This window comes from Falco rusticolus, chromosome 2, assembly GCF_015220075.1.
Source record: "Falco rusticolus isolate bFalRus1 chromosome 2, bFalRus1.pri, whole genome shotgun sequence".
NCBI lineage: Eukaryota > Metazoa > Chordata > Aves > Falconiformes > Falconidae > Falco > Falco rusticolus.
The window spans coordinates 28,114,098-28,257,950 of record NC_051188.1 but is presented as its reverse complement, the minus strand read 5'-3'; the positions used below and the strand labels follow the sequence as shown (position 1 = coordinate 28,257,950).

General features: G+C 41.7%; 4 protein-coding genes across 6 annotated transcripts; 2 read left to right on the top strand and 2 right to left on the bottom strand.

The window, feature by feature from the left end:
• Positions 1–49,847: 49,847 nt before the first annotated feature.
• On the bottom strand, positions 49,848–59,867 carry NHLRC3 (NHL repeat containing 3). The gene is made up of 7 exons (XM_037375854.1): positions 59,736–59,867; positions 58,464–58,616; positions 57,460–57,607; positions 56,756–56,956; positions 54,856–54,947; positions 53,175–53,287; positions 49,848–52,669 (listed from the first exon to the last, which is right to left on the bottom strand). Exons 1-7 carry the CDS (start codon positions 59,820–59,822, stop codon positions 52,441–52,443), a joined length of 1,023 nt encoding a protein of 340 aa, XP_037231751.1. The 5' UTR covers positions 59,823–59,867; the 3' UTR covers positions 49,848–52,440.
• Positions 59,868–60,693: 826 nt separating this feature from the next.
• Positions 60,694–82,324, top strand: PROSER1 (proline and serine rich 1). Of its 3 annotated transcripts, none has more exons than XM_037375853.1 (13): positions 60,694–60,794; positions 63,895–63,960; positions 64,688–64,756; positions 65,207–65,301; positions 67,777–67,870; positions 68,371–68,481; positions 69,172–69,255; positions 70,211–70,289; positions 72,532–72,627; positions 72,749–72,793; positions 75,297–77,055; positions 77,709–77,856; positions 82,006–82,324. In XM_037375853.1, the coding sequence occupies exons 1-13, from the start codon at positions 60,750–60,752 to the stop codon at positions 82,009–82,011; spliced, it is 2,697 nt and encodes an 898-aa protein (XP_037231750.1). In that variant the 5' UTR covers positions 60,694–60,749; the 3' UTR covers positions 82,012–82,324. The 3 variants fall into 3 exon arrangements, 2 of the variants coding, with proteins under 2 accessions (XP_037231750.1, XP_037231749.1); XM_037375852.1 differs by lacking the exon at positions 82,006–82,324 and adding an exon at positions 79,201–80,888; XR_005102385.1 differs by lacking the exon at positions 82,006–82,324 and having other exon boundaries at positions 75,297–77,374; positions 77,709–77,822.
• Positions 82,325–85,166: 2,842 nt separating this feature from the next.
• Positions 85,167–96,914, top strand: STOML3 (stomatin like 3). Its single transcript, XM_037375849.1, has 7 exons — positions 85,167–85,586; positions 88,997–89,100; positions 89,928–90,000; positions 91,244–91,326; positions 92,866–93,069; positions 94,102–94,236; positions 94,386–96,914. Exons 1-7 carry the CDS (start codon positions 85,535–85,537, stop codon positions 94,584–94,586), a joined length of 852 nt encoding a protein of 283 aa, XP_037231746.1. The 5' UTR covers positions 85,167–85,534; the 3' UTR covers positions 94,587–96,914.
• A 99-nt stretch (positions 96,915–97,013) lies between these two features.
• LOC119142673 (complement C4-like) lies at positions 97,014–143,538 on the bottom strand. Its single transcript, XM_037375848.1, has 41 exons — positions 143,386–143,538; positions 140,528–140,720; positions 139,342–139,525; positions 138,515–138,585; positions 138,122–138,207; positions 136,809–136,891; positions 135,719–135,806; positions 132,868–132,973; positions 132,562–132,685; positions 130,854–130,969; positions 129,956–130,123; positions 129,008–129,205; positions 126,463–126,654; positions 124,839–124,988; positions 124,280–124,406; positions 123,837–123,908; positions 122,725–122,934; positions 121,703–121,814; positions 121,408–121,478; positions 120,332–120,471; positions 119,073–119,285; positions 117,704–117,755; positions 117,099–117,179; positions 115,871–116,074; positions 114,248–114,323; positions 113,672–113,828; positions 112,483–112,578; positions 111,996–112,164; positions 110,808–110,974; positions 110,204–110,362; positions 109,536–109,595; positions 108,978–109,071; positions 108,041–108,209; positions 106,282–106,369; positions 105,577–105,651; positions 104,431–104,539; positions 103,299–103,388; positions 102,851–102,943; positions 102,015–102,098; positions 98,510–98,642; positions 97,014–97,350 (listed from the first exon to the last, which is right to left on the bottom strand). The coding sequence occupies exons 1-41, from the start codon at positions 143,448–143,450 to the stop codon at positions 97,212–97,214; spliced, it is 5,064 nt and encodes a 1,687-aa protein (XP_037231745.1). The 5' UTR covers positions 143,451–143,538; the 3' UTR covers positions 97,014–97,211.
• Positions 143,539–143,853: the final 315 nt, after the last annotated feature.

The following is a 143,853-nucleotide window of genomic DNA, read 5'->3' as shown; positions in this document are numbered from 1 at the left end:
TCTTTAATGCATTCTTACAGTCTTTTGCAATTATTGCTGCTTGTGCCAGGGCCAGGCAATTAAATCTGCAGCCCAGCCTTTGCCTTACTAAGCACTGTCACATTTGCTAGAGGCTCTGGGGAAAGGAGCCTGCAAAGAAGAATACCAGACTCCTGCCAGTCAGTCCTGCATAGAATTACTCTGCACAGCGTCCTTCTGATTCTGTGAAATTAAAAGCATTTATCCCATCCTTGATTTGTTGCCTGTAGACAGTTGAGATCCCTGGCTTGAGCATGTTTCTGAGTTGTAACCATATACTGCATGAAATTATGATATCATTAAAGAAGAGCTGCTAGATATGAGTCCCGTCAGCTGCATTGTTTACTCTCTTCTCCTGAAGTCATTGTGGATTCACAGCTGAGATTTACACTTAGCTTCCCTTGTATTATGTATGGCAACCTTAACTATCTGTCAGCAGAAATTTCATGACCATGGTGGGGAAAAAAAAGGCATAGCCTAGGATAGTCATACATCAGATATCTAGCAGTAACATCTACAGTAGCTGTTGTGCAATATGACTAATCAACTTGGTTGTGTCATGCATTCCTGAATATGTTGCCACAGCCCCCAGTTTCTGAGATGGACTATAAAACACCTATTTAGGATCATACTCAAGGAGGTTGTGTTTGCACCTTTTCTTGTTCTCATTATTGCTAGTGTCATTAGATGAGATTCATTTGACGCCATTACTTGTGCTCATTACAATCTTTGTGACTAGAATATGGTACCGTATCAGTATTTTAATGCCTCATATATTCTCTGAGAGATGATGGCAATAAATGCTACTGCTTTGACCTTCTCTGTGTTTTATCATTTGATTCACTGGTCATCTCCCTTTGTTCAATCTCTATTTGTGCCCATATATAGACTGAAGAACCACAGAAGAAAAACTGCAGTTACCAACAGATAAGAATATTTACAGAATTGAATGTCACCCATTTGTAAGCATATTAACAGTTTATAGCTTTTCATCATGTGCATGAAGCGTTAGTATTCTGCCTTTTCCTTGAGACAGGGATTGCTGTGAGTAAGCAGAATGGCAATGTGTGGATCCTTTAGTATTACAGGAATATTACAAATGGGCCCGGTAACTATACATGCTTGTGACAATACTTGGGATGGGGAATGGAGAAAGAGCTTCTTGCTTTGTACAGTTTCCAAGAGTGACCTTAGAAGAATTTCTAGAGCTCTATTTTGGGTAATGTGAATAACAGGTGTAGAAGCGACCACTTAACCCCTTCACTGCCAAGCTTTCCTCAAGCTTTCTTTATGGCTGGCACCTCGTTACTGTACCTAGTCAATAGGATATAAAAAGGTCCTCAAAGTAGGGATATCCAGGTGAAGAAGAGGTGTTACACATACTACCAAACCACAGGCACCAAACACAGGGGCCTATCATAGCAGCCTAGATTGGATTAATCTGCACACAGCTCCCTGGATAATCAAGAAGAAAAGCAGATAGAATTAGGACTCCTCTGACCAGTTTTAGACATCACTCTAAGTTTTCCTTATAGGCAATGGGCAGAAGGAGCTCTTTCAGAGGATGATCTATAGCACCTCAGTTAGACATCTACTCTGGATTGCTGACCGGAATAACCTCTCCCTCTCCCTTGACTGTTGAGGGAGGGCAACCCTTCAATTCAAGCTCCTAAACTGGGTGCTTAAAAATAGGCAACATGATTGCCTCCTCTCCTCAAAACACTTGACCTGGATGCTTGTGCACGGTGACAATGGAGTGTCGTACAGTGCACGCTCCCTGCAGCAGCAACTCACAATTCAAGGGGGTGTTCCTTTCACAGGCTCAATGTCTTGAGGGAGCTCACCTGATTTATAGCACGCATTGGGGTGTGGTGCTTTGAAACTGAATTGCTTGAGCTTGTCCATAAAGAACAAGAACATTTCAGCTGGAAGTGTGACAGAACCATTTTTTACCTATTTCCTTTCACAAACATCTACTTTTCAACAGGCAGATTATGAAATAAGGCTACATTTTCTCCTGCACTGTGCCATGCTTTGGTACAGGGGAACGACTCTACAAGGGGGTTCATTACTTCATGAAGCTCCAATGACTTCCAGCACTGTATATAAAGCTGCCATGAAAGACCAACCTTTCTTTTATCTGTCACAAGAATTTACTCATCTAGCTTTGGGCAGGAATTTTTACAGGTCTCCAGTACATCAAAAATATGCCAGCAGTAAAACATGGTCCAATTTAGTCTCATCACCCAAGCCAGAGCTCTTCTGTGAACAAGCAAAGGAGGTAGCTGCCCCGAGCAGCAGCCTTCTATGGGGAAGAAAAACACCCACGACTGCTGCTGGGTTTGTGTTAGCAGAGTATGGGAAAGGCAGACTGGCTGCTGCTCCTCTTCCAGGGTCAGTGTCAAGGGCTGTGGCTGGTGGCTACTGTTGTCAGGTGACGCAATGGACTGGTGGTCACCACCTCACCCTCCCAGCTCCTGGCTGCAGGAGCAGAAATCCAGCTTCCCTGGACACCCCTTTGCCTGACTCCCCTTCTTCCTGCCTTCCTTTTCAGGCAGGGAATGTGCCCCAAGCAGCCTCCAGCCCCTGAGCTGTGGGGTGGCAGCACTTGCTTCTGAGAATCCTTTGTAAGCTCTGGCCACAGGTTTAGAGAAAGCATTTTGAGATGGCCTATTAATGGCATTTAGCAGCCCTCATATACTCAGCAGGAGACCTGGTACAGAGGTAGTCAGAGCATCCCAGACATATACATCACCACAGTGTGTTAGGCAACGTAGTGGCTCAAGAGCAGACCACAGGTTTTGCTTGTCTGCTTTTTACCTCCGCAGCAGGGAATGCAGGCTGTGAAGCTGGTTAATTGATGGTATGTGGAAGCAGGGTGCACCACAGAATCACTGCTGTGTTCTCCAGCGCTCCAAAATCTCCCCTGAGCACAAGGGAGCTCACCTGCAACAGGCTGGCAAGGATATGGGCTGGCTGGCACCAAAAGGGTTAAAATGCTGGGTCTGAAAAATACTGAGGAGAGGGTGTAAGAACACATGTAATCAAAACTAACTGCTAAGAAGGAATATTTAGAGAAATTCCTTCTTCTCTCTAGAAAAACAGCAGTGAAACCAAGGATTCCTTGTGTCCACTCACATGATCCATGTGAGACAGATCGACAGACAGGTCAGGAAGGAGCAGGCAGCAGGATACTCTGTGCCAGGAACTGTCAGCTGTGGCAGGAGCAGATCCATCCCTAAACAGCATCACGGTGATTTGACAGGTCGAAGCACCAATGTGGAGACAAACATGATTTCACACTCGATATTTACCAGCTATCATCCAGAAAGATATCTAACCTGGCATCCTTGTGAAGTAGCAAGAGCACAGCCATGGTTTACTTTCCATGAGGACATAGTTATATCCTAATTGGGCCAAACCTAGGCTAAGCATGGTTGACAGAAAATGAAAAACTTGTGTGGGGACAGAAAAAAAGCAAGGGGTACTCTGTCCAGTCAGAGATGCAAAATCTCCTGTATTAAGACAAATATATTGGGTTAGGCATTTTTCTACTGTTTATTCTTTGGTTTTTTTTTTTTAATTCTGTATGTGCATAACCAACTACAAGAACAGGTGTTGACATGTTTTACTGCAGTATCTCAAAATTACAATTCTTTACAGGTTTACTTTACCCAGATATCTTCTTCTTTAACAGGAAAGATCTAAGATTCTTTTTCTCCTTCCTGTTGGAAAGGAGATATTAAATGAGATGGCATTTCACTAACTTCTGTGGTTGTATTTCGTAAGTGCAAATCTATTCATACGTCAATGGCAATACTTGGTTTCCTATTTATCTCCGACTACATATATAGTTTATTCCAGATATTATTCCACTTCTGAGCAGTAGGTGGGGAGCTCTGAGTCAGATGGGTTTTTTGACTCAATAGTTGGAGGAAAACAATGATGTGAGAGGTCCTCAAACAAGCACTCGTGCTTCAGCTTGAGGTATGAGACTGAAGAACTTGACAAATAAAGAAAACATCTCAGCTTTAATTCTGGGCAATGGGTGAAGTCAAATAAGAGGACAGAATTTTGACCTTTCTTGCCTGGGAGGGGTTGAGTTGATTTGGGTAGCAGCGAGTGATCATTCAGCATGGAAGAAGTAAACTTGAGTAGCCTGCAGAAAGATTATTTGAGAACAACTACCTGTAAAAGCCTGAAAAGCAAGATCAGACTCTCTTCAGACATACACTGGTGTTAATCCAGAGCAGCTCTACTTGAAGCAAAGTTACGTACTGATGTAGATGAAGTCAGACATAACCTCCTGTCAACACAGTCAAATTTTAAGTTGATCAAGAACAAAATCTTCCCTTGTGTATATTCAGAATTCATCTGATGACTGTAGACAGATTTAGATGGAAATATTTTCCCCAAAGAACTCAGTAAGTCCAAATAACTTTTCAGTGTGAGAAAAAAAGAAGTCATTTTTTTATAAAGGGAACACTAAATCAGAATATGTGGGCTTTTTTAAAATCATAGAACAGCTCCTTTGCAGCCTGTTGAGTTGTGTATCACCTCCAGTGACTACATTTTCAGTCACCAGTGATGTATTGAATGCACCATGGCTACAGCATAGATTGTTTTAAAAGTTGGAACTCTGAACAGGATGGAGAAGTATTTTGTGCCAACACTGGCTAGAATGGGAGTTGTCAAAACCAGTCTTTTTATTCTCCCTTGATCTCATTCAAATACATCAACTCCATTTATTTCAGATTAAAGTCTGCAGCATTCTCATTAAACATTGGCATTAATATTGGAAATCCAATCTGTTGCCATGGCTGGCAGTGCCAACACAAGCTAATCATTTAATGCCTCTGTGGTCCTTTACTTCCAGCTTTTCCTTTTGAACTTCAGCAAGCTGCTTTCAAATCCTGGCATTCCAGAGAACTTGTTCAAACTCGGGTGAAAACACAGCACAGGTACCTCCTGCCTGGCACACGAGTACTGAAATGCTATACGGCATTCACGGTGCTTCCCCACACTGGTTTGCCATCATTCCCAGTTCTGCTGAGGGGCTCATCTATGGAGGTGAGAGGGTTATCTGGTTTTCAAATCCAGCTCACACTGTTTGCTAGACAGGAGTATGAGTGATCACCACATCTACCAGCTGTCTTGACAGCTAACACTGCTGGTGGTGGTTGTCTCAAGTTGGCCCATTTCTCCTATATGCAGAAAGCAGTCTGTAGCGGGGGAACGCAATTGTTGCTTGGGCAAGATCTGGGTGAAGCAGTGCTATTGAAGATCCCATACATTGTGGCTGGTATGCCAATAATATTGCCAAAGGCCAGTTCCTGAATACCTCACTCTCCCTATCCCAACCATCACATGTATGGTGCCTCAACACTACGAAGCCTCTGCAACCTGGTGCTTTCAATCAGAATTTCACTTCACATTTTGAATTTCTTTATTAGCTCTTCTGAAGGGCATCATAGCAATAAGCCAAGAATACAAGCTTAGTGAGAGAATTTCTTTACTGTACAATATCTGTTCTCAAGAGATCAGTAGATATGTGTACAGTTTTCCAGCACAACACGGTCTTTGGGCATGTCCCATATTTTTAGTCTGATCTCACCTATTCAATGAGTCAGAGCTTTAAGGGTACTTAAATTATCTTGCCTCTTCCTTCTGCGGTTTTCTATAATATGGTCCCCAGAAGCCCTTGCTTACATATGCACATTTGTTTTATATTAGACAGTTACTAGAATAAAGTCCAGGGACAGCTGTAAGAACATAAAGCAGAAACCAGGACCCTCCTTTTCAGCCAAGCGCCCAAACTACAGAATCATCCTTGCATCCCTTCTCGCTTATCTTGCCTTAGTGATTGTTGAATACTTCTTGGGTCAGGTACTCATCCCCAAGGAGCTATTTAGGGTGTGCTGGCACTAAGCTAAGGTAGAAACCTGGTAAAATAAATCATACTGGTAGTAGGAGAGAGGTTGCAGGTTTGAATCTGCTCGAAAAAAAAATTGAATCTAGGTCTGCCATTTCCTAAGGAGTACTCTAGCTCCTACCTAGTTAAGTAATAATATCCAAAAAAACCTTCTCCCTAAATATCTGAGACCTACATTTGAGACTTTGGGAGATGAGACCTACATTTGGGACATCACAGAATATCTCTGGGGCTATTATCAGGACACCATCTTTAAATGCTTATTTTAGTGGCTTCTCAAAGTGACAGTGAAGAGAGGAATGAGCAACTTGGAGAGCTTGTTGTCAGACTATGATGGCCCTTTCAGTCAATTTGGAAAGAAGTTATAATGCTTAAATTAAGTGTCTGTAATAAATGACCTACTTAGGCTGCACAGAGACTACCTACTGTAACATGGCATACCCTTGGGTCAGGCTGCTCCTTGCACCTCGGTTCCCTTTGCATGGAAAGCAGGTCACATAGAGTTTGGGGAAGATAGCATATCCCCAGTTCTTGCTCCAAAATTGAACTGGGTTGCGATTAGGATAAATAAAACCTGGGAGCTAGGAAATTCTCCCCCTGTTCTAAAAATGAAGCCTTCAACCATCAAGTCTATTTATATTCAATAGTTTATACAGCAAGGGAGGCTGGTCTGAGTAGCTCATCAGAATGAATTATAGGCACATGTACACAGTTCAGTCACTGCAGCTGTTAGTCTTCATATAGCCCCCAGATCGTGGGCTGAGGGGCAATATACAACCCTTGCAGAAAATACAGATTTCTACAGAAGATACAGTATTTGCATTTTTCCATTCATTAACCTTTGCCTTCTTCACTGCAATACCAAAATCACACATTCATGATTGATTCGTGTTATCAGGGAATATGTGGGAAAGGAGACCAAGTGCCAGTTGTGGCAGGTCTAGTAGATTTGACAGTAATTGGGATGGTTTTTGCAACAGAGGCTGAAAGCATCTTGTGGCTGCTGTGGGTTGTGCCTACAAGGCACAATTAGGTGTGTTATGGCACATGGGTGTGACTGTAATTGTTTGCAGCTGCATGCACAAGACCAGCCTTGGGCAGGCTTAATTTCTTGCTTATTCCTTTCTGCCAGATTTTTTTCACTTCTGGAAACTCTTCCTACTTTTAAGAACAAGAAAAAGGGCTCAGAACACTTCTTGGCTGCTTTCAGGAGCAGGAGGTGAAAGCTCTGCACCCCAGAGAAGGGCACTGAGCTCTACTGAATAGCTCCTCAGCTGCAAGAGAGGCCTCTCAGGAGATGCGACAGGACTTGAGTGAGGTCCATGTATCCTGTCTTGGGCCAGCAAAGGAACAGTAAACCCAAGTCATGGTTACTGTGGAACCCAGGAAGACTATGCTCTTCTGGCCTAAGAGGCATCTAGTATCTTCAAGTGACCTCATGGATGTGCACCATCCTTCACCTGGTAAGATGTGAAGCGTAAAGTCTAGAGCTGAGCTTTCCCCAGCTGTTTAGGCTTCAGCCTCTCTGAGATCATGTAGCATATTGCCAGCTTACACTTACCAGCATTAGTACATGATCTTTGCTTTTAGGACTGACCTGGCAGGCACACCCACAGAGCACCATATGGTCCTAACCTCATAAAATTTTCCAAATTTCTCTACTCATTTTCCAAGAAATTAATAATTCCATATCCCATTATAAAGCCCACCAACAATCTGTTCCCTTCAGCCCACCCAGCCCATGTCACATTCCTACCCATCTTCATGTAGCACATCTCACCTGCTCCTCTGTGAGCTGCCCTTCTGGGTGAGGAGAAGGATCCCCACATGAAGGCCATTAGGAGATGTCTTTGAAAATTTATGCAATATATTACTATTTTTCGATACAGCAAAATCGAGAATGGAGTTTGTCCTCACCTGACACTAAGAATTCAAAGACTCTCAGAAATGTTGGTTAAAAGGGGCATCTGGAGGTTATTTAGTCCAAAGCCTTGTTTGTAGAAGGACTGTTGATAACACTAGATCAAGACAACTGCAACTATTGATCTGCTTCTCCGTTTCCCTATAGCCTGCATTAAGCTCAATGTTTTTTTTTTCTCCTCCATACCTTCAACCTTTCTAATACAACCACCACAATTGCCACTCTAGAGTCTCCAGGCTTCTGAGCCTTCTGTGCTCCTTTTGCAGTTTCCTTTTATGTTGTCCTGCTGCTACCAGCTTTTTTCCCCATTACAGTCAGGACGGCATTTGAACTGATGATGCACATCTTTGTTCCTTGAAAAGCAAAGCAGTGTTTCCTGCCCTCTTACAGGCCACAGGACGCTATAAGCATGTACCCTGACTGTATTCACTGAATCTTTGGTGAAAGCAGAGACGTATATCACTTAATGGAAAGGTTTCTCCTCTTGTTCTACTTTCTTTAATGAACAGGGTTAAACATAGAAAAAAAGTCAGTTGTAACTTGCCCACAACCTTAGAAACTATGCACAAAGATTCATGCTCAGTACCTCTTAAATAGTTTATAGAGAACATAAAGACATGAATAACATATTAACCACTACCCAGACTGATTCTGCTTCAGGGAAATCATGAGAATACAAGCAGCAGAAGACACACCTGTATTATCTCTGAAACTAAATTTAGACAGAGGTGCATCCCTGTCTAATTGTTCAATCTATTTTCTGCTCTTGCAGTAGAACAAGGATTCCTCCTGAAGCAGATGTATGTCGCTCAGTGTTCTCTGTTTAACTTCCTTCCTATGAAATTCAGCTTTTACCACCACTAGCTTTTTGGCTGAGTACACCTACAGCTAAGACTGTCAGATCCATCTCCCTTTACAGCAGAGTTTTGCTGTGTTACACTGCAGTCTGTTGCCACAGCACTATCAAAACTAGCCAGCTGCAACAAGGCTTTTACCACCACATACCAGGTTAAACTTCAATAAGTAATTCCCACACCTCACCCTGGCACAGCCACCAATCCCCCACAGGGTTTCAACAGTTCATCTACTGCCTGCGCTGTTTCTTCATCCTCTTCAGGCCAGCCCACCCTGCTTCTTGCCTCTGCTGCACCAAGATTCTTCTTTTTCCAGGCTCCTCTTCCAGCCAGCCTCTCCTCATCTGAGCCTCCTTCTCTGCTTCTCCTGGGGCCTCTCCTTGTCTCTCCTACATTTGAAACACCCTCTCTCCTCCCTCTGCTTCTTCCAGATCTCTCTTCATCCAAATCTCTCCCTTTATATCCCTTAGAGCTATTTAACTACTTAGGAGGAACCAGCCACAGCTACACCTTATCCACATCAGCCAACCCACCGCCCCTGAAGCCAGCCCACAGCTGTGTATTATCAATGTTAATTAACCCAGCTTCATTCCTCTACAATCCCTCTACAGTCCTTCTACAGTTCCTCTACAGTCTATGACACCCAGCTGTTCAGTTTTACATTGAAAGGATCCCAAGAGTGACCAGTCCTTCTGTACCATCTCAAACCAAGCCTAGCTTTTTAACATGGCTTCAAAAGAGATGCCTCTTAGATGAAATAGGGTGTGAAACAGAGGAAGATTTCAGATGTAACATCCTAACTGAAAGGCCTGACATTTCTTTTGTGATGATTTTTCTTATAAAACATTGCAGCACCCAGCACGCCTGACCAAGGTGCTGTGTCTCACCATCAGCATACTGATAGGAGAACTAAACTGATTGATGAGTAGTAGGCTTTTGAACATGAAAATCATTCCACTTAAATAACTAACCAAAAGTTAACAATTTGGGTGGAAATAGTACTACTGATAAGGTAGCTTATTAACCCTGTTAATAAGAAATAGGATTAGACTATACAGCTGAGCTCAGCTGAGCTGAACTGCACTGACAGCTGCTTGTCTGTGAAAAGAGCAGACCAGCTCTCTCATTTCTCCTCTCCTTTCTTCGTTTTTGCTCTCACCATGACTGCTTAACCTGCTCCCTTACTAATATTGGCTCTAGTGCTCCCCTGACTGCATGCTGAGCATCTTCAGCTCACCGATCTAGTCAAAAAGTAATTGAAGGGAAAAAAAAACCAAACCACCAACCCAAAAGCAAGCACAGTTTTCTAACCATTTTCAAGTTGAAAGGACTTGGTACAGGGTCAGAAGACAGTGACAGCCTCATCAACAGAAAGGAAATACAGCAAAACTGGAAGGACATATATAGGGAGAGATGCAAGGGAAAGGGAAAAATGGGAACAAGACAATCCCTTTAGCTTGCAGTGAGATGTTAGGTTGGTTCAGCTGCTTCATTTAATCATATCAGTGGTGGGCAGCTCAGTTACAGTTTTTAACCCCCCAGTAGGCTTTGTACAACATTACTAAACACAGTTAACAAATCGCTTAATACTCATAATTTAAAACAAAGTTTGTTAACCTGAGTTAGTGAACCTATATTAAATATGCTTTTCTTTCACCTTTTCTGCTCTTACTGCTGTGTGACTCTATCCTCAAAACTTCTCCGTAGCTCTGTCAGGAAGAAGACATTACTAACTCTGGAGATCAATGTGAAGACTAAATAGAGCTATTTGAGAAGGAGACCCTGGATTCCACCAGGCTATTGCTAGTCCCAGTATCAAAGCGGCTCACAGAGCTGCCAAGGAAGTCAGAACTGCAGATCCAGAAAAAGCAGAAGATTTTTTTTTTCTTTTAATTTGCAAATTAAATGTAGAAACATTTTTCACCAGCCTTCCTCAAGAAGTACTAACATGCTTGGGGTCTTCTTTTGGTAATTGTTCTCCCTGGCAGCATAACAGATAGCATTAGGCTGTTGTCCGCATACACAGGACATAAGCTGTAGGCTAGTTCTGCATGCCACAGTGATATTACCTATCCAAGCTAATTTTGAACTAGTACAGCTACTTAATCTGACATAATCCAGTAGTAACAAAGCTGTACTGCTTCCAGTACTCTGGTGATTTTATTTAAATATACACAGTGTTGTTAATGTCTTGTTCTGTATAACGAATGCTGTTATCTCATTTTGATAAATAAGTACTCATTCTGATAAATAAGAATGACAAGAAACACTTTTCTCTCTTGGGACTGGAAGCATTTGCATTGCATTTTCCCAGCATTCTGGCCGTAGAAAGCTAGTATTAACTGCTGGCAAAGATTTCTGAGAAAAAAACAATGTACAAAATTATCATCTAATACACTCACAGACCATGTACAAAAAAAAGAAAAGAAAAATAGGGTGGAAGATGACCACTTAGTCTTTCATGGCATCACACACAGTCCCAGAAATTCTCCGGTGCCTCCCATGGCTATTGAAGTAACATGAGGACTTGAAACAACATTAAATGATACTCCTCTAAAAATGGGCAAATTATTTCTTCTTATCTTCTTGTCTGATCCCAAAATATGCATCTGCATAAGTACTTTTAGGTAAAAGGAAATGGCAAAACCAATGACAGTTTTATTTTCTTTTGATTTAAAGTTTTTATTTATTTTGTCTGTTGTACGATAGCCTGAATTTGGATATAAACAACTATGTGCCACTTACTATACACAGCTGTGTTTATATTAGCAGACAACCCATTTTCTGTTTTCTTACTGAGTTTCTTGTATACAACATATATATGAATTTGGCTCCTAGGGTAACTGAGCCACAAATCTCAAAAAATGAAAGCTACAAGTGAGATGAATGGACACCTCACAGGATGGAGAGGGCTAATTCTCTTTGATTGAGTTTGGATTTGCTTTTACTAGTAAAAGGCTTTAGAAGATGGGATATTCACTGAGGTGACTGTCTGTGTAGGAAAATACTGAAACAAAGTGAATTTTCTAATACTGAAATTATGCCTCAAATACTCGATACTTGCTGAGATGTTCATCTAAGCCAGAGAACAGAAACAATACTGCTGGATCTGCATGAACAAGCGTGATAAAGCAACATGCCTCAGGTTTCAAAGATTAAATCCTTTCAGTAAACTCATCTTAAAGAATTCCCAGAACAATGATTAGGAAGATTTGCACCAGATTAATTTTAACTTTAAACTGCTAAAATTAAGCCAGAGAAAACCCTTTTCATAGGTATCTTTTAAGCAGAAAATGCAAGTACGTGTCAATGTGTTTACTTAAATTATAACAGTGTGTACATAGATGAGGTAAAAATGTAGGTTGGATACCCATGAAAGAAAACCTGAACGAACAGACATAGCTGATTAAGTGTTCAGCAATTATTTGTACAGAATGTGTCCCTGGAGAGAGCTGTGATTATCAGACAATGGAGAAGTGCATCGTTTTCTATGAGAAAAAACATTAGCATTGACACATTTTTGAGTGAAGGAAATCCAGAAGTGTTTCCTATACAAACAGTGAGCAAAAATGCTAGCTGTTTTCCTCACTGTCTCCCAATTCCATCCGTAGTGAAATGGCCCTGAATGGCTTTTAAAACAGGGTGTTTGGCCCAGATATCCAGAAGAGATATCTGAGAAGGTAGGATGAATCTCCTTCTTAAGGCAACTTTCTGTTTCAATCATTTAAAGTGTCTTAGTAAAGCAATGCCAGTCAAAGTATCTGTGATTTTTAAGAATCAATAATCATAAAATCCTTGCATTTTTCATATCATTAAGCAATATGATTGACTTGATCTATGAGTATTTCACATTGCCATAACCCTGAAGACAGATCCTAAAGCCTTTGTTTAGTATTTACCATAGCCTTCTTTCAGCAAGTTCCTTCTAAAATATATGCAGCAATATACCTGGACATTGGTAGAACTGGGGAGTGAGGGTGGGGGTGAAGAAGACATGGATTTTGTTGATGCGTGTTATTCAGGTTTTCTAAGGCTAGCTGAAAAAATTCTGTCAAAACTCAAAATTAAGATATCTTTTTTTTTTTCCCTGAAAGGGTAGGGTTTCCCACACATTATATATATTTTTCTTTGGAAAAGTAAGAGCCTGAGAATGAAAGCGTGGAATGAAGATTTGGCCAAAACCCCAGTATTTGAGGGTATGTATAACTAGTGTGCCTCAGTGGTGCTGCAGAAAAGATGCTCCATGTCCTTATACTTTTCCATTTCCAGGGTATCCAGGTACAGTTTAGGTTTCCTGAAACGTACCTGTGGCCATACAATCCTTCACAAGTTTCTGAGGCCATTTTCCTCTCCAAAATGAGACACTGTGGGAACTGTGACCCAGTGCAAAGGAAAAAAATTGAGTGCTTATGGCCACTGAACCACAGATCACATAAATCATCACTGTAACATTTAACAACAGTTTTTTTCTCTCAGTTGAAATATTTGAGACATTCTTTTCTTTGAAAATTCAAGCGTTTTTTTTATGTGACACAGAAAGCTATTCTCCCACCACTGGTAACTTTTATCCTGTTCCCCATACTGCAGTTTTATTCCAACTTATTCAATCATTTCTTGGTGTCAACTTTGCTATTTTACTTATGCTATAAAAGACTTCTCAGGGACCTGCCTCCTGAAACCATGGGAATACCTCTGCATTTTAGCTCTTATGTATGAAAAACGAAGTTTCTGAAGCACATATTATTTGAGAAAAATATGAAATCAAGATCTGATTCTGTCCTAAGATCCTGAAAGACAGAAGATAAAGAGGAATTTCATAAAACTCTGGAAAGTGATGGAAGAATGCTGGCTCATTATGTATTCCTGCAGTTTCTCCAGTGGGATTTCTGACCCAGGACAAAATTCTGGTATTAGCCTAAGGTAGCTAAGTGTTAATTTTACCAGTGGAAACCAAGAAGGAAGTTACAGGTATAATGACCCATTGCTGGAGCTATTGAGAGGACAAGTAACATCCTGTGGTGGGTGCTTTACTATATGGGTATAACATTCCCTTTTTAAAAGAGACAGTTCTCAGATTGTTGGGTGATTAATGACACCTGTGAAAAGTGTTTTTCTAATTAGTAACTAAATTTAGACTATGGTTCCTCAGATTCTCAGCAGCATGCCGGCTGCATAAAATTATCCCTTTAAATGATGGCTTTGTCCCATGCCTATTTGTGCTTTGATTATCAAGTAAGAATAAAACTCTTCTGGCAGGTGTTTTTGTTTCATGACAAAGAGTTGATAGCCTTGTGAATCGAAGTATCTTTTTATGGTCCCATAACTCATTCAAACCTACACTGCGGGATGACTTTGTGGTTGCGCACATATAGAAAAACGCAGATAAATTCTAGCCATGCCCTTGCTTCACCAATTCTGCAATTAAACCACATGCTGTTGAGAAACAGGAGCACGCTGGAACTCACAGACACACCTGCAAGGCTCCCAGCGCTGTGCTGCGCAGTCAGCACCTCAGACAGTATCAGCTATCTGAAGGAACACACATTAAATACGACATTTGAAAGTAACACAATCCATTACAGCCGACAGGGCTGGCTTTGGAGAGAACTTGACAGACAATGAAGTGATCAAAGGTGCTTTGATACAGCTAATTTTGGCTTACACAGCTGAGTTCCCCTGTAGCCGACAGAGGTGCTGAGAATAGTGGTCTCTTTTGTGTCTTCCTAAGGGAGTGATCAACAAATAGCATAGCTTATGCAAGTGACATGGTGATGCAGCTTTTCTTTTTTTCTCTCTATTTCTTACTCAAATTAAACGAAAGAACAAATATTTGCAGATTGGAAAATAAATTTAACTGAATGTCCTTATTTTTCTTGGTTCTAACACTGCGATTTTCTAAGAATTGTGAGACAATTGGTATTACCTTGCAAATGTTAACCCTTCTGCAGACTAAATGCCAGTGTGTCTTTCAGTAGACTATGTAGTTTTGCTATTTGCTGCCAGGGAAACGTGTGCCATTCTGTATTCTCACAGCACAGGTGTGCTTAACTGGGAAGGGATTTTTACATCAATAAGAAATAATTTATGAATGTATTATATTTGCAGTGTTTCTGTGAAGCATCGTAACAGAGTTATATTTTCTCTGCCAACTACACAGGGTAGTAATAAATTAAATCTATTATATGAATGCTTCTTAAAAAATGTGTAGTAGAATTATGAGTTAAATTGGACTGAGACACAGATATTTAAAAGCAACAGTTGAAATTTAAAATCTTGGTGAAAAAACAAGCCATTTTCTACTACACAGACACTTAATGCCTAACGTTCTACCAGTGTTGAGTAACTCAGATGTGTATAGTGACTTCTATCACTCAGCACTAGACGTGCAAATTAAACAGCAGATTTGAAACCTTATTACCCACCACAGGAATGATCAGCATAAAGCAATGGGGTATGGCAGCCACATCAGCCCAGGTTCCCTAAGGGTGTTTTGGAAAATCTTTGAAATAATTTGAGATATTCCAAATGCTAACCAGATATTTTTTTCCGCATGGCTCTTACTGTGTTCTTCACAATGATACAGGAGATAACTGATGATGCTATTAATAACTATTTCTGATTGGATGAATAGTGCCATGAATGATCAAACTAGATGGACCCCTGGATCTATCAACAGGATCCTGAAGCCAGCGCAGGGGCAGGGGCAGGGGCAGGGACAGGAGATAAAACAAGGCAAGACTCAGGGAGCCACGTGGAGGGGCTCTTGGCTGCAGCCCACATAGTTCACATCCTAGGCTGTGCACGCATCCCCTCTGCCAAAATACTTCCCGGAGGAAACCGGGGTTGTGAGAGAGCCCTGGAAAGGAAGAAATCCAGAAATAAAAACTTTACAGTTGTTTCTTGGCTCTACTCCTGTGTCCTAGCTCTTTCCCTGAGCTAACTTCAGACAGACCTGCTTCTAGCAGATGAATAGCTGGTTTACTAGGGCCTGGGCTGGTGGAGACCTAGACCTCTGACTATTAAGTGGCATAGCTCATTCTGTGAAAGTACAGTCATCCAGCCAGCTATTTTCCATGATGCTTTTCCTTTTTCTTTTTTCATGAAAAGCCAAAGAGAAAAAAAAAAAATTGCTTGTAATTTTTGTCTCTTCCTACTGTCTCTATCATTTCTCTGTGAAAAGACTGAGGATGGGAGAGGATCGGATCCTGCCTTTCAGGTACTTTTTGGTCTTTTCCCTTAAGACATGTCTAAATCAAGGAGTCAGTTTCTAGCTCAATACTTCTGGAAAAGGTTTCAAAGTCAGAAACAGTCTTCTGAATGACTGTATCACCATCTAACAGAATTAGAATATTGCTCTTCTCCAGTGCCTAGAACACAATATTCCCCACCTTACTTCAGACTTTCAATGTGCTCTTTCTGTTTGGCTCTTACACTTTCTCTCTCAAACCTCTCCCACGCCTGCAAGTTTGCTAGCACAATTTGGGTGAAAGATTGCTTTCATTCAGCCCATATGTTACCCTGCCCTTGTTCCACCTCGCCTGAAAATCCTTATCTCCTCTTTTGTCCTTGTCTTCTCTCTCAGTATCATCAGCATTGTGGTTTCTCCCTGGGATGCTGGCAGTGTTCAGCTCTTTAGATCCTAGAAACTGCTGCTGTTCACAACCAGCAACTCGGTACTCCTCCACCACTGGGCAATAGAGAGCTTTCTGAGGCTGAGCTCTTCTCTCAGGAGAGCAATGTGTGTAGTTTTCTGTGACTGAAAGCAACGTGACAGGGGGTCTCTAGTCAGAGGGCCAGGGACTGTGGACCACTGAGGCGCAGCTTCAGTTTCTAATGGCGTAACTCATTTGACTTCAGCAATGAATGGCAATGCATGGAAAACTGCAAGCTATCACACCTATGAACTTGGAAAATACCCATTTTATATTCAGAATGAAAGTTAATCGTAGAAATGTATGGAGATATGGCTGTGTACACTCAGACGTCACGCACACACGCCTTTTCTTGTTAGATATGCTCTTTCCTATCTCCACATATTCAAAAGGGAGTTAATTTAGATTTCTTTCCTGATGTGGTTGGGAAGGGAGGGAAACGAATTAGTCTCCTCTGCCTCCTTAGGACCCTTGATGACAGGAGAGTGTTGATACTGATTTAATGTTGAGCCAGAGCCAGTGGAGGACCCTATGATGTACAGGGTGCCAACTGCAGCATCCCAGGAGGGGCCTGCTTCTCAGTGGAAAAGGCCAAGTGACAGCCTGAAAGCCAGGCCAGGTGTGGTGGGTTGACCTTGGCTGGCCACCAGGTGCCCACCAAGCCACTCTATAACTTCACCTCCTCAACCAGACAGGGAGGAGAAAATACGACTAAAAGCTCATGAGTTGAGGTAAGGACAGGGAAATCACTAGCCAATTACTGGTAAAACATTCTCAACTTGCAGAAATCAATTTAATTTATTGCAAATCAAATAGAACAGGATAATGAGAAATAAGAACAAACTTCAAAACACTTTTCCCCCCACGTCTCCTTTCTTCCCAGGCTCAACTTCACTTCCAACTCTTCCACCTCCTCCTCAAGAGCGGTGCAGGGGTATAGGGGAATGGGATTGTGTTCAGTTTATAACGCTTTGTCTCTGAAGCTCCTTCTTCCTCATGATCTTCCTCTGTTCCCGCATGGAGTCCCACCCACAGGAGACAGTCCTGTGAAGTGCTCCAGTGTGGGCCCTTCTTTCCATAGGGTGCAGTCCTTCAGAAATGGACTGCTCCAGTGTGGGTCAGCCATAGGGCCACAGGTCCTGCCAGAAAACCTGCTCCAGTGCAGGCTCTCCATGGACTCCAGCTTCCTTCAGGGCACATTCACCTGCTCTACTGTAGCATCCTCCATAGGCTGCAGGGGGACAACCTGCTTCAGCATGGTCTTCACCATGGGCTGCAGGGGAATCTGCCTCAGCGTCTGGAGCACCTCTTCCCCATCCTTCTTCACACACTTTGGTGTCTGCAGAATTATTTCTTTCATATTTTCTCACTCCTTACTCCCAGTGTTTTTACCCTTTCTCAAGTATGTAATCACATACGAGGTGCTACCAACATGGCTGATTGGCTTGTTTGGGCAGCAGTGGGTCCATCTTGGAGCCAGCTAGAACTGGCTTTGTCCAACATGAGGGCAGCTTCTGGCGTCTTCTCACAGAAGCCATCCCTGCAGCCCCCCACTAACAAATCCTTGCCATGTAACCCAATACAACTGGATAGCCATTCTCTCACAATACCAATGTGAAGGAATTCCTTGATATTGGTACTTACACATTACAAACAGTGGCTGTTCAAAAATGGACACAAAAGCAGCTGAGGAAGAATTGTGAGTGTCCTGACTACCAGGTTTGTAGCCTCTGCCAGGACAGGAGATAGAGTTGTCCCCATCTTCAGTAAAACAAAATCGCTGATACCTAAAATAGTCACAGAGACCATAACTAGGGGACAAGAGATTCTAGCCTCTTAACTGCAGGCTATGGAGCCATACGTTAAAGCATCAAGTCGCGTATTGAAAAAGTGGAAGGGTGTTGACCTGTTTTACACCAGGAACTTTTGATCTGTTATGACCCCAGAAAGCAAGACACCCAGACTCTGTAAAATACCATTTAAATGTTTTTTATTAGAGCTAACAGTATAAAGATGTAATTGCCAGTACCAAATGGGAGCTGGCTGTGGGCTCCTCTGTTATCATCACCCGATGAGTCTGTCCTGCACCAAGGGAGGTGTAGGGCATGGCACAGACCTGGGTCTATGCAGGTTCATTGCTATGTGGATCACTGACTCCTCGATGTACAATGGTCTTCCAGTGAGCATCACTACATTCCCCACCTTGATCCACATACAGTTGAACTTTCTTAAAGTTATTAAATGTTATTGATTTTATCAGTCAACTGTTTGGCTACTAGAGAGATTCTTATATACAATGCGATTCTGTGAAAAATAATACAAGCATAATGACAAGTAAAACAAATACTAGTTGAATGAGTAAGTGCAGAACAGCAACAATTTTATGACTAGGACCACCAAAGATGTCCTGCCATTGGAGTCTACCTCTCACCCCATCTCCCGTTAAGACAATGGTTGTGCAGATTTCACCACATAGACCAGTCGCTTGTGTGATGTAGTCAACAAAGAGCTTTGGTGCAGCTGGAGGGTAGGGGCATCTGGCACTTCATGTCTGTTGATACACAGGGAGCGAAAGCAGCAGTGTGGGGATTCACATAGAGGTTCTGCATGAGATATAACAAAGGCATTATTTTTAGCTACAGCTCAGGAGTTTGAGCCACCTCTAGTATCACTAATATAGCCGTTAGTTCTGCGTACTGACCACTATCTTCCCCCTACCTTGCTTAGCTGGATTATAGGTGGCACCCTTCTACCACCTCTCCCTCTTAAAGTATTGGCTGACCCATCTGTGGACCAGGCATGCTGTCTCTACTCAGAGCCGAGATGTTCATCTGTTGGGGCTTCCTGAGCCCAGGCAGGGGTTAACGGTTCCAGGTGAGATTGAGTTGCATTTGACAGCCCTATATGGGCTATTTTTTCCTGCAAGACACTCATTTTGTGGGAAACTGGCTTTGCCTGCCCATTTTACAGTGTGGAATTGCTGTGCTCTCCATGGATTAGTTTTGCAGCCATGCTCTCTTGTAGTGTTGATGACACTCCCCCATCCCTCTCTAACATCCCGCTTGGTAGGTGCAGTCACCAGGGTCTTGCCAGCATAACAGGACATCCCATGCTTTGGGGACAGGCTGCCCTCCAAGGGCTGTGCCACAGTCCCCTGCCAAGGTGTGGGTCTGTTCCCACCTCCCTGAGGTACCACCAGTGCCCTCTCAGGAGAAGCCAGACTGGACCTGGGACTTCCCAGCACTAGGAATGTCAAAGCAGGCATTTGCCCAGTCAGTGACAGCAAGCCAGGTGCTCACCCCAGCCTCTGACCACTCTGGCAGGGTGACACTGCCGGGAATGACTGCAGCCCGGGGGGGCAGCTGTGCTACAAAGCCAGTAACCCACATTCCCATGCCAGGACCCAGACCCTCTTTATAGGCCAAATAGGACTATTAAAGGCAAATGTCTCCACTGGAGACTCCCTGCTTCTGACAGCTGTTCAATTGTCTGAGAGGAGCAGGACTAAGAGGCAGCCAACAGATAAAACAGTTCGTGCAACAGTGTCTGGGCTCTGCTTCTTTGAGACCTTCTTGAGCTTCTGGGCACTTTGTCTGGGACCTGGCAACTCCTGGGAACCCACAGAGGAACCTGAGGGTGCCTGCTGCTGCCAGGTAGAGGTAAGGACAAGGTAAGGGTGGCTCCAGAAGCTTCCAACAAACTCTGCCAGAGGTCCTTGATGAAGGGGCACCTCCAGCCTATGTTCTAGCTGAACCTCTGAGTAGGGATGGTCAAGCACCCTTTCAGCTGTTGTCAGGCAGAGGCCTGTAGAGGAATGAAGGCAGTGGGTTGATTGACATTGATAATATGCAGCTGTGGCCTTGCTGTGAAGGCAGTGGGTTGACTGACATGGATGATGTGCAGCTGTAGCTCATCCCCACAAAGTGGTTAAATAGCCCTGAGGAGTGTGGGAGAAGGAGGTCAGATGGAGGAGGAGCCTGGAGAAGGAAGAACCTGGATGTAGCAGAGACAAGGAGCAGTGTGGTCTGGCTTCTGGAGGATGGAGAAACAGTACGGACAGTAGAATCTGACCCATGGTAAAGCCTTGCTGCAGCTTGCTAGTTTTGCTTGTGCTATGACAATTAGTGCCCAGTGTGAGGCAAACTGGCTTGGACTCAAACTACAACATGCAAGGTTGGTGGGGTTTTTATCTGATATTGTTCTGCTGAGGGAGTGACAGAGCAGCTTGGTGGGCACCTGGTGTCCAGGCAAGGTTAACCCACCACACAATGTAGCTTGGTGTACTTACTCCTCAGTGCTCCAAATCATCAACACCAGCCTCTTAATGCATGTTCTTATGACAGAGCCCCGTGGTGCATTAGAACACCCCAGAGCACAATCAAACCTGAGTGGGAAAAACAAGCAATTGTGATTACAGTTTGTATTACAATCGAACCCAAGGATCCTTAAAAGAACCAGCCTATCTCTGTAGCACAACATTGAGTGACAGGGTAATAGTCAGGGGCATGGAGGCTGTACTGAGCCTGACTGGGATGCAGTTAACTTTCTTCACAGCAGCCCCTAGGGCACTGTGCTTCACATTTGTTGCTAAAACACTGTGGGTAACACAGCAATGTTTGGGAATTGCTTGTCCTGGTTTTAGCTGCAATAGAGTTAATATTCTTCTTGGAGGCTAGTGCAGGGTTGTGTTTTGGATTTGGTGTGGGAACAGTGTTGATAAGGCACTGATGTTTTTTGGTTTTACTGGGTAGTGTCTGCACTGGTGTAAGGGCCCTTTCTGAGAAAAGGCTTTGTTCATTGCCTGGGTGCCAGGTGGTAGAGTGATTATGCCATGCCTGTCTGCAGTGAGGGATGTGCCCAAAGCCTCCCACATCTGAAGTGTATCAGGCAAGAAGAGACCTCCTCAGGTGAGCATGGAGGGATTAAATAGTTCAGTGGTGTGTGAACTGGCTGCAAAGGTGCTTTGCTGCATGTAGGCATATTCCTACTTGGTGGATAAGCAATTGTATATAACCAGCACTTAAATATGCAATAAAGGATCGCATTTGGGGTCCGTGCCTTCATATGCCACGTACTGGGTTGAGCACTTTTTAGTTTCTCAGGCCTTGCCAGCAGGAGGGCTGGAGGGACACAGGAAATGGAGGGGACGCAGCTGGGACAGCTGACTCAAACTAGCCAAAGGGATATTTCATACCATGGGATGTCATGCTTGGCATATAAACTGGAGGGCTTGCTGGGGTGGGCCGATCACTGCTCGGGGTCTGGCTGGGCATCGGTCAGCAGGGGGTGAGCAGCTGTGTTGTGTGTCACTTGTTTTCTCTTCTCCCTCCCCTTTGGATTTCATTCCTCTGCCCTTCCCCCAGCTTTTCATTATAACTGTTATTGTTATTACTATTCTCTTGGTTTTATTTTATTTCAACTAGTAAATTGTTCTTATCTCAACCCTTGAGTTTTACATTCATTTCTGATTCTCCTCCCCACCTCTCTTGGTGAGGGGGGAGTGAGTGGCTCTGTGGTACTTAATTACTTTCTGGGGTTAAACCATCACCTTGCTGAACAGGGCTTGCATAGTGCCAGGGCTGTCTCTCCAACGACCTCCCATTCCCAAAGACCAGTAGGCTGGGGGTAGGCAAGATGCTGGAATGGGACACAGCCAGTGCAGCTGACCCAAACTGACCAAAGGGATATCCCATTTCATATGATGTCAAGTTCAGCAATAAAAGCTCAGGGAAAGGGGAAGTAAATGGGAATATTTGTGGTTAGAGTATTTGTTTTCCCAAGAAACTGTTATGTGTGCTGAAGCCCTGCTTTCCTGGTAGTAGCTAGACATCTGTCTGCCAATGGGAAGTAATGAATTAATTCCTTAGTTTGCTTTGTTTGCCTGCACAGCTTTAGCTTTCCTTTTTAAACTGTCAACTGACAACAAGGTCTTCAAGTACATCAGCAGCAAAAGGATGACTAGGGAAAATGTGGGCCCACTGCCAAGTGAGGTGGGTGCCTCAGTGGCAAAGGACACAGAAAGCAGAGTTACTGAATGCCTTCTTTGCTTCAGTCATCACCACCAAGGCTGGTCCTCCAGTTTCCCAGATCCTGGAGGCAAGAAAGAAAGTCTGAAGAAAGGAACTTTTCTTTGGTTGAGGAGGATCACATTAGAGATCACTTAAGCAAACTGACACCCACAAATCCACAGGTCCCAATGGGATGCATCTCTGAGTGCTGAGGGAACTGGCAGATGTTATTGCCAATCCACGCTCCATCACCTTTGAAAGGTCATGGAGAACAAGAGAGGTGCCTGAGGAATGGAGCAAAGCCAATGTCACACTAGTCTTTAAAAAGGGCAAGAAGGAGGACCCTGAAAATTACGGGCCAGTTGGACTCACCTCCATCCCTGGGAAGATGAGGGAATAGCTCATCCCAGAGGTTATCTCAAAGCACGTGGAAGAAAAGATCATCAGGAGCTGTCAACATGGATTCACCAAGGGGAAATCATGCCTGACCTATCTGATAGACCTCTGTGATGAAATGGCTGGCTGGGTAGAGGAGGGGAGAGCAGTGGATGTTGTCTACCTTGACCTTAGCAAGGCTTTAGACACTGTCTCCCATAACATCCTTATACTTAAGCTCAGGCAGTGTGGGATAGATGATTAGACAGCAAGGTGGGCTGAGGGCTGGCTGAATGCAGAGCTCCGGGGGCTGTGATCAGAGGCGCAGAGTCCAGCAGGAGGCCTGTAGCCAGCGGTGCTCCCCAGGGGTCAGTGCTGGGTCCAGGCCTGTTCGATTTAGTCATCAATGACCTGGATGAAGGGACAGTGTGTCCCCTCAGCAAGTTGCTGATGCTACAAAACTGGGAGCAGTGGCTGATGCACCAGAAGGCTGCGCTGCCATTCAGTGAGACCTGGACAGGCTGGAAAGCTGGGTGGAGAGGAACCTCATGAAGTTCAACAAAGGCAAGTGTAGGGTCCTACACCTGGGGAGGGAAAACCCCATGCACCAGTACAGGCTGGGGCTGACCTGCTGGAAGGCAGCTCTGCGAAGGACCTGGCAGTTCTGGTGGACAGCAAGTTGCCCTTGAGCCAGCGGTGTGCCCTGGTGGCCAGGAAGGCCAATGAGACCCTGGGGTGCATTAGGAGGAGTGTGGCCAGCAGGTGGAGGGAGGTTCTCCTGCCCCTCTGCTCTGCCCTGGTGAGGCAGCACCTGGAGTGCTGTGTCCAGTGCTGGGCTCCCCAGATAAAGAGAGAACTACTGGAGAGGGTCCAGCGGGGGACTATGAAGGTGATGAAGTGGCTGGAGCATCTCCCTGGTGAGGAAAGGCTGAAAGGGTTGGGCCTGTGTAGCCTGGAGAAGAGAAGTCTGAGAGGGAACCTTATCAATGTCTAAAAATATCTTAAGGATGACTGTCAAGAAGAGGCAGCCAGGCTCTTTTCAGTGGTGTCCAGCAACAACATCAGAATAGAGACAGAAAGGAGAACAATGAACAAAACAATTGCTAATGCTGCAGTGGCTGCTTTATGCACCATAGGAGGCCAGGTGCCCTCTAGGAATCCATCAGAAAACAATATTAATGGAGGGATAGGGTCCACGAGAGGTGATATAAGTGCTTCACCTAGGGGAAGTCAAACACTCCTGAAAGATCAGTATGCTTATTGTAAGCAAATGGGGCATTAGAAAAAGGATTGCCCGAGACTAGGCAAGTTGGTGACGGTTACTTATGTGCAAGCTGATTGACGGGAACCAGGGGAATCTTCCCTAGCAGAGCCCCTGGTAAAAATTCAGCTAGGGAAAAAAGGGAAACCTGTAGAATTTCTAGTAGAAACAGGTGCCACATTTTCACTGCTAAATCGGACCTTATTGCTCAAAAGTGAATGAAATATTAATATCATGGGAGCAACTGGACAGTCTGAGAAAGCTTCCTTTTTGAAACCGTTAAGATTCAAAATTGGGAAGGGTGTGGGGATTCATAAGTTTCTCTACCTGCCTGAGGCTCCTAGACCACTTTTGGAAAGGGATTTACTAGAGCAAGTTTAAAGATGGGGAAACTGAATTTGAAATACCAGAAGAGAACTACATCAAAATTTTAAGTTTGACTCTTATTGAATCCCAAATTAAGGAAGAAGAAATTATACAAGAAATAAAAGACCAGGTATACCCAGGAGTACAGAATGGGTTGTTGTTAAACTTAAAGAAGGAGCATGACCTATTAGGGTAAAGCAATACCCCTTGAAATTGGAAGACAGGCAAGGAGTGAAAGGTATTATAAAAGAATTTATAAAATGTGGGCTATTGATCGAGTGCTCTTTAGATATAACACTCCTATTCTGCCTGTCAATAAGCCTGATGGCAAAACTTATCGATTAGTGCAGGATTTGCGGGCAATAAATCAGATAGTTGAAAACTTGTGTCTGGTAGCGGCAAATCCATATACTCTGCTGACTAGTTTGAAGGAAACCTATGGTTTATTGTATTAGACCTAAAGAATGCATTCTTTTGCCTCACCTTGGCCCCTGAAAACCATAATTTATTTGCCTTTGAATGGGAAAACCTCAATAGAAGATGGAAAGCCCAACTAACCTGGACAGTGTTACCTCAAGGATTTACAAATAACCCCACCATTTTTAGAAATCAATTACTCAAGGAATTTGGAAACCTGAGTGGGGCCTCTGGGAAATGGGATTCTTCTGCAGTATGTGGATGATACTTTGATAGCCACAGAGAAGAATGGAGAGTGTAAGGAATGGACTGTCAGTTTGCTTAATTTTCTTGGACTAGGTAGTTACTAAGTCTCATTACAGAAAGCCCAGATCTTGAAGGAATAAATAATATACCTGGAATTTGTGATTTCTAAGGGACAAAGATGGCTCAGAAACGACTGAAAAGAAGCAGTCTGCAGGGCCCCGGAACTGACCACAGTAAAAGAGCTTTGAACCTTATTGGGAATGACAGGCTGGTGCTGACAGTGGATTTGTAATTATGGACTTTCAGTGAAATCTCTATATGAACTTCTGAAAAAATAACCAGACACAATTAATATGGACTGATGAAGCTAGGAAGGCATTTAAAGAACTGAAACTGGAATTGATGAGGGCCCCAGCTTTAGGCCTGCCTGATATAACAAAGCCCTTATGGTTGTTCTCGTATGAAAGGTGAGGAGTGGCTCTGGGAATTTTGGCTCAGAAGCTGGGCCTTTATGAAGGATCTGTAGTATACTTCTCTAAACAACTGGATGAAGTAAGCAAAGGATAGCCAGGATGTCTTTGGGCAGTGGCCACCGTTGTTCAGATTATTCAGGAAGCTCAAAAATTTGCTCTGCAGCAGATGATTCTGCACACTTCCCACAATGTAACATTTGTTTTGGAGCAAAAAGGGGGACTCTATCTCTCACCATTGAGATTCTTGAAATATCAAGCAGTGTTAATTGAACAGGATGATACAGAAATGGTCACATCTACCCTTATAAGCCCTGCTTCCTTTTTTGAGTGATAAACAGGAATTGGAAACTGTTGTGCATGATTGCATAGAAACTACTGAGATTGTGTATGCAAGCAGGCCAGGCTTGAAGAAGGAGCTGCTAGAGGAAGCTGGCCACATGTGGTAATACTGATGGAAGCAGTTTTGTAAAGAATGGAGTTGGCATGGCAGGATATCCTGTGACCACCACAGACCAGCTGGTGGAAGCAAAGTCACTCCCTAAGGGCATATCTGCACAACAGCTGAAATAACTGCTCTAGTGAGAGCATTGGAGCCTGCCGAAGGACGGCGAACAAATATTTGGACAGATTCAAAGTATGCCTTTGGTCTAGTCCATGCCCATGGAGCAATTTGGAAAGAACAAGGACTCCTAACTAGTCAAGAGAACGGTATAAAACATGCTGATATAATTTTGCGACTTTTAGATGCTGTACAGCTTCCGTCAGAAGTGGTGATTATGCACTGCAAAGGACGTCAGAAAGGGAAGTGGGAAATAAATAGGCTGATCATGAGGCGAGACAAGGCTGCAGAACGAGGTGAGGTATTAAGTTTAATTCCTGAAAAGTCTTTGCCACTACCTGAGACAATTGGATGTGATGGAGAGGATCAGAAGTTAATTACTGATCTAGGGGTTGAGGTTGGCCCATCAGGATGGGCGGTGTTAAAAGATAACACAATAATTCTTTTTAGGATATTATGGAAACTTCTAAGAATAGAACATGATAAAACCCATTGGGGAACCAAAGCCTTGTATAACTCCCTTATCAAGCAAATAACAGCCAGAAGACTGTATCAAACTATAAAAAACAGTCAAAAAGTGTGAAGTATGCCTAAAGAATAATCCCAAGGTAGAAAAACATGTGAAATTTGGAAGTGTCAGTAAAGGGAATGTTCCAGGTCAAAATTGGCACATAGACTTTTCAGAAGTCCCTAGAAAAGGAGCTTATAGGTATCTGGTGATACTAACTGATACCTTTTCCAGACGGCCTGGAGCTTTCCCTTGCAGAATGAATAAAGCCTGAGAGGTAACAAAAATTTTATTGAAGGAAGTTATCCCCAGATTTTAAGTACCAGAAGTGATTGCTGATAGGGGACCACACTTTGTGTTCAACAAGTTAGTAAATTTTTAGAAATTAATTGGAAATTGCACAAGTCTTATCACCCACAAACAAGTAGGCAGGTGGAGAAAATGAATCATTTAATTAAGATGCAGTTGAGTAAAATTTGCCAGGAAACAGATTTATGATGGGATCAAGCCCTTCCTATTGCACTAATGAGGCTTCAAACCAAACCAAGAACTAAGGAGAAATGGAGTCCTTCTGAAATTGTGTATGGGAGACCATTTCAAACTGTATATCAAGGGTGGGATCTCACCCAAGTGGAAAAAACTGATTTACAGCAATATCTAGTTGCATTAGGTAAAGTATTACAAGAAGTGAACAAACTAGTCATATTTACAAGAGCATGGGATTTAGATTCCTCTGTACATTTGTTTCAACCTGGAGATTTGGCTTACAGTAAAATTATTTCAGGTGATCCTCTTGGAGAAAAGCAGAGCAGCCCTTTTCAAGTTCTGCTTGTGACTTATGCTGCAGTCAGGCTTGAGAACACTGTTTGGACCCACTATTGAAGAATTTAGAAAGCTCCTGGTGGACCATGGAACTCCCAATCTACAGGGCCTACATCTGTAAAGCTGTCTCAACACCGTTAAGATTTTATTGTGTGTTTGCTTCAGTATAGTAATGCCCTTCACTCCCAGTTGGCCCTTGAGAAAAAGGCCAACTACTTCAAATCTCATGTGGTGGTGGCACAAGGAGCCTACGACAAGGCAGCAAGACTATCTTATATGTGCAGCCTTGTCCATGCCCTTATGTGGATGTTTGGTTCACTGTAACTTGTTCTTCATAGACAGCCCTCTCTAAGCATGCAAGCTTGACTCTAGAAAAATTGAACAGGATCTTGAGCCAGTCTCAGGAACTCAAAGAATAATTAAAGAGACAAAATAAGATGCTAGTTGAGTTTATCATTAAAACAGTAATAACTCAAGACAAACTTTTTGGACTGTCTAGTCAAATTAAAGATGACACTGCCCACTGTTGGTGGGATAACTTTTCAAGATACTTATCCTCTGCACAGAAAAGTTTGGATATCTCAGTACACCCACTTTTGATATTATTAGTGTTGTTATACTAACAGCTGTCAATTGCCTTTCGTGTTATAAGCTAAAGAAGCTGATGGTAAGGATTCGGGCTTTACCTAAGGTAATGAAGTATGATAACTTAGAAACTTTTTATTTACAAAGTGTATTACAAAGACCAAAGTATTTACAAAGCTTAAAGAAAAGGGAGGAATGAAAGTGCTGAGGCCACAAGAACAAGGAAAGTGTCAAGTACTACACAGCTGAACAGAAGAGGCTTGGGATGGTTGTGAGATAAGGAGGTGCCTGGATAATCTCACTTTGCACAGATGTGCAGGACCATAAAGGTAAGAAAGTTTCAAGAGAATGGCAACAATGGCTTTGAAGGACATGGTCCACATGATCACAGATCTGAGTTTGTGCAGAAGTAAAGGTCAATCAGTGGGTGCAGTGAAGAAGACTACAAGCCTTCACCTGAAGACCCTGATGACCACCCAAAGACCACTAGGGAAGATGACTGCGCATGCAGATCAGACATTTAAATCTCATGTTTATGTAAATGAGTTATCAGATATCTTGTGAATATGTATAACTTTATGATACATAGTCTCTGAAAGCCTGCCAGATTGTTGGAGCACTTTGGGGCAGCACTGGGAATAGCTCCACCATGTGCTTCCAATAAAGGATGTCTTGCTTAATAACAGTCTTGCTGTTATTGGGTTTTATTATATTGGACTCCTTACCCAGCCGCAGCTAAATTCCCAAATTGGTGAGGAAAGTTAGAAAGCAAGGGGGGTTGGATCCTGCCGATCTTTGTATCACTTTCAGCCCTGACTATTCTGTGATTATAGTGATCCATGAGACTCACTTAGCCTCACTGACTGGGGCAAAGGCACCTTTGCCAGTAGAATGGCTGACCTGGTTAAGGAGGGCTTTAAACTGGGAAAAATGGTGAAAGGAGAGACCAACCAGTAGCCCTGAGGGAGTGACGGACAATGTTGACAAGCAAAGGGCCTGGGTAATGTGAACAAAAGGGAACACAAAATCAAGAAAACAGGGTTTAAGTGGGGGCATCTTAATTTGCACTCTTATGTAAGCAAGGAATTGCCTACTAGAGCATAGCTAACAAGTAGCCAACAGATGCAACAGACTCTGGGTTCTGCTCTGGGATCTTCTGGATGTTCTGGGGACAAGGACCAGGGGCATAAAGTAATGCCTAGGAACCCTCTAAGAAACTTTGGGGTGTGCCTAATGCTGCCACATAAGGACAAAGTAAGAAGAGCAAATGTGTGTGCCTGAGGAAGCAGGGGCATCAGTAGCTGGTACAATGCTGTGTTTTGGGTTTAGTATGAGAATAATGCTGATAACACACTGATAGTTTTACTGGTTGCTAAGTAAAGTTTCTACGAAGTCAAGGACTTTTCAGTTGTTTAGTCTCTGCCAGCGAGAGGCCTGGAGGGGCACAAGAAACTGTGAGGGGACACAGCCAGGACAGCTGACCTGAACTAGCCAAAGGGATATTCCATACCATAGAACAGCATGCTGAGTAGATCTGCTGGGGGAGCTGGCGGGGTTGGTGTATTGCTGCTCAGGCACAGGCTGGGCATCAGAGAGCAATTGTCAGCATCGGTGGTGAGCAATGGTATTGTGCATCACTTCTTGGTTTCTTTTTCTTTCCCTTTGGATTTTAGTTCTCTGCCCTTTTCTCTCCTTTTCAATACAATAGTTGTTGTTATTATTTTATTTCAATTATTAAATTGTTCTTGTCTTAACCTACAAGCTTTACCTTTTTCCTGGTTCTCCACCCTATCCTGCTGGTACTTAGTTGCCAGTGGAGGTTAAACCACCAATGGGCAACAAACAGGAGGAACTGGAAAACTATGTTCCCACCACAGAAACATGGTGGCATGACTTGCACAACTGGAGGGCTGTAATGGATGGCTATAAACTCTTCAGGAGGGATAGGCAAGGAAGGAGAGGCAGTGGGGTACCCCTGCCTGTTAGGGAGGTTTTGACTAGAGCTTGATGGTAGTGATGAAAGGGTCAAGTGATTATGGGTAAGAATCACGGGGAAGGCCAACAAGGCAGAGGTCCATGGTGGGACTCCATTATATATCACCCAACCAGGATGAAAAGGCAGACAAAAGATTCTATAAGCAGCTGGGAGAAGTCTCACAAGTCTCCCACCTTGTTCTCATGGGGGACTTCAACTTACCAGATGTCTGCTGCAAATACAATACAGCAGAGGAAGCAGTCTCAGAGGCTCCTGGAGTGTGTGGAAGGCAACTTCCTGACACAGTGGGTGAGGGACCCAGCTGGGGAAGGCATCCTTCCATGCTGGAGGGATGTCTTCCAGAGGGACCTTGAGAGGTGGGGCCATGTGAACCTCATGGAGTTCAAGCAGGTCAAGTGTAAGGTCCTGCACATGGGTCAGGGCAACTCCTATCCAACACAGGCTGGGAGGAGAATGAGGAGTATGGATTGAGAGCAGCCCTGAGGAGAAAGAGCTGGGGGGGGAGGGGGGGGGGGGCGGGGAGCAGGGGGAAGTGGTGGTGGACAAAAAGCTCAACATGACCTGGCAATGTGTGCTTGCAGCCCAGCCAGCCAGCCGAATCCTAGGCTGCTTCAAAAGAAGCGTGGCTGGCTGGCTGAGGGAGATAAATCTCCCCCTCTACTGGGGTCTCGTGAGACCCCACCTGCAGCACTGTGTTCAGCTCTGGAGCCCCCAGAATAAGAAGGACACGGACCTGTGAGTGCAGAGGAGGGCCAGGAAGCTGATCAGAGGGCTGGAGCACCTCTTCATAAAGACAGGCTGAGAGTTGGGGTTGTTCAGCCTGGAGAAGAGAAGGCTCCGGGGAGACCTTGCTGCTGCCTTTAAGGTCCCTTCCAACGCAAACGCTTCGGTGATTCTAGGACCCTGCCAGCCCCCAGTGCGTTCGTATTGGTCCGTTCACTCCCGAAGGCGGGTTACAGGCGTTCGGGCCACCCCCGCCCCGCCGCCCGCCGGGCAGCGACCGGTTCCCCCCCGCCAGCCCCCGCGCACGACGCGCCGAGCGGAGCCGGTGGGCGCCGGTGCCCCCGCAGTGTGCGCCGTGCGGGCGGGGCCGCCGCTCCACGGCCCGGCTGCGGGCAGAGGGGGCGGCCGGGGCAGCCGCACCTTCCCGGCGGCGGAGGGGTCCCCTTCGCCCCTTCCCCCCGCCTCGGTAAGTCACCGGCCCCCAGCCCCTCCGTACCCCGCCGCCCCGGAACCCCCGATCCGTCTCCCCCCCGCGCCTCCGCGGTGCCCTCCCCGGGCCGTCCCGCTGCCCGCCGCTCTGCGGGGCTGCCCGCGGCGGCTGCGCTTCACGCAGAAGCACACCCAGCGCAGGGCTCCCCCCGGCCTTGCCCTTCCCTGCCCCGTGGGTCCCGGGACACGCCAACGCCTGAGCCGGGGCGAGGAGCCCAGACAAGCCCTCTCTGCTTCCCCGGGCCACCGGGTCGGGCACCTTGCCGCTGCCCCCGGGCACTGCGTGCGGGCACCCAGCCTCCCTCTCCCTCGGGATCCTTCCTCCAGAAAGGCGTTTCCAACCAGGACTTTCCGACTGCAACAAGCGTTTTGCATTAGGAGGTTATCATCCCAGTAAGAATGGCACCCAGATTTTTAAAGTATCATTTAAAAAACCTACTTGTTAGAGCTAACAGTATAAAGAAAGAGAGTGGAATAGTTCATATAACATCCCTTTAGATGCTGGGAACCCCGAGTCGTGCAGGACCGGGCAGGTCTCTCATCCACAAGCGGCGTGTCATGCAGACCCCATCAGTAGAAAGGATTAGTCTATCCTGGTCGTTCCGAGCTCTTATAGGCTTTTCTTACAAGAAAACAACTCTATTCATCATTTCTACTGTCAAACAGAGAGGATGTTCTCATGAGAACTTGTTGCTGCACTGAGACAAAGGCAAGGCCACGCAGGTGTGTAATAGCTGGTGCCGTGTGGGAGCTGCCTGCGGGATCTTCCCTTTCCCCCACCCAGCTGCGTCTGCCCGGCACCGAATGAGATGCGCAGCCCAATGCAGGCCTGAAAGCAAAGCTGTGCGTGCAGCACAGTGCAGACCCGTGCCTCTGCAGTTCACTGTTACCTGGATCACTAATCCTCGACGTGCAATGGTCCTTCAGGCAGGATCACTGCAGGAGACCATAAAAGTAGTCCGAGATCTCCATTCGTCTGGATACATTTTGAAAGAGCCTCACGTTAGGAGCAGTTGTTCTCCGTAGGGGGGGATATAGGTTATTGGTGTGGAGTGTGTTGCTTATGCTGATGAGGCAACAGTCTGCAAGGAGTCCCTACGCTGACATTTTGACAGCATAGATGGATGGATCAATCAAAGTTTTATTATTTAAGAGAAAGGGATTGTAAAGAGAAAAGCTGAATGAAAACCAGTCAGCAAGTTTTAATGTTCAGAATGTTAGCTGGAGCTCTGCTGGAACATGATCGAGACCTGTCATGAAGGAGACTTTGGCCTGCCTTTCTGCATCCAGCTTCGAAATGAAAGAACTGCTGAGTATCTGTCATGCACAGTGTCTTCTCCCAGAGGATCTTAGTTACAAGACATACTTTGATAACAAGATTGCTATAGTCTGACTACTAATTCCACTAAAGTCTATTATAAACTCCAGAATGATACTGAAGTTTATTGAAATTCTCTACTGGCTACATAATAATTGTCTTCATTTATCAACAGCAAAAACGTTTCTGTCTTTTAATTTTCTCCTCCATGGATATTCCTTATTTTATTATCCTTACCATTTCACTAGTTGCTTTGTAAAAGTTAATTTCCCTTATGAATAAAGCTATAGGAAAGACTCAGTTGTGTAGTGTTTTGGCTAATTTAAAGCTCCAGTGAGACAGTCAGGGGTCAACTCACAGGCCTTGCTGCAAAGCAGGCCTCTTTCAGCCCTACTGTTATGCCCCCCACCTCCTCCTGTCCCACAGGACCCTGGGATGCTAGCAGTGACTTACACAAAGCTCTTCTGCCAACACAACAAGCAACCTAATGCCTTTACAAAATCAGAGAAATAAACAGGGAAAGCCAAACAAAACTTTTCATGGGAAGTTCACGAATCAAACTTACTCCATACCGCAACATTCAAAGTCCTTGCTTTTCGAGGACAGCAAGTGTAACCTCTTAGGCCATCAGCATCGTGCTCTAAGGAGGATCCTTTTCACTGTTCTGCTACCCTTGAAGTAAACATGGCAGAAATTGTCATTCCCCTTGTCAGTCAGAAGGACCATCTGGCACTACATTAGAACAGTCTTCTATTAAATTCACCAGCATGCTAATTATAGGATGACTAGTGAATGGTTAAACTGCCAGATGCTATGAAGATATATCACTGTCTTTTTACCTGGTTAGGCAAATGCTTAATTAAGCCTGCAGCTGCTGTGTCTGCTTTACCTGTGAACATATCTGAATTGCATTCACCTGTGGGAAAGATGGAGCGGTTGTCTTTCAAGAAGAAAAGCAGCTTGAATGCAACTTTGCTGAAACATACAGCATGTATGCATATGATTTAATTATGCACGCTGGTAATTTCATCAAAACCAGTTACAGACTGTTCTATTTCAGTTCTCTGGATTGTGCTCCCTGATGCCCAAATAATCTTTTAGTGCCTTTGCAAGCTTTGATAGCTGAGTTGTTTAGAGCAAAGTGACATTAGAAATGGCAGTATACAGCCATGGCTATGTTAGACACCCTGCTACTGCTTCTGATTTTGAAATCCCTGTGTATGTGGAAACATTCTACAGCCTTTTAATTTTCCCCATTCTGAGGAGTCTTTCATTCAGAAAATACTGAAGAGGGTAAGTGACCTTCCAACTTGACACAATAAGCAATGTTGGTCCCAGGGTGTTTAGCATTCCCATGAGGCTGCTGCTTTACTAAAACACTGAAAGACAGAACCCCACAGTTCTCCCAGTTTGGGATGTGGTCAAGGCTGAAGCCCACAGAGGATGATTTTTCCTTTGCATTTGAAAGTGTTTGTATTTTGCTTTACTTAGTATTATAAGGTATAGGGGTCAGATTTGGAACAGTGAGGTTTAGACATCTAGCTAAAGTTTAGCTTCTGTTCAGTCAAGTTTTGATTACCCTTCCCTTTTTTGTGTTAGGAAACAAATTTCAGAAAGGTGCTTTATTCTCATTAGTCTGCCTGGGGTCTTAGAATCCATCCCAAGGCACAGCCATTGAGGTGACCAAAGACACAGGTGGGCAATAAGCCCAGATTCAGCCATAGAGCTCAAGACCTGTGAGTCAAGAGCTTTTTTGGATGGGCAGCATCCTCGACTGGACAGAGCATGTTGCTCTCTGCTGATTGCTGAAGGTGCTTCTTGCAGCTGAAATTGCCTAAACTGTGCTGCATTTTTGCAGACAGCCCTTGGCATGGTTTTGGCCTGGGCCCACAGGCACTTTCCCGTTACATCACAGAGCACAGGAGTTATGTCACAGAGCAGTGCCAATAGGCAGACTGGACGTGGCCATGCAATTTGGAGAGTAACGGAATTTAATAGTATGAGCATAGGTCATTTTGTGCCAATTGACTGTTTTGCCACAGCACTGTCAAAAGTAGAAAGAAATAGGATGCTGGGAGGTTATTTAGCAGATACCAGGGGCACAGGCTTTTGGGAGTTTAGAGCTTCTACAGAGGAAGTCATAGTTTAAATAATTTCACTGATTTTTAAGCCTGCTTTGTTTAATAATTTCTTCTTCCTTTGCAAGCATACTCTTTAGCCAGTTTTCATCACACGTATCTCATTAGACATGTGCAGCCTTCACTTCTGGGCACCAATAATGTGATCCGCATGATGGTTACCTCAGGGGTAGATGCCAGTAATATGTCTCATGCAGCTTAACAGCTGAAATCCATGCAGAATATTTGGGAGTATGTGGTAGGTTTCCTCCATCTCTGCCGTCATCACTGGCACGGGGGAACAGTTCATCACACGTCTCTGCTGCTTCTTCCTCCTCACACTCCTCCCCTGCTCCAGCGTGGGGTCCCTCCCATGGGAGACAGTCCTCCTCAAACTTCTCCAGCGTGGGTCCTTCCCACGGGCTGCAGTCCTCACACCCTGCCCCAGCCGGGTCCCCCCACGGGTGCCGTCCCTCAGGCACAGCCGGCTCCAGCCTGGGTCCCCCCGGGGTCCCCAGCCCCGCCAGCAAACCTGCCCCAGCCCGGGCTCCTCTCCCCGCGGGGCCACAGGCCCTGCCAGGAGCTGCTCCAGCGTGGGCTGCCCACGGGTCACAGCCTCCCTCGGGCACCCACCTGCTCCGGCGTGGGGCCTCCAGGGGCTGCCGGTGGGGATCTGCTCCTCCGTGGGCCTCCCCGGGCTGAGGGGGACAGCCTGCCTCAGCGTGGGCTTCACCGCGGGCTGGGGGGAACCTCTGCTCCGGGCCTGGAGCCCCCTGCCCCTCCTGCCTGCCATGGCGGCTGCGGGGATGTGCCTCTCGTGCGTTCTCGCTCTTCTCTGGCTGAAGTTGTTGGGGTTTTTTCCCCCTTTTCCTAAATATGCTATCCCAGAGGTGCTACCACCATTGCTGATGGGCTCGGCCTTGGCCAGCGGTGGGTCTGTCTCGGAGCCGGCTGGCACTGGCTCTGTGGGACATGGGAGAAGCTTCTAGCAGCTTCTGACAGAAGCCACCCCTGTAGTCCCCCCGCTTCCAAAACCTTGCCATTCAAGCCCAACACAGAGTATAAGATATTGGTGTCTCAGGAGCTGTATTCAGTGCTTCACAGTCTGCCTGGAGTTGATAGTGTTTGCCTGGGAAAGCAGAGAGAATATAGCTGTGGTTGTCCCTTGCAATTTTACTTATTCTGCATGTTCATTAATTTGGATTAAGAGTGTCAGGTCCTCTCACACACTCAGTTTTTTGTGCACAGTAAAGTGTTCTGTGGACTGGGCCTGAAACACCAAGAAATGGCCTCTTTTCAGAAGCTCTAGCACCTAGAAACTGGGAAAAACACAGCACTAGCAAAGTGTTACATTTCATGACTCTGGAAATTGTTCCCCTTTTTCTCTTGAAGACATTGAATTTTCTGACTTCCTAGGCACAATGCAAAAGACATTTATGTGAGAATGTTTTCAGCAGAGGCAGAGACATGCTTTCCAGATGAGAATGGAGGTAGATAACTGGCTGACCAAACTGCTGAGGTTTAACTTAATGGTATTTTTGCATAATTTATTATGGCAGGTCCAAAGAGCCTTGGGAACTGATCTTGATTATTTTAAATTTAAATAAATAAATAAATAAGTGATGGATCGTTGAACAAACTGGCACTCAATTTCAGGAGATGAACCTGAGGCACATCAAAGGCAGGTTCTCAGTGCCAGAATCAACTGCAGTTTTACAACTATTTTAAGCTATGCAATTATCTTAAACCACAATGATCCTGCTGGATTTGCAGGGGGAAATTTAGCATCAGTCTCGTTACACAAAACAAACAAACAAAATCAGCACTGCATTTTCATATTTACGCAGCACAAGACAGTGCCAGAAATGAATTATCATCTGCATTCAGAAGCACCGCTACTGTGCTGGTTGTCTCATAGATAAATAAAAATGTATAATTGTTAGTCTGAGGAGCTTGTGTCTATACAGCACAACAATGACCTGTAGAGACTGTGACCAGTAAGGTAACTTGGAAGACACTTTGATTGCCTAAAGCAGTGCTGGTTAAGTCAATGTTTTGCCCTGCTGGGGTATGCAGCCCTGCTACTTTCATTCGTAATTGTCCCTATTTTTCCATCCATTCACCCACCTCTAGAGAAAAAGGACCACAAGAGCTAACCCTAAGACAGATAATGGCAGAAAACTGTCCCCAAGGCTAAAAGACAGGAGACAACAACAACAACAATAAAACAGATGGGTGGCAAAAGCACCGGAAGGAAAAAAACAAAACCACAAAGTATAACTTTCCTTTTAAACCAATGGGGAGAGACAGCAGGCAGCAATGCAACAGAGATTAACAATGGCAAATCAGTGAATAACGAAATTGCCATTATATGTCGCTCAACAGCATTGATCATTGTCAGAGAGAGCAGAACTTCTCTGGAGTTTCCTTCCCTCTTATCTGGGCTGGAATCCAGTAGGAGAACAGTCAGGGGCAGCTTTCATTTGGAAGACAATTTATTTATTAGCCAGGCAGAAAATCCTATTTAAAAGAGAGGAATTTCCATGACTGTGCTGCAGTATTCATTTTCAAGTATTCTGTCCAAAAAATTGGGTGTTTTGCATAAGATGAAACCATAATTTTGGATGGGACCTTGAGCAGGAGGTGGGGCATGTGCTGAGTTCCCCAGGAGAACTCCCAGGAGGCACTTTGACTTGAGAGGGAAAAATTCCTTCTGTGTCAGATATATATATATACATATACATGATTTTCTTTTTTTTTTTTTCTGGATTAAACTAACAGCATCCGATGGGAATGTCTGCTTCTTGGCAGGGAGTGAATGTATGCAATGTTGGCTATGACTCGTGTCACTCCCTCTCTGTTCATTTGGTAACGGTATTCTGGCTAAAATAAGACACTGACTCCTGGTGTGCTAGTACAGCTAAATAAATGTGGGGCAGGGCATGGTGCTGAGCACTGGCCCCCAGCTCTGCTGATTTTTTTGTTTGCTCATGGGCTGGCATGACCACTCCCATGAGCTTTTCCAAGACAGAGCCCAGGCAGACTTCTGGATTTTCCCCATCAACTCCTCCCAGAAGACACCATGGCTGAACCTGACCCCCCAACATTCACATATGTCCTCGTGTCACACACTGGTGTGACTAAAACACCTACTCGCAGGTTTATGCCATTCAGAGCAAACCTCGTATTATTTCAGAAAAAGAAAAGAAGATAAAGCTCCCTTCCCCTTCCTTCCCCCTCCCAAAATCATGACTCTTTCACTGGAGGGGCACAAGCAGGGCCTCAAAGGATATCCAGGGAGAGAGTGGGGTGGGAGCGCTACAGAAGGGACATGCTCTGGGCAATCTGTATGTGAGACAGTCCAAGTCACCCAAGGATAGGGACCAAACCCTCTGTTTTGTTATTTTTCATAGTGTAGACATAGCATAGCCTTTTCCATCTAGCCTTCCAACATGAGATACTGGAAATCAGACCCTACTCCAGGTGCCCAAAGAAAAGAGCAAACATTTTCCCACCACAGAGAGCATCAGGTGGGTGTAAATCAGGGCAGCTGCCGGGAGCTGCACATCCCAGGTCAGCACTGGCTCACACTGCTGTGCCTGCCCCTAACCACCTCTGGCAGGAGGGTTTTGCAAGAAAAATAGCTGACAGATCTATGAGACCCTTGCCTGCACAATGTGAAGGATGGATGAGATCTCATCTGGAAGCTCTCACCACTGAGAGGTTTTCTGTGTTGCGACGGAGGGAAGACACAGTCACTCAATATGAGTGATCAGCAGACTTCGTTTATTGTCTCTTACAGTCACCTTTTATGCCTTCTTATAATTAGCTCATACATATTACAAAAGTTAAGCTCATTATTGGTTAGTTGCCTAAATACCAAGCCCACCCCTAGTTTCTCTTCTGTAGTTTTCTGTTCCCACCTGCAACATTCTTTTCCCACCAAAATCTTCCTGTTATTGTGTAACAAGGACAGCCAAAGACAGTGTATTTTGCTTTACTTCAGATAAGCTGAGAGCGATGTGCATTTTTGTCCAGCCAGCTGGACTATGTCTATGTGACCCTTTTCAGCTAGCCAGTTATCCACATTTCTGCATTGTGGCATGTAACATTCATGTGAGCTGAAGGAAGGGTCAGTTCTGCAATGCAGTTGGACCAGACCCTTTTACCTTGAGCACCTTGCAGGGCTACAGCATGGCAGAACCCCTACAAATGTGCACCAACCCCATCGGTTAGGCTCTCCTGATTTGTACCTTCCTTTGCACCAGCATGCTGTCAGTTACTGCATCTCAGCTGCCGGGTGGAAAATTCCAGCCAAAGGGGATGTATCTTCTATAAATTGCTTAATTCAGTCATAAAGCACTCATATGACCATCTCACAAGATATTTTAACTGGAACAAACCCAGCAAGAATAGTCATGTAGAGATTATGAGGTTTTAACTTTGCGGTGCCATGACCTTTTAGCTGATGGGAAAGTGCCCAGAAAGATTTTCTTGGGAATTGATTTTCCTTTTTAACATTTCTAATAGCAGATATGGCTAATAAAGATTAACCTAGGTATCTCTAAAGAAAAATGGCATGCCCCTACTGTGGTTCACTTGCAGGGAAACTGATCCAAATACCTTTCTAGAGCTAAGGACTAAAATAAAAATACAATATGCAAAATAATTACTATAATTCATCAATTTCAGAGAAACAAAGCAGAGCAACAAACAATTATGACAGTAAATTGAATCATAAAATGGCAATACGCCAAGCTGTATATCAGCTGGGTCTTTTTACTTGTCTGTTGGCAAAATAAAGAGGATTAGGGGAATGACTCATCTGTTGATTGGAAAATCTACTTTAAAGTTGCAAGGAAATTTGAACAACATTTAATAACCAATAACTCGCTACACAAAAGCTTCTGTTCACTCACAGCTCTTCTCCCCAGTATGTAAACTGTGGATGCTCTGGAGCAGCAGAAGCAACCCAGCTCTGATTGTCAGTCCCTCATAACCAGGTTGTGTCTGCTTGTGTTTGTTGCAGTCCTAGTGAGTGAGGTCGTATTAGTGACAAGAAAAAAAAAGTGATGTATTTGCATAGGGGGAAATACTGTTTGTGCTGTACTGTCAGTGGCAATTTTATTCCTGGCTGCAGTGCAGTCAGGGTTTTAAACTTTCCTACAAGTTTTGTCTCCTCCTATATGAAGTTTGGATTCCTTCTGTATTGAGTTTGGATTCATAATGCATTTGAAGTTGTGGTTTTAAAACCATCTATGGCCATCAAAGTGATGTAGTAAGGGCAGTGGGCAGATCATGCTGTTCAAACTCAGACTTCAACAGCTCCCCATTACTGGAGCTGCCAGCAGCTCCCTGCCCCACAGGTGGCGTTGGGGGCTTCAAACCAGGCAGGACTTCTGGGCAAAGCCATCAGTGCTGAATGCTTCTGGCAAGCTGCCCGTCCATCATCTCATCTCTACCCTTGGCTCATTCAGCCCAAGCTGCTGCTTCATCTTCATCTCACAGAATCCCAGTGTCACCAGACACCTTAGCAAAACTCAGACTTCGCTCAGCAGTCTGGTGAGGATCTAGGTAACAGGTTTATATACGTGCTATGTGGTTATGCCTCCACTGCGCATAATTGCACTGTGTTGGTGTTTGGCAAGTGCCATCTGGTTTTCATTTTCTTTCACAGTATAATTCATCACCTCCACCCCCACAGATTTACAGTGCGACTGCCTTTCTGCTTTCAAGACAATTTCAGCTACACTGAGTGTGTTTTGATTTATTTTAACTGAACCCAGCAGACACTACCATCAAATCATTCTCCTTTAAATTAAAAGGAATTTGATTTGCAATTTTTAGCAAGATAGGACAACTCATAAAATCTTAACTGGTAAAGTAATAAGATACTAGGAAGACAAAAGGACCAACCGTAAAATAACTGTTCACCGAAATCTAGGAAAATGGAGAAACATCTTAGGCATATTAAAACCCATCAAAGCTATATAAAGCAATAAGAGTAATAGTAAGTAATTAGGTGTAGCATGGAAAACACCTATTGTAGCTCAGTACAGTAGATTGTTTAATGTTCTTGTGATTCAAATCAGTATTTCTGTTTGCAAAAGACTGGACACATCTTTCCTTAAAAGCTATTTTTTTGAATCTGATGCTGTGAGAGGGGACGCTGGCCTGTTCTGCCTGTGTATCTGTGTCCAGGTAAGGTGAGAAAAATAAAATTTAAAGTAAGGAGTAAAAGATAGAACTAATTACAGAAGTAACAAAAATGAGTAACTGTCAAACCAGGAAGAATGTTTTTGTTGTAGGTTCTTGAGACTTCCAGTGAACAGTTTTCTCCCCTCCACTTAAGCACATACACTGGAAACATCATCAGACATAGCTATAAGGAAAACTGTAAAGAGAATAAGATCTGAAGCAGCAGCCCACCTCTGGTGACACAGATTATTTCTTTTCTCAGTAACACCAAAAGCCCACTTTGCATTGTAATTTTATGTGCTCTTCAGCTATGTCTTAGGGTTCACTTTGCACAATGGTTATTCTCATTGAGTGATATTGTGTGCTGAGGTATTGTGAGTTGTGAACAGGATTACCAGGTTAAAGGGACGTCAAAAAACATTACATGCACATACACACATTAAAAACCTTATTAAGTCTACTAACTCAAGCAGGCAAAAGCCTAGGATGTGTCAGAATTAATGCTATCTGTGTTACCCTAAATCTGTCCTTTCCCCACACGCATCATGGCTACAATCTTTAATGCCATGATTGCAAATTTATTTTCTCCCCAGGGGCTCTTGTCTTATTCAGTGTCCTCTGCTGGATGCTCCTCCTTCAGCTCCCCATTCCTCGGACATCTCCAGGCTCACTGCACAGCCAAAACATCCACATATTTTTCACAGGAATAACAAATGGAAATTAGCTTATGCAGAGGACATGCCCTTTGCTGAATTTAAAGCCATAATTAGTAGGAAGGTATTAGAGCTTCTCCATGTTTTCTAATTTTTCTAAACAAGTGGGGGAAAAATACTTTCCTAGAAGTCACTGATTTCAGCAAAAGATAATGAAAATCTGTTGCATGGATGATTTCAGCCTGGATAGTTTAACTGCAGAGGTCAAAAGCAAAAAACCCCAGTGTCTAACAAAGGCAAATGTTGGAAGTTTCAGCTTGCTGACACCAATGGTTTTACCTGTCACACAGCTCATATTCTGATAAACCTGCTGTAGTCCCTGGGTATTTCTTCTGTGCTTGGTTGGAGAGGAACAGGATACTAGAGGCTAGTGTCTAACACTGATCCCCAAGTAAGACACCTGCAAAAAACTGGAGGAGAAGTTGTCCAGGAGGGTTGGTGCTGTTTCCTCTCCCCTTCTGTCCTCTTGGGGGGGGTCTGTGGGTGGGTAGGGCTGCTGCAAAGCAAAACCCATCCATGTTGGGCACCTGGAGACTTCTCCAGGCTATGTAGAGGCACCTGTGCTCCCAACGGGTGCAGAAGCAGCAGCCAGCTTCCCCTTTTGTTTCGTTCCTCGGGAAAACAAAAAGTAAGGGACCAATGGAAGGCTCTAGGTCTGCTTTCACCCACTTAAAAAACTAAGGCTAGGCAATTAAACCAACTGCAGCAGCCAAAATAGTCTCATCCCATAACAAGGATGAATCAACCCAACCCCATTTGTCCCACAGTTTCTGGGTTGCCAGTGTTGCTTCAGTTTTAACCTTCATCCCTTCCCCACTGCGTGTGATTATCTATATCAAAGGCTAACAAATTCTCTCTCCTGAATTTTAAAAAAGCAGCAGCATTTGCATTTTGAACACTGAGCCATTCAGGATTCAGCCCATTTAATTATTACGCTTCAGAGGATGCACCCAGTTTTGCCACTCACCCTCACTGAGGTGGCACGGGTAGCGAGGGATGAGCCGTGGGATTACTGGCCGCTCACCCTGCTGGTGTTTATTTAAATATCACCAATTGCGTTTCCTGGTTTGGAGCCTAAAATAAACTTCAGGTCTGAAACCAGTATCCCAGGGATAGCTCCATCCTGGTGCTAGCTTTTAAAATGTACGCACCAGTAATCACATTTAATTTGACTAGGCTTGCATAAAGCTTTGTCTAAGAAAAAGGATACATTTCCAGCCTGTCTCATGGACTCATATTCTCATTAAATGCCACTATGGTCTTCTTAAATTTTGAATGCTTTGTTTATTTGGATTCACCTCTAACCACGTTCTAGTGACAAATAATTTTTCCACAACCTAAGAAGTATGTTCACAATAAAACTTTTTAGAAGGTGCTCAGAATTTCCTACTTCTTAATTTTTTCACTGTTTCCATTATCTGTAATGTGCTTATGTCAAACTCTCTTGACAAGGCACAGGCTTTTATCTCATGTATTGTATAGTGCCAAGCACTTTTTTTTTTTTCCTTTTGAAATAATTACGGGGTTTGAGATTTTTAGATCAAGCTGCAAATGTTTCTTCTCTGATAAAGATTTGGGTCAAGCAGCTATTATTCCTTTCTTATCCCAGATGAAATTTCCCCCAAGCAGAACAGTGAGAACTGAGGATGTCATAAAATCCATTAAAACTCACACACTGGAATTAACACAATGAGTTAGACTGGTGCAATAACCTATCTTGGGACACCTGAGCTGATCTAATGGATCCCTAACACCAAAATGGACCTCCTTTCGAAAGCAGGGGGATTTCAGGTTAGCTCATTTGTCTTACTGAATATATATTGCTTTTCTTTTACACCAGCCCATTTCCTTGGCAGTGGCCTCCAGGGCAAAGACTGTCTCTGTTGCATGTATGTACAGTGCAAACACAGCAGGGAACTACGGCAGATATTGGGTGGCTTAGGCAGTTTCATTACAGAAGCATTTGTTACCGCTTTTCTCTCCCAGCATGCCTGTGACCCAGACTAGATGAATAAAAATTAAATAAAAATTACATACATATATACAAATGTTAGATTATATACACTGCATCTGCTACATACACCTCTTCTGATAATATTTATCTACATACATATGTGTGTGTGTTTGTGTTCAGGAGCTGCAATACATACAATCCGAAATTTGTTACATGACTTCTGTTTCTCGAGCAAGTTGAGATTTGCTGGGGGAAATTATAACCTTTATTACACCTAGTGAGATAGCTGTTTAAAACAAAATTACACAATTGCATGGTCAAAGCTTGTCTCCCATTTTAAACTGCCACAACCGTGCTAACAAGAAACACTATTCTTCCCTTGCAAATGTTGCCGAGCTTGTGTCTGCAGATCATTATGGGTTTTACAACAGTAGCGCGATTGCTTCCTCTGTTGGAGAAGGAAGGTGGTGCTCAGAGAGGAGCATCTGACTGAAGGGACCAAAGGGCCCTCGAGTTTGGTGCAGAACAGAAAGGGCACAATGAGCAGACGTCATGCACCAGACCTTACAGGACTTGCTCTGCAGAACCGTGCACGTTTCACAGCACCTGGCAGCCTTCCTAGGACCGCCTGGTGGCCAGTCCTGCTTTAGATGTGGCCTCTTCAAGACTGCCAGCAAGTCTGCCTTTTCAGATAAGCTGCATCTTTCTTTGCAACACTTCGTTAAGAAAAGAGACTTTTTTAACATAAGCCATTCCAGTGCTGTCAGGGATTCCTGACTTGCAACCCATCCTCCTCGCCCATGCATTGCTGGGGAGCTGCATAGAGGGATGAAGACTGTGCATTGCTAAAACTGCATGGAGATGGAGATTAGATGATCACCAGAGGTCCCTTCCAACCCTGACGGTTCTGGGATTCTATGAAACAGTGACCAGAAAGCAGCAGGCCAGAGAGAAGATCAGTACCTGCTGGGGGCTGCGTGGCAGCCCTGTGCAGCTGGGTGAGCTCTGGGCGTAGATCCCCATGGGTCGGCTGGGGACAAGGCTGGCTGGCCGTGCCTGCCCCGAGCAGTGGCTGGCAACTCGGCTGCATCCCAGGAGGCGATGGCTGCCGTGTGCGCACAGAGATCGCAGGGTATGTAGGCACTGCACTGTACCCCCTGGGGGGGGGGGGGGTTCCTCGTCACTAGCACACCGGGGTGATCCTCTGCTCCTGGGAGAGCTGGGGTGGGTCTTCCAAATGGTGCTTTGGCAGGGTGGCTGGGTGCCTAAGTGCTTGGAGCAGGGAGGTGGAAGCTCTGTGAAATAGTTACCTGCTATGAGTAACAACAGCTTGACTCTATAAATAGCAACAGCTTAATTAATAAAAGGCATTTGATAAATATTGGCTGTGATCTGTATTTCCTCCTGACTCAATTGCCTATGAGAAAGAAGGAAATCTACATGGAGGTTGAGCAAAATGAAAATCGGGAGCTTTCTGCGGTACCATGCATCCCTGTAAGAACACGGGCCAGCAATTTCAAATTCTTTGAAAGGTGCCACCTTACGAGTTATCCCAAATATTTTTAATGCTTCCAGCTTGTTACCTGATGATACAAACTTTCTTTCTCCTGTTTTTGCCTGGTAGCATCATCCATCACAAAGCCCTGTTAAGAGAACACCCTGGAGGCACATTGTGGCAAGCCTTAGTTATGGTATAATCTCCCACTCTTACAACAGTTTCTACAGTTTTCATTCCTAAAAGCTCTGAAATTAGGCTGGGCATGAAGTAAGATGCTGCAAGACTTATTACAGAGCTAGTGTGGAATACACTAGGTAGAATCTCTCCTTCCTCCTCCCCCTGACCTCCAGGTCTCCTGCTTAATTGTTTAAAGACACATTTCCACTGTAAGATTTATACATGCTGAAGCACATGCCCCTAAAACGATGACACCTTCCTTCCTTTCTCGTTTACAGCATCCCTGTAGAGATAAATATAGGTATTTGCTTGCAGACCAGTCACCCGCTGCTATGAACATTGCAGCTGGGACATAGAAGGAGGCCCCACCTGGGAGCTAACAGTCTTCTCCTGCCAGCTGCACCCATGCACATGAGAATGAAACAGCACAACCATCAGCATCCCGTCTTGGCTGGGAATTGTTAACACGTTTGAAAGAGCATCTTCATTTTAATTCCAAGATTTTTCAAGCGCTCTGATCTTTGAACAAAAATTAGCCTACGCTTTTGCTACCTCACATTTGTGTCAGACCATGGGTGATGATGTGTTACAGAATAACATAATATTTTTTGCAATTTTGTTACCTGATGGAGTGAATATAGTGATTCTCATCTTTGGGACAGTGGACAGGTGCCACAGGCAGCCAGGGCATGCCCCATGGGAAGAACATCAAAACTGACCAGACTGAAGTAAGGGCAACTCCAGCCTCCTTGCCAAAACTTTCAATTTTCAGCAAGAGCAATGAACTGACTTCATGACGGTAAGTTCTATCCAAAAGGTACCTTCAACACTAAAATCTTGGGATATTTGCAAACTCTTATCTTCTTCTCAAGCTAACTTCTACATAATAGACACTACATGTCTCTGCCCATCTTTATTCTCCACCCACTTCTGCATGCCAGCAGACTGTGCATCCTTGCTGAGCTTTGAAGCCAAACTAGTTCAGAGCAGCAGCTATGGGGAAAAAGGCATGTTCCTGCAAATGCCTTAAACGATGAAATGCTGATGATACCAAACATAGTAGCTGGATACTCAAGGACTTCTAAGACTCTTCTTCCCCCTCTCTCTACTAATTCTAATTCCACTGTAGCCTTCCTGAGATTAGAAGGGGGAAGAGCCAGAATTGCCTACAGTATTCAAAACGAACATGCATCAGGAATTCACATAATTACGTTGCAAAGCATTGTTCGATCACCAGGTACTTTCCTAGTGCCGCCCATGACCTCTTTGTTTCCTGACTGCTGCTGAGTTTGGAAGCTGGTATTTTGATAGAACCATCTTCTACAAGCCTGAGATCATTTCCTACATGGCAATATATATCAAAGCTATCACAGTGTGTACATAAAATTAGACTTCTTTTTACTAATCATGCCTGTTTTTATATTTATCAATGTTACATTCTTTTTCCTATTTTATTGCCTAGTCATTCAATTAATGATAGCCTTCTGCAACTCTTTACAGCTTTCATCTACTCTCAAGCCTGAATAGTGTGGTGTTGTCAGTAAATTCTGTCCCTGACTTCCCAAATCCATTTCCAGATCATTTATCAATATACTTAGCAGCACAGAACGAGTTTTTTAAATACTTCATTTATAAACTTTTAATTAGCCTTCCCTAATTATTGCTTCATTCTTATTCCACACAGTTTCTTTACGGACACTTGGCAAGAGATGTTGCTGAAAACCTTTTGAAAATTTAAGCAAACTTTATTATTCAATTCATACTGACATCTATGCTCAGAGATTCTTCCAAAGACCTGTAATAGATTTCATGGTTGTGCATTCAATACATCTACCCTTTCATTAGGGTTTATGTCAATTGGCAAGGTATGGCCATCAGTTCTGTTGGATCTCTACAGGCTCCTCACACATAGGGGTGTGTGTGGAGCATTTGGTTTGTTTCCTTCTTTCTTTAAACCATATTTGCCACTTTTTCTTTCTTCCGGTACTAAAGTAGTTCTAAGCAAAAGTTCATATTTCAGAAATCTTCTGAAAATACTGAATGACCTTAATGAAATGAACACCTGCTAGCAACTTACCAGTTTGTTTTAATAACCCATTTACTGACACTTCAGTTTGAGCCAGATCTTCCAATTACAATCCTGTCAAAAAACATTACCAGCATGGAAAGTTTGCTAAAGACTTCAACAACAAGCAGAGATAAAAAAACCCTCAGCATCTCTTCTGGTCTATTCTTCCAGAAGGGTTCCTATAACACCTTGACCACCTACTCACCCAAATCCTTCGACAGAATTGTCAAGAGACAGTACTGTACCAAGACCTAATAGCAGAAATAAATTCAGCCACATCAAGTCATGGGGAGATAGCGTTACTCCAGTATGGCACACAGATAGGTTTAGTGCTGGCAGTTCTAATATCCAGACTTCTGTCACATGGTAAACATTCTTCTGGATTTGTTTGTTTTTAATAAAAAACACTATGAAAACATTTTGAAATTAAAGCCTTATGATTTTTTCACTGCAAGGCAAGTTTTCCAATCTATACAGTTTAGACAAGGAGCAGAGCAAGAGATGACTCAATCATCACAGTCATCATCTATAAATGACTCCATAGGGGATACGAAAAAAAATAATTTCCGTGTTAGGTCTCTAAGCCAGCTGAAAACAGAAAACATGAGGTTGAAGACAAATCAATCCAGACAAACATAAAGTCTTCCCTTTATAACGTTTATTGACTACTAGGAAGGACTAAAATATATAGAGCTTAGTTATTCAGATTTCTTAAACCTTAATTTGTTTGTAGGAGACCCCACCATAGCTCTGACAGAATTCTTACTCCTGATGTAACTGGGTGAAGTTTTTCACCTCTGTATTGCAGATCCAGTTACACAATTATATTTCCTCAGCCTTAACATATGAACTTACAATGTCTATTCAGTATCTCATTTGTCTCAGTGTTGCTTTGCCTTTAATGCAGTAACAAATAGTCCTGTGTGCATAAATTAAAATTCACACTCCTACTTTAAAATTTCATAGAAGCAACTTGACTTTGATGCTTTATGAACACCAAAAGACTGAAATATTTTGAATCATTCACCAGAAGAAAAGTCCACATTAAAACTTTTTTTATGGCAACTGCTGGGAAATACAATTTTTGCAGATGCAATCCCCCAAAAAGTAAAATATAATAATACAAAACTAGGGCAAGGTTTTTAGACAAAGGCTGAGAAAGGAGGGGTAGAACCACATTGGTGAATGAGATTCAGTAAGCTTAGCTCTATTCTCACTCAGGGTCACCTCTGTAGGGAAATATAATGGTATTGCTCTCTTGGTATAATTATGCTGCTACAGTTTTATTATTATAAATTATTATGTTTCCAAAGCAACATATCAAGAGTAATTCCATAGCAATCAATGCCACAAGGACTAGAAGAATCAATTCACTCTACCCAGTTGTCTCTGGACAATGAATTACTGGTGCTTTTTTTTCTAGGAAAAACAATGGAAACAAGAGATGGACATAAATCCAGTAGTAACAAGCCAAAATGACTACAACACAATTACCTGCTTATGTTTAAACCAATCTATTTTGAAAAGAGAAGGAAGTCTGGAGCAGTTCATTATCTTTTTTGATTTACTCCAAATGTTCGGAAATTACCAGCTTTTTACATTTGCTAGTATATAGTTACATTATAGTTACACTGAGTATGTCAAGCATCAGCAGGGGTTTGATGCCCTCTTGTGTTTCACACAAGCAACATCAGTGACTGCAAACACCACTTGTGAAGGTTTCTCAGGTTACAAATTAAGAAAGTATCAACTAAAACAACTACCTACCTACTGCTTCAGAAAGGTTAATTACAGTACGAGCAGACCCACAGACATACCTGTGCACCTTCCACTTCAGCTTTTATAAAGACAGTTCAGGCTCACTAAACTGATCTTGCATGGCATAAATCTGATTCTGGTTTCTTTCGTTTTGGCCAGACATATATTGTTAATAAACTTCTGGCTACAACAACACTAAACCCCACCACCAGCCCCACCCCCCAAACACACCACACACAGAGCCCCCAAAAGTATCAAGATGAACTGTATTAATAGATTTTAGAATCAGAAGACTACATGACCTGGTCTTACCTCCTGGGAATGTCGTCCAGTTAACAATCTAGGTACTTACCCAAAGAAAAGCATAAATTAGGAAAAAAAATAATGCACAGTTGGAGATACCAAAACATGGAATATTCCTATTTTATTTACTTAAGATACTTCAGGGATAACTTCTGACACTTAAAAGTTGGCACTTGTTAACTGAAATTAGATTTTTAAGAGATTCTAGCATCACCTTAGGCTTTCTTTCTTGTCTAGTTAACACTGTAGTATGTTACTTTCTTCTTGTGCAAGTACTTCTAACCCATGGAGAAGTTCCTTCTTGATCTTCTAAAAACTAAACAGATTTCTCAGTAAATATTTTCTGAAAAGAAAACCTTATTCTGTATTAAGAAGTGTTTTTCTTGGTTTTAATTTACTTATTAGCATCAAAAGGGTATACAGATTTTTTTTTTTATACTTGGCACTTACAGAACTCACCATCCCGTTTTACTAAGTACTCAAAGGAAAACATGTGACACAAAACATGTGATACAAAAGAGATGGACCACAGAAGTAGTAATGTATAAAGATAACGTGGAATTTAAATTACATTTGAATGCTGGCATCAAAAGTTATTAAATATCTTATCCAAATACTGAGGACCCCATATTTAGAAAAGTAATCCATTGCAATGTTCTGATATTAGTACAGAAATAAAGCACCCAGGCCTTTCATAATGGGAAATTCTCGATTTATTTTATCAAATTATCTTACTATGCAATTTTTCAGAAATCCGTTTCAAGATGATACATAAGAAAACCTTCAGAGAATTAGCAAATTAGTGCACAAATCAATCGTTTTCTGTCTGGTCATAGACACAGAGGTAAAAAGGAGTCTAAGCATTTCATATTAATTAATAATAAGCATCCCTTCTTATCACAGATACCCAAATGTCTAGAGGCAAGGCACATTTTGGCACCATGACCTATTTCAGTAAAGCCAAACAAAACTGAATGAATGCTCCCCATTTCTAGGGGCTGCAAAAGCCCATGCAACCAAGTTGAGAGCAGATCCACACAGCAAACAAAGTTGTAGAAATAACTTATTTGTCAACATCCAAAAGTGCACTACTCCTTTACCGAACACAGAAGCATGCTCCCAGAGAGCTCTGGGTTCTATTTCAAATGGACGTGACAATGGAAAAAATAAATAAGGATAGGATGTGGTGAGGAAGGATGGATATGCCCGGACCCCTTACACCACCCAGATACTGTAACATCATTAACTATATTAAAGTGTAGTATTTTTAAAAAGGAATCCACCTTCTGTAGGTGAGAAATAGCTAAATCGCACACAGAGATCCCTGAGGTAGTGGAGAGCTAGTTAGAAAATCCACACAACACACTGCAAAGCAATGTGGACTTATACCTCCAGGTCTAGAGGAAGTACTGCTACTTTTTCAGGTAATACATATTGCTTACTAGCTCCCATTCAAGACCATGTGAATGATGGATCACGTTTGCTAGCGTATAACTCTGAAGTTCTGATTCTAAGGCTTGCATGAGGGCAGCCAGGTAAGAGCTGCTTTTGTTATCGTGGATGCAGCCAACAACAAAGCATTCACATTTAGTGCATTAATCTCAAATAATGCTGGAATCAGGCATCAGGGTTCACAGCTGAGTTTCCACAACAAATATGAATCTGACTTTTCTGGATAGATTTTTCCACCTGCTGACCCACAAATTTGTGATCATAGGTTGAAACCTGACAAATCAAGAAGCCCTTGCTTTTGGTAACAGTCACTGACATGGATATTTCCCGTCAGAATAATTCTATTTCCCATATTCCCTTTCTAAGGAAGCAGGAAAAGAATTGCTCATCTTCGTTGGTAATTAGCATTAAAATAGTCCACACAGCAGAATTAGCATGTGGAAACAGCAAAAATCCTCCAAAATGTTTTGAAGAGCTAGCAGATAAATATGGAAAGTGGGTCCACAGCTTTCCAGAGGTAATCAGTTATTCACGATCTCATTTCTGTCATGCCATTTTCTCCATCACATTTTCCTATATCCAGTTCCCTCTAAGCTATAGAGTGAATTAACTTAAAATCTTGTAGCTACATGTAAACAAAACAGAATCATTCTGGACTGGGAATGGAAAGAGACAGCATTTTGTAGGACAGAGCTTGGAGATACCTGCTAAGATACAGCATAAGAAACTCTAGACATTAACAGAGTTCATGAAGTCTAAGTTCTGGATAGAAAACAGTTAAAAATTCCCAAGTCAAAACAGATGCACTGCTATTAACTGACAGAGCTTCAATGAAATGTGAAGAAAATCATGTCTCTCCCAGTCCCTAATGCTGATTAAGACTTTCCTAGCAAATTGCAATGAGTTGAACTTCAATATGTTCCACTATGAAATATTATGGAATGGAAAACTCATGCTGATATAAATCAAATCAGGTTAAGAATTGATCTAGTTAAGAATCAGTACTTGGCTGCTGTGCACACACATTTAATTTAGTTTGAAGTGCCTGATATCAATTTAACTTAAGCTTATTACAGACTTTACCACTTTAGCTAGAGCTGAAAACTAAGATTTCAATGCTTATGTCATTAACCACCCAAGGCAGATGCCAGTTGTCAGTACTGACACCACTATTCAGCAGCACCTTACTCAACATCATAATGCATCCCTATATTCAGTGTTGGACAGCATCAGCACAATGATTTAAAAAAAAAAAAGTGAAGAAACATTAAAATATGGTGCTCGCCTCCCAGGAAATCATTTATACACTTCTTTCAGGCAGTTCTGACCTTTGTTTAACGCACAGGCTAATTGGAGGTCCCTCAAGAAGACCCTATACATTTAAGAACAGCAGCTGTGTTTGTAAAATTTTATATAATAAAATCAAGATGCATAGGAAAGTCATTTTATAATTGCCAGCAACAAAAGCAAAAGCCACTATAGCATTACTAAAGTTAGTAACAGTTCAAGACCAAGTGCTTTTCCAGGACTGCAGGACAACTAGATTCTTAGCTCTAGAGTACTGCGAGCACAATGTTTCATGCTTGTCTAAGGAAACACAAGCTACAGAAAACTCAAGGAAATGTGGTCATAGGTGTTATATGTCACACAGCTTGTGCCACAGCAGTGGTGGGAAACCATCAACTTATGGGTATGTATTTTTGTACTTGCTGGGCTCCAATCTCCGCAACATAGACTGCTCCACTCTTCATGTCTACATCCACAAGGTGAGGTTTAGTTTCATCTGCCAGCTGGACCGTGTGGATCATAACACAGTCCCCAATAGAGCCAACCGGTGGTGCTGCCAAGATTGCCAACCGGTTGATATTCAGCTGAGCTACAATCAGGTATTTGTAATCGGCAGTAAATCTGTGAAAAACAGAAATACATTTTTGAACTGTGAACTCCATAGGACATCTCAATTTACCACAACCATGCACTTTTAAACAAACAAAACCTCCTTAATATTCAAGTTTTTGAAGGCTACAACAGACTAAATGCAGTGAAGCATTGAAAATTAACCTATAAACCTTGGTCTACACGTTGCTTCCTTGAGACAGATTAAGCTAAGGAAAACTCATTCAAGACAATCTCTCTTCCTCTAAAAGCTGCAACAGTAAGGTCACAAACACACAACTTTAAAATTAAGTTCCCAATCCTACACTCAGATCCACAGGGATCCTTATAAAGCCAGGATTTCCCTGTCAAGATACACCTGTGCATTATCTTTACATATGATTAGGGCCCAGCACCCTATTAGTTACATTCATCAACTCCTTGTCATCAGGCATTAAGTACCAACATTTTAATTCAACAGGAAGAGTACACCTTATTTATGTAATTGCATGCTTCTAGAAGAACTGTTCAACATCACCTGACAGAATAGGGTCCATCTTCTGAAAAACAGTTGTTCCAAGACCCGAGCCATTCCCCTGTGACTTTATCAAAGACTTGGATTCTTTTGTTGTCTCTGTCTGCAACCCATACCTGTTAAGAACAAAAATCATGGCTGTTCACAAACTGAACAAATCAAATGCATTAGTTTCTTCCATAAGCAAAGTATCAGTATCCTGTAGTAAAAGAGAAGTATACCTTGGAAGAATGCACCTCCCCATTCAAAACTATGTAAGTAGATATGCCTTCCAGATATAAAACAAAACAGAGTTAACATACACAAATTATTTTATACTACTTTAACAGAGAAATCATTGCCCCTGCTTCATTTTTGTGTCGTATTTAGTAGGATTTTCTTCTCCCACCATGAGGACACATTCCCACCTATTCAATTCTAAAGATACTGGTCTGTCACCCGCTAACTATTTGTTTTATAACAGTAGTCTCATTTCATGATCCAGACCCGACTGCATCTGCAAACACTCTCGATATGCCTAACATTACTATAAACATGAAGCAACTTAAACACTAAGAGCTTTTTCTCAGCATGTTTTGCCTAATCAGTTTTGTGGAGCTTGTCTACGTCCCACCCTGTGCTAACTGGGTTCACAAACAACGCAAGCCAGCAATACCACTAGACAGTTCCAGTGAAGGCATCTCTTGTACTACAATCATTCAAGTTTCAGCTGCTGACAACCCATCAGCCTGGTAAGTAAACTTCATGACTTTTTTGGGATATCACCCAAAAGGGAGCAATAAACAAGCTGACTTGAAATCTTTCACCACTATTTTTAAATGAAACACTACTACAGCATTCTCTTAAGACTCCTTAGGAATTAATTATTTTTAACCTAGGCTGATGATCAACACTATGTTGGCAATAAAATCATAGCCCATCGCAACTGCTGTCTTTGAATGCATATACCCATGGTTACCCTTCAAAATAAAGGAACTGTGTCCCTCCCACCCTCCCTATTTTGGCAGAGAAGCGATTTTTATATACGCTTCTCCTTCTGGTTCAGACAGCATTAGCAGAATTAGCTCAAACCAGTGATTTCAGACGTTTTAGTCAAGCAATCCTATTTTCCCAGAAACAGACTAAGAAGTGACCACAGAATTCCTCTACAAGGACAGCAGAGGAAAAGCCAGACTACAGTTAACACCTGGGAGAAGTAGACTCTTGAGTGCCTTGAGCTGTAGAAAAAGGACTGATGTCTACAAAAAACGTAGAAAAGGACTGATGTCTACAACCTAGCTAGAGCCTTTACTACCATCTTAAGCTTATTTGGAATTTCCAAATACAAAATTAAATTCCTCTGAAGAAACGTTAAGTGCTTGGGTAGATATTTATTACATAAGATAATTCTCCTGTACTCTCGCAATGGCAACCTGTTAGAAACTGCAGGGGGAACAGTCTGTTGTTGCACAGACACTGACAACGTAACCAGTCAGAACCCTTGCATCAACACTGGAGCCAGCTGCTTCAGTAGGATGTGCAGAATGAAACCTCAGCTCATGACCACTATCACTGCAAACTGCAACCCCCATAAAATCACCCAGATCACAGCTGTTCAATTAAAAAAGAAATACAATTTGTTTTGTTCAAATACACATAAACAAGTCTGTTGAAAGATGAAAAAAATTTTCCCTTTATTCTTTACCCGTCCAAAAGGATCCACTGTTACACTGTGAGGAATCTTGAACTGGCCAATGCCGGTCCCGTTTGTTCCAGTCAGCCATATCTCCTTGTAATCTACACAGTGAGCATCATGAAAAATAAAAGTAAAAAAAAAAATAATCACAGTAAGCAAACAACAAATACAACAGCTTTAAGACATTCCCTTGCACAGTTACTTTGAGTAATTTTAAAGGTGAAATTTCTAAACTCAGATCTTTTAAACACAGTACTCCTGGTACATAAACCCAAGAAATACTGGAACGACTACAGTGAATACTGGATTATTATTAGTGGTTTCAGGATTAAGGCTACAGAAACGTAGCCACTAGTACAAACAGCCATAGTCCAAGGCTCTGTTAAGCACTGTATTAAAAAAAAATGTTGGCTGATTATGATATTATTTTTACTAATTTTTTTTTGGTTGTTTTGTTTTTGTTTTTTTTTTTTTACATTTGTTACCCAGCAGTTTTAACAATTTACCATTTTACAAACTAGATATTAGGAAACCGACCATTTCACAGAATCATTTAGGTCGGAAAAGAGGTTTAAGATCATCGAGTCCAACCATTAACCTAGCAATGCTAAGTCCACAGTGGACTTTCAGTGGATTCTGAGTCATACATGACAAGCTATATCTGGTCTCTGCTTTTCAGTGAAGATGAGACTGTTGGGAATATCCCCATCCCTACTGCACAAAGCAGCTGCCAGCACTCTTTCTGTATATGAAGGAAAATGGTGTGTGGAAGTAAACATGAGGACTGAGAACCTGCTTCAATACCATCATAACCCACACCAGAAGGCTAGCACCAGAATTCTACCATTGTGTTTGCACCTTAACAGCTAGTTTTCTTACCCTTTCACTCCAGGTATGACCTGACATTCTCCAAGAAAGCAATGGTTCAAGAAATTAATCTGAATCTAGATACAAGGCTTGCTATAGTCTCTCATAAATTCATGACAAAATCATGCTTGGCCAAGTGACACAGACATGTGGTACCACAAATTCGCAGCCAGAAACTAATATTTTCAACTTCTCTGGAAGCTTCACATGAAGTGCAAGCCCAATCTTATGTAAAAAAAGAATGACTTCTCCCTGCAAGGAGGTAGAAGAATCAAACTTGTAGAATGAGATACAGTTCAAAAATTTAAACTACACTCAACTTTCGAAACATAAATAATTTTAGATACGACAAAGAAGAAATGGTAGCTCCTCCACTTTTTCCCAACTGTTGGCATGCACAGACTCCTCACTCACTGCCCTGACCAACACTGATGATTTAACCAAGGAATACGAGCAAGCTAATTAGAATCATGGAATAATTTAAGTACAAAAGATCTCCAGACATCATCTGGTCCAATTTGCTTCTCAAAGCCGAACTAGACAACAAATCCAGCTCTGAAGTTAGATCAGGTTGCTCATAACTTGTCAAGTTTTGAGTAACTCTAGGAGTGGAGACTCCCACACCATCTCTGGGCAAGCTATTCATTGTCTGATCACCCTCACTGTGAATCTTTCCCTCCAAAAACGGAACTGGAATTCACCCCTCTTGCATCTTTTGCTCAGTGTTCTTCATTCTTGACTGTGCACCTCCAAGAAATGTGTGGTTCTGTCTTCTCTATACTCTCCCATTACAGAAGACGGCAATAAGAATCCCCCTAGCCTTCTCTCTTGAAGACTGAACTAATTCTCTCAGCCTCTTGTCATAAACAATTCGGAGAATTCTCCTGAAGTGACAAGCAACAAAACAGGATCTGAGTCAACAAAGCTTTCAAACTAATGTTAAATGACAGCTCTACCTAGTCCTCACTTAAAAGTACTCTCAAGCTGTGTTATTTAACATTGAATTTTCAATGGTCAGCTGTTGCAGTTCATTTTTCCATACCGTTGGACAGTTTGAGCAATCTGTTATTCATTCCTCCGTCTCCATCCACAATGTACAGGTCTCCGCTCTCCTCTACAAAGATCTCTGCTGGTTGATCAAATTGTAGGGGAATCAAACTTGAACCAGCATTACCCGGCGTGCCCAAGATCTGCATAAGTTTACCCGAAGGGCTATATTGTTTCACGGTGTGTCCGTATTTCCCTGAATTAAGGGAAAAAAGTGCAAAAACACCTTAACAAAGCAAAATGTAAGTATTACAACTGATTGAAAAGATTAAAAAAGAAAATCCCCTGATACTCATAAGTGATATTAATAAATCAAATGGACAAAATTCTATAGTGAGAACATGACTATGGGTTAGTAAAACCATAGGCTACAACAGTACTCATCCATTGTGTTAAGGTCACCAAATCTAGGACAGACAGTAAGTTTAGCCAGAAGATTTATTTTTTTTCCTGATATTTCTCCTGGGCAAGGGGGCAGTGCTTACTGAGTTCAGAAGCTATAAGCAGACAGACAGCACACCTCATGAACCTTCAGGGTATTTTCTGCAGCACCTGAAGAAGTTTGTTCATGGTAAGAAAAACTCAAACAATTCTGAGACAGGTTTGTAAGACTTAAATAAATGAGTTGTTTAAAGCAATACCTGCAGTATCAGTGTTTTCTTTCCCACCTAATACTTCTTATATCACCACCATGCATACCTGTTCCAACATCTGTGATCCATACTGAACTATCTGTTGCAGTGTTCAATACAAAGATACCGTGAGGCATTTCAACTGTATTATTCCATGAGTAAAGAAAATAGCCTTCCTCTGAGAATACAAGTACTTTTGGCACATTGTCTCCCCTCTGAAAACGCAAAAAAAGGTCAATTAAGAAAACATATTAAGCAAGTAATTATATTTTTGAAAATTCCTCTTTGTAAAGTTTTTGCAACATTTCATGAATCATTAAGAATCTCCTGAGATTGTCGCTAGTTCTCATTTTTTCCAGTTAGAAAAGGGGAGAGACAGAAGAGTAAGTTCAACAGGCAAAACCTTCCACTCATTCTAGAGTTCCAACTTAAATCATATAACAGTCCAATTTTCAGAGCAGCCAAGTTCCTGCAGTTATCCTGGTCTTCATTTTGAATCATGTTTTTATGTTCTTGCTGAAAAATATGCCATGCATAAAACAGGCATGAAAAACTGTAACTGTACTTGTTAGCTGCATGGCAGTCAAGTACTCATGCTGTGCTTCGTAATTAAATCCCACCACTTTCCATGAAGAGAATGTCTTATTCGTGACCTGGAGATACCAATGCATGGAACTGGGCAAAGTGAATAATGGAACTCAAATTACAGTAACTGGCCAAAAGAGTTGTGTGGTTTTGATTTCATGGGACAAAGGTTGAAAAAGTGGAAGATTCAGTTGCCCCAGAATCATGTTTTACCTTACAGCTAACAGAAGAAGGTACTGTAACTCAGTTATGTTGGATGACACAGAAATGCAAGGCTTTTAAGAGCACAAACAAGTGTGGTGCCTAAACCGCTTTAAAAAATGGATATAGCAGAGACATCTATACTTACATTTTCATCAGTTTTGATAATAATTATTCACATATATCTATACAGACACACACATATGTATCTTAATCTAAACCAGACACTTTAGAAGCAAAAATACATTAGAGCAACAAGGAAAGAAATATAGTATTCTCGCTCACCTGTCCCACATAGACCAAACCATGAAGAGAGTCAACAGCAACACAAAATGTTTGGCCAGTGAAGTATTCTGGAATTTTAGGCCAGCCTATGTCCAACTTGTACATCTGTTGCTGTTCCTTCCAAGGAGGGAAGTAATCAAATGCTTTTAAAACCTGAAAATACAAAACATACATCCAGTAATCGTTAAATTCCATTATGCTGGGATCAGAAGAACGAGCAATAGAAAGTAACTGTGTACTGAAGCATCATAAATTGATTTATTCGATCAAAATTAAGACGACAGATAAACAGAATAGGCTTGAAGCTAGGGTTTGGGGCTGCAAACGGGAAAATTTCTACAAACTGGAAATTAGCTAATGAAGTCCTTCAGATCACGGAGCTCTGGAATTAGAAGGCAAAAAACACACCCTGAAATTTCTACATTGAAGTTGCAATTACTATACACAAGCCACACTCTAAAATGAGGAAAACAGTAGAGAAGGTTCCAAACGCAACAGACTCAATAACCTCTTCAAGATTATATGAAAATAAGAAAAAGAAATATCAGTATAAAGGGAAATTATGGGTCCAAAAAGAAAATGAAATCCTGGAAATGGGGAAGTGTAAGCTACCAGGAATGGCAAAACCCTGGGCAATGTACCCGTTGTAAAGGAGAATGGAAAAAAAAAACAACCTTCGGCCTTTCGGTTCTCTTTCCGGCAGCAGAAGGGAAGCTAAGCGCTGAAACAGAAAGATCAGGCTAGATCTAAGGAGCAACAAGCGCTGACCCTGAAGGCGCAAGGCCATTTAACATTTCTGTTAATTGCCTTGCCAGATGTAGGGCTAAGCTGATGCCACAGAACTAGGGACGTCTTAAGAAAGACCAGACAAGCACGAAGGGAAACCGTGAGCACTTAAGCAGGGAGAAAACCCGACAGTAGGGGATGCACAGCTATTCGCCCAGCGATTCAGTCGCTCCTCTTTCAAGGGGAGCATAAGGCTCGGAACCCCCCGAAACACCGCCACCCCGCGCAGGCACCTGGCTGGAGGGGCAGGCAGGGCACACAGCCAAGCCTCCACCGCGAACGGCGTAAGGAGCCGAGGCGGGACGGCGCCGGGCCGGGCTGGGCCCAGGGAACCCGCCGGCACCCCCCGCCCCTCCGGGCCCCCGAGCACCGGCGGACGCTGCGCCCGCACCACGGCCCCGTCCCCGCCGCCCCCGAGCGCGGCCCTGCCGGCACCCCGCCCGCCCCCCGCCTCACGCCCGCCCTCGGGCCGCGGCCACCGCCCACCTGCGAGCCCCAGAGCAGGGCCAGCAGCGCCAGCAGGACGCCGGCCATCACCGGCCACAGCAGCCCCGGCGGCCGCTTCCGCCTCATGCGGGCCGGGACGGGGAGGGGCCGCCGCGCGGGCGGGCCGCGTTGCCATGGCAGCCATGTGACCGACACGCGCCGCCCCCTCCCCACCCCCGCCACCGGAAAGGGGCGGCCTCGCCCTCCCGCCCCGCTTACTGCCAGCGCCGGGCTGCCCGCCGCCGTGCCGGCTCCGAGCCGAGCGGCCCGGCAGGCCAGAGGGGGCGCGGCGGCGCCTGGTGGCAGCTCCCGCCGCTTCGGTGCGACGCTTGAGAGCTGGGAGAGGGGCGCGGCCTCCCCGAGTTCCGCCGCCCCCGCGCAGGCGGCGTTGCGGCCCACCGGCACGGAGGGGGCCTCCGGCGCCGCGCTGTGATGCCGTAGGAGCGCGACGGCGAGGAGGGAGGGCCGGCGGAGCGCGGTACTCTGTCGGTGGCTGCGGGTTGTGCCCTCGCTTTCTGGGCCGCCTCGGCCCGCACCCCGCTGTTCCGCGGCGGCCGCTCGTAAAGCGTCCTCGGCCTCTGCCCGCCGGGATCCCGGGGCGGCGGCGCAGCGAGCGATGGGGTGCGGGGGCGGCCCGCAGGTGGCCGCGGGCCGGCCGGGCCTGGGCGCCGCGTGCTGAGGGGAGCGGCGCTGCGGGGTCGCTGCGCCGAGGGGCTGCGGGGGCCGCCGCCCGCCTGCCGCCGCCCGGGCCCCGGCCCCGCCGCCTTCTTCGCTGGGCAGAGCGGGCGGCGAGCGGCGCCCGCCTGCCTTTGTCTCTTGCCTGGGGTCCGGCATTCTGAGGGCGTCAGCGCTGAACGCCCGGGGGCTGAGAGCATCCTAGGCTGCCTTTCTTCCCCTGCTTCTTCTTTTTTATATATATTTTTTTTTTTCTGTATGTTTAAAAATTCTGAGTCTTTGGCCTGGATATTTTTTTCCCTTCACGTTTAAGTAGCTGCATTGAATGAACTAATAAAGATGGATAAGAAATCATTTGAAACCGTGCTGGATGAAATTAGAAAGGTAACTTCTCGTTTTGCATGTTAGTTTTCACGATTTGATGACAGAATATTTCTTTTGATGAGCACATCAGGTCAGGTGTTTTTGTTCTTTAATAATCACTTCAGCGTTCAATAAAGACTAAATTTCACCTGTATGAACTGTAATCCTGTGTTGCTGGTGTATCCTCGATTTTTTTATGTCCGATATTACAGGGTAAAGCTGCTGGGACATGCTTGTTCTCTTTGAGATGTTTGTATTTTCTCAGAAAACTGAGATTGAATGTCCAGACCGCTACCACTGAGCTGGGACCCCGTGCTTGAAGAGCACTCATTTGAAATAAGCACTTGAAGAAATTTTATCACAGCATTTTTATTATCAAGGAGGATGAGGAAGGAAAGCCAAAATAATTAAGTAGCTCTTATTTGGGCGGAGGGGCTGCGTTTGCTTGGCCTGACCGGAGACTGGGACTTTCTGTGCGAGGTATCTGCCTTTCATGTGATGGTTTAGGAGTTAGAGCACACGAATGTGACGCGAGAGGGCTGGTTTCAAAGCTGTGCTCTGCTGTCCTTGTTCAAAGCCACATCTCGCATTGCTCAGGAGTGTGTGCACACCTTCCTTCGAGGTGTGAAACCCTGGGGTTTGCTGTATGCTCTTGAACTGCGAAACGGGCTGAGCAAAATACCTGCTATTTGTGGGAAGCAGGGGTACAAACCTGGGCTTCCCGATGTTTGGCATGTCGCTTGTTTCTTCCTGCACAGAGGCCTGCTTTTAACAGGAGAGCTAGACATTAGTGGTTGCAACAGTTCCCCAAATACTGGAAGTAGAAAAGGAGATAGTAAAACCAGAACCTCTGCGATTAATGGTTTCTTACCTTATGTGGGAGGTACAAACCTGGGATGTCACATTTTGCTGTAGTTAAGCAGAGGTGATTTGTCACAGCAGAACGCGATATATCCTGCTTAAGATGTCCTGGTGTGAAAGTGAAGGGCTTGTTCTGGATAAGATTGCCTTATGGCAGGAAAGGAATCCTTAGCATTTTTCTGATGGGTGTTTTTTGTTACGATGGGTTGTGTAGGTGAAGTAGATTCCTTTATTTCGACTTGGGTGCTACGGAGCTGAGTTTCAGTTCGGCTCCTTTTCAGCATGACATGCAGTGATGGCTGCAGTTGTAGTATTATAATTTTGGAATATATTGAGATACAAACAGCTGCGCTCAAAAGCCTCAGGTTTTTCTATCACAGCTGCACTTTCTGGCATTTTTTAATAAGGTCATGGTCATAAATTCTCCTTTATAAAACAGGTATGTGCCATGCTGCGTGACCAGCTGAAAACATGACAGCCTAAGATATTCAGGGTGTGGACTTCCTTCCCAACCTTAAGAATTTTTATGGAAAATCTGGGGGGCAAAAATCAAGGAACAACTTGCACAACAGTATTTTCCGTGAGAATTGATGGTGGGAGGGAGTAATATTTCAAATATTACTACTGCAGTGCGGCCTTTGAGACTACGCTCTGTGATTACTAAAGACTTCAAACAAAAGGGTATTGACATGTGATTTTAGGCAATTACATTTCCTTATGCTATCTGCCTGTATTCCTGTAAACATAACTTACTGTTGATATAAGGATCAGTGCTGTGCTGTGTTAATACTAGCTGTGCTATTGCAGTATAATGTTCATTTTCCAAATGCTTATTTTGTGTCTTTGTTGCTAGGTCTTTGTTTAAACTTAATTTCTAGCTCATTGGTAGAACCTTGTTTTATTATGTGATTCACAGGTCAGCTGTGTTGGTGTGTTCCATTTTCAGTCCTACAATTAGCAGGAACAATTCTTTAGTTGTCTTAATGTGTAGCTTACTTCTATCTTTCCCTGCATATAGTTACAATTATTAACAGTCTGGGGCTTTGTTTGTTTTTCATAAATATACAGAGCAGTGCTTTCTGTTTGTGTTTTTATTATAAACTCATTCAGTTGTTGATTTAAGGATGAAGAGTGACATTTGTTTTGGTAAAGAAGTTGCTATAAGACATAGCAGGCTTTTTTCAGAAATATGTAAAGAGCAGGAAGGGAGAGGAGAAAAAATGAGCATGAAGAGGGAAGTTCTTTTTCCCCTGTGACTTCAACATTTCTGGTAATGTGTCTTAATGAGGTACAGGAAGGAATGGGTTGCAGTGATGGAGAGCTTCACGTCTGTCTGTGTGGAAGTGCAAGAACAAAAAGAAAAGAAGGAATAGGGATAGGTTTTTAGGGCTATTGGGAAGAAGATAGAAATGGGTGTGTGGGTGAAGCTGGAGGTGAGTTGAGAAAAAGCATGAGAGCTAGCAATAGTTGGGGGCCTTGGAAATTGGGGAAGACAGGTGTTTGCACTAGTTTGGGGCAGGAATTCAGTTGTTAACCTGTATTTACAGCTTGTACCTTTCTCAGTGAGCCGGGTATGAGAAGAGGGAGGAAGCCCTGGGTATTAGATAGCCCACGTGACTATCTAATTTTGTTAAGTTATTAACAAAATTGTCTTGCCATTGATTGAAAAGTGGTGGCCAGTACTGGGTTAAACTACTCTGCTTCCTTTGTTTTGTAGGATTGTGTATTAAGTTTTGAACTGTGGTAAGGTAATGATAAGACTACATCAGCCTCTGGAGGAAGCTTTGTTGTATACTTAATTCTGTCTGTAGAGACTTGTTCTCCAGTCTCTTCATAAATTCACTGAAATAAGGTGCTTTGCTAATTATTTTACAGGGGACATGCAGAGATTGTATGAATCATCAACTGTGTTATCTTGTTTAACGTAAAGTTGATGTAAACCTTCCAAGGCAAAAGGAAGAGGGATGATGGTCTTCTCTCAGTACAGTTTTAAACAAACAAAAAAAAAGAGCAAAATGAAATAAATCAGAAAACGAGTGTTTTTTTTAACAGAAGAATTAAATTGCATTTCTGCTTTTCATTGTACTCTCAATTATCTAAGGAGTATACTGTTACTTTAGAATATTGCAATGTAATTGATGCAAATGTCACTTCATAAGGTCAGATTTTTTTAGATTAATGGATTAGCCTAGCAGATGGTTGTACTATAATTACAATTTTTGAGGGACTAATTATACATCTTTTTTTCTGTATCTTCTAGGCTGTATTGACTGAGTACAAATTAAAAGCTATTGAATATGTTCATGGATACTTCTCTAGTGAACAGGTAAAAGTCAACACTGTCACGGGTTTAGTGGGAGTTTTTAATTTGTGTATTCAGTAATTCAGAAAGACAGTGTCTGCAGTTATACTGAGGCTAATCATATTAGCTTTTTTATTAACTGAGGAGATTTAAGTTCTCATTATTATATCAGCATGAAACTGTTAAAAAATCTTCCAACTTGTTTTTATTATCAAAATGATTACATTTTCATCCTTGTCATGTGGGGAAAATCGGAAACATTTATTGTGATGGAATTTAGGATTATTTTGCATGTATTTTCTAAACTGGCATGTAGTTAAAAGTATCCAATTTTGATACTATGTAGATTTTTTTCCTGTTTCTTCTGGGTGGTTTTTTTTGTGGATGTTGGGTGAATATACTGTTTGAGATACTGAATGTTCATAAGCTTATTCAGAAAGACTTTTTTTTTTTTAATTCTAATACTGTGGCAATTATTGTGCACATATGCAAATATATAGAGAGGAGTAAGTATCTATTTTTCAATATTTCCATAGAAAAAACTGCATCTCATCACACTGAATTTTTAGGTGCATACTTAGCAATAAAAAGAACAGTAGATGCCTGTAGGCACTGATAATCAAACATTGCAGACAGACGTGGTTTTTAGCAGTATATCACTGTATTCCAGAAATGGAAAGGTCATACTGATGCTGTTAGCGTGATTTTTTTGATATATAAGAAAGATTGATCGGAGGTCTTTCTGTTGCAGGTTGTTGAGTTACTGAGGTACTTCTCCTGGGCTGAACCACAGCTCAAGGCAATAAAGGCTTTACAACATGTAAGTTCTTGTGACATAATTTTGTGGAGTAAGTTTGCCTTCTTAATCTCATTTTAGTTTTGTGATGTCTACTTTTGCAACTGATGGGTCAGTGTACCCTTTTATCTTCATCTCTTTCAGTGGTATGAAAATATAAAACTTCATACGTACAATCAGGGTATCTTTTCTGATTAAAGTACCTTTTACTTTCCTGTGTATCACAAGAATAGATGTAGCCCATTGTAACTATTGTTAACTTCCCTGATTTCTTTGCTTTTGGCAAGTGCTTTTTTGGAGTTGCTTGTTCAGAATTTAGCATATAGAGTCTTCTTCCCAGTGGGAGGGAGAGAATATTAAATGGTTACTGAAAAATACATGATATGAAGCTGTTACTGAGTTGCATTGTGAGTTTGAAATAATTGTATTGCCTTATTCTATACACACGTTTTTTCTTTCTTGCATACTTGTCAGAAAATAGTGGCAGTTCCGGCATCGAAAATGGTTAACATTCTCAACTGCTTCACATTCAGTAAAGATAAACTTATTGCACTTGAAATCTTAGCTTCGTAAGTATCTCTCATGTTGCACTTCCTTAACTTGTATTGTTTTTACCAGTGTTTGAGTATATAAAACCTAAGATACTTCCAGAAGGAAGCACTGCGGCCAGTTAAGGTAAAGCACAAATCCATTATTGATGGGGCTGTAAAGAGAGGAATTAGAAGTAGACATTGTGGAAAATTCCATAGGTCATCTGAATCTTGAACATGCTGCTGTGTGGGCTTCTGCCTCCTGGAAAACTGCCACTTTGGCAGTGTTTTTACAGTGTTTTTCAGATCTTGTAGAGAATGAAGAGGGCCTTATATTTTTGCTCACTGAAATGTAAAAGGCTTGAGACCAGAGTATTCTGAGAATTGATCCTTTTGCATTTGAAAAGCCTTCTAAATATTAGATATGTAAAAATGAGATAAGTAGGTAGTTCTCTTAAATTGACGTACTTGATTTACACATCTAATGTCTGTAAAAGATGTATAGATATTCTAAATTTATGTTTACACGAAAGATTGTTTGTTTTACTAAACACAGCTGCTTAAAAATGCTATTTACATACATTTATATTGGAACTTTTCTGTCTGGTTTAGGGCTATGTGAAGTGTTCTGTTTTGGGTTGGGGTTTTTTTGCATTGAGTATGTCTGCCTTGCCTATGAATTATTATTACAGACTTACATTACAGCCAGCTTGAACATTTTGCAGCATATAAATTCATGACATATCTGTAAAACACGTAAGACTGAAGATATAGACATGATCTTGCTTTTTGAGTTGAGCTTTAAGAAACTGTATGAATGCTCTTTCAGACCAAAACAAAACAGGGTGGCTGTTGTGGTTTAACCCCAGCCAGAGACGAAGTAACACGCAGCTGCTTGCTTGCCTGCTCCCTCCCCCAAGGGATGGGGAGGAGAATCGGAAGGGAATGCAAAACTCAAAACCAATTTAATTATGACAATAAAGTAAAATAGGAGAAGGGAAAAAAACCCAAACCAATGATGATACTGCTACTACTACTAATAATAACAGCAGCAACAATTATAATTAAAAGGAGGGAGAAGGAGAGAGGAATAACATCCAAAGGGAAGGGAGAAAAAGCAAGTGATGCAAAATACAATTGCTCACCACCTGCTGACTGATGTGCAGCAGTGATTGGGAGGCCCCGGCCAACTCTCTCTGATGTATATACTGAGGATGGTGTTCTATGGTACAGGATACCCCTTTGGCTACATTGGGTGAACTGTCCTGGCTGTGTCCCCTCCCAATTTCTTGTGCCCCTCCAGCCCTCTCACTGGCAAGGCCTGAGAAACCGAAAAGTCCTTGACTTAGTATAAACATTACCTGGCAACAACTAAAACCATCTGTTATCAACACTGTTCTGACACCAAATCTGAAACACAGCACTGCACCAGCTACTGAGAAGATTAACTCTTAATGCAGCTGAACCCAGGACAGCCTAAAGGAAGTTCAGCGGCCCATTAAACTAACCAGTTCTGCTTCTTGAAATGAGAATTGGAGCTCATAGACTCTTCAGTTGCTACACTTCGGCTGGTGTGGGGGCAAAGTGTGGTAACTTCGGTAGCTGTTGAATTTCTACAGTGCAAGAGCATAAGGGAGTCATGGTATAGAAATACTAACCCAAATCTGTGTACTACTTTGCTAATCAAAACTAGAGAACAAAGCTGAAAGATCATTCACATTTTAATACCATTCTTTGAGGCATTTTTCATGTCTTCATTCAACATTCTGCTGATTCCATTTCTTCTAGTATCCTCCTATGAGAAGTCCTCCTTTTTGGGATTATATTATTTTCAGCAGTTTGGATGGGGCAGGTAGTGTTTGACAGCAGTAAAGGTACTGTGGTCAAGGTTTTGGAAAAGGCAGGTAGAATCGGGCATTAGGGTCCTTGTACTTGCACATTTTGTTGTTGTCTTTGGTGTGTCTAGTGTTATTTTTGGGAGGGGAGCAAGGAGAAAGAAGGGTACTTTTTAGAACTATGTGAGAGGTTTCACTAGCTCTGCAGAGCATGGAGAGAATTGTCAGGAGTTCAATTAATCTTTTTCGTTCTAGAGCAAATAAGATGAAAATTTGTTTCTCTGCCAGTCTAGAAAGAAACAAGGGCAAACTGAGTAGCTGCAGGTTTTCTGCTGTGCTCGGAATTGTGTGCTAGTATCAAATTAAAGCTTTCTAGTGAACTGTTGTGATGCAAAATTAATTTTGTCAACATAGTAATTTTTGCCATAAAGTTTAGCCGTCATTGTCCATTGTTCTGTATTGGTACTTAATTCTAATATCATGCTTTATTTACAGGTATGAAGTTAATATTTAAGCCTGGGGGGTTTACTTTAATAATAATAATAGTATTATATGAACTAATAATGTTTTTTTAATGTACTGTTGGGTACTGGCTGAGTGTTGATCACTTTTCAGTAGTGCATTGTTTCTAATAGCATATAGAATGGCAGTAATCATCTGTCAATGTCTTTATTTATAGCAACATTGTTGATGCTCAGAATTATCGCCTTATTGAAGATCTGTTCAGAATTAATATGTCAGAGAAGAAAAGATGCAGAAGAATTCTTGAACAGGTAGTCAAGATACTCCTAGTGTCCTTGATTCTGTCAAATACAGTATTGTTTCCATTCTTATGGTCGTTATGGGGTCAGGACTTACCATGAAGACTTCTGGAAACTACTGGTGGAAGACAGAAAGAAGCAGCTGCAATAAGTGCTATGTGTAATACATGTGCAAAAAAAAGAAAAGTTTGTTAGGCATTGGGATCATATGGAAAAGGGTACAGGATTGCACCCGATGCTGAAAAAACCAGTAAATTTGTTTTGGAGAATACCAAGTGCTTAACCCCAAATTCAGTAGAATCAGAGGTGATCTGAACAGGGTTATTCAAAACATAGGTGACTTTGGCAGAACCTCATGCTGTTTGGACTATTTGGGAAGAAGCTTTGAGACAGAGCTCTGAATTGTTCCACGTAGGTTGATTCATGCAGTCTAAATGTTACGAAATAGTAATTAATTTCTTTAAAGCATTGAATTTGATAGCAAATAATGTCCTTTCTTGATTATTTTGCAGGCTTCAAAAACGGGCTGTAAGGCTCCTCATGCTATGATATCATCCTGTGGCATGATTCCTGGCAACCCTTATCCCAAGGGCAAACCAAGCCGCATAAATGGAATTTTCCCAGTAAGCATGATCCTATGGTATTGCTTTTCACAGCATCCTTGATTTAGGATACATTATAGTATAACCAAAACCAGGATTCATATATATAGAAGGAGGAGTGGAATTAAAATCAATGGGTTTTTTGTATTCACTCATTCCACATTTGTAGGGAACTTGCATTATTTCTATTTCCCCATTCTTTCTGTGTTGCTTCGAGTAAAAATTACTGCATAAATAAGACATTGTTCATATAAGGAAAACATTGTAAACTCCAGCAATATTTGGCAGAAATAGGAGAGGTGTAAAAAACCTTACTGGTAGGTTGATGAGATGAACTAATATGGTCACTACAGTACACTACTGCTAATCCTAGAGTAATTCTTGAACAAACATGTTAAGTATTTCCTGTGAACACTTAAGGGATTGCAAAATGTAAGTTATCATGTCAAAATGCAGAATTCTAATTATGTCAGAAACACGGACTGTTTAATATGTGTCTCTTTAGAAAAGCTCAGTGTTATAAATTAAGCTATTGGAATGCTCTTACGTAAAGTTTTACAAGTCTAGAACACAGTTTCTTTTTCCCAAGAAAAATCACTTTCAGAATATTCAAAAGCTTGAATGTAGTTTAGAAAAAAAAAAATCAAATATGTCAGAAATTCTATAGCAAGATTCCCTTCTAAATTAACAGTTTAATTTTCTTTGTTTCAGGGAACCCCTATCAAAAAGGACACAGAAGAATGTACGAATGAAGGAAAGGGAATAGCAGCTCGTATACTCGGACCATCCAAACCAGTATGTCTAATAAATGAATGAATAATTGAAACTTAAAAATAAATAATACAATCACCAGCCAGTTCAATGAGACTTCGATACAAAATGTTGGTTTGTTGCGAGAAGATGGTACAGCAGCAATTTAAACAAAGCTTAACTTCTGTAATGGAAGATAATATGACCTAGTATTTTTTTATTTAACTTGAAAAGAAGCTGTAATTTATATATCTGGGGGATAGGATTCTCTAGTGGATACAGTGTGTGTGCATTTGAAGGCAGAATTTAAATTGCAGTAGCAGAAGAGCAAACTAAAAGCATTTTCGGTAGTCCATGATGAGCTAGTGGCAGTTTTAGATACCAATATATGCAATTTTTTATTACAGTCTGAGGGTTTCCCACATGAACAATCAAAGATGCCTGCATCTTGGAAACTTGAATTACAGCAGTGCCTTAGAAGGAGGTTCTTGTTTCTTAACAACACAGCTGATCTGTATTTCAAGATTTTTAAGCATATGGGACAAACTTTCAATGGACCTGATAACACTTTGAAATATTGCCCAGATGTTGTATTTTCACTTTTATTATGAGATATTTCTCACTAAGATGTATTATTGTAAAGGGACAGGTATTTTCCTAACTCTTTGTTAGTTTTAAATGTGCTAAATCTTTAAAATGAGAAGTCACTCCAAGACTGCACAGTGTGAAAACTACAAGGCAGGAAGAAGTTCCCTTTCCCACCTCTGTTCAGTATTAAATCAAAATCTGAAGTTGTGCTGGTGATGTTTGTTCCATTCTTTTCAGAAAGAATGAAATATTTTCAGTCACTATTACAGATATTATGAAACAGTTTGCTCTAGCATAATTTTCCGGTGAAGAACAGCTGTCTGTACTAGTATCTGAATGTTAGCCTTTTGTCTGAGGAACATTAGGTAATGCTTTCACTATTGCTTCTTCCGTTTGTTTTTTGTTTATTTAGGCTCCATCAACCTACAATCCACACAAACCAGTTCCATACCCCATCCCACCATGTCGGCCACATGCAACTATTGCACCAAGTAAGGCTTCTATGTGTTTTTGCTTGATGCTATTGTTTCATCCATTTGCCTTTTAATTAAAAAGTGTCAAGTGTCAGTTTCACTGACCATGAACATATCTGGAATTGGCTTGTGCTCCCTAAGCCTGCTCTGGGTACTGGTTTCTACCTTTTCCTGTCATGACTGCAAGAGTTGATAAAAAGAGGAATTTATTGACTTCTTTTTCCAACATTCATCATAAGGAAAATTCACAATCCTGTTCTGATGACAGACTATTTCTTTTATGGGAGGCATTGTGCATGTTAGACAAGACTAGGGCTGTGTCATTGTTGTAATGTTTGACCAAGGTTTGGGTTGAGAAGTCTGTTGACTTGTTGCTGTTGTACCAAACTTAGGATATGGTCAGGCACAGACCTGCATTTGGGTGGAAATACGTAGGAACCGTAATCTGTTCCTCAGTTGAAGGGGTAATCTGTTTCTTAGTTGCCTTCAGCTTTACTTTCTCTCCATCACTATGGAGAGAAAATAGTTTCCTAAAAGAAAAGTTTAAACCTGTAGATTTCAGGCTCAGAAGGAACATAGTGATTACCTTTTCCTGTGTTTGGTCTGACTGTTCCTATCCTTGTGCCTTAGGTAACATTGAGTCTTTCTTCATAAACTCCTTTCTCTTTGCTCTGCTGTGCATCAGTTATTTGATTCCAGGCATTGTTGGAAGGGAGCAAGGCAGTTGCCATTTCGTTGGAAGAAGTTGGAGTACTAATGTAGTCAGACTCTGGTCTTTCTGAGCAGCAACTGAAAGCTTTTTCTAATTGTGCAATTCTGTACTGCAAAACAAGGAGGGCTGTGTTTAGGAGGCTTGCTTCTCACTGATGTTAGGGGTTTCGGGGAGTTTTTAAGGTATTTGATAAGAAAGCATGGTAGAGCTCTTAGTGCATGTTGATGGGTGAGTCATCTAACCACCTTGATGCCTGCAAGTCTCTTTATAGTCAGTTCAGAAAAATGGGCACTATTGGTGGCTAAAGTAAGTCTGAAGATTTGCGCTTTAGAAATTACTTGCTCCCCAGAAAAACATACAGGAAATTTGCAGGCTAGCCCAAATTTATATTATACAAATCCTATCCAAAGTAAGTTAGGACGCAAAATTTGTCCTGTGACTGGATGTAATTATGAGTTCATTTTAGGATATGAAACAGCTTTTGAGGTTTAAAGGCCTTATTAGGCTGCATGTTTCTTTAACAAACTTGTGACAACGGAACTCATAATTGATAATATATATTTACATATATAAAAATGTCTTTAATGAGATTGCAGATGCTGACCTAAACTATTGAATGTGATTGTTTTCGAGTGATGGTCAGAATGATGTTTTGTTTTCAGCCACTTATATGTGTTGGTTTAACATTTCCTGGGTGACACAATGATTGATTTTCAGCCAAGAGTTGTCATGCAAGAAATCTTAACATTAGGTAGAACTATTATGAAAGTGTGAAATCAGAAAGGAGTTGTTTATGACAAATTATTGCACTTTAAGTATTGTTCAAGTGCTACCTTTTCCCATGAAATGTAAATTCTTATGCTCTTAGAATATTCATTCAGGACCACTGTGAAGTGTATATATGTTCCTGTGATTTCAATTCTGTGCTTCATCAGAACTGTATACTACAGCAATACAACAGTTTTGAGTTGCCTCAAAGAATAAGGAAGGAAAATGGTGGGGTTTTATGTGTCAAGTAAAATAAGTATTTTATATTAAAATAATTTGCTAACCCACTTGAATTTCTTATCAGTTAAAGAAATATTGAAGAATGATAGGCTAAGTATTAGAGATTTTTTTCTCTGAATTTTCTGACTAGTGTTAGAGGGCTGGTTTTGGTCTTTTGTTTGTCAAGGCTTTAATGTTAAAGGGAGAGTTGCAACAGCCTTTAAGTTAGGAATAGAAAAAAACCAAAAAACACTGCAGACACTCTGAATCACTCTTCTCCTTTGAGTTTTTCAGGCAAAATGGAACTGAAAGCAATTGAAAGCTGACTTTTTCAGTCTTTTTCAAGAGAACTACCCTTACTAAAATTTGGATCACAATGCACGCCATTCAGGCAGACATAGGCAAAAGTCAGCATCCAGCCTGGATGATTAACTGATCTGGCTTTTTTGGTGAAGGAATGTCTTACAATCTTGGAAATGTTCTTTTAAAGGAAAGGACACCGGTTCATTTAGATACAGTTTCTTCTGACAACTGAGATTTGTATTGCATTTGTTATTTTAGGTGCTTACAACAATGCTGGCTTAGTTCCAATGGCTAATGTCATAGCTCCAGGCTTACCAGCTCCTCCGCCATACACTGCTAATCAAGTGGTATCAGGTAAAGCATGCATACCTTTAAGAATGTTGATGGCGTTTTTTCTAATTCATTGTTGTGAATGGATCATTCACTGATGGAGTTTGATTTGCTTTTAAATAACAAGCTGTTATTCCGTGTTTAGAAAATGAGGACCTTTCTGGCCAGGCAAAACCTTCCCAAAATCAAGGTAAATTGCAAATCCACAGGGGGATTTTTTGTGTTGATTGTATCTTTGTTACTTGTTTAGAAAATGTAAAGAACTCAATTGTTTAGTGCGATTTTCATAAGCCTCTAAGTATTTAACTGCTGTTGGAATAGGACCCCTTGAGAGTGGAGGAAAAAATCATCTCAGGCATTTGGCACTTAGAAGCATTGAAATATTAAAATTCAGCCTGTTGGGTTAGCTCACTAAAGTTTTAACACCTTCAGCATATAAGTGTGTGAGAAATCATGTAAAAAACTAAAAATACGCTTTGCAATGTAGTGCACTGAAACACTTCAGTAATATCTTTTCAGTTAAAACTCTGGACATCTATTTGAAAACTCATTTGCATTTCAATTTCATATATTAGTTGCAATGGGAAGCTAGGAATACAGGAGAGACGGGTTATTATTGTTTGTTTAAATCCGTGTGTAGGGTGTCTTATCCCAGACTTGCATCCAACTATGTCTGCCTGCACTTTTGTCTTACCCTTTAAAATCCAGTTCTTTTTTCAGAAGAGAGAGTTGTGCATTTATTTTTTTTGTTGTCTCTATTTGTATGGTACTTCATATGCTTTGTACACTTCTTAGTACAAAATAATATTAATCCCATTATGAGCTATGTGTACAAAGACTTCTGTAATACTTTGTTAGGTTTGACAAATAGCAACTGAGAATCTACTGACCTTTTGAGTCAGGCATATTAACAAATACCCAAAACAGATAAAATGACTGTGATAAGTTTAGCTCCTCTAAATATTTCTAGTACTAAAAAAGTTAAGTTTTGTTTTTTCTCCTTGAGGCCCAGGGATGGTTCTACAGAAATGCTGCTGTTTCAAAGAATCACTTTATCCGTATATACCCCTTTTAGTGTGCATGTACTTACAAGGTAGTTTATGTAGTTAAATGAATACAGTGTAAGAAATAACATCTCTTAGGAGGAGAAATTCAGTAGCAGCCCTGGGCTCTATTGCAGCTGTATTTCTCTGGTGATTATCTTGGCTGTCAGGATTAACAACTGTGATATTTAGGAGGGTCTTCAGCCTGGAAACAAGACGAGGAAAGAACAGAATCCGGAGCCAAGCAGTCTGGGTCTGGATCAGGGGTCCTCAAACTATGGCCCGCGGGCTGGATACGGCCCCCCAGGGTCCCCAGTCCGGCCCCCGGTATTTACAGAGCCCCCTGCACCCCCCCGCCAGGGGCTGGGGGGGGAAACCAAGCAGCCGCAGATGACTGCCTGCCACTGCATCCGCGCGCCGGCCCCCTGGTTAAAAAGTTTGAGGACCCCTGGTCTAGATTTTTGGAAAAGAATATGTAAAATGAAATAGTTTTTTTGTAAAGTTACTGGGTTTTAGGCTTTCAAGATACACAGGAGTTTCTCATATCAGTTTAGGTCCAGGATTTGAAAGATTCTGGTTTGGGGTTTGTGTGTGTTTATGTAGAATTTGGGCAAGTGAGAAATTTAAGCTGTTACAGACTTATGGGTAATGAGTTTGACTGGTTGGATCAGTGATGTGCTTACAGTTGAACAGGTTATTTTAAAAGTAAAATAAAGCACAAGGGTTGTTTGCAAGGAATGATTAACACATTCATATTCCACATGTTTCACAGATAGAGGCATATCAAGGCTGTTGACATGACAGTGTTCATAAATGCAGCTTCTTTCCATTAACCTCCACATTCCCATTTGCGGTGTGCCTGCCTGTTTTCCCCTCTTTTCTTCCAGACTGACTGATGTCTCTGACTTAGCTTGTATCAGCCTTACAAAGTGATATTCCTAGTGGCAGGTGCTTGCCTCAGTTATAGACACCTCACTAAAGACTTACAGAAATATTTGTTGATAAAGTCAAGTGCCAATGTTAGTTTAATACTGTAGTGTGATACATGAATTTAAAAGTGTACCTTCTTAGAATCAAAATCTGAAGGAAACACAGTGAAGAGAATGACCTGATTTTGAAGGAAAGAAAAATACCAGCACCTGAAATCAGCTTTCTTCAGTTGTTGACTAAACTTCTTTGAAATCCTGATACATTGAATTAACTGGTTCTGAAGGAAATTCTGGCCTTCAGTGAGAGTGGATGCAGAGGAGCCCAGGTGATCTGATGCCGATGGAATATTAGGTCTGGTTTGGGTACTGCCAGATGTTAGTGACCAGAGGGAGGGTATTTACCTGTATCACGTAGACATTCTTATGGAGTGTATTTGAGTATCTAACTGTCTTGCATGAGATCATGAAGAGATGTAGCAGATGTCACAGAGTGTTTTCAAGAGGAGTGTTAGCCTACATGATGTGCAACTTGCGTGATGTGTTTGTATGTACCTTTTTGTTTTGTTTTCATAGACTTCAGTGTTCATTGTTTATATACAGACATTGTGTGTTAGCTGTTGCCTGTGTATCGTATTTTGAAATGCTGTATAAAATGTGTTTGTGTTGATTTCAAACATTTCTGACAGTTTCAAGTATTCTTACCAGTTTTGTTTCTTTGCAGCTTTTTCTGCACAAGCGAATCAGCTCTTTACTCCTCATGGTTCTAATCCTTCAACACCTGCTGCTACTCCAGTCCCTACCCCATCACCTGTCAAGGCAATAAGCCATCCATTAGCACCTGCAACTCCACTCATCTCTGGGATGAACATGTCTACCCCTGTCCTTCCTGTTTTCCCAGGACAGGTCTCTTCCATCCATACATCTCAGCCATCCACCCCAACCCCTACTGTCATCAAATCCCTTTCATTGCCTGGTGTTCCTGTCACATCTGTTCACAGTGCAACCTCTACCCCTATCCCTGCAGTTTTTTCTGGGCTGGCTTCTATACCCACTGCTACGCCAGCTCCGCAAGGTTCTTCCACACCGTGTGCCACACCTGCTCCTACTGAAGCTTTCGCATCTGCTACAGCACCATTTGCTGGCCTCCCATTTTCTGCAACCTCTTCAATCGCTTCCGCTAATAACCCCCCTCCATTGTCATCAGTTTTTGCCGGCCTCCCTTTGTCCTTGACGCCCAACGCCCAAGGGATTTCTAGTCCTGTTCCATCTACAATTGCTAATCCTCCTGCCACTACCATTCCTGGTTCGCTTAGCTTGCCTAACCCGATTTTGTCTGTCTTAAAGGGATTTCTGACATCAAATGACACTTCATTAATCAATTCATCTGCTTTACCTTCTGCTATGACAAGTGAGCTTGCTTCTTTATCTGCTCTTGCTAATCAAAGCTCTGACCCTCCCACTTCCTCTGTCAACAAATGTTACACCCCATCAGCCACCCCCACCTCACAGTGTTCCTCCACGCCCGGGCTGGCCATTTTTCCAGGTCTTCCATCCCCATCTGTAGCCAATTCTAGTTCCACTCCTCCAACATTGCCTGCACAGTCACCTTTAGCCACTTCGCCATCAATTATGCCAGTCAACTGTGGCTCATCAGCCTCCCTCTTGCATGGCGCAAGCCCTACTAATTCTGATCAGCAGCTCTCATCAGCCCCAGCTGCCACAAGTATCCCAGTTCTGGTCAAAACAGAACCCATGAGTCCTACCCTCTCGGCCTTCAAAGGTCCTTCTCATTCGGCTAGCCCTTCTCATGGCACTATAGGACTGTCAGCGCTCGGGCGTGCATACACCTCAGCAGCTTCTGTGCCAGTCAGTTTGCCCAGTTCGCTGAATCCGGCGCTATCGGGTCTCTCCTCTTTGAGTGCTCCCCTAAACAACTCCAGTTCTCTGGCTTCCATTTCCCTCGCCCCACATGGCTCCTCTGCTCCCATTGCCCCTGTGTTCAATGGACTTCCTCCTTTTACGTCTCTAACCAGTAACTTTGCTTTTACTGGTAATCCAGCACTTACACCACCCGTCACTCTGCCAGGGTCTTTGTTAGCTACTCCGTCTACAACCGCTTCAGCTGTGTCTGCCCCTCATGTGAATTCCACTGCCGCCGTACTCTCAGGACTCGCCGCCTCAGCAGCAGTCTCTGCTCCACCCTTCTCGCTTAACTTGTCCAGTGCCGTCCCTTCCCTTTTTTCTGTTGCCCAGGGACCTCTGGGATCATCAAACCCATCCTTCCCTGGTTTTCCTGTCTCTAACACACCCTCTGTCACTCCTGCTCTCCCTTCTTTCCCTGGCCTCCAGGCATCTTCTGCAGTAGCAGCAGTTGCACCGTTGCCGGCAGCTGCCACAGCCCCATCTCCGGCTCCGGTCCTGCCAGGGTTTGCCTCGGCCTTTAGCTCAAACTTCAACTCTGCACTTGTTGCACAGGCTGGGTATGTTTCTGTTTCTGAAGGAGGTCAGAACTGTTTCTTTTTCTCTTGAGCAAAACACTGATTTTACTGAGGCATAGACATTATTTTCACCCATAGTTCATAATTACAGTTAATTTTTAAAGTTAGTTCACCAGCAGATTTCCACCTGTCTTTAGAAACTGATAGAGTAGTTACTAAATAGGTTGTCCTCGGTAGTCCCTGTTACAACAGTCTAATCCAGTGAGGTGCTGAGTGATCTTATTTCCCAGATAAGGATACTTGGCACCTCCTAGGCTTTTACAAGAATGGATTCCACGTGGGCATCCATTGACACATCCAGGTAATAGCAGACAATATCGTAGATGTTCCTATGTTTTAAGGAAGTACTCAGCATTGACTTTGTAAAGTTTTTTTCTGTGCAAATTGTAGGCACAGCCAAGGTACAGAAATTTGTGAGTTCCCTTCTTAATTGTGCTCCAGACAGTCTTGGTTTGTGTGTGCATGAATAATTTGTAGGTGGGTAGACACTGGGTTTCTGTTTGGAAATTCTGGCCCTTATGAGGTTTAGAAAAAGAGGTGGGTTTGTAACTTCTGTAGAGACAAGCTTGTAGAGAGAGAAACATAGGACAAAACATGATGTTCCTAATAATAGCCGCATCTTGCCGTTCTTTCAGCTTGACTTCTGGACTGCAGACACCAGGAAATGCAGTTTTTCCTGGCCTTTTATCTCTCCCTGGTATCCCTGGCTTTCCCCAAGGTGCCGCACAATCTTCCTTACAGGAATTGCAGCATAGTGCGGCAGCACAGTCAGCGCTACTACAGGTAACATGCCTATTTCTTAATACTGTTTTGCTTCCTGTGATCATTTGAGCACGTACTTGCGTGTTAACTTAGTGGGATTAGTTTAAGTCAGTAAATGATTAAAACTCCTAACCTGTTTGAGAACCGATTACAAGGGTGATAATAAAGAACAACTCATTAACTTCTTATTCAAGGCCAATGTGCCGTGCTTCTGGACATCATGAATGGGATTAAATGCTTTTTGAAAAGTCTTGTAAAATGGGAAGGAGTAAAAGAAAAAAGACTTGCAAGTGAAATTTTTGCTAGATTAAATCTAATGAGCTGACCATGTAGTTGCAAAATTTGTGCTCGTTTCCTGTCTGACTCTTTAATACTTAAAGTTCTACATGGAAAACCACTTTGTTGTGAGTTATATGTGCCTCTACATGCACAATCAGGTTGTCTTGAATTTGTTTCTGCTGTGGTTGTGCCTTTCTGTTGATAGCTCCCACAATTGCAATTGTAATAGAAGCTTGAGGTGGCTTTAGGTGATGTGTAGTTTCATCATCTCTCTTGTCCATGAAACAACTTGTTTCAGTCATTGACTTACACAAGTTAACTGAAATTACCATCGGAGTTTGTATTTAGATGTTCAGTTTGCCTTTTGTTAAATATGGCCTCTGTATAGATTAAGGATTCTGTTAGGAAATTTGTCCTTCTTTACAAAATACTGAAAGAGGCAGTTGAGTGTCTTGACTTAATGTTTTCTTTCTTCTGTGACACAATAAGTTTGTGAAATGGAGCATGTGTCTTAAGTACTGTTCAATGTGCAGGATATTGTCAGGTATCTTTTGAATATCAGGGGAAACAGACTGGAAGAAGTAAATTACTTTGTCTAGGCTATGCTGCTTTTGCAGCTCAGGAATTTATGTAATTTGTAGAAATCTGTGTATGCAGATTGCATTAGGGAGACATCAGTTTTCTTGTTTACAAGTTCTGTTCACTAAAATTAACACTTGGCTTACTCAAGCAATGAAGAGAAGGTTTGAAGTCAGTGAAGTACTACAGCGCCTGATTAAGCTATGCCTTCCAAATCAGCTGGTGCTTACTCCACTGGAAAGTATGCTGTTAATGCTTCCTCATTTTCCCTCTTAATCCAACTGCTTTCCGCATTCTCTGGTATTTCAGAGCAATAGTTGCACTACATTTTAACATCTGCATACAGGTGCATCGCTCATCTCTGTTCTTTGCACACTTCAGATTATATTTTATTTGCTTTGGCTTGAGTAGGACTGGTATTATGCCTGAAATTTTGCCTAATACAGTTTTTTGTTTGTTTCTTTGTTTTTATCAATGCTGTTCCCTAACTTCTTCTCTTCCTTGAAGGCACATTCTGCTTCTGCTCTGGAGAACTATACAGCTCAGCCTGAAGGTTTTGCTAACTATCCGTCAACACCAGGAACACCATTTTCATTGCAGACAAGTCTGCCCCAGAGTGGATGGCAATAAATCCCAGACATTTTTAAAGACTGCAGTGGTTGCTTGACAGAGCATGATCCTATTCACTTTGAAGGCTATCTCCGCATTAGTGGGAGCATGGTCTGAATTGGGGAAAGAGGGGGAAAACATGAGGATAAAATGATTCCAGGAGATTGTGTCAGATGTCAAACCTGATTTGTGATTGCATTCAATTGATTCAGGGTCTGATCCTGTGGATTGCTGAGCATCCTTGACTCTCCTTTTAGCTTATGAGTTGAAAGTTCGGTGTTGTACAGGATCAGGAACATTCAGATGGACATTTATGTAAATAGAGCAAATGGCTGTTAAACTAAGTGGGGAGAACAAGTATACTTAATAGTGTGTATAAGAACCTATCCTGTTATGTTTTCTATGGTATATGTGGTTAATATAGAATGAGATCTAGACCAAAACTAGATACTTAAAGCTGTAGACGATCTTTTGTCCAGATACACACTTCTTGTGTGTGCATAGATCAAGATCAGTTTATGGTTCTTCGGATCTTTTCTTAGATGTGTGAGGATCTCCTGTTAGCATCAGCAGAATGTTAAGGGGAGGCTAGATCAGAGGGGTGTGGGGGGTTTCTTACATTTTGAGATACTGTCATGGGCTTGCTGCTGAATTGCATACTCCTTTGTCTGAATCTGACCAGGAGAGCTAGGAAATGATGCTTTACTGTATTTGGGTAGAAGTGGATTATGTTTTACTGGAGTATGGTTTAGCTAGCTGAGAATATGTATTTCTGAAGTAAATAAAAGCATTTTAATTTGCCTCTAAAATAATGTTCCATAACATTCTCCCTGCCCCCACACCTCTCTTCAAATGAAATAATTGTACTGCGGATAGGCTGCCCATCTGGCACTTTTGACTGCAGACTTTTGTGAATGTTTACAGACATGGGTCAAGTTCTTCTCTCCCTTATATTCAAAAATGAACTGGTTCTCTATATGCTTTTCACCTATAAACCACAACTTGATGGTGCTTATGTTACCCTGTGAATATAAATGGGAGCAGAATTTGGACCATGGATTTTTTAGTATTTTTCCTTGGAAAATGTACATGATTTTAAAGGCATAGAGCTAAATTAACTGTATTGGTTAGGAAGGATTATGACACAGCATATAGAAAGGTCTTGCTTTGTTAGTGAAATTGGGTTGTGCACTCTTCTAATAATGTTAGTACCTGTGGCAATGTGTAACACATCATTGAATATCATCTATTTAAGATAAACTCTTGATCGTGTTCTAGAGACAATAGAGATGAATGATATTCAATCCTGTGATTAAATTAAAACGTAGCGGATACTATACTGTAGAAAAGCTCTGCACCTAGAGTTTTACTTTTTTAAAGATTAATTCTGCTGGGAGATGTTGCTAATGTATTTTCTTTCAAGATGTGAACAAACTTTTTTAGAACATTAATGGAAATTCCTGTATTGGTTTTTAACACGATTTTTTTAAATAAAAAGTTTACAGTCATGTCAGAAAGGCTTTGCTGACTATTTACATATTTGTCTAAAATACAGATAAATAAACTTGTTTTTACTAAGACACTTACTAATGTTTGATCTTGCTTATGCTGTTTCTTTATGATGCAGGATTATATACTGAATTATAAAATTGGTTTCCTAAAAAGTGGCAATAGAAATATCCTATGAAGTGTTTAGATAAAAAAAAATAGTGTCCTTGGTACTTTGTCAGCAATTCAGTAGCCTTGCATTTTAATAGTCAAAAGTATGTATTACTTCGAAGATAAAGGTAGAAACGTATTGCACTTTTAAATTTTTTTATTTTGTGAAACCTGATGAATTCTAATGATTATTCTCCACTCTGAACTGCTTTTAAAATCTGTGCCTTATATCTTGATTCAAGGAATATGTGGAAAAATCTCTACCATCTTTCATTATGCTTTCCTTCTTGACTTGTTCTTTCTAGATTTGTAGATCAGTTGGAGAACGAGAAAATAAAAATATAGGTATCTTGGCAAGAACAAATTGGCTTTTGTCTCGTAGATGTGAATGTAAAGTAGTTCAAAGTCAGTAAGTGTTCTGTCACCTTACTGAGGTGCTGAGTTTGATCTCTGATTTGAGTCCTTGTTCCCCATCAAGCAATCCAAGTTTAAACTAATCTACATTACCTTGTTGTCAAAACCAAGTACCAGACATCAGCTGTTATGGAGGGTTTTATCAAAAAGTAAGCCGGTTTTAGTTGGTTTCTGAAAATGTCTGTGGAATGGTCGTGGGTTGTGGGTTGTTGTTTTCTGTCTGAACATTAGACAACTCAAAGACACCTAGGAGACTCTGAAGCCCTGTTTCTCCAAATGAAAACAGGTGAGAAGCAGTGAATATCCACTGCATTAAATGCTGTTCTCCTGAAACAATGCAGTTGCAAAGTGGTGTCTAGTCACTTTACCCAGAAAAGAGTCTTTCATGCACAGCTGATGTAGTTTTACGTAGAAGCTGATCATGCGTATTAGACAAGTGAACAAATAAGCTAAGAAGCATTGAACTGTCAAGTTTTGTTTGTCTAGAATGGGCTCTCTGGTTCTTAGTGAATCATATTGAGCAGGATTTTGTAAATTGAACTTCCCAGTGGTTAGGATTAAGGTACATTGCAACTTCTGAAATACTTCTCCTGATGTAAAATTGTTTTTTATTAATTTTTTTCTCTTCAGGAGTAAAGTCTGTGTTCTGCGTTGCAGCAAACTCCTGTGACCCAGCCTTGGAATTTCTGAAGGGGGTGATTTGTCCTGAGCTCTTTCATGCTTACTTGAGCACCATTTTTAAAAAGCCAAGGAAGAATGTCTCCTGAGGCAAACCATGCTGGATCTTACACTGAGCCGGTGCTGGGAAAAGGCTGTTGCTGTAACTTCAATTCTGGACTATGATTTTTTTGTTGTTCAAGTTGCCTATTACTGCTGTATTTCAGCTGTGTTGACAGACTGCAAAGATAAGGTGTAGTGTTCTTTGAAATAAAATCTTTATTCCAAACATCTAAACATACTGGGATTGTGTTTGCAAATGTAAGTTTCAATATTTCTTTCAAGTGCTTTAATTGCAGTTGTAGAGAATACAGGAGAAACAGCAATTTTCTGTCCTACTCTTCCTCTGGTTTGCAAGTGAGTGTTGTGAGTTTGGCTGGGCCTGGAAGGAAACTCGTCATAGTACAGAATAATAGAATTGTTCAGGTTATGAATGATCCTACTTCCTTGCAAATTGCCTTCCTTTCTGGGTTGAGATGGGAGCTATCCCTTTGACTGTCTCATATTTGCTCATGCTCTAGCGAAGTGTAGCTGAAGGGGTGCCTCCTGTCATCTCCCCATCTTCAGCTATTGAAAGTTGATGCCGTTTTCATGAGGAGGAGCAATATGGGGATGTTCCTACAAGCAATAGGATGGTACTGTTAATCAGCTCTGTGTCCTGTCCCTTCTAAATTTTGATCTGAGGGAAATGAATGATGGGCCTGAAGCAAATAAGCTGGTGTCTGGGGGACAGAATTCAGGGCCAGGAAAGGAGAAGGCTGAGAAATCTTTAGGAAGTGGCCAAAGTCCAGTGTGTGGGAAGGAATGTGGTGTGGGCCTAAAAAGGTCAGAAAAGGCGTAACTGAAACTTGTAACTTTTTGTTATATGCAAATCTCATGTGTGGACTCTGATGACTTTCAATACCGTTGGGATTGGCACTGTTTAGAAATGGCTGTGTGTAAAAATTGCCATTCTGGTTTTAACAAACTTTGAAGTGGGTGCTTGGTCTGTGGGATTAAGTTACTGCAGCTGGGTGATGAGATAAGCGGGAGCAACTGGACACTTCAGGGAAATTGTAAAGGACTGGTGCCGTTTGCAAGTGTAGCAGCTGGTGCAGAGAAACGGAGAGTGGTCTGCTGCCAGGTAAGCACCTTATCATCACGCCTGACCTGAGCCTTTGTGCTGTTTGCAGAATAGAAGGCTTTATCTACGTTGGCACGCTGCAGAAGGAGTTGGACTGCCACTGACCTGAACATTGATCTAATGTTGCTTATGAATCCTGCTAAAGTGACTGTGGACTCAAACTGGGTTTCTTTGTGGTACTGCTCTGCGATACAGGGCTGTCAGGCTGTTCAGCACCCATGAGCTTGCAGCTTGTAAACTGTTTTGCCCCTGAGTGCTCAAGTATTTTTTTTTTTTTCTGTGTGTTTTATAGCACTCTGGGACATGAGTTATCCATGTGTCCCAGTATAGCCCCAGGGAGAAAGGATTAAGATTGCTCTGCCTTTGACTTCAGATTTTTGAAATGGGGAATAAAAGTACAGCTGAAGTTACGTAACAGGGAGAAACTTACACAGTGATGGTGATGTTCCTGAATATAAAAGAAAAACACCATCTGCTTTAGTCACCTTTCAAGGGATATGTTTACAGGCACCTCGGGGACTTAGCAATAAACAGTAGGGAGCAATTATTTTTGTTAGATTTTATTATGTTTTGCTCCTCCATGATGGTAGAAGCAGCTGTGTAGGTTGTGGTGTTCAAATGGCTTGGAATAAAGTTATTTTCAGTAAAACCCGAGTTGCTCTAAAATGGAAAAAAAATATGTTGGGTAGTTTTACATATTATGTTCTGAAATAATTTGAAGCGCGTTGTTCTTCTAAGTGTTCACTCTTCCCACCCAGCTAGCAGGCATCTGTCCTGAACAGGCTGATCTTACAGCTCAGCTTGATGTGCCAAACAATGAAGAAAATGTTACAAATGACTTGAAATAGATGTTGTCACATATTTGGGAGGGTTTTGCAATAAGCATGTCAAGCCCAGTTTTGCAAGCTGTTTGTGCTTATGGTTTTCACTGTGATTTAAAATACCCATTCAGTGGTGCAGTTTCCTCTCTGTGAAGCTGAGAAAGGATTCTCTGGGGAGCCATCAGTGTTGAATGACCCACCTGGGGCCAGTGTGATTACTGGCAGGGAGGAAGACTTAAGCGAGATGCAGCTGGAGCCAGATCTTCAAAGGTATTGTAGATGATAGATGCCACGGAAAACAGCCATATAATTAATGCAGCTATATGTCAAAACTCATAAATCACATATGAAAAGCCACCTCTCATTTTTTCTCAAATAAGAACAGGTTTGCATCCTTCGAGAAGGCTGCTTTCTGCTGCTGCAGCCTGCAGAAGTGGCTTAGTCTGAAATGCTATGCTTGATGGGATTGTTGATATTAAAATGTGTTTTGTGAAAAATATTTTGGGGAAAGTTTTAAGACTTTGGAGTTGAAATGCTTCTGCTGTGGTATTTAGGTTATCTAGCACAACAGGGTTTAACCTGTAGCGATGGACAGTATCAAGAAGTGTATGATGAGCTATTCTACACAGCATGGGGACCTCACCTGGAGGATTATTTGTGTTGCTGGTGTTTGAGATGTGAACAGCAGCTGAGTAAGGTGTACAGCAGAGGAGCAGTACTCGATCCGTACCCTCTGGCTTTATAGAATCATACAGTTGTTTAGATTGGAAAAGACCTTCAGGTCATCGAGTCCAGCCACTAACCTAGCACTCCCAAGAACCATGCCTATGTGTCTTTTAGATACTTCCAGGGATGGTGACTCAACTGTGTCCCTGGGCAGCCTGTTCCAATGCTTGACCACCCTTTTGGTGAAGAAATTTTTCCTCATATCCAACCTTAACCTCCCCTGGCTCAACTTGAGGCTGTTGCTTCTCATCCTATTGCTTGTTACCTGGGAAAAGAGACTGACACCCTCCTTGCTACACCCTCCTTTCAGGTAGTTGTAGAGAGCGACATGGTCTCCCCTGAACCTCCTCCAGGCTGAACAGCCCCAGTTCCCTCAGCTGCTCCTCACAGGACTTGTTTTCTCCTTATCTTCTCTTTCTGTTTTGTCTTGTTCTTGTTTTTTCTCTGTGGTGACAGATACTACTCATTCACAGGAATTAATTTCCAGCTTGGATTTTGTGGGGTCTAAAACCAGCTGGGCCAAGTGCATCCCCAGCCAGAAGATGGCTACAGAAGACCATGGAGTTACACCAGGGACAACTCTGACCCACAAGACTTTGTTTTTGTAAACATCCCTGCCTCACCAGGGTAACTAGCTCCCAGAGGGCTCTCGTACAAGTGGGGATTTCTCCTTTTCTCAACCTGCCTCTCAGTGCTGTGCATGAGCGCTGTACAGTTTCAAGGTGTGCTGCTGTCTCATCTGTGAGGGGGATCAGAGCTTCCCCCAAATGGGATGGATCCCCAGAGGGAGACGCCCAAGAAAAACAACATGGAGCATCTAATTGGTAAGCCTTACTTTGTGTGTCTGTGTGGGTTTTTTTCTCAGTATTAGTATAAAGGAGCAAAACTAACCAACCAAAAAAAAAGTACATTTGATCCCAGGCATTCACCATGTCTCCCACATAGGCTGGAGCTGAAAATTCAGTATGTGCCACTGTGAGTGATGGAGCAAACTGCCTCATACTGCCCTGCCAGCATGTGTCAGCATCTGCCTTCCAGCAAAATAACCCCAGGGACTAAAATGGCCAGTTCAGCTATTGATACACTTTTGTATGTAGGGATGGGATGGAAAGGGAAAAAGATGAGTTAGTTCAGGAAGGTAGAAGAATTTTTCAGCCCCAAAAGGACACTTGATGAGTTTGGACTTCTGTGATGAACACCTGGTGCTCTCTTTTAAGCAAGGAAACTGATGCCAAACCAAGTTGTTACGGGCAATGTGTGCTGTTTTCACTGTTGTGTCTGGCTGTAAGTACGGATGCTGTGGTGGGACAAGCATAATTCTAGGCAGGACTGATCTGGGTGCTTGTCGAAAGCAGGGCGGTACATAGTGGTTACAAGAAGCTGAGGCTACTCCGTCTCTTTGTTGCTGTAGGAGACTTAGGAGATTTTTGCCTGCAGCACTTTATGTTCACAGGGCGACTTGGACAGCAGCTTTTCATTTGTTTTTCAAGTTTGATACACACATCATGATTTTGTGTATCAAGTGTGTTCATGATGTACCATCATGATGAGAGTATTAAAAAAATGCAAAGTGAATCTTATGATTATCCTGGAACTTTTCCACAGCTGCTCGTTGATGAGCTCTGACATTTTGCAGTGTATTACAGCTCGTGGTTTGCTCTGGACTGTAGACCCAAGTGAGTGAGGTTTTTTGGTGTTTACAACTATTGTAATCCATATATGAGTGTGGCAAAACCAGGTCACTGATAGTTTGGGTTGTGAGTGATCCTTATTCTTCACTACTTTTTTAGAGTCTTCCATTTGTCACGTGGTAAAATGGTTTGAAACTTCAGGGTAATTGGAGAACATTTGTGGTGTGTTTGGGGGAGCTAGGTCTGGATTCACTATTAAGAAGGCAAACTTTCATATCCTCCTTATTGGAATCTATGTTTTTAGTTGGCATGAGGATCTCTAGGACAGTTCTCATGGAGAAGGATTCCATTGTACTTTGTCGAGTTTTGGATGTGTGCTTTTTGCCCATAGTGGTGATAGGTGTTATCTTGACCCCCTACTTCTTCTCAGCTGCTTGAATATCAGTCTGCAAACTGTAGGCATTTGTTCCCAGCCATTCCCCCTGTCTGTGGATTATGTCATTCCTGCCAGGTATCTTCACAGTGGTTTCAGGTGGATGATGGTAGATGATGCTACAATCCAAAATTGCTTTTAAGGAGGTTCTTCATAACCATGTTTGGCACTGGAGAAATAGATCTGCAGACGTTTTTCTGTAAGCTAATCGTTTAAATGAAATAGAGGGAGTGCAGAATGTTGAGTTCTGCTGAATACAATATCCCTTCATGATTGATTTCCCCAAGTTTTGGATGAAGAATTATGAATGTTGCCCATTCCATGAGTTTCCTTGACCTCCCTCCACTGATTAAAAGGCACTTGACTGCTGGTACATCATGTACCTGTTGTAGCCTGACTAGTTCAACCTGAAGTACACTGTGTGGCAAACAAGCAGCAGTGAAAGCGTTAAAGATTTTCACATTAAAGCAAAAGCCCTGTCTCCATACACATGGCCTTAAGGTCTTCCTGGTAATTTACTCAGGGGAGCTCCTCGTACCATTCCTACCACTGATTGCAGAATGGCTGATGATACCTCACAAAACAGCCAGGGGTTTCAAATTACTGTTTTTTGGAAAGGGTCGGGAGGAAAGCTGGGCTCCCAGTGCACCAGTTCTGTGCTCAACTCTCAGGAAGGCTTGAAACTTGGCCTTCTTGGATGCAAACATATTTATGTGCAAGTAATTAAACCTGCAGTGGGGACCTCAGAATTAGGACGGGCAAGACTGCAAGCAGCAAAGGGCTTGGCTGGAACACCCAGGCTTGCAGTTTGCATTGCCAGAGCTGCACGGATGGATGCTGGAGGGAGGAAGGAGCTGCAGGAGCGATGTGTTGTGCCTCCTCCTCCATGGTTGCTGGGTTTTTTTCTGACAAACCTGTCAGTCCTGCTCTGCTGGTCTGTTAACTTGTGTGTTACAGATCAGGTAGCCTCATGCTGTTTCGCTGTGGTGACAAGTTTTTTCTCACAATGTATAAAATGAATCATTTTCTTTTCTATTTATCAGTTTCTGTCTGCATATGAATTGAATTTGATGTCAGAATTTCCCAGTGCAACCCTGTAACATCCAAATCATGCTGCATCTTTCCATCAGGATGGGGGACATTCTTTAGAAGACCTCTGAGCCTTCATCCGTCTCTCCTGCCTCTTCCTCTTGGGCTGGGAAACAGGGTGTGGTGTTCAGCTTCTTGTCTGTTGATACTCATGCCTGCAAAGATTTTCTTCTGGCCCAAACCTGACAGTCGGGCAGCCCTTGGGGCTAGCCCAGCCCACATCCCTGCAGCTTCTGCTTTTCTTGTGACTCTCCTGAGCCAGGGCATTTCTACATTTAGCAAAATTCAGTTGACCTTGCAGCACTCCATCCTGGTGGCACAACTGTCCTGTTCCACTCCTCACTCTCTTCTTTGAGGACCTCAGTGGCTCCAGCTGCTTTTCAAAGAGCAGCTGCTCCTTGGTCACCTTTTCCTTACAAAAGAGACTCCCAAACTTCTAGTACTTGAACAACAACTCATCATTGCCTTCCCTTCAGGCACTAAAATGATGAAAGTATTTTGATGTGTTTTTATGATAATGAAATAATGAAATTTCATTATCATTACGTCCTGGGATGAGACGAGCTGCATCCAGTGAGAGAATTGCTCAAAATGCAGGGGCGTGCACTTTGACAAGCACTGGTTTTTAAGCTTATGGTCCAGTGGATGAACTGGTCCATAAATATTCCTCAAAATGTTCATCTAAAGGCAGCAGGAGTTCCACTCATTTTCATTATTAGCTGTTTCATATGAACTAAATCTTTTGCCCCACTCATGGCACACTGACAGAGATTCATATCCATGGATACTCCACCCAATGTTTTATTTCTCCTTCACAGCCCTCAGCTTTGGCAATGCTTTTCATTTTTCCTCTTTCTTTCCTCTTGCAAAATGTACTTTCTGACCCTTTTAACGTTTTGGGCAAAAGGGCAATATAGCTGGATATTTGCTTAGGTGTTTTTATGACTTTCTATGAGGGATAGGAGGGAGGAAGAGGGAGTGAGTTTGCAGTCCCTCATGATTGCACTGGGCTAGATCTACATGCCTCAGATAACTTTTCAAAATTTGCATTCATTGCTCTTATTCCTTATTTTTGTTATAGCTGACAGACGGGAAGGCATTGGCGTCTGTGGCTGGATCCTGGTTTCGCTTTCATTCCTCCTGGTGCTTGTTACCTTTCCTATTTCCATCTGGACATGTATCAAGGTAAGCTAGTGGGATCTGAGGCACATAAATTATCATCACTGTTACTTACATTTATTGATTTCTTGATTTTGTTAAGACAAGGCACTTCACGTTTACTCTTTGGAAATCATAGGTGCTTGTAGTGAAGATGCAGTCTGGGACCGAGAGTCGTGTTCTTCCACTGACTTTCTGTATCACCAGAAGTTACTCTTTTAATTTCTTCCATTCTCAATCAACAGTTAAATTTCCCTGCTTTGCAACACTGGGAGAATAAATCTACAAACTTTTCTGAAGAACTCTTATTTGATGCTGCCAGCAATAGTGATTAACATGAGCACATGGGAACATGGCTCCCTGCATTGAGCTGCTATATAACCTAAACCCACAAAATGCCCCATCAAGACATGGGCAGAATATGATTAATTTAAAGCAGTTTTTAGGGGTGAGTTACCAGGGTGATTGCCCTGAACACCAGGCCTTGAGTAGTCCTGCTACAGTAACCACAGTAGTTAGCTAGATTATCTCAAGCAAGACATCCTTTGCCTATAGCTCCTCTGAGTGTAGTATTGATGTTGAGGGGGTTGTGGGTAGCCTTGTTAGATCAGTGACAATTCTTTCATATTTGATCTGTTTAGTACTCCATTTGCAGGACCAGGGGGGCTGAGTTTTCGCAGAAAAGCATGAGGTGAGGAGAAGACTTGAAATGCCTCGTGATTTGCAGCTTTGTTGGTTCCTATGTTATTGTACATTTATTTACATTTAATATAGATGCCAAAGATTTAAAAAATCAAACCAGAGAGCAGGGATAGAATTAATGGTAACACTCTAAATTTAAAATATTTTCCTAGGTTATCAGAGAATATGAACGTGCTGTTGTATTTCGGCTGGGACGTATACTGTCTAAGAAAGCAAAGGGACCAGGTGAATGCATGCAGTTTTACTCCTGTTATGATGCACTGCTTTTATTTAAGTATGATGCACTCTAACCACATAGAGAATTGCACAGGTCCATGAAATAAATCCTTCTTCGTAGCACGAGGGGGATGAGATGGTCCTCTCCACTGCAGCTCTTTTACCTGCAGGGTGTTTGTTTTTCTGAAGAGAAGATAAAGCCCACCGCTTGTCACACCACAACACAGAAGGTTGAGGACCTTGATACCAGGTGTGGATTTGCTGCTGAGTAGATTGGACAACAACAGGTTAAGCTCATGCTGCAGACACTGGTGCAGGACAGGAAGGTTTAAATTCAGTCTTCAGGTCTGCCACAGACTTTTTGGAGTGACTGTGGCCACTTTCCCTCTACCTCACTTCCAACACTACCTGTTGCTGCCAGTTCTTTAGCTGTCTGCTGCTCTGAAAGTGGTAAATGCGCCAGGGCAGGGACACTCAGCATCTATCCAGAGTTTGTTACCGTCACCTAGGATCAGGCTGCAAATCACAAATACAAGCCAAACCCAACAGCATGAGGTATTTGCACTGGTGCAGTTACCACCTCTGTGCAATGAAACTGGGGACACTGGAAGTCGAAATAAGAGGAAAAAGTCCTTTTCAGGTACTGTCCTTCCTCTTGAGTAACAGCCATGTGGTCCCAAAAGCGGCTAGGGCAGGTGCAGAGCTCTTCTGTGTGGCTCTGGGCACCTGAGCAAGGTGCTGAGATTAGAGGAATAGTTGTGTCAAGTGTCCGTCTCTTATGTCGGGGACTCCTTCACAGGATGTATCAGACCCTGGGACAACGTTCCTCATGTGGGAGCCTACAGGTGGTGCAGGAATCTGGACCTCAGCGGTGTCTTTCCTGGGGACCCACATACGGTACCACAGATGGCTTATGATTTAATAAGGGGAAACTAAAGAAAGGCATGGAAGGAATTTTTGCCAAAAGTCTCATGGTAGATTTGAGACCAGACCTGCAATCTGCCCATTACCAGTCCGGAGCCCGAGGTCATTAAGCTCTAATAAATTCAGATTGTTTGCAGGTATCTGCATTTCCCTGTTATTTGAAAAAGCAAAACCTTACTGTTGTCACCTCCTGTAGCAGAAAGGACAGCTGTAGTAATAAGGTGGGTTCATTCCCCACCCTGTGGGTATTTCTGATTGCTTTGTACAGGATACCTGGTTCTAGACTTAGCTTTCAGAGGTTTTTCATCTAATTATTTTTATTTTTCAGGTATGATCCTCATACTTCCGTGTACAGATACGTTTATCAAGGTTGATCTTAGAATGGTTACCTGTAACATTCCTCCACAAGAGGTAACTATTCTCTGGCAGCCATCTAAGAAATAAAAGGTAGAGTGGATTCATGGCACGATCAAAAACAATGCAGGTGTTTTATAGCCTTGCAGCTGTGAGCTACAATATAGAATTTAGCTTACTTGCTGTATCTTCTGGCTTCCAAACTGTTTACAAAACTTCTGCTTATGAAAACCTGCAGACACATCATTGCAGGCCAAGCAAACTCCTTTTGCTAATATTCAGAACTGTGAGATAAATGATAAGGGGGAGGGGAGGCAGAATTGCAAATGGGAAACAGAGAGGACAAGAGAGGAGAGGCTAAAAAATTTCAGAAATTAATGTCCTAATAGAATTGGGTCTGACGTGCAGCTCACCATTCCAAAAAGCCTTCACTGATGTAGCTGCTGCTTGAAGGTACACGTACTCTGTGCTTCTGAGAAGGCAAATTACATAGGGGTAACAAATCTCCTTAAATTAACATGAATTAGCAGGCAACCATCCACTAAACTCATATCCGAGCAGGAATGGAGGGGCGTATCTGTAGGCATGATACTGACAGACATTGACTGAAGAATTTAATCTGAAGAATCAGTTGCTGAGCAGTTCCCATCCTCCTGATCAACTTTTCACTCCATGTTGCCCCAGCCCCACTGCAGTACAATGCTTCTACTCATGGAGCTGGCACTGCTGTCCCCATCCTTACACGAAGAGCAGAGAGGGAAGAGATGGCCCCAGGACCCCTTTGGCCCCCAGGGTTGCCCCTTGCGATTGCCTCCAGAGCTGTTCCCTGGACCATTACCTTTCCGTAATCACAAAGAGCCTTTCCTCAGAGTGCAGGTTGCACGGGTGCATGTTGTGGAATGAAAAATGGCTCCCCTGAAACAGGAGTCTGGAAGGAAGACGGTTGCAGTACTTGTGCTGTACAAGGTCTAGCAGCTTTTGCTGTGGCTTCTGCAGCTGCTGGCAGGGCTCCCGTGAAACATTGGTTTGCAGGCGGCAGATGCTAAGGAGGGAGGAGACAGTGGAACATCATCAGTGCTCCACTGAGGCCAGCTGCCTGCTGAGGCATGGGGACTTGTCTGGCAAAAGATAACACAACTCCTCTATGAATACTTAAAATATTTTTTCAGAGTTTCTTCTCACAATTTCTTGCACTTTGCTTTTCATTTTTGTTTTGATTTGCTGGTGTTTCTTAGAAATACTTTGTTTAGGGGGAAGTAGTGCAGATCTTCCAAACTGCATGCAGTGTATAAAATTATTAATGGCCCTTTCTACAAGAAAGGAAAAGGGTAATCATAATCTATTATTACAGAAAAAATTAATTCAAGTTATGATATTCACTTACCATTGAAACAGTTTGTTTAAAGGCCATGTATGCTATTTTGCCCCAGTTTAAACTGTAGTGATGCTGTATAGCTTCTTTGAAGTAATTTCTCAGGGGAATGTCAAAGAAACCAAAAGAAATTCTTAGCTTCCTTGATTTACCAGGGCCTTTGTTTCACTAAGGGGAAAACAAATTATTTCCCTTCTTTAATTCTATATGTTTCTGGAATGCAGATTCTCACGAAAGATGCCGTTACTGCCCAGGTCGATGGGGTGGTATGCTACAGGATCCACAGTGCTGTCAGCGCAGTCGCCAACGTCACTGATGTCCACTCAGCTACCTTCCTCGTGGCACAGAGCACCCTGAGAGGTGTGCTGGGTACACAGAGCTTGGCTCAGCTCCTGGCAGGTCGTGAGGAGATCGCGCACAGTATTCAGGTAAATCTGGCTCTCAAAATTCACTGAGCAGCATGGAGACATGTTCTGAGGAGTAGCAAATTAGGAATAATCTCTTTTTTTTCTTCAACAACGATAACAAAATTTTCCTTCATGTTTTCTTTTCACTTATCGTCTTAATTTTTAAAGTCAGAAAGAGTTATTCTAAAGGTATTTCCCCAGGTTCTTGTAGAAAGGTTATTTCCTACCAAAAGGCAGCTAAGATTCTGAAATTATCCAGTTACTTGAATAAATTACTTTAATCTTTCCACAGAGGCCACTGCAAGTGGTGAGGAAGCCTGCTGTTCATGGGAAGCTCTGTCTTGAGCAGACCCTTGACTGAGGTTTAACGGAGGCAAGGCTTGTATCTCCTGTCATAACAACTAAGAGTGCAGAACTGAGTTCCTTTACACTTTGAAATGCCATCTGTCTGGGGGTTTTATTTCACAGCCAAGGAGGGAGCAGAGAAGAAGTCCAACAACTGATTTACTCTTGTCAGTCAGAGACGAGGCGTAGTGGAATCCAGGACAGACTGTGCCCCTCTGCAGCCAGGAGAGCGGCTGCGGGCAGAGCCAGGGGCACGGTGGTGACGTGAATTGCAGTAGTGCCCAGGAGCCTGAGCACAGAGGAGCGTGCAGCGCTGTGCGCTGTCTTTCACCCACGGTGTGCTCTGACGTGCTTTCACAGTGTCGCGCTGTTGTAGGAAGTTCCCTTTGTTTACTTTGTAAAGTTTACTTTGTAAAAGGGTGAAGTGTGGAAAGTGGCCCCCTAAAGAAAAGGCAGGGATCGTTGCTTAGGAGGCAGTAGAGAAGCCACACAGGAGAACACCAGTGTTGATCGACAGGAGTTTCACAAGGCTGCGGTACCCGCTGTACGTGCAGCGCGTTGGGTGTTAGTGCCCCTGGAGGGCCCCGTCTTTCTCTGGGGCAGGTCTGCGTGCTGCCCTTCCTTCTGCCCAAGCAGCAGGGTGCGGCGCGGGGTTTTCTCTCTGCCAGCACTGTGCTCTTCCTGGTGGGTTGTGTGTTTGTCCCTAAGGCTATCCTCAACAGCGCTACGGAGCAGTGGGGAATCAAAGTGGCCCGTGTGGAGATCAAAGATGTCAGGATTCCTGTGGCCATGCAGAGGGCAATGGCAGCTGAAGCAGAGGCTGCTCGAGAGACAAGAGCTAAGGTGAGACCCATGGCAATGTCAGCCCCCAAGCTCTTGTATTCTTGTCCCAGGCATCCAAGTGCCTGTTTGTTTTCTCCTCATTGTAAAGATGAATTTTCCCCCACTATGGACACCATCACAGTGCCATTTCCATGTCTCTTACTTTGCAGGTTGTGGCAGCACAGGGCGAGAGGAATGCTTCTGAAGCGCTCAGGCAGGCCTCCATGGTGCTGGCTGAGTCTCCAGCAGGTCTTCAGCTGCGCTACCTACAAACACTAACAACCTTGGCAGCAAAGAATAATTCCACCATTGTCTTCCCTTTCCCTATAAATATGCTTAAGAGTTCGGGGCAGAGAAGTAAGGAGGGATAGAGACTGTTCTACACTAGCTCCTTGGGCAGAGACATTTCCCAGGCTTCCTGGGAAGCAAGAGGTTCCAGATTACCAGAATTAAAGGAGAAGCATGCTTGGGTCCTCTGTACCAAAAATAAAAATAAAAATAGTTTAATAATCACACATAGTTTCCACATTTGGAGACTGCATTTGCAAGGTTCAGGCACTAAGCAGTTTCAGTTTAGACTCATCTCCAAGTTAAATGGAAGAAAATATATAAAAATGGAATAAAATATGTAAAATGCATGTTAGACTTAAAATTAAATTTTAATGATGCTTTCACCACATTTTACAGTCTTGAGTGTAGCAATTATTTGGTGATTTGTCTGCTAAGCAAGAACCTCTGAGCTCTTGATGTATGCAACACAGCAAAAGTGTCAGGTACTGGTATTTAATTTAAGTCCTGTGGAGCAGAAAGAAGAATTTGGCCCCTAACCTTAGAGGTATTCCTTATAACTATTAGCAGAATTACTGGATAATTGGTATATCAGTGGAACAGCCTATTCTTTACCTTATATGAGTAGAAATCAGCGCTTGCTTTACTGACCTCAGCTGGATTTTGCCATAAAACTGACATTTCTACAAGCTCTGTAACAAAAGGAGGAGAATATATGTCCAGATATTACAGTCATATTTCCTAGATCTGAAAGCTGGGGCAATCCTCAAGGGAAAAATTTTTTTCTATATTAATCAAAGTATCTGTCTTGCACCATCAGGAAGTTTCTTATCCTCCTTTGCAGATGTCATTATGCGGCGGTGCAGGTCTTATATACAATAAGCATCTCCCTTCTTCTGAGGAAAGGCGGGGAGAGCTGGGCTTGCTTGATCTAGAGGAGAGACGACTGAGAGGGGGCCTTCTCAATGCACACAAACATCTTAAGGGTGAGTGTAGGAAGGATGGGGCCAGGCTCTTTTCAGTGGTGCCCAGCAACAGGACAAGGGGCAATGGGCACAAACTGCAACATGGGAAGTGCCATCTGAATGTGAGGAAGAACTTCTTTACCTTGAGGATGACAGAGCACTGGAAGAGACTGCCCAGAGAGGCTCTGGAGTTTCCTCTGGAGACATTCAAAATCCACCTGGATGTGATCCTGTGCAACCTGCTCTAGGAGAACCTGTTTTAGCAGGGGATTGGACTAGATGATCTCCAGAGGTCCCTTCCAACCCTGACCATTCTAGGATTCTGTGATTCTATTTTCCAGCTGCCTGCTATGAATCTGAAGGCTCTCGTGGTGTAGCTGTTCTGGTAGGTGCTGCTGCTGTCTAGTGTCTTGTCCCCACAAGGCTCACTGCTCTCCCTCCTATCCAGTACACATTTGATTCCAAATTAAGCAGATCAGGATGGACCTATTAATTATCATATTGTTGATACAACCTCTTCTTATTTTTACTGCAGTGTAACATAAGCAGTCGAGGTGGCCAATTTTTGTGCTCAGTAGCTGCTGGCAGGAAGACAATGGTATGGGCATCTGAGGATAGTGACCTGTTCAGCTTTTCGTTGTAGCTCGTCTGCTTCAGACATGACGGCCAACTGGCATTTCGCTGGCAAATGAAAGATGTAAAACCTGTATTTGCAGGTGATCTACTTATCAGTGTTATCAAAACGTTTTCTACAGACTTTTTCCTATCCTAAGAAAAGAGAGGGTTTGAGTTTTAGGGTCATGTTTCATCATCAACTTAGTTTACCATTTGTGGAAGCCTTTCTAACTGTGACAGCAAACCCCCCTACCTTTCCCTGACAAATACTGCATCTCCACTACAGAGCTGTTTGCATACCTGCAGAAGCAGCAGCGCTTTAGAAAAATGCAGCCACAGGTTGCGTCCGGTTTTTTGTTTTGGTTTGTTTTTAAGTAATGCAAAGTAATTAAACTCTAAAAAAAAGAAAAGCTTGAAAGACTTGTGATTACAGGGTGCAGTTAAAAAGCACTTCTATGTCCTGAGTGAGCTGTCAGCACTAACTAGCCTGTGCACGGCTCCTGGATCAGGCACAGGACACATCCAGTCCTGTTGTGGGCCAGTTCCTGTTCCAGCTTCAGAAGCACGTATGGGAGTCCTGCTGTGGTACGAGTGGGATCATCTGTTCCCCTACCTGAGGACTCACAATGAAAATAAGAAATTAACTGATGTGCTGAAGCATGAGTGTATCTCTTTTCACTCAGCAGCAGTGTAAGACTGGCTGTACTCGCTAATCTCATGAATGCCCAGTCTTGTTTCTGACCCATGCAGACTTCTTGGCCTCTTTTTGTGTCCAGTGACAATGACTGCAAGAATTAATCACCTCTGCAAGCCCAATGATTTTTCATTTGATCCTCTGCAGGATAATTGCACTGTTGTATAATGGATCAGGGAAACAGAAATTCCTGCTGTCGCTTCACCAGTGACAGGGACAATAAACGCAATAACTAGTAGAGTAACTGCCATTTTTATTGTATTACCCCCACACATACATCTACAAGAAGATACTCCAATCAGTGAAACAGATAGCAACAGAAGCAACTCTGCAATGTTTCAGGTGCCATTCTGATGCGCAGGTTTTGCAAGAAAAAATTCGGGAAGAAGCTGAGTCACAGTCATACAGCTACGCTGTGGGATCAGAGCGATCGTTCAGAAGAGGCAGAGGCCATCAGGCATGTTCATGAAGTCCTGCAGGTGAGCACAGGCTTCCCGGTGCAGAGTGGTGCGGCACTCGCTGGCACTCGGAATTTTCTCTACCCAGGCTTGTGCATCAAGGAAGTACTGCATCCTGGGTGCAAGTGGGACAGGCAGAGGAGGTGAGTTGTTACTGCTGACATGGAGCAATGGGAAAGGTAATCCCCGTGACATCCCTCCACCGAGGCACCTCTGAGATCAGGCAGAGTTATACTAGCCAAGAAGCTTGCCTGAAACCTAGTTTCATCAGTAGGTTAACTGAGCTTATAACTCGATAAAGTTTGGGAAGTATCAGTGCTAATCTGGGACAAATCTGGCTGTACGTGTATTTTGAGTGACACCAGGTAAGCATGGACTAAGTTTAGAGTTTTCTGGAGTGGTACAAAATGCCCCAGTGCATGCCAATGGGACACAGCGAAGGGGAGTTTAGCTTCAGCAGACTACTCCAGAATGTTTCCTAATTTTCTGTGATTAGAAGCTGTGTAGCTTCTGGCATTTTATGACTGGACTGGAGAGGACTTCAGAGGTTACACCTCTGCTGGGAGCCTTCAGTCTTTAGCATGTCTTTGTTGAAGCAAGTCCCTGGCTTAAGCACTCACTTTGGTGTCATGTAGAGATGGGGAGAGGGAACTTTTCAAGGTTTTAGGAAGTGGCGCTCACAATTTGATTGAAAACGTCTCCCTCCTAGAAGCTCTCAGAGGCACTAACTTTCTCCAGTTCGGTGCAGGGAAATGAATCATATAAGATGCCTTCCTCACTGAATATTTGATGGTGTCAGACTAAATTCCTTTTCAGATAAATTCCCGTTTTTTCATTAGTGTGCCAGTGAGAAATGAGAAGAATATGCTATTTGCATGCATGATATAACAGAAAACTTGAGAGCTGCTCTTAGCCATGGTCCCACCGATTTCTTTTGCAAACACAGGAGTTGTGTAAGGCATCTGCAGTAGATGGAATTGTGTAGCATTTGCCTTTCTCTTTTTCTAGCTGTGCATTTTTAACCCAGTGGAGTCAGGGCCAGATTTTGATTCTGAAAAGTGTGGGAACCAGGCTCTGCACAGATGCATGAGCCAATAGATTTGGGTGGCTCAGATGTTCCCCACAGCTACTCTTTTGCCACCAAAGAGTGGTACTCTTTGCACGTTAGAAAAGCCAGCAGAATCAATCCCTAAGAAATCTGTTCCTCCCTTTGCTTTCTGGAGGTTCACGCTCCATGATAGCAGCCACTGCTGCTCAGGAACCATTGCACTTACTTGTTGTTGGAATCAACAGTTTCCCCATCTTTCCCCATGAGGAGGTACCGTTTGCCAGTGACCATGTTTAACTTGCACGTGGAGCGTGTTAGGAACTGTCGGTGGGAACCTATTTGGATGCTTTCATCAGTAGCTGTGACAGGAGAAGAAAAAAACCCACAAATTTTTCTAATAAAGAATAGAACCATAGCCCACAGGACACATCAGCCCTTTGTGATCGTTTATGCCACTGCTAAGGCAAGGTAATACTTCACTTGGGGGTTCTGGCTTGACATGGGAATAAATGACCATGCTACGGTAGGATATCTTTACCTTAACATTACCTGACAAAGAGTAAGCCATTTCTGTCTCAGCTGGTTGTCTTGGCCTCCTCAGTAGTTATTAAAGGAGCTGTTTTGCTATAGAGAACTTTCAGTCAGGCCTTATAGAGTTTGTTTAAATCTCAAAGATTGGAGGAAAAACCGAAGGAAAAAGAAAACATGCTATCATATATTTCAGATTGCTCAAGCTCATAGTGGTCTTAAGAGCTAGCAAACTAAATTCAAGCATCTGGAGGCTCAACAATGCAACAGGTAGTATTAAAAACTCACTCTCCTTAGCACACCTGACCTGAACTTCACCGATACAGCCTTTATGCTATTCCTCTGAAGCTGATATGTAGGACATGCACTTGGTGATCTCCACATTAAAATAACTTAGCAAGATTCTGGTCTGGATTCTGGCCCAGAAGATTTTCCATTCAAGAGCTGCACTTCCATTACAGAACTGGATATCCAAGGCAGAAGAGAAAGCTACTCAGGTACTGCAATGACATGAGAGCTGGAGAGATGCTTATTCATCAGACTAGCCACGTATCATGAGGATACTGTGTTGTTTGGCTAGAACAATGGTTTTCAAAGTCCATTTGGAAAAAAAAATAATCAAATAACAGCAATGTTCTAATTGCTTACTCTCTAACTATAATGTGAATTGTCATGCACAACTGTGGTGACAAATTCAACGTTAAACCAGCCTAAATTACAAGTAAGATACCACAGTCTTCCTACAGCTTCCACAGTTAGAAGTTTGTGCAGCTTCTGCTCTCTAAAGTATTATATTACAAGTGTGGAAAGTCTAGTTTTTAAAATTAAACCCTAGGAGTAGAATAAAAACCTGAAGTAGAATATTTTAACAGTAATAAAATTCAAGAGAATTTGATGTAGAGTGCTAATCTGTGAAACCTAGCACTAAGAACCTTATGCTATTCCTTAAAACTTGCTTTAATTTTACATACGGTACTTACAGACCAGGGAAAAGTCAGTCTTCAGTATTGTATGCTGTTTTACATGTGCATTTTTCCAAAGAATAATACAATACTGAAGGTTTTCTCATATAACCCAAGACTTTTCTATTGTTCCTATGCTATATGGTGTACTGCATTTTCATTTTGTTCAAGGAATGTAAAGAAGAGTCAGAACTACTTGACAAAACGATGATGTTATGGCTCGGGTTTGTTGTGCTTAAATTACCATGGTGTTTCTTGGTTCATATGCTTCACAAATGGCCTAATACAGTTCAGACTGTGAGGATCATGAGCATTTGAGTTATTACCTTAAGAGGTTATTATGTAATTTCCAATTCTAAAGCTCCAATTAAAAAAAAAAATAATGTTCCAAAGCGTCCAAGCAGAATTTAAGGGAAACAATTACTTCAGATTTTAGAATATATAACAGGAAATAAAAAAAAAAACTGGGGGGGGGGGGAGGAGGGGAAGGATTCTGTGCTGGTTTTCACAGGCCATACTATTCCCCTAAAGGAATCGTAAGACAGCATATATGTTAGCCATACAAAACACATGCACTAATTCTATTAATAATCAAAGTAATCTGAGGAGTGAACATCTGCGATATTCTCTTTTGCTGACTTCCAAGCACAAATAAGTGTTTCCATCTGTCTTCTGAAGGATTGATACTGAAATGATGCCATGGGTCCAGAGAACGAGAATTTATCCTGCTAATTCTCACCTACCCTTGGTGACAGCAACAGAGACCAACTTCACTCAAAACACCCACAAAAAGTACAAAAGATAACTTTAGTTCAGTCATGAGCTGATATGGATGCACTGTCTTGCTTTTTCTTCATCATCATGGCTTCATGCCTCTTCCCAGCCTTTCCCAAGCCTGCTGAAAGCCTACCATCATATAGCACAAACCAAAGGGGATTTTAAAGGGATCAAAAAGAAGGAGGTAGCAGTGGGAGAAGTCATCTCTTCCTTTCAACTTTATGTTGAAAGGATGTTTCTCTCAGCTGCCAAGAAACAAAATTTTTCTAGTTGTGAGTACAAATGCACAGGGGCCTAGATCTAAATCCTGTAGGTTTTCTGGGGGGATTAATGAAACTTTCAATCATGGTACTGTAATCACTAGGTAGCATGGTACTGTAATCACTAGGTATCATTAACCCTGCATACAGAAAGCCCTGGGTGTGACAGATGCTGTCTCTGGACTCACGAAGTGTGGACATGATTTTCCAACAGGAACTGAACATTGGGCACAGATCACAAGTTGTGTGCCATAAAGTACTGTGTGACATTGCCAGTCCCCTGGGCAAAGTCTGAGGGAGTTAATTCTTCTGTTTCAGACAGGGAAGATTTCAAAATCTTTGAAGTTGCTTTTTAAAGGCAATCTCTGGCTGCCAAACTCAAAACTGTCAACCGCATGATACCACAGCGGCTGAAGACTGAGAACTCACCTGACATCCTCTCCAGAAATTACTTTGAAGAGTGTCAGTTTTCACTGATGCTGCTGATAAAGTTCACCTGGGGACAGCTGGGATGGCAGGCCTGAAAAAGGTCTGAGAGCAGTGCAAATCTTTACACTGCACCTAAAGAAATAGCAACAAAGAAGCCTTTCTATCACCATTACTAAACTGAAGTTCTTGAGGTTTTCCTGTGTTCACCTGACTTCAGACAAGTCATCGTGGACAACTTTTAGCCTGTTCCATAAGGATTGCAAGTGCTTGATAATTTACTAGAGTAACAAGCACTTCAGAGCTTCATCTAGTATCAAAACAGAGGTCAGTGCATATGTGTACAGTAGAAAAAAATTGTGGATCAATAACAGTAGTCTTTTATAGACTTTATGTGAACTATACGATACAGAAAATCTAATATTCACTCTATGCATGTTTTTGGAGGGTTTACCTTAGACTAGCTCCAGTTCAGAGCCATAGACCAAATGCAGCTGGAATAAGTCTTCTGGTTTAGTTTAGTCTGAAAGGATTGATGCTCCTGTGCTCTGAATGTGAACCAAAGCCAACAACTACCCCTGAGCTGAACTGAACAGTGAGGTAGCTGCACAAAATGAGCCTTGCAAGAAATCAGGCTTCTTGCAAGCCTAGTATAGAAGTATCTCTGACCCTACTTTCTACAGCAAGAGAAGGCATCTGCATGTTCATACCGGCTAACGTTCAATCAACCCAGTTTTCCTACAGGTCCATGAAAGGAGCCAAACATTTGGATACTTACTGGCTTTAAGGATTCTGTGGATTTTAGCCTCATAGTAATCAAAAACATTCTTCTGTGTACTATTGAGGACCTCCACCTCGTACACTGCAACAGACAACAACTGTGTGAAGTCAGATGGAAATAAAAGATTTCATCCCAAACCTGAAAAATAGGTATGCTTTTACCAGATGTTTATGCAGATGCTGGTGTACCATCTATTCATAAATTACGAGGGTATGAAAGATAACAGGGTAGTAATCCTGTATTCCTGATATGCTTTTAGAAACTCAGGTATTGATCAACGACCTCTAGATTTTTATTCCTGTTTGTATTTTTCTTAAAAGAAGATCCTATATGATTAGGTTTTCATTTTTTTCCCTGTCCTTCTGTTAGCATCTCACCTAGCAAAGCTGCTGAATCAGTTTTCCTTCAGTAGCTCTTCCAACTTCCCATTCAAAGAGGAGGCCAGGAAGGCAAATTAACAAAGGGGAAAATTGTTGCCTGGCTCTGCAGAAGGAGCTGCTGAGCGATGGCGTAGCATGCAGAGCCTGATCTTTATCTCCGTCCTGTAACATTAGGGATGGTGGGGATGGTGGCACTCACACCCCTGGTCTAAAGCATGTGACATTATGTTGTCTGCGCTTCCTTCCCCCAGCATCCCCCAGCATCTTTCTGAGGCCTTTATTTTTCCCTTTGATGACTGCGATAGCACACGGCTTTGTTTCATCTCAGCCTCCAGGCCAGATAGAGAAACCCTACCCATTTCAGGAGAGGTCTGGCCGTATAAATCTACAAATGTATCCTTGTTAAAAAGAACTATGTTTAAACAAAATCAACAGTTGTCTTTCATGCCTTACCATAATCTGAAACAGGGTAGTAGCAGACAAAACTGAGGCGTGTGGTTTGTGTTACGGCTTTACTGAAAGTTGATCTTTGTTTTGGGCAGGGACCTAGAGTGAGGAAAATAAATGATATATCTGTCTCTGAATGAATGGATATTTAGGAAATTAGGAAATATTTACAGAGAATAGAATAAAACAGCAGAACAACTTTCTTAGGGGTATGGTGGAGGTCTTTTATGTATGTATGCACATGTATATATACATTGCACTCAACTATAAAATAAATCCTGGATATCTTAAATTTTTTTTCAGTTCAGTACTGAACATACTAGAGGATGCTTTGTGTCCTGTATTATGCATTAGGATAATTGTAATGGTCCTTCCTGGGCTTCACAGTTCTTATGTTAATTGTTTGTAGAAGTAACTGTCTTCTTTTAGACCAGTCTATTTAATCATTTCTTACCTTCTGCACACTGGCAAACACTGGCGTGGCACAACTTTGAAAGCATGGCGCTATGCATGGGAGCACTGTAGGACACGCTGCACTTTCTGTCTGTGAAGAAGAAATAAAATGGCTTGTCTCAGAAAACTCAGGTGGAAAAGCCTATGCAGTGGAAACAACATTTGCAGCTTAACTTTTGCCTGGTCCAGGGAAATCAGAGCACTAAGGGGCGCATCAGCAGTCCACAAAGACCTATAGCCTAGGCACTTAGAGTATGGGCATCACCTTGCCTTTCAGCTGGGCAACAACCTGTGTTGTTGCTTTTGGTTTATTTGGGGTTTGGTTGTTTTTTTGTTTTGTTTTTTGGTTCTCACCACCCCCCACCCCCCTTCCTGTTTCTTTGTTTTGCTCAGTTTGGGTTTTGGGTTTTTTTGTCTGGAAATTTTCTTTTAAAGTTGTACTCTCCCCTTGTTTTGGTTTTGGTTTTTTGGGTGAGGGTTTTTTGTTGGTGTTTCCTCTGAAAAGCATTCATCTTAAAAGCATCTTTAGACCATAGAGCTGCAAGTGAGAACTGTGCTGTTTCAGAAGAGAGAGATAGGATCACCAATAGTTAGTGGTTTAAACAAACCTAGTTTAAACTGTCTTGGATCTCTCAGCTTCAGGAAAAGTAGAGACTTGACCTAATTTTCAAATACTGCTTATATAACTCTGGCAAATGGGGATGATTTTCATTTAACTTCCTTTGAATGGAGGAGAGACTGGTTCCTCCAGCAAGCACAGTACATAACCCAAACCTCTAAGGTCTTCTCTCTTAGATGCCTAGAAAGACAGCCTGACCAAAAAGACAATGTGAGTGGAACATGCTTAAAAGCGCCATGAGAAACAGGAACTCGGAAAACCTGATTTAAAAATCCACAAGTGTTAAAGTTTTTGTTTTCAGTCCATTTGCAGTAACAGACCTTTCCTGAGAGGATCTCTATTTAGATGGTCTTAAGCCATGGTAGTAGAAGACAGTATTAGAGGCAGGTTATTTTAACACTCAACAAAATAATGTCATTTCACACACTACATCCAAACCATCATTCTGTAGACTAGAGCTGTTCTTGAGTGTCTATTTTTCAATCGGCTACATATCATTTTCCTGTGCCCTTACCAGGGTTGTAAAAATCATAAAGGATGGCATTTCCTGGCTGAACCAATCCCATGGGATTGATTTGCTTTGCCCCAAATGATATACAATCCGGGTCTGGTCCGCTTGTGAGCTGGAGGAAAAAGGAACAATAGTTATGTTGAGTAAACTAACTCTCCCCAGTCAGTTCCTTATTCATTTGTGCCTGTACTAGCTATTGAATCCTTGTTTCTGATGGCATAGGTGAGTTAATCCTGATAGCTGTAGCCTCAACTTGAAGAAGGCATTTCCTTCCATGATTTTATCGGGAGATGTTGTGGACGAGCTAAGCCTGGTAAAGGCAGTTCTGTGAGATGTGTGCAGGTCTTTTCTGCCTGAGACTTTCTGATCCAGACTCATGTCATCACTACTTTGGGGTTTACTTTTCAGCTTTTGCCTAAAGCCACCTGCACGGGTATAATTAAAGGGTGTAATATATGCTCACAGCCTACGCTGTACCAGTGGCTGCCAGTGTATACACTTTCCTTAGTAAAATGCTAAAGTCTGGGGCAGTTTTTGACCTATGTTACATATACAGATTATCTAGGACACACATAGCGGCAATAACGTTTACATTTTTTCATTTGCCTATAGCCTTATATTTTAAAAAGTCATTGCCCTATGTGTGCTTTCCACAGGGACACTCCTGCTTTGCCTGTGGAGGTGAAGCAACTCGGGTGGGTGTAGGGTGCAGTCATTATACAAAATATGGGGAAATGCACAAAGAAACTAGGGGTTTCAATGTTTACATTTGTTTGTCCCTATATGGATCTTGGTTCAGAAATACTGAACTTCACATACAAGGTGTCCATGTGGAATTTACAGGACCAGCAGTTAACATTTTGTTAATCTTGGATGAAAAACATCTTCTGGCTAGAGAGGATTTCTCTTTTTAGGGGGGAGCCAAAGCCCAAACATGGAATACATCTCCTGGAACTCAGAAAGGTCGAGGATGAAGGTGCATGTTTCCCTTCTTCCCCTCTGCCCTCTTTCATCTGAGGTGTTCAACAACATATGACATAAATCACAGGAAGGCAACTGAGTGTGGAAAAACTATGACTAGGTTTAAAAGGAAGTCTATATATGCTGTCTGAAATGACAGAGACTGGAAAAATGATTGGGTTCACTTACCTCACCAAAATAGAGCAAAACCCTTCCTTTCTTGTACTCATAGTGCTCAATGTACTGGTCTGAAGACATCACCAACTGCAGGAAAGCAAACAAAAAACATCAGAATAAAACCCTAGCCGAACAGGAACACCTTTGTTACCACCCTCTATATTCTCATTTACTTTGTTCAGCTGTTTGCTTTGTTCTGGCCTCTTTCTTCTTGCCTAAAGCAGACAGTCCCTGAGAGCATCAACCTGGGCAAACCTCCCCCAGCTAAGCAGGTTCCAGAACCCAAAACTCTGTAGCCACCTTTGCAGAGAGGTGCGACCCATCTCCTTGTCATGGTGCCCTGCCAGCAACTACCTCTGAAAGATGTGCTTGCCTTCCCCCCTGCAAGCACAGGGGACACTGTCCCGGCATGTTGCAAGACAACAGTGCCAGTGGGGATAGCAACATGTATTAAGGGCAGGCACGGATTTAAGTGCCGTGCTGAGCCTTGCCCTGATTTCTATTACAAGAGACTAAGAAGGCTAAGCTCTGTTCACCACAAGCTTTCCATTTCTTGTATATAGTCAGCAAATATTTTATCAGAACAAGAATAATGAAAATATATTTATCCAAAATATGTTTTCTCTTTTTTATTCTGTAGACTTTGGAAAGATTTCAAAAGACAAATTTTCAATAGAAAAGGCTATAAAAGATTACACAGAAAAGTGGGTTTCTAACCTGATCGAGTTCCTTTGTGTCAGGCTCCAAGCCACTCAGCAGAGTGAGATCAACCAGGGACATCTTTGGTGCATTGGAACCTGTGGACCTTTATAGGGGAGACCGTCAGCAGTGAACATCTGCACTGAACTGCCAGCTTGCTTTGAAAAGTTTGGCTCTTCAGGCTTGCTAATGGTGAAACAAAACATTCCGCTCCATTTAACTTAACAAAGTGGATTTTAATTTCAAAATTGGCTGCTAACCTCATTAAGAATCATGAGGCAAAATTAGTAATCTAAACTAGTCAAATGGTGATCCAAACCCCAGCTGTCTTGCCTGAGCTTGTCATCTAGGCTTGCTTTATAGGCAGAAGCAATCACCTTCAAAGGGCAGTTCATTCCACCATAAAAAAACTGTTGAAGATAGGGAAGGTAAACAGCACTGACAAAGCGTCTGTTCTGTATTACCTGGAGAGTGGAGACAGGAAATGAGTTTATCATCTAAATTCTTCATGGAGAAAGTCAAGTTTACATCACCTTTGCTGTCCAAGACAAAAGTCCTCATTGCTCTAACTATCCATTATTAGCCATATATTTTGGACTTCCAGTCTTTTCTGCTTCTACCTTCTCAAAAATCAGGTAGTTGTGTCATTGCTGGAAAATGAAGTTGTTCTGCACTCACATAGGGTGGCTTGCCATAAGATATTCTGCATACACTTAGTGATACTTCAGAAATTTTTAATTTGACACCCTCCTTTACCCATAAGGGAGGTACCATGGTGCGGGAAAGAAGTATGATGATGTAGGCAGTACCTTCAGTTTTTCTCCTGTGTCTTAACTACAAGAAAGCGAGCTTCTCACATTATTGTTTAAACTTCACCCTAACGCTCAGCAATATTCTGCAGAACAGTGGATATGATAGTTGATAAATGTTACAGAGCAATTAGTGGGGAAAATGGTGCTTCAGCCAGCACACAATTCACAGAATACATGTTTGACTAGGGGGAGTGAAATCTGGGAGTTAGGGTAGCTCCAGCCCTCCCCTGCTATTGTTCATGCTGCTGCCTGGGAGTGGGGATAAAGACCACTGCCTCGGAGGCTTTGTCAGAAGTCAGTGGGAAGGCTAAATTCTGTTGGGGAGCATGACCTGCCTCTGCCACCCAGCACCTTTCTAGAAGGAGAACTCTGGGCAGCCACCACTTTGTGCATCTGCAACCCTTGCCAGATTGTGAAAGAGAGCACAAGCAGTTTCAGCATTATTCTGCATGGGAGGATTTCTTTCTCACTAGCTCTACCCTTGCCTGCTTCTTGATCATCACAACAAGATGTCCCTTCTGCCTCCTCTCTTCCCCACAAGAGTAGTAGACTTTTTTCTTTTTTATGAGGCCAGAACATGACTATGAAGAAAGTAATAGCGTATCTCCAGTAAGCAATGAAACTCTAAATGTGTTGTTACTGTGTTCCAATTGTATTTACTTTCTTTAATGAAAGACTCCTTTCAAAGCATTAGCCATCCAGGTGCTTCAGAGTCTGCCCAGAGTTTGATGGGGCAGAATGTGCAATAGCTGTATGAGGTCTGTGCGAACCACCTAAACCTAATACATTCTGTGGAAACCTTTTCTCTTGCCATGGTACAGAGCTCGCAGGCTTACAGTGTATGCATACTCAGAGAAGATCACCAGGCTGTGTGCCAACCTTGTGGATATAAGGAAGGTGGCCGAGAAGAATTACAAACAAAAAAGAATGCATTTTCTAGTGAAGAGCTGATCTTGCAGACTTACCTGACACAGACTTTGTACTGCAGCAATTCTGCTTTATTGGGAGAGACCACATCCCTTTTCCTTCTGCTGTGGATATCAAACCACTCTATTTCAGACAGTGGCTCAAATGTGCTTTTTTCTGCAGCAATTATCTCCTCATAATCATCGATTTCGTCAGAGTATGCAGCTTCTGGAGATGACAGACATGATCAGCCATGCACAGATTTGACTGAGGACTTGGTAATTTGGCATTTTACCCTCATTTGTAAATTTGGGAATTTATCTTTTTTTTGTATGTTGGTAAGTACCAGTGGGTAGTCATGCCATCTATGGATTTTATGAAAGTTTGTGGTACACCACTGCAGTATTTCTAATTCATTCAGAGTTAACATTTTAGAGTTAATTATAGTAAGAACAACCAACAGATCTAGCTAAGAATGGGGTTTAGGCTGTGCATAAATATGTAAAGGACAATCCCTGCTTCCAAAAGTTGGGTATTCAAACAGACATCAGCAGAGAGGGTGATGAATGCACACTTTGGGGGATGGAAAACACAGTCTCGCTCGCATGAAAAACCTGTGGCAGATCTGTCCCAAAGAATTTTTAAGGACACATAGTAGGTCCCTTATTAGCCAGGTAATTGAGCTGGGCTTTCCCCTTATGGCAGCCAGGAACACCGTGAAGGGAGTTTACCTTGCTCTCCAGTAACAGAGTTACTAATGGTACCTGTGTATCTGTTAGGTACCCGCTGTACCTACAGTCACTTGAATAGTCATTAAACTATTCAAAAATATTAATGAGCTGAATGAAACAATAGCTGGGCAGAGTTCAAAGGCCTCTCTCTTGCCTTGTTTCATTCATCTATTCCCGCTTTCCAAGGCTGGAAAGCCATTAAGTATCATTAGCAGCTGGCCAAACCTGCCACCTTTGAGACCCAGCCACTTCCCTTCTCACTCACCGGCATACTTAATGCTCCCTTCCATTTCCACCGTCAAAGTCAAATCATTGCACATGTTGTTCTTCAGCTCAGAAGACTGGTACACTTTCAATATCTAAGATGAGCACACAAACGGCAAACTACTGAAACCATCATTTAAATGACAAGGGATTTATACATACAGGAATTCAGCAAATGCTGATGGCACATGAGTGTGTGGAGAGCAACACCGGTCTCCCAGAGGCACAAACTCCAGTTGCATAGGGGTCATGGGTACAAGCAGGAGAAGTCCCATGTGCAAATCATAAATGGTGAGGGACCTTAGAGGTAACTCTCCATTCCCAACCACAAAGCAGTCTTACAAACTCCAGCTGCTTCTATCAGCACTGACATTTCATGGACTTAAAGTTAAACCCAGGAAAAATTGACTACCCACCAGGGCAGTCTGTAGGCCTCAAATTTCAGAAATCTGGGGGTAGGAACACAAAGGATGAAGGCATGGTAAATGATTTCTCACTGTTTTCAAAAAAGGATTAAAAAAAGTCCAGTTGGACTCTGATTTTCTGATTTATAGCTTACACTCATTGTCCCATTTCCTCTGCCGTGTACAGACACTTCAAGTTTTCTTCCAAGTTCAAACTGGAAACCAAGGAGGGGGAGGGAAAGAAAAAGAGATTTAGTCTTTGCTCAGCATTTGATTTATTGTTTTCCTGTGATCTTGACAGTATTCTGTGCCTTTACCTCTCCGAACTGGGGTAGGGAAAACCTTTAGCTACGGGAGGAGTTACAAAACCTCAGGTCTCAGAAGACTTTTAATGTGCTGGGCTGGTGCATCTTACTCTGCCATTCTGGGGCCCAGGATACATATTTTCCCAACTTCACTCTCTCCTCTGCAGTTTGGACTTGACATTTTCACAGGTCCCAAACACACTGGGAAATATTTCCCTTCTTTCTAATTCCTTAGCAAGATTCGGGGTCCTGGCTGTTATTCACTACTGGGGGAGACTCCTGTCACCAAAGTCCCTGAAGAGGCACAAAAGCACCTCTAAAGTGTACTGCTAAGCATCTGTTGTGGTTTTTTTTTTTTTTTCTTTAAAAAGATTATTTTGTTTTAGAGATTAAATTATTAGAAAAATACTATAAACCAGCTACGTCATGTTTGGTTAACATGAGAAAACCTTGGCCGGATGATGCAATGTTTGTCCTGTTTGAAGAAACAAAGCCTGAAACAATGGATGGTTGTGTACCTCTAGCTGCTTCTGAACCGCGTCATCAGTACCAGTCAGAGTAATACTGAAGTCTTTTTGTCTTCCAGGTGTTCCCAGTTGTACAGTCAGGTTTGTGGAAGCAGTGTTCAATGTCTGTATGCTATAGGCTGACAGAGCTTCCAAGGCCACCACTGTGTCCTAGGTGAGAAAGAAATACAAAAAACCTAACAATTATGACAGGATATTTCAACAATATGTAAGATGACATGATCGGTCACCTGGAGCTATTCTTCAGTTTTATCTTTTTTTGCTGCTTTGTAGTTCTCCTGTATCTGCCTATTCCTAACTGTATGGACTATTCCATTAATTTCCCAGCTTCTTTTAGCATTAAAATCCTAAAACCACTGCAGCTCTGACCTTCGATTATAATAAGTTTTCATAAACACAAACAATCCTTGCTGGCTTATAACCATTTTATTTGGGCACATTTTTCATTAATGAGCCAAAATCTTTAGTGCTTCTTACATCGCAGAAGTTCAACATTAACTGTTCTGATGCTTTCAAATCTGAAGTAGTAAGCTTTTATGGGGTTTCCATTTTCTTCCCTCCCCCTGAAGCTCTACCCAGACTGTTGGTCAGGCACCTGTGTAGAGCAGTATCCTCCACCGTAGTTCCTTTTTTCTGTCAGCCATGTAGCAATTGGCCTTGCGTACTCTATGTCTTCCAGGAGCAAAGTTTGAAGCAATGCATAAGCAGTGGTTTCCACTGAGACTGCATTGTTGCCATTTCCCCAGGAGCGCTGCTGCTTTGCTGCAAGAATAACTCAGTCTTGAATCCCCTTGGTAAAGACATTTTCCAAAAAAGACTATTGTTCTACACAGTAGATATTTCATGTCATAGTGCTGAGGAACCACAAGACACAGATGTTGTCATGAGAGCAACAAATCAGTTGGGAAGCAGAGATAATGGAAAATGAAAACCACAATTTTCAATTTTGACTTATACAACCATCGTAGTCTAATGATCCCATTGCACAGCCATGTCCATCTGATGGAGTGGTATCATTGTGCCTGGTGGTCCCCAAGAGAGAAAAGTATTAATTATGCCTATAAGTTCAGCCATGATTAAGGAGAAGCATATTCTCTATGCTTAAACTATGGCTATTAACCTATAACTTATTTATCAAACAAATCGGGAGAAATTAATAATGTGGCAGTGCAGCCACACAACCAGCTGACTTAGCATTGACCATGGCCACACACTGGGTTGGGGGAAAGATGTGATTGATGTGGAGCTGGAACAAAGCACTTGGAACTGGCAGGGGGCTTTGAAAGCAGGTGGGCTGGAAAAGGCACCTTCCCTCTTGATCACAAAACCAGCCTGGACTACTCCCATATGTAGTTGTTCGTTCCTATTTACCCATCAAAAGTTTCTTTCTCAGCTAGCTTGGACTTTTTATTTTTAATGCACTTTAGGGATGTGGAAACTTTGGTAGGCAGCAAGGGAAGCAAAGAAGTTAAATGGCTATTTACCATAGTTTTGTTCCAATTCTAACAGCTGATAAGATCACGATCCAAACTCCACAAAGCTGTTACTTTATAGTGATAATAATTAATTAGATATTAATTAACCAAATTATATATTAAATTTTCAGCATTAAAATATTTACTTAATTTAAATAATTAAGTACATTGCACATATACAGATATGCTTCTATAAAATTAAATTGTCATAATTTACTTGAATTTGTTTTGTTCATATAAGAGTGCTCAAAGTGCTTCAATTAGGCAAAGTGCCTTCTAACTGAATTTGGAAAAATGGTTACCAGTACCTGCATCAAAAATAGAACAGCCTCTTAATTTTTCTTTTGCAAACCGGGCTTCTTCACTATCAGATTGCACAAGCGTCAGACTATAAGCAGTGATGGCTATAGAATAACAGTTGGTATTTCTTGAGAGTTGTTTTTTCATGTAAGCCACTGCTCCTCTAATCGCTTGTACCTGTGAAAACAGAATGGATCCATGTGAAAAGGTCAGTCAGTCCTATTAACTGTTACCACTGTAGTACTAGGAAATTAGAATACTTCACTGTAGTGAGTAGAGAGACATTTTTAAATAATTTTTGCTTAGTGATTAAAGCCATTGATGATAGACTGCATAGCCTGAAACACCTTGTCATACATTAGGCCGTGGCATCTTTTCCTATCCACCACAAATATAAACAGACTTTTACCTCCTCCTTTGCAGTACTTGCAGATAATAGGGTGGACATGCCATCATGTAATAGCCTTTAGACTTAAAGATAGACAGGCTTCCTACCACATCAGGTGACTTGTAGACCTGTAAAGTCTGTTGCAGTGCTATCGTTACAAAAGCTGTCAAAGCCAAATCCTCTTCTGCTAACCCAATGCCACCCTGAAAGATTAAACATGAAAAGGAAAAGTTAAATGTACATGTATATTCCTATGAATAAGTTTAGAAAATTACTTTTCATGAAGTCAAGGACCTTCATCTGACCACAGACTATGTAGTTTTACCCTTAATTTTGCTCACTAACTTGCGTCCACCTAAAGTATATCTTCTACAATGGCAGTTTGCATCATACTATGTTAAGAGATTAGGAAACCACTACATCCTTCAGCTGGTAATCAAATATTTAGTTCTATTAACTTATAGTTAAAAACCTACGGTTTCTCATTAGAATATTCATAGCTTCAATTTCCAAGTGCTAGTAGATTGGTTCTTTTGTTTCTCTGCTACTCCCTATAGTCTAAAGAGCCCTCTAGCACATAGAACTTTTCTCCTGTAAAGGTATTTATAAACCATTACTAGATAAGTTCTTATTCCTCATCTTGATAAACTAAACTACAAAGTGTACTCAGCTTTTTTCCCTGAAGGTCTGCATTTTCATTCCTATTCTTCTTTGTGATTTTTTTTTTTTTTTGGCTCATGCTCTACTTTAACAATAACCTTAGGATCATCAACAACCTCTGATAACAACTTTCTCCTTCACTCAGCCCCAAATGTTTATCATTAGGAGAAGCTAGGTTGTTTGCTTGTGAAGACTGAAGTCTCTGTACAAAGTTATCACGCACAGCTCCTGAAGCAAATGTGAAATAGAAGTATCTCAGAATGAACACAGGTCAGAAAACTTTTTTGGCCGGTTCTTGAGCTGCTTCTTAGGGTAAAAGCCTCACTAGTGATTTGATAAAGATCATTAATAAAATTAATACTTTTTTTTTTGTATAAGATCACTCAGAATTAATTCTCCAAGTGCTCTAGAGGCATAGGTCAGCTGCAAAATTATCTAAGACTGGGTGAAAAGATGAAGGTGGTCAAGTGCTAACTATGCATCTCTGACCTTAACAGACCTTTTAACAAATTCATTTTACAACACAGATTTCTTTTCTTTACATACATTTCTTGGTACTCAACAACTCACGATATTCCTTCCAATCCCTAGGAGCCCTAAATGTGCAAAAGATTCTTCTAAATACAGATGACCTACCTGCATTTTCCTGTCAAATACTGGGTGATAGTCATGGAACGAATCATCTGCCTGCTGTTGATTAATCAAGTAGGAAATTGAATTGCGTATGTGACTGTCTTGGATACTAATGTATTCTCTGCTCCTTGTGAGTACCTTAACAACAAATGCAGTTAACCTGCACAAAAAAAAAAAAAAAAAAATCCAAACTTGTGCTGGCATATATTTATAGAAGAGTATATTGACAGGAAAAGAAACATACTAATTTTGTACATGGATTCATATTCAATACAGTGCACTGGAATTAGTGAGACATCATTCAACATCAGCATTAACATTTCTACTCTGTGGCAAATGCAAAACAATCAGTGGCCCGCTATAAATCTCCTTCATCAAGGACTAAACGTGCTCAGAGACTTACATGGCTGACATCCATGACAAAATCACATAGGCAACACCATACCCACCAGATTTTGAAAATCCATCTCCCCAAAAAAAACTCCTGATGCATCAAATGAACTAGAGGTATCTGAGAAACAAATAAACAAACAAACAAAAAACCTAAACAAAAATCAGAAGTGTGAAATATACACTTACCATACGCTACTAGGGGTTTTTTTAAATGCTCCATAGGAACCATCCACCTTCTGAAACTCAAGCAGTCTAGTATAACCTGTGTGAATGGGACAGCACATAACTGTTCAGAGAATACACATATTTCTTGGGCATTTTCATACATCACTTGTATTAACGTGTACATGTTTGGTATTGACTAGTGGAAGAGTAGATGGAGGCGTTGATGGGTACATTCAGGAGGAAGTGACTGGGTCAGCAGGCTTTTGGCACAGAAAAAGCACTAGGCTTAGAAGGCAATCTGTCTTGTTTGACTTAATTGAGCCATGACAATAACCTGAAAACTGCGGGTATCTAGTTACAAAGCATTTTCTGTATAATGAATCTTGGGAAAGGTATTTCCCATTGCTGACAACTTTTCAAACCATTGACTTTATGGTGCATGGAATCAAAAAATATACAAGACCGTATCTCTTCGGTCAGACATAGGCTTAGAAATCATGAGTTGTGGCCTCTGTACTTGACTGCTATTATCTTGACAAAGTCTATACCATAGCCACACAACTCATTTTCTATCCTGGTGAACTTCGATAAGAATTGATAAAAGCATAATACAGGCACTAAATGCTGCTGATAACACCAAATACTTGTCAGCAGGATCTCATGTCACTTGAGGCAATTTTAGACAAATAGGCAAAGACTTCCAATTCAGCAACTGGTAGCATGTTTTAAATATTTATACCCTTACTGTTCACTGAGGAAATGTGTGTCACGTTGTCTGACAATCGTGAAGACAGGTGCATTACATTGCTTTACGCCATGCACACACCACTACAGTCAGAAAGGTCAGCTGCGCCTGCTACAGCACTGGTAACTCTTGGGCTCTGTGTTAGTGCCTGTGAGCTGGACCACCTCCACTTCTGTGCTGCAGCACTGGCTTTGCTGGACATCTAACGCCAGGTTTGGGCCACATCTTGGAGTGGGCTTTTTAAGAAGCAGCCTCGCAGCTCTCCTCTCCCTAAGGGAACTCACTCCCTGGGTTGGTCCAAGGCTGTTGGAGTCATTCTAGCTCATGTAATGAATATAGGAATGTGGAGGAGAGAGTGTCAATATCATGATTACCATTGGGAGTTTCCTTAGTGATACACCTCTTGCCAACTACAGACATCTCCAGCAGAGATGTCTACATCCCAGCTGGCCATCCTAAGCACTGTCTAGGAACTATGAGGAGAAATAAGCATTTTTAGGACATTATTACTCTACTTTGCATATCTGCGTTAGGAGGAAATGAACAACTGGCCTTTGCTGCCCATTTACTCTGAAGAGCAACATTGATCAGCTCAGATTTTACTTTCTGCTTCTAAATCAGGCAAGAGAGAGGGTGAACTGGGAATGTCAGTCCCGTACAATGTCAGATGTAAGCAATTAGTCTCCTAAATCCTCCTCACCAGTTCTCTGTCTGTCTGCAGATTGTCAGAGGCATTTCTGCACGGCTGTGTCAAGACAATACTCGCTCCTTTGGCAAATAGCAACGATTAGTGTGCAGTGCAAAAGGATAACAAAGACCATGTGGATTGGTCTTTGGTTTTGGTTTGGTTTTGTTTTTTGGGTTTTTTCTTCTTTTTTTTCTTTCTTTTTCCTGCATACCTTTTTCAATCATGTTAATGGCTTCCTGCTTCCGTTCAGGATTAAAGTTCACCCACTGCTCACTGGCATCCAAGTACTCAATAGCGTAGACCGCAGGGGCCATTTTCACCATTGTTTGCTCTGCACAGCCTGTGGGCACTTGAATAAGTTTCTCAACTCCAGTGAGGCTAAGACAATTTTCAACAGACTCGTCCATAATATTCCCTGTTGTAAAAACACAAGCCACAGTATGTACCGTATTTAAAGCTGGTTAGTATAACGTGAAGAAAGGTGATAGTAACTATAGGTTGACATTCCAGCATGGCCTCATACTTCTGATTATTAAACACTGTTTTCAGCTTCTTAAGACTTTGTAAAGCTGGAGAAGAACAAGGATGAGGTGCCAAGCCCTGAGAAAGCTTCAGAAAGGAGGCTAGGGCAGTGAAGAAGAAAGAGTCCTGAGGCTCTGGAGGCAGGGAAGCAAGGACAGGGGGAAAGACCGGTGCTTCAGGTTTGGGCTGGTAAAGTCTTGTCAAACCAGACCTAATCCTCCCACAGAGGGCAAAAAGATCATGCCTTAATCGTGCCAAACATTTTGTGCAGGGGGGTTTGTTTTTTTTTCCTCTCTACAATTTTCTCATTTGATGAATTCAAGCAACCCCATACTTTAGAAGAGGGATTTCAAATGGAATGCTTTGTTTTAAGTATGCATTAGTTTACATTGTCTGTGAAAAAAATGTTTTTATCATTAATAACAGTACTTGCTAGATTTTTTAAAAATACATATACTTGAGTATATATATGTATACAACTATTTGATTAAATGAATATAAGATTGTATATATCTTCTCTTTAGAAAAACAGAACTTACATATCAGAGTCTGACATTCTTATTTATGAAGGCTAAAGCAGATTTCTACAGACTTACATGCAATGTGGAGTTATTAGAGAAGGTGAACTCTTCCTTCTCTGGCCTTCCCATAAAGTTAGCCTGGGCACAGTGAGGCAGGGTTGACCCTATAAAGCTATTATATCTAATAGAAGTGCGAAGTAGTAATTAGAAAGAGGAAAGATATTGAATCAGCCTTGGGGCTGTTTTGTTTTATAACCTGGGCATGTAGCACAGAGCATATGAGTCATAGCAGAAAAAAATAGAGTGAGTGGAGACTTGACATCCAGGAGTGAGCAGCACACAGGGGTGTATGTCTTGTCACCTATTCAGAAGTTATTGACGGAAAATTACACTTACCTTTCAGGCTAACAAACACGTGACTATCAGAACCTGGTATCATATCAGCTGGTCTGTTCAGGTCCAGTGTATGGGACTTCACTGCAAATAAATAGTAAATAGAGATCTACATCCAGACCCTTTAAACATAAAAAAAATCCAGTGTGATTTTAGAACATGCTTTTCATTAAACATCTCACATTTGATGGCAATTATGGCAGAAATGTAATCAGAAAGGTTAAATGGAAATTTATGAAAAGAAATATGCTTACTTTTCTTAAATTGATTTAATTTTCAATCATAAGCGATATTTTTTGACTTGAAATGAGGCTTTAAGACCCTTTAGCAAATGAAATACATGCCTACCTAATATTTAAAGAATGCTATCTTGAAACTCAGAAGTAATACAAAGCCATTCTAAACATTCAAAATTAAATTATTTTTCTTTCCAGAGTCTATTGCTATGTATTGGATGAAGAGATCTGTGACATGTTCTGGTCAACCAAGGCAACATTCATATATTAAGAAGTATTTCACATCACCCATCAGATATTTACATCAGGCTTTACACACACACCCTCCCTACCCCAAACCTCATCTGTATCTAGTTCTGTCGTGTAACTTACAGGCACTGTTAATAAAAATGGTCTCTTCTTCTCTTTGTAGAACACCTTCAGCCTGTACAATTGAGGAAAAAAAAGTCAAAAGTTTTGCAAGCGCTCTCACCTGAAATTAAGCTGCATGGAAGCTGCGATCTCCGCCCTTGCACTAGACCAGCAGGTGGCAGAAATAAGTTATTTTGGAGTGAGATTTCTCTCCAGGTAAAACTGAAGCTTCGAATCGATTTTCAGTCTCCCAGCTGAAATGCCAATGAACTCTACTGACTTTTTTTCGTTATTATTGACATATTTCCCTGGGTGAAATTCTTTTAGCCAAGACTACCCCAGAAAAATTAAACTTTAAATAGAGGAATTAAATAAAGTTTGTTCTCAGCTTTATAAGATGTCCAAGTCAATTTTACAGTGGGACTCTCTTTTATAAACCTCTCAACTATGAAATCCACCAATTTCTGAGTTCATCTTGTTGATAAAGCTTAAAATTATTTTTTTTTCTGATTTCCACACATCCCTCTTCCTACAGTTTCTATTTTAATAAGACTATTCTTACAGACCCTTTTAGTGTTTTGGTGTAGCATTGAGCTCTGAGACGAGACTGTGTCTATCTCCAGAAAAGTTATGGCCTGTAACAACAGCAGATTCCCAGCATCCCATGTTTTGTCTTTACCTACATGGCTATTCCCTGACATCAATGGTGCAAAGATTCATTTATATTTTGCACTTTTTCATTGGATTGAAAGTAGTCCTCAGTGGGTTACTCGGGTGCTGTAATGGGTCTGTGCCAATCAATGTTGACTCTTGAAAAGTAATCTTTTCTAAAAGGCTCCTCCTTTTCCTAATTTTGAAAGAGAACTAAGGTATTAAATAATCAATACAACATCTTCGCCTGCATGTGTTTTACCTATGCAATTGTTAAGACTGAAGATCCATTAACTAAAAAGAATAAAATGGGGTTTAGCTTTATGACCAGCAGAGAGTATTGCCTTCTCAAATATTGCTAGATGGACATCTTCCATTTTGGCTTCATAAGGAAAAAATAATTTTTATAAATATTGATGAAGCAGTTAACTTAGAAGTTAAAGGTTGTAAGATGGGCACTAACTGCATGAAGGAAGTGGTTGCTATGTCATGGTTAGAAGGATACTTTTTTGCCATAGGGAGCAATCCTTTCCATATACACTACACACAAGCCACTACAGGGTTAAATTTCTTCCCCATGCTATAGCTCAGTCCTTGCTGAGAAACAGGTTTCCGGAGATTGCTTTCAGCTTTGTTTCAATTATTTTACTCCTTCCACAAGAGCTCCACACACAGTGAAGGTATGTTTGAGGAGAAACACATATTCGTGAAGTGTCTGCCCGCAACTAGTTATACCTACCACAACATTGAGGATCTTCCTAATGCTGTCACCGTGCCCAGAAACTCTGTCAAAAACAGTAATAGTAATTGGAATTTCTCCCACAGTCAGAGGGACAACCGAGAAGTAGGCTGGTGTTGCAGAGTTTCCTTTAGCCACCAGCTTCTGCTGCACAGCCTTCTCTGTCGCCTCTGCAGTGCACAGCTCACTTACTGCGTCCATTGTCACTGTAACCTGCAGGGACAAAGCAATGCCTGTGATCAGGCTTAGTGCATCACTGCACAGGAAATACATTCCAGGTCCACCATGTCTGGATAAGAATGGGAAATGAGAAACAAGTATAACAGGAGATTAGCTTTTGCTTAAAAAGGAAAGAGCAGTGCAGGCAGTTTGCAAAGACAGAAAGTGGTTTTCACTTCACTCCCCTGAATTCTATTTTCCATTTATAAAATGGGAGAACTTTTTCACTAAGAAGTGATGAAATACTGGCACAGATTGTCCAAAGAGTTTGTGGAATCTCCTTCCTTAAAGATATTTAATATCTCACTGCACAAGGCCCTGAACAACCTGCTCTAACTGAGCAGCAGGTTGGACTAGAGACCTCTGGAGGTCCCTTCCAGCCTAAATTGTTCTATGACCCTACAGTCTGTTAACATTCACCTATGCTGACTAAGGCTGTGAAAGTAAATCAGCTAGTATCCCTTCTTTACACTGAATCTGCAGTATAGTTTTGGCCTATGCCTGAACCACAGGGAGATGTGGTTCATCTGGCTGAGAGATGGGAAGGGATAAAAAAAGAGCAACGTCAGTCTGAGGATAATGGAGGCCCCAAGTCCAGTGACAACTGTGGCCATATGCAGGGCTGGATAGGTATCACCTGCAGGCAAAAAGTGCCTTTGCTTTATGTGCACAATGAATTTTGTGGCTAACATTGGATTATGTGCTCGTAATTTGCCTCTGGATCTTGTGTACCATCTGCGGTCGCCCAGATTGGCAGGCAGCAAAAAAGTAGCTGGTTGCTTCAACGAAGGGGGAGAAGACATACCCAAAGACAAGGAATTTGACTGTGTAATATGGCAAATAAAATCTATTTTATGCAGTAAGTTTGATTAGCAGGTAGAACTTGATCCTGTTCTTGGGGACGCTTTCCAAATGGGAGCACAATGTCTGGGCTATAGGAGGGCACTGCAAGGTGGCTGGGTTGCTTACATTAAGTTATTCCATAGCTATACATCTAGCTAGATAGATGTGTATAGCACAGCAGTTGGTGGTAATACTACCTGAAAATCAGTGGACTGATAGTTGTAAATCACTGCTTTTATTTCCAGTTGTTCTTGTCGTCTGACTGAGTATGGTAATCTCAGGGACACAAAAAAGTCTTTGAAAACTGCAAAGGTGTGGGGTTCAGCTATGCAAAACCCTGGGATGAGAAAAAAAAGCAAAACAAAAAACACAAACAGAGTTGAGAATTACACACTTAACATCAGCTGATAAAAAGTTAAATGTCTAATCAAACTCATTGCTTGGGCTCCTCCAAGGTCAAGAGTGGGAGAGGGACACAGGCACATGCAGAAAACATTTCAACTCACCTGTACTAGAGATCTGTCTCAGGGGCAGATGCCTTGCCCTCTGGAGTCACTGCCATGGTTTTTGATAGGTAAAATTTGGCAGGAGTGTGTGTAGCTTTTGTGAGGGAAATGTGACCAAGCTTTCTTGCGAAGGCCATTTTTTAAACACAATGACCTTTCCTTGGTTTCTTTAACTGAACTCCATGGCCATCACTGCACTCCTGGATAAGCCTCCCTTTCTGAAGGGCGTGAGTTGTACCAGGCGGACCCTTCATCCCTCCTGCATGGTCCTGGTCAACCCCCAGGAGATCCCAGAGAGCAGCACCTGGGAACCTGGGGTCTCTGGTGTCCAGCCCTTGCTAATCCTCTGTTCTTCTCTCCTCTGACTTTCTAGAGACCACAGACCTTTGTGGTTCTCTGAGATGGCCAGAACTTGCTCCCAAAAATATCAAAATAAAAGCTACCTTTCTTGTGGCTTCCTGGCCATGTGGAAGCTAAAATGAGATGTTTTATAGATTGGAAAGAATAAGAGACAGGTTTGATTGTATAAATCCATCCTCCAGAGCCCACTTCATGTCGTTTTTGTAAATATGTATCTATCCCTTAAATTCTAGCTGGGCTTTAGTAAGACATAAAAGAGAAGAGTAAATGTAACGATCAGAACACTTTGTGTTCCTCAGTACAATTGTCTCACTATGTCAGCATAATATTGTATCTGTGTTTTAAAGAAATACGTATTTTTTATTTATCTGTACAACGAAACCCAATAAAATATCCAATACTTGTACCTTTATGGGGAGATATGCTTATGGCTTGAACTTCCCAGGTAGTTATAGAGTCAGGAACAAAGTTTTCCACACTAAGAAACAGAAAATAGAATGTATTAGGAAGGATGTATAAAACATAAACATTATAATTTGCTGAAGTTTGAGTATTGTAAGGGAAAAAGTATTCCCATTTGTGGAGACAAAGTACTTGCAAATATTCTGAAGTCCTCTGTATCAGATAACACATAAAGCTGGTACTTACATAGATTTTACTCTACAAATTCAGACATATTCAACTAATGAAGTAATGCACTACCTATGTTTTCCGGGCTTTTTCACTTCTTCAAAATTCCACCACCAGCTCTCGGGAAAATAACTGCGCAAGTTGACAGAGCTTTCATCAAACATTTCTTCATGGTCATCATAGTCTGTAAAAAAAGAGTGGGGTTTCTATTCTGAAGTTTTTGGCTACTGACTTTTGGCTACTTGCAGGGAATCAGTTTGTCAAAGTGAAAGCAGAATGAAAACTACTCTGAATGAAAAGACTTCATTTGGGTTTCATCTTGTGTATTAAAAATCAAAAATGCTGAAAAAAGAGGAGCGATGACTAAAGATTGTCATTGAACAACAGGATAATTCTTTCCAAGTTAAATAACTATACACTACCAAACAAGAAAACATTCCCCTTTAGTAATGCATAGCAAAGATGTTACCACTGTCTTATATCTGTGACAGACAAGAGCATGAAAGGGGAACTCTAAGAAAAACGGTAGCAGAAATTACACGCAGAACAGGGTCATTTATATATTATTTTTTTTTGTAACACGAGCTCTTGTGTGATCAGATAAACTTTGGGGAGAAGAAAGGAAGAAAGACAAAATTGCCCCTGGCTGAAGTGGCCTCTTCTCACGAGGTTGTGTTTTGGAGGTACTTGGGCGTAACAACAGTAGTACCACTACTAAAATAGTCATGAATCTGGGAATCACTCAGAGCCCTGAATGCAGGCAACCACCCACTTCTCTGCCCCACTGTCTGCAGCCTCCTGGGTTGTGGGCAGGGACCAACAGCTCCTCCATAAGGCTGTTCTGGGCTCAACAGTGGCTAAAGCAATTCCTGCCTTTTCTCACCCCAAGAAGTCACCTCATCCCACTCCCACCTTCACAGTGTACAGTTCTGAAGATGCAATGGCACGTGGGTGCTGCACTACACCGGGGCTCACTGAAATGTTGATGTGAAAACTTCCTCCCCAGACCCACAGCATTAAATGCCCCTTGGCCCTCCCTTGCCACTATATGAAGGGTATTTTTCTGTGGACAGTTGCATGCCACTGTTCTTTACGTCGTGCCAAGCCCACTCGGATCATCTGCTTCGCCTGCTTCGCCTGCTTTCTGAGGGCTGTGGCTTTTTCACAGCAGTCCTGGAAGGCACGTCTGCATTCAGGGGAGCCAGCCACCTTTGTTAGCCTCTTTGCACAAGAAAACTTCATGGGATTTAATTTCATTCCATCTTCACAGCATATTTGTATATCAGTGTTTTGATATTTGCTGGCTGCAATAAAATTAAAGCCCAGAATTAGTTCTGTGGAGTTAGCAATAAGTGTAAAGGCGTTCGTTGTGCTCGTTCCTGTCATTCTTTGCAGTTAACATCAGTTGCTATTGCAACAGTCTGCCTCCAGCTGGGGACTTGTTTTCTGTCCTAGAAACAGTCCGCAAACACAGGAGGAAAGTATGGCCCTATAGCATCCTAGATATTCTATTCTAAGCTTTCTCTTCAAATTTAAACTGTGAATTAAAACCACCTCCTTGGCAGACTGGAATTAGATATCTTGATAGAAGTAGCCATGTCAGTGTTCTCATTCTTGAATAAAGAGACCGATTTCAAAAGTAAGGACAATGCCAGCTTCAAGCTTTTGTCTTCTGGCAAGGAAATATAAATTTCTGTAATTTTTATTTTTTTTTTTTTAAAGTTTAGACCAAATATTTTACTAGCTTTTTTCTTAATGGAAGCACATGGTACCAAAGCCAGCGCAACTTCAGAGCAGAATGTCAAGGAAAAAATAAATACGATCTATAAAATATTTTCTGGCCATACAAATAATTAGAAAAAGAAAAGAAAAACTTTAAAGCCATGACTGATTCCATGATATGTTACCTAGTAGAAGTATCTCACAATTTGGATTATAAACCAGTGAATTATTTTCCATTTGCAGCTGGGCCACACACGGTTTTGTTTTGATAAATTGTTTTGGAGTTGTTTTGATAAATGATGTATCAGGTCACATGGCATAGCATACACACTTGTGCTGGGTTATGGCACTTCATGCAAGAACTGGGCCTGTAAATATCTTGGTATCCTTTACTATCCCATCACTTCGTGACTCCTAGATCCCAGCCAGATCCCTTTACCTCCCCTTGCTAAGCCTTTCAGGCCACCCACATGAGCAGACATACCAATTCCTGACATTCTCTTGTGAAAATCAAAAGATCTCTTCTGCCTTCTGGTAACCTGAGGGCATTTATAGCCTGGGAAAGCAGAAAAGAAGAGCTTGGTCATGATACTATGACAGTAACAGCCTGGTGACTTGGGTCACTTGTGGAAGATTGACCTGAGGACCCATCTCGTTCACAGAAGACCCATGGTTCGATGAGTTACCTTACAGCCCTAACCAGCTGCTGCCTGCCCCAGCTGAGCTGGACACCCAAGGACCAGCAATCAGAATCTGGGCTACCTGAGCTGCAGGCATTCAGTGGAAGAGCAGAAGAAGAAAAACCACACAGGTAAGGGAGATTTTACAACATCATGATAAAATGTTTCTGACTTTTAAGCAGTCAGCCTCCCCAGACCTATAGTGGTCTTGTACAAACATCTAAAGTAAAGGGCAGATTGCACTTACCTTCCCGAACATTGGATTTAATTGTATCTGATAAAAAGGCCAGACCAACGTCAGTAAAAACTTGAACACTATCTGCACCACCACCTGGAGAACATCCAAGATCATACGAATTCATAGCATTAAATACCTGCCAAATAAAATAGCATAGGTGGACTGTATACACTTCCAAAATGTTGGGGTTTTTTTAATATATATTTAAAAAATTATTGTAGCCTTTGACCTGCAGAAGCAAAACAAACTGGTGGTCTGGTGGTACAAGCTGCATTTAGAAACTGGGATTAAAACTGAGACATATTTTAGTTGGGGAGTGCTTTCAAGTAAAGCTTTTTTAATTTACTAATTTCTGCTTACTAAAGTCTGCTGTAGCATGGATATCCCATCTTAAATATATTGTTCATCTTAAATAGATCCTAAATGGCAAAAGCAAAAACATTTCTGAGTTTAGTAAAGTTGTGATTAAGCAATTAATAGGCATTAACTACATTTTGATCACCCCATTAGTAACTGAAAATTTTGCTTGACTAGTAGATATGCTATTTTCCTCTTACAGATATCTTACCTTTTTGGCTGTAAGCTTATTTTTCTTGTTCAAAATAAAAACTGCTTTATCAACCACAGCTAAGGCAACTGTTCCCGCGTGGTCCGTTTCAATCACTAAGTTGACAACATCTGTTGGTTCATATGTCTCTTGTCTTGTTCTCACTTTAATCTAAACAGAAAAGATTGGAACAAAAAGATAAAATAATGATATAATAATAATAATGATAATAATAATGATAATAATAATGATAATAATAATGATAATAATAATGATAATAATAATGATAATAATAAAATAAAAATAAAAATAAAAATAAAAATAAAAAGTGAAGACTCTTTGGGCCAGGGCACTGTCAAATGTGACAGCTGTGACTGTCAGTAGTCAGAAGCTGGGGGGTGTTCCTGTTTTGTGGTGTTTCTGCCTGGGATCCTGTGTTTTGGAAGATGTAGATGCAGGTATCTCCCACTGGAGGATGACAAGGGGGGAGGGTTAAAAGATGTGTCTGTGCAGGGTATCGGACACTGCCTTTCAATGACACTTAGACACCAATGGGAATTGAAAGTATGTATAAGGGGTTTGCTGAACTAGGTCCTTCAGTGTAATTTTTTTTATTTTCTAGTGGAAACAAAACGGCCATGCAATAGGGCAAAGGACTTATTAACCTTTGTACAAAATTAAATTGCCTAAGTCTGTGATAGTAGTACCTCCTTTCTATCTCACACTTGAATTTTTCAATATGACTGGGTTCAGATCTGGCTCATGTCTGATGCAGACACTTCTGTAATTTAGGAGGAAATAGCCATGGTGATTATGAAATTAATAGGGGATTATTAATAGAAATGCTAACTTGAACATGACTGGGTTTTGACATTTTATGAATGAATAACTGGCTTCTGTTAAAGAAGGGTAACTTTTCTTGAAAACTTTTTTTCCCAATGGACTATCACATTCTTTTTCCAAAAATAAACATTTTTTTTTGGAAAAAGTAATTTTAGACAGCTAATACTTTTCCTCAGTTGTGTTTCATGCTATCGGGAAAAAATCCCATGTCTTTTTTTCCCCCCACTTTAAATTACGGTGCCAAAAAGGAGGAGGAAGAAGGTGGAGGAAAGGCTTAGAAAGACTCCTATTCTGCCCACACTTGATTTTTTTAATGTAAACTTATTTTTTTTAAACAGCTTTTGAAGTGCTACACAATCTCAGAAAATTACTTTTAGCAGGAATGAAAAAGCTTGAAAAATTACTTTAAATTATTTTTTCCCCTAATAAATTGCTTCACTTTCATTCTGACTACAAAAAGACAAAAATATAAAGGAATTCTCCATCTCAATGATTCTGTTGACGTTTCCCTGCAGATTTCTAACATATAGACACTTGCAGATGAGGATGTATCTCTATGAAATTATATTTTTCATCTCCGCGATGCACAGCCTCTCCCAGGGAAGGCAGCTGTCTCCACCACCATTTTTGGGAGCCTTTCCCAGCTATACTCTTTAGCAAGAATCCTGATGGCTGCCTTTTTCAATGAAAATGAAATGCCTTTCGCCTCTTAACCCCAGACCTGCACTTGCTCTGCTGATACCCCATGTTTTTGTTTTCATTTTTTGAACACAACAACAGAAGCTACTTGCTTTGAAAGTACCTTTCCTTCACAGACATCCGCGACATCCACCCATACAGAATCAGCGACAATCTCTTGATGTCCCTTGTTTGCAATGAAGTAGTAAGCTAAAAAGCGAAAGGCAGGCACCATTTTCTGGGTGATTTCAATGTTTATTATTTTGTTTGACGATGGCACCCTTCCCAGAAGCTCAGCTTGTCCCTTTGCTACAACCTGCAAGGCAGAAACAAACAGAAATAAAATACTGTGAATACACACCAAACTGAGCACTATGTTCCGTGATTTTATGTACATATATAGAATTTTATGAGAATTTTCTGTTTAAAATTTATTCTCTTCTAATGGCACTTAATAGTTTTAATTCCCAACCTGCATGCCAGTAGCCTGGAGGAGACCAGCAGGCAGTGCCTCTAGCACAGGAGAGTGTGGGGGTAAACCTCTGCTGCACTGGTCCTGTGGTGGGGGGTTGAATGCAAATCTACCACCCTCCACTCAGTCTTACAGCCTGAAAAGGGGGTCCCAGATGGGAGTCTCATTTCTGTCTTCTAAAATCACAAGTCATAAGCCCCGGGAGGATCTCAGCTTTATTTAATCTGAAAGCAGTACTGAATCTTTTAGACAGCGTGGAAAGATTGGAGCTGGTGGTTTCACACAAAAAGTATTATTCAGGATAAAGTATCACAGATTGGCCCTTAACTGATTTCAGCCCATCTTTTACTATTTAATTCCTTTCTTCTTGTGTTATGTTAATTCTACTCATGGGCCATCAGGGGAGTAGAAAACAGACACAGTGGGAGGACCGATAGTGCTCTTCCCAGAAGAAAATACATGCAGCTTTCCTAAACATGCAATGAAAGGGCTTCAGGAGGAAACAACGACATGCTGCAGCCTGGTCTGAAATCCTCACTGCCTCTGTTTAGGTGACTGAAATTTGGGAGAGAGCCTCACCGCTGAGCTCCAGCCGTGTCTCCCCCACCCCACCCACGCACCTGCCTGCCCAGCACTGCACCTTCCCAGGGCCTGGCAGCAGCAGTTCCAACCCTGTGCTAAGCCATCCAATGAAAATAACCCCCCAAAACATAAATTTAACTCCTAGGAATAGAATTATTCCAATATATCAGAGTTCTGTTAAAAATAAGTGGGAACTGGTGCCTGTAGTGCTTATCAACCTGGGAAATTTAAGCTGTCAAGGGAAATTAAGATGAAGAGAGGGAGAAAGGGATTAAACCCATTTGACATTCAACAGATTCACTCCTGGAATGTATCCATGAACACATTTGTCTCCTTCAGCAAAATAAATGCTTTGCATTCCTGTCCCAGGCTGAGCAGGATTGTTTCCTCGCTTTCCCATCTATAGAACTGCTTTTCAGACCCAATTTCAGGATGCTATTTAGGGCCATAATAGCCAATGCCTTCAGTGATCCTTCATAACATCTGTTGGAAATAACACTGACCTACCTGTTAACTAACATTGGGTGCAGGTCATATGGAACCATGGTAATATAAGAATCATGTGTTATTCATGAAATAAACAATAGTTAACTATAAAAGGCATTTTCTGAGATATTTAAGGTCCCCTAGAATACGACTAGTTTTTCTGGTTGCTGGAACAGAATCTTATGCATATGTATGATCTGCCCAAAACAAGGTGGAGAGTTCTGTAATAGCTGAAAAAAGCTATTTATGGGACTCAGAACAATAAAAGTAATATTTAATATTGGCTTATTACAAGGAAAGAATACAGATTGGAAGGAGTAGGAAAGAACGAGATCTGGATTAAGAAAAATCAAACTGTCACAGGCATCATAAAAGTTATCTGTCTAGAATTTCAGCTTTAAAGGCTGTCAGTTTAATATCTTTCAAAAATATCCACGTAATTATGCAGATAAACATTACCCCTTCTGGACCTCTTTGCTCTAGACTGTATTAGAAAGTACAGACTAAAATTTCTACTTATGTGTCTTTCTTCAGAAGAAAAATTTACAAAGATTTGTATATTACGAGCCCCCAGACATATAAAAATAGCAGAATTATACAGTTTCTGGAAGGGACCTATGGAGATCTCTAGTCCAGCTACCTGCTGTAAGATGAGCCATCACCAGTGTGAGATCCGGTCGGATGTTGTTTTCTCTAGTTGAGTGTTGAATGTTTCTGAGGATGACAATTCCCTAAGCTCTCTGGGAAGCCTCTTCCAGTATTGCCTTCATGACTAGTGAAAATGTTTTTCCAAAACGAACCTTTCAGGTTCATACCCTTATTCATGTACCCTTCAACATACCCTAACTACATCACTTGGCACCACCTAGGAAATTTTTTCTCCATTATGTCTGTAATTCCTCTTCAAGTAATTTTAGGTTGCTATTAAAGTCACTCTTAGCTTCTTCACCAAACTGAACAAGCCCAGCTCCCTCAGCCTGTCTTGGTAGGTCAGGTGTGTTAGGACACTCATCATCTCTGTTGGCCTCTTTTGGATGCCCTCTGGTTTCCCACGCATTAGTAACTAGACAGATGTTCTGGATTGTATGATTTCTAGAAGAAATTACTGATAGTCTGGTATTTTGTTTACCATATAATAGAAATAGTCAATCTTTCCACTGCCAGACTGATGAACATCATTCAAGGTGATGTGCAAGTTATCTCCAGGTGCCACAACAGTATGTGGGATGCTGATGCTGAGATAGTTCTGAGAAGCAGACTGGTATCTTTCAGCTCTGATGCTGGTTTCAGGTGATTCTAATTTTTCTTTTCCCTCTTCAGCCTTTACCTATCAGGGAAAAAAAAAAAAAAAGGACAGCGTGGGTAAAGTGTCCCTCAGGAGACAGTATCAAGTGTCACCTTTACTTTATATCTTGCCAAGTTATCCAGAAGATGCTGGGAAATGAGATGAATCACTGCTGAGACGTCATCAGCAGAACCTGGCATTAAACACCAGGATTTTATTACTTTATTCTCTCACCCTATTTTGTCGCTTGATATATTTGCACCTGATATTTTTGAGCCTTGGCTCTTTCTGAATGAGAATCAATAGCTCAAAATCATGGTGATTTTGTACTTAGGCAGCTTTTCCTCCTTTTTATATATGCATGTAATTGAACCCTCTGAGTGTCCAGATGTAGCCTACTGTCTGCAATGCTCAAGGATCTTTTCCTTCACCTGCTTCTCATCATTTTCTGTCACTTTTCATGGTGATATTCCTTACACTCCTATTTCCATCCTTCACGCCAGGAAAATGCACATCTGAACCACAAAAAAAGCACCACCATCACCCATGTATGTACTCCCAATGCTCCAATGTACAAGTGTCCTTCATTTCAGTGAGACATCCCTCAGGCCCCTGGTCTCTCTGACATACCTTACACAATCTGGACAAAGCTGTGCAGGTGGTGTAAGAAATCACATTCCACCCTCTGTGCTAATTTAATGAATACTGATAATTTTCACAGTCATTTGTAATTGACTTACAAGCTTTTCTCAGTGGTGTATTTTTAAACATGGATGTTTGGGTTTTCTTTACCATTATTTGAAGCATCTGAGCATCTCCAGGGATGTTGAAGGCCAAGGGGACTAGACCCTCTTTATTAGAAAGTGCAGTCATCTTCATTGGGGATTTTCCAGGCACGGTAACAGTAGCAGTGACAGGTACAGAGGCAGCAGGAGAGCCATCAACCAAAGTGACAGATGCCTATTGGAAAAAAAGTGGTTTTCTGTTGTTACTTCAAGGAAATGCCTGGGTTTAAAAAGTGCCCACAAACAAGAAGCAATTATTTTTATAAAGTGAGAAGAAATACAAACATTAGCGTTTGAAAATTTGAGCTTTGAGAGAAAAGAATAGCAATTGATTCAGCTAGACTCCAGCTAAAGTAAAAATCTGTGAACACAGGTTAACAGCTGCCCCGGATTTTCACTTAGCCTCTTTTGGATCTCAGAGGATCCCAGAGATACTTGTCCTTAAGTACTACAAGGTAAATTTCTAACTTTAACTCTTGGTGTGCAGTTTAAAACCTCAAAAACTTCAATACATTTTTTTTAAAAAAGATAATACTCTGTTTTAGTTTTCAGAATTTTAACTTGATATGGGATTAACTTGATACATTATTATTTTAATCTTTTGATTTTGAGGTGAGGAAGAGACTGCTACATGTTTTATTAAACTTTGTAGCACACAAATGACTTCCAGACCAGAAAACCTGTATTTTCTGGCTTTAGTTTCCCTGCTCAGGCTCTGTGTGTACAGAAATGAGACAAGCCAGACACTCAAACAGTAGCTCTGTGTTGGACCTATTCCTGTTGGGCTTCTTCCTGAAGGTCTGTGTCCTACAGAGCTCCCACTGGATTAGATAAGAAATTTATAAACAGGGCAGATATAAATCCTTTGTTATGGAGGCAGATGGACACGGCTAAGTACTACATACCACAACAGAGAAGGGGGCTCCAGGCACAAAATACTTTTTGGTGTTAGACAGATCAACAGTGTAAGGAGACTTCACAAACTTCACATTGTTGAGTTCTTCTTCCCTTATCTCACCACCTGTTAATATCAAACAGTATGTGTTGCTATGGGAGCAATAACTATGTACTTGCTCATTACTTTAGCATCCATCATTTCTGTTTTCAAGATTAATTGCATTTTTACCAGCACATATAAAGAAAACCAAAATATGATCCCTCCCCAAAGAGTCCTGAGAAGAGGAAGAGATGGGTGCAGGCAGATGGGGAACACAGAGACAGGCCAGTGCAAGGACAGGGCAACCTGTGCGGTGCTCCAGCAAGCTGGCAGTGGCAGGTGTGTGCTCTTGACAGCTCAGGCATCGAGACCTGCAAAACTCACAACATGAAAATCTCCCTCTAACACACTGATTGGAACAAGGTGTCTGCAGACACAGAGCACACTGGTACCACAGGAACCACTGTGGTGGTGCACCTCCCTTTCCAAGCCATCGGGGCTTCATTCTTTGGGAAAGGCTACATCAAAGCACAATGTAAAAGTCACTCAGAATCAGTAGGAAGGGTTGGATGTAAAAATTTTAATTTCCTGAAAGAGCTTTTTTTTTTTTTCTTTTTCTTTCTGAGTGCTGATGAGAGCTAATATTAGCTGATACCATCTTCTGCAACTTTGCACCTACAAGACAGCTTGAGCATCTGCTTCCCATCTAAGATTCTTCTAGTTAAACTGCTCATTCTTCTAGTTAACTTCTAGTTAAACCACTACCCGTAATCACCTCTAAAAAAAAAGTTACATGGCTTGCTTTAAACTGAGTGCATTTAGAGATATACTTTCAATGTCCTTATTTTCCACTTTAATACTCCCATCTTGAGAAGTGTCAGTAAAGCCCACCAGCCTTGTCCTGTTATGCATATAATTAATATCAAACCCAGCAAGTACACAAGTGTGGAGGCAGCCTACCCGTGGCAGAAAGAGGAAGCATGCACAGGGTGGTAGAGACCAGGCCACACCATAAGATCTTATGTCCATTATGCTGGTGTGGTAACAGGAGGTCTTAGAGTCTCCTTTGCTCTTGTGATAAATTTTGCAGCATAAGTACCTATAGTAGATTATACTACAGAACCACACAGCTGCAATACATTTGACTTAATTTTAGGATTCCAAGGAATCCTACTTAATACTTTGGATTTTTAGTAATTTTTAGAATTCTAGTAATTCTAGGCTAAGTGACTAGACTCCTTCTATAGTCAATGGGAACAGACACCTCTGGAGTGCAGTCTAACCTATCCATTCTTTACAGTGACTATATAAAGTGCCTGGGCTCTGAATAGATACCTTACTTTCAGATATCTAAAATAAAAGGGATCAGTGTCCCTACGAACAACAAGAAAAGTCTTGCCGATTTTGGAAAGGCCATCTTCATCACAGATTCAGCTTCAGAGGTCAGCACTGAAGTTATGAGGTAAGGTGAGAGGTACAAGACTAGCACTAAATACTTACTACAACCAAAATCACCCACTGACTACTGCGTCTAATTGCATGCAGTGCTCATCTGTGGGTAGCTCTAAGGTGCCTGGGAGCATACTCAACATGCTTAGCCCTGCTGTGAGCAAATACCTAGAGAACGATCAATGTAAATACTACAGACTGTATCAGTTAAGGCATAATGTACTCACTTGCTGTTTCTACAGTGGTAACAGCAACATATAAATGAAAACCTTCCAGAGTTGAAATACTCTTTCTTAATTTCTCTTCCAAATGTGTTGTATTTAAAGTAACTCTTCCTTTTCCATTTTGAATCTAAATCGAAAGTAAAAAAAAAAAAATAGACAACCCTTTACTGGTTTGTTGCCATTAGAATAAAAAAAATTGCTGCTTATAGCATGACTATGGTATTACAGGGATCTGTATTCTGATATTTCTGACAATATTCAGCTCACGTGGGATAAATCAGAATAGCTCCACCGAACTCCACTACTTACAGATAGCTGTTGTTCCAGGCCTGGAATAAAGATTTTTTTCTCATTTTCATCAATTATGCCAAATCGCACATATGCAACACCTTGAATCCCTTTCCCATAAGAGTGTCTTTGAAAAGAAGAAAAGTGAGCAGATGGATCATTACATTAATAAAAGGCAATCATAAATCAGACAAATAATTTTATGCTGAAATAAAATTGGGATGTCTTTAGGCACCCCATCTGTAACTAGTAGCTTGGAAACAAAAATTTGTCCCGCTCACTGATAACTCAAACATGAAGACTTTTACTGGACTGTATAAAGTGATGATTTCAAGTGCAGAGAAATATAGGGTGTAAATTACATCGGCAGAATCACAGGTGGAGACATCAGCTGACAAAATTTACACCACAGTAACATCACATTTTTTTTATTTTTACAAATTAATGAGAACTTTAGTTGCACAGTGAAGTCTCACACAGCTCAGCCCTTTCATAGGGAACAAGAGCGGTATCCAGTCTCTTTAGCTTGGATGAGCAGCTAACTCTTTTGTATGAGACACCTCACAAGCACAACATTTAAAATAGGGGGCCAGAGAACCATCTCAGGGACTAATATAAAGTATTTGGTACCTCTGAAGACCTCCAGAGACACATCGTCCCTGCATTAGGCAGACTGCCCTCCCCCTGCATCTCTCCTACGGATTTAGGCAGTATAGCACAGGGACCTCTTGTAAGTTAAATATTTGCCAGGTAGGTATCTGGCCAGAGCACCCTTGAACTCTCCACGCAGGTCATGGGGAGATAGGAGAGAGCATGTTGTTGCACCTGGCAGGTTCCTTATTCAAGGAAACCCTGGCAGATGGCACCCTCCTGCAGCATGGCATGTAACGTGCTACATGAGACCTGTCACAGCCATGCTGTTATCTTTTGCTTGTGAAAATCCTGCTATATCTCAGATCTGTAATACTTTTGTTTAAGCAAAGCTGCTTTCAAACTGACCTGATCAGCACTGATCTATACCAATGAAACTGACTCAGAGGCAGTTCTTATGAAAACTGATTAAAATGCCAGAACTAGTAACTGCAGGAAACAACAGTCAATATACCAAATAACTGTTCATTACATGCATGGCTAGCTCAGAGATGGAAGTTCAGTTATCGGGAATTTCCTATGTTGATTTTGATGAAAGTCAGGCAGGCCTGTGCAGCAGCTCTAGGACCTTTTCCAATAGACAAAAGAAGAGTATCCAGTCATTCAACCCCATTTTTTCCTCTTAAATAATTATGGTGTTAATGAGTAGTGAGGTATATACAAAGGAGTTGCACAGTCCATAAAGTAAAAACTGAGTGCTGCAATAACATGCAGAGAAAGCTTTAGAAAGAATTAAAATATTAAAGCCTGATAAAAATATTAAATCTGATATCACTTCATATCACAATATCAACTAATCATGATTAAATCTAGTAATTATTCAATAGAAACAAATAAAGGAAGGTGATCAAGAGAAGATTAGAAGAGCTGTGTTTGTTCAGCCCAGCAGAAGGCGGTGGGTACTGGGCTCTGCCTGCTCTCTCAGGGTGTGCTGGGGGCGGGAAGGACCAGCATGGTCAAGGTGAGGAGCAAAAGAACAGCGGACAGAAGGCTGACATGGTATAAGCTGGCCAGCGTTGAAATCAGACCAGAAACAAAACCTACTAGAACTGAGGCTGTGGAGGATCAGGCTTCCAGCTGGATACAGTGCCACAGGCTATGTAGCAAATCTAGGAACTGCCCCCTGCTTAGGCCAGGTTAATTAAACAAGTACAGTGCTGTCTTGGAGGCTGTGGCTGGCTGGCACCGCTCTATTAATCCCCCTGTCTTCCACAGCAGGGTGGCCACATGCAGACCTGGGTGGACCTTGGTCCATGCATCCTCCCAGGGAGTTTTCTGGAACTGTCCAGGGATTGCTGCACGGCTGAGGCCAAGCCTGTGCCATGCACCAGCTGAGCCACCGGCAGCCAAGTTCTGGGGCTCAGGAACCTTTCCTGGAACTGTTTAATTTACTACCCAGATGGCTTAAATATCTTTTCTGGTATCACGTTCAAATGTAGACAAAGCTCCTACTGTATGAGAATAATTCCTCATATAAGGAAAGAATCTGAAAAATAATATCTCAAAAGATACTAAATAGTGCTTGAGTGTAATAATAATTTGTTTGCTGCTCTCAGTTTGGAAGATTTTTCAGAATCAAACATAAAATGAAACACAAATGATTATGGTGTTTACTAAACATCACTAGATGATGCTTTAGTCACATGCACTCATACAGCTAAATGCTAACATTTAATGCCTATTTAACTAAAGGTTACTGTAAGCCAAATTAATTACCAGGCTATTTACTGTCAGTGCTTAATAAAGGCACAAGCTTTGGTTGTACAGACCAGGCTATTTTATTCTTGTTTGTTTATATAAGCAACTTCTATACCTAGATCTTTCCTCCCTTCTGTATTGACTGTTTCCTCTCCGCCATCCCCATCAGCTACTGGGACAGACACAAACGATCCAATGGTGACTTATCAGTAAGATACTCTTACACTATTAGTTATGTGTATGTTTGTAAAAGGCAACACTCTTATTTAAATAAAATTTAGTTTTGCTAGCAAACTGAAATATTTGGAAAACCTTGTTCCATTTTGATCACCACTACTTGGACCCAGGTAGGATTTTACACCAGTGTCTCAAGTTAGTAGTGGAAACAGAGAGTATATAAAATTAACATCAGATTCAAGAAAAGCCAGAAGCTGGCTGTTAGTGAGAAGAAAAAAGAATAAATGGCAAAGTTCATTATCTACTTATCCACCTCCTAAAACAGTCTTGCTGCAAGCACACCTACTTTGCCTCGATATCAAACACAAAGTTTTCATTCCAGATGTGGTAGTATGACTGAACTGGGATGAGTTTGACTTCAAAAGATGGAAGTTCTGCATGAAAAAAAAGAAGACAAAAGGTCATGACATACAAGTCTCAAACATACCTTAAACTCCTGGCATGTGGCAACACCCACTGAGAGGATGCAGCTGCACTGAGAGAAGGTTTTGGTTTGAACCAGCAGTGCACTTCTGAAGCAAATCCCCTGCTCATTTTCCCTTTTTCTACTTTGCTTCACATAGTGGAACAGTCTTCAAGCACACAAAAATCAATTATTTACAACATAAATAAGCCAGAAGATAAATTCTAACTGCTCATGGGCATTAAGTGTGCTGGACTACAAGCAGTGTGAAGTAAACCCACCCTGAAATGGCTTGAGGGCAAACATGAGCTGTGACACTCTGCAATTTACTCCTATAAAGCCAAACTATTTGCCACTGCAGATGTAGCCAGAGCAATTGGCTCCTGGATGCAGGTGTTTGCAGAGGATGCAGTAGTCTCTGCTATTCTGTTACATCCACTAGCTAGGGCAAAACCAGGTGTGTTAAACTGAGATTATTATATAATCCTCAGGCTTTCTCTTGCTTTTAAGAAGAAAAAGCAACCAACACAGCACCCACACTAAATATTATAAGAATGCATAATTTCAGTGGAAATAAATCAAGACATTTCTTACCTCAGATTGCTAAATTTTTACATTTTTACTTTTTCCACAGTACACTTAGAGAAGCTTTTTTAAAGAAAAGTATAGGAACAACTCTAACCAACTTCCAAACTGAAGTCTACTGAGATAAAATAGGTAGCTTTTTTTTTTTCATTCATTTTAGTCTTCGCTGAAAACTTTAGTCAGAATTGCAATGATTTTTTCAAATGTAAGTGGAAGGCACAGGCACCCAAACCCAGAGTTCTTCTGTGCATCAGAGAGTAATGAGGCACTGTAACCCTGTAAATCTTGTCCTTAGTACTTAACTACAGCCAGGTATAACCACTGCAGTATAGCTTCTATCACAGTGATGACTTCCCATATTTATAATGCAAATTAAATATTCTCTTACCGTATTTTTTAACTTCAAATTCAGCAGAAACGTTAGACATTTCATGTTGATGAAACCAAGCTTTGATTTTCCAATTTCCAGGCCTAAAGTTCAGATTCAGCAGAGAATAGTTAATTGGGACTCCTCAGATAATTTATGATGCTAATATATTTAAATTATCACTAAATGCTGATATTTTCCTTGCTTTGATCTCATTCTGAACTAATTCATTAATGGATTTCTCTTTGCTGGGGGGACCCAGCAACATATTTTCAAACGTCTTAGGAAACACCCAAGAAGATTTTATGAGCAACTGTAGGATAACATAGTTGCAAACCACGTGTAACATGCACTGCCTCTGAAAAGCCCTCAGAAACAGAGAACTCATCTTGTATTTCCTATAGCTTATCTTCGCTGTGACGTCAAAATCAATCTAGCATGCAAGAACACATTGTATATTAAGTAAAAGTCTGACTGTTTGAAATCAGAGGTAATTAATTACACTCTGCAAACTTAGCCCTTACAGATTTACTCTCCTAAATGTGGTCATACAGTTGAACAGATACTGAAGGAGTTTGCTAAACTGTTCCTTACCAGGATAAACGTTGCTAACTGCAGCATATTAACTTTAAATTCTGGACTCACCTCTCCAAGGTGAGGTGCTTAAAGGTAAAAAGTTATTAACCATAGGCTCAGTCTCTGCTCCATGGTGAAAGACAGTTTTGAAAGATAATTCAAGCAGTTCTGCAGTTAAAAATCTTAAGTACTTCAGCAGGTAAGGGGGATGAATCTGGATGGTTTGATCCTGCTAATAGGAGGTGGAGTTAATCCTCCTCACTTTAGACATTAGCCCACGAGGTCTTTCACCTGCCTGGGTGCCCTCAGGCTCCTCTAACAGCCATGGAGAGAAACAGGCAGTGCTGGGACATGGTACCTCTCATCCTGACACAGGCATCTAAAACGGGCCAGATGAATCACAGCCCAAATGTGTGACTGACTTCCCAGTGTCAGAGAAGGGAGTGTGGGGTGACCAGCTCAGGTGTAGACCCTGCACGGCAGGAGGCTCCAGAGCAGGACTATGCTGGGTTCCCTGCTGTCATGCACTGACAGTGTGCCGTGGTGCTTCCCAGGTGTGAACAGAGCAAAACTGTCTACCTCAGTGCACCTCCTCTTCTAAAAAAGTGGTAAAGCAGACAATACACAAGAAAGAAAGAGAAGAGAGAAAAACAAGGGAGCGGAACAGAGAGAAGGGAAGGACTCTTGCTTTTAGCTTGAAGATAGCAACATTTTGAGATGTGAACTGCTTTAATGCACAAGGCACAGGGGTAACATACTCGGCAATGTCAGGTATTTCAAAGCTTTCACTCAACACTGTTTTGATTTTCCGGTCTGACTTTTTCACGACCATTCCTTTTGAGTTCTGTTGAGAGAGAGAAAACAAGCATAACATTATATTCCAGGTGTCAAACATTTACATCCAAAAGCTCAAGTTCCTATACTAGTCCTAAGGAAGAGAAAATGCTCTGCTTACTTTCCTACTTTAATAGTCAAATGTTACGTGTCCCTCTGTGCTCCTGATGTTGGCCAAAAATGACTAGTTGTATCTCACAACATGTAAATACTGTTTCTGGAGAGGAGTCATAGCTATAGTTTTACTCTTGGATCTTTTGTGGAAGTTTATCATAGTTTGTGCAAGCACTCATTGACAGTGTTTTTTGTATACTTACTAGCACAGCAACTGTAACTGTATCATCTATTGGCCTCATAGTATTGTCCAGAACGAAGATCCTGTATTTTACTGTTTAACAGAAGAAAAAATGTACTCACATATATATATATTTCTGACCTGTCCAGACAGTAATTATTACAAGCTCTAAACTGAGTTACTGAATTTAGAAAAAAACCAATTTCTTTTAATGAAAACAACTCTAAAAAAAAATAAATAAAAATGAAAAAAATAAATTTGTATTCTTCCACAGGCTTTGTATATTACATGACCAAACAGATACCTTTTTGAAGCAAATTCTAAAAAATGCTCAGGGAGCTTCACTCACTTTTGTATTCTTTCTGCAGTCAAGGCATGCAACCAAATGCAAGAACTTTTTTTACTTCCCTCTTATTATTTAATTAGAGTGTTAAGTAACAAAACAGCTGTGGTCTTGAAGTGCAAAGGATACTTATTGCAGGTGTTGCAAGTAGAAGTAATTGGGGTTTTTTTGCAGGTTTCTCACAATTTTGTTTTCCAAAGGAAAGTTGCTATAAAGCTTTTTGAACAAAAATGAGTAGATATTGTCTGGCTCCTGTTAGAAGAGAGAATGACTTTCTGACTCCAGTGGCATTTCCACACGGGCCGCTGCAATGTGCAGTGTAGACCCTGAAGAAGCCCTGGCTGAAGAATGCAAGTTTAAAAGCTGAACTGGCTAGTAAGCACAGAGACAGCTGGAGTTAAATGAGAAGGATTTACACTAGGGAGGATCAAGTCAATATCACTTTTTCTAATCAAGCCCTTGTGACATCTATATTTAACATCTAAGTGCAACATTTGTATTTTAACCTTTGGAATTTGGTGTGTATATAGGCTTATCTGTCTGAATAAAAATGTAGCCTTTCTTGGAAGACAGGAGGATGCGAGTTGTTTGAGTGATGTCCTTATGAAGCTCCCTGCTTTCGGTGACTAACAGAACATATGACTGATTACTCTTCTTGAACAAATCCTGTTGCTGAGTCCCCGGCTTGATCTGAAAAGGACAAAAGGAAAAACCCCACAGAGTCAGATATGAACCTTGCTAACTTTGGAACCACACAGCTGAGGCCCAAAGACAGCTAAAGTGCTTAAATATTTTTATTATCACCATTCAACAGAAGATACTCAATTACATCTTTCTTCCTAGATGAGTATTTCTTTTTAAGTAGAAATACTATCTAATCCCCCATTTTCCACCATGGAAAGACATGTTCTTCTGCCCGATGGCAGTAATTCCAGCTCAGTGCTTTTCTTCAGTCTACATGCATGTTAAATTCCAGTTACCATGTCATTTGATAGCTTGAGCAGCATCCTGTAATCCTTCATTTGCTAAAATCTTGGCTGTGAAATTAGAGATTTACCTCATGCAGGTTAATATAATGTTTCTAAACATCATGCTCAAGAGGAACCTGATTTGAAAGCTCAGCTTTTGGCTTTGGGAATAATCAGAGCTATTTTCCCAACCAAATAGCCCAAACTAGCAGGCCCGAACTAAATGCTGGCAAACTTCAAAATCCATGTCAAAGGCAAAAGATGCAAATCAGGATGTAAAGAGGAATTAATCAACTTGTAGGTTTGCAGAAATGTCACAGGCTTTTGTCTGAGAGATTGCATATTTTTAAAGATTTCTTCTGTTTTGTAAAAATGACCTGTACCCCAAAGGCTTGAATATAGTCTTTAAGCAATACAGAACAACAAACAGTGATACAATAATAAATGTTTTTAAAGTTAATATCATCACTGATCTACAGCAATGAAAAGATCTTTCCTGACCATGTGAAAAAATCTTGAGCTTGCTTGTTGGGCAAAACCAAGCACTCCCAATCACCACTGAAATCATATTAGGCATTGATTTATTAGTGTGCTGCTGTCACTGGAATTGTTGGTGTTTTGTCACCTGTCTCTAGGGTTCCGTGTTGTGTTGTGTTCCTAGTACAGATTTTGTGTTTTTTATCACCAGATTAAAACATTTACATCGCTATGATGGTAGACTCACCATTACTTTTTTCATCTCTTGGTAGTTGTTATTTTGGTTAAGGTTAAAGACGAACTTCTCTGATAGGAGCTGATTTTTTCTATCATCTTTGAAGTATGCAGTAACTTGCACTGGGCCCTGTGCTCCGTGGACTTGAACTGTTACTGTCTCATGTACGCCCAAATGCACCACATTTGGGGCAGTTATAAGAAATCTAAAATAACATAGAAACAGGTTATCCAGCATGTAGGTTGATTTTCTCATAACAGCAGAATGTCCAACAGATATAAATTTTAAAGAAAAAAACAACTCTCACAATAGTTGAACTTGGGACTTGTAGAGATCACCTGGTCCACCCCCCTTGTTAGTCAAAGTAGAGATTAAAAGGAGACAGTTTCTCTCCGACTGATCTCCAAATACAGAACCATCACATTTAGGTCCTACAAAAGATCAGTCCCTATGCAGAGTAGAGAAAAAAACCTGCACTATTTCCCAGGGACTGCCAATGCTGTTTGTAGCCTGGTTTAACTCAGAGAAAGTTCTATAAACTCAACTTTCCGGAAACAAAACTAGGCTATGCACTGAGACACTTAATAGATATTCATAAATACATATTTGGTACTATGAAGTCATGTATGCTCATGTACTAGCACCCACATTATGCCATCTTAGGCTTTAATATGTCAGGAGGTATCAGTTTCCATGTATGGGGTTTGCAAGTGGTTGATCTTCATTGAGATGTCACTGTTTGTGAGATCCTGGTAATGAGAGATCATGGAAAGTGAGATCACAGCCCTGGGAAGGAGTGAGTTAGAGGCTAAACTGACTGGGATTTAGTTTTTTCTCTTTATTACTTTCCTTTATTCTTAACTCTGCTCTGGTGCTTCTTGGTAATTAATTTTGTGCCCTTCAAAATGTAGATCATCATTCTTGCCCTCTTTTGTTCAAGTATCTTTTACACACAAAAATCAGAGAACTATGTGAAGAGCTGTGTCTTAATGATATGATGGTACATACACAAAGCACAGTTCTGAGCTCAAGAAAGCTGCTTTTGGAAAATGATTATTCTGCAGAAGGTTCTAAAACAAAAGGCAAATGATTTCACCATTATCAGAATGGGTTGTCTGAACTTTTTCTTAGGTTTCTTCTTTCTTAAATTTATAAAATGAAAAGTGGGGTGTAGAAATAGGGAAAAAAGCTGATTTATTTTTTAAAAGGAAATATAAATTCACTTCCTTTTTTTATAGTAATCATGTTGCTCTGTGAAAATAAGTAAGAATCATCTCCTATATGATTCATGAAATGCATCACAGGTAGTCTGAGCCTTCACACAAACATAATGATCTCGGGAAAGAAAACCAGAATAGCCTTCAATAAACGTGAAAAATTTTTTATCCATCCATTTGTGAAAATATTTTCTAATGTTTCCACTTTACAATGAAAGATGAAACTTGTCTTTCAGTTACATCTACTCTCATGCAATGCTTGATCCTGATCTTTATTGTTTTCATTTGTCTAATTGTCTTCTCTAACTCATTAGTCAGGCAGGTTTGGCCTCTATATACATTCAAGTGGTTGAATGTTGAGAAGAAAGATCATTTTCAGCTGTGTTCATTGTATTTTCTCAGTGGCACTGAAGGGATTTTACTCTAAAAGTGTCACTGCATGACCCACTCAGAGTCTGTTGGCGCTAGCAAAAGTTGACACAAGACCTATCTCGACATACGGAAAAGAGAGTGTAATGCTTGCTCTCTGCCATAGCCTACAGAAATTTAGGGTCTTTTTTAACAGTAGTATAGTTAGTTGTTTAAAAGTTTACCTATGCAATAGCTCCCACGGACGTGGTCACTAGCGCACACTGCCCATGATCTCAACCAGCCAGACACAAGCCAGATCTGGTCTTGAAGTGTCATGATGTTTTCCTGACGTAATGTCCAGTTTCATATACTTAATACATTCAGCACTTTATGATTCCCACATCCATTTACCTTAAAGAAAAAAACCCTCAGTCCTCATTTCCACTAAGATTTTATCACAAATGACAAAGCCTGTGTTTCACTGAAGATGAAGTGTGTATGGTACTCAAGGTGTACCATAGGTACCCAGTATCTGGCTTCTGTGGGGCTGATGTGGACACTGGAGGTCAACACCAGATGTCAGGCAGGAGTCTGCACCTGGTTAAAACCTCATAAATATAGAAATAAGTATTTGAGGCTCAAAGATGGGCTGACATGGAGCGGGAGGAGGGTTTGACCTGACTGCCTAAATATTTCATCAATGCTCTCCTCTGGCTATAGCAAGTACCTGAATACACTTGATCCTGGTTGGAATAAAGCAAGAATCTCTTCTCCTGTACCTCTGTCCTACAGATAAATGTCAATTTGAAGGACCTTAGATATGCTCCATAGGTTTTCTCAAAGACTTGCATCTATTTCCAACTGAAGAACCAGTATCAACATACGTGAATCTCCACTAAAATACAGGATATGTATAGAAAAATCATGAAGCTGTTCCAAACGTGAAACCTTTGTTTTCTGCAATGTATATCTCAATTACAGAAAAGAGAGCTATTCTTTACCAAGATTTTTCAAGCCAATAAATGTCATAAGCTAAAGATGAACAAGCAGCAATAACAGTGTGAACATCTTGCTTTAGTAGGACATTTTTATTATTTGCTACTGAATGGCGATCTCTCTCCTTAAAAGTGCTTTAAAAGGGCAGGTCTTAGCTTTTTAATTTTAGCCTATTTAAGGTTACTCAGATTTTCAAAGGTCCAAGAAAAAGGCTTTGTTGAACTTCTATAAAGTCTGTTACCATTTCCTACTTTCTCTTTCAAAGGATTTGTTACAAGTGAAGAATTAATAACAAAATATACTTACGATGGTGCTTGCTGTGTATTTGGCAACAGCGAAAAAAAGCTCATCAAAAATACCAGCCTTTCCATTGCAAAACTCTACAACATCTGCAAAACAGAAATACCAGCCACCGTCAATCTACTCTCGAGGTGCAGGCTGTAAGAAATGGGCTGATGGCACACCGCAGCAAAGAACATTACCTCTCCTAGTTATTTATTAATAACTTGCAAAACTGTGCAACCAATAATGATGGACTTGCGAGGGATGCACAAATTAATAGCCTGGGGAGAGGCATTCTGGACTAAGCCACAATTCGATGTTTGATCATTCATTCTCTTCCCAGCTTCAATATTTTCACATGATAGCAACTGAAAGTCACGTGCAGAGAGAAATTTTTGCCAATACTGCGAAGGCAATCCCAAAATCAAACAAGACACCATAGCTAAAAGAGTGTCTCCAAAATGCTTCTAAATGGGACAATCAGAAGTAACA

What these genes read in the sequence shown, in the direction of transcription:
- NHLRC3 (XM_037375854.1), bottom strand. Translation starts at nt 59,822, where the DNA reads ATGAGGCGGAAGCGGCCGCCGGGGCTGCTGTGGCCGGTGATGGCCGGC. An exon ending in ATTGCTCAAACTGTCCAACG is followed by an intron (nt 54,948 to 56,755) that starts GTATGGAAAAAT and finishes CTCACTGTGTAG; the next exon opens with ATTACAAGGAGATATGGCTG. An exon ending in CAGTGGATCCTTTTGGACGG is followed by an intron (nt 53,288 to 54,855) that starts GTAAAGAATAAA and finishes TGTTCTTAACAG; the next exon opens with GTATGGGTTGCAGACAGAGA.
- PROSER1 (XM_037375852.1), top strand. Translation starts at nt 60,750, where the DNA reads ATGGATAAGAAATCATTTGAAACCGTGCTGGATGAAATTAGAAAG. An exon ending in CAATAAAGGCTTTACAACAT is followed by an intron (nt 64,757 to 65,206) that starts GTAAGTTCTTGT and finishes CATACTTGTCAG; the next exon opens with AAAATAGTGGCAGTTCCGGC. An exon ending in GCACTTGAAATCTTAGCTTC is followed by an intron (nt 65,302 to 67,776) that starts GTAAGTATCTCT and finishes CTTTATTTATAG; the next exon opens with CAACATTGTTGATGCTCAGA.
- STOML3 (XM_037375849.1), top strand. Translation starts at nt 85,535, where the DNA reads ATGGATCCCCAGAGGGAGACGCCCAAGAAAAACAACATGGAGCATCTA. An exon ending in CAACATGGAGCATCTAATTG is followed by an intron (nt 85,587 to 88,996) that starts GTAAGCCTTACT and finishes TTTTTGTTATAG; the next exon opens with CTGACAGACGGGAAGGCATT. An exon ending in CCATCTGGACATGTATCAAG is followed by an intron (nt 89,101 to 89,927) that starts GTAAGCTAGTGG and finishes ATATTTTCCTAG; the next exon opens with GTTATCAGAGAATATGAACG.
- LOC119142673 (XM_037375848.1), bottom strand. Translation starts at nt 143,450, where the DNA reads ATGGAAAGGCTGGTATTTTTGATGAGCTTTTTTTCGCTGTTGCCAAAT. An exon ending in AATACACAGCAAGCACCATC is followed by an intron (nt 140,721 to 143,385) that starts GTAAGTATATTT and finishes ATGTTATTTTAG; the next exon opens with ATTTCTTATAACTGCCCCAA. An exon ending in CGGATGTCTGTGAAGGAAAG is followed by an intron (nt 124,989 to 126,462) that starts GTACTTTCAAAG and finishes TTTTCTGTTTAG; the next exon opens with ATTAAAGTGAGAACAAGACA.